This window comes from Colossoma macropomum, unplaced genomic scaffold (genome assembly GCF_904425465.1).
Source record: "Colossoma macropomum unplaced genomic scaffold, Colossoma_macropomum, whole genome shotgun sequence".
Classification (NCBI taxonomy): domain Eukaryota; kingdom Metazoa; phylum Chordata; class Actinopteri; order Characiformes; family Serrasalmidae; genus Colossoma; species Colossoma macropomum.
In genome coordinates this window covers 15,225,813-15,331,754 of record NW_023494806.1, presented here as the reverse complement: position 1 = coordinate 15,331,754, position 105,942 = coordinate 15,225,813, and the positions used below count along the sequence as shown (strand labels likewise).

Below are 105,942 nucleotides of genomic sequence, written 5' to 3'. Positions count from 1 at the left end.
GAGGGAAAAGTCACAGATTGTTCAAAATGTGGAGTTTTTTCAGCCACCAAAGTAACAGCGTGGTACAACGCAGCACACGCAAAGCCGGTGTTTCACAGCAGCGTTAAATAAATTACAATTTTGTGTGCCGCTATTTTAATTTACTTTTTGGCAAAATAAGAACATAATACTTAGATTAGTCAGTTAATCAAAATGTAGTCCATAGATTAGATTCGATTGTTTGATAATATTTATTACTGGTAATCTTAAATTTATTTGCAGGGCTGAAGTGCCTGCTTCTTCCTCACTAGCCAAGCTTTGTCACTACATCCAGCGAATCTGCTAATAGATCCCTTCTTTTTATATATTGAATATAAATACTGTTCCATATGTTTGTGCTTTAACCCCATATGCATTGTGACTGACTGCCCTGTGTATCTGCCAGATAGAGAAGGATATGTCTGATGTGAGTCTCGGACCCACACCCATCCCAGAGCTCACTCACATCATGATCGGCCTAGAGAGCTGCTCCTTTCTGGTGCGTCTTCAAAAGCCGTCAAGTGCCTTTAAGCCATTCAGCTGACATGTTGCCTGCTGATGTAACACCTGTGCAATTCTTTTAAACTCTTGCTAGGAGGATGACTTCATCCCTTTTGCTGTCCTCAACATGATGATGGGAGGAGGAGGATCCTTCTCAGCAGGCGGTCCAGGAAAAGGCATGTTTACGCGGCTCTATCTAAACGTTCTCAACAGGTACATCAGCACTCATCTTACAACATCAGAAGGGAGCATTTCACCTAGAAATGCTAGCTTTGTTATTAATCGATTAAAGCTGATCATGATTTATACCTGGTTTTCCAGGCATCACTGGATGTACAATGCTACATCGTACCATCACAGCTATGAGGACAGTGGCCTCCTCTGTATTCATGCCAGCGCAGACCCACGACAGGTACACTTGGACAGATTAGAAGGCGCCAGAGATTTTTTACTACAGCTAATTGTTTTATCTCGGATGGACATATTTAATAGAACATGAATGTATATATTTTTTTAGGTGCGAGAAATGGTTGAGATAATCACAAGGGAGTTTATCCAGATGGCTGGGACAGCAGGAGAGGTACTTTTGTGTATATGTACTTCTAACAAATCTTCAGTATAATTCAGAATGGTTTTTTTTAACCAGTTTCTGGCTTATTTGTAGATGGAACTGGAAAGAGCAAAGACTCAGCTGAAATCCATGCTGATGATGAACCTGGAGTCCAGGCCTGTCATCTTTGAGGATGTCGGACGGCAGGTTCTGGCCACAGGCAAAAGAAAGCTGCCGCATGAGCTGTGCCAACTCATTAGTAAGTACAGATTCCCATTCAGTCCTCCGACTAAGGCGGGGTTCACATTGTTTGCTTTATTACAGACAGACACACGTTTTTTTTCTGTTGTATTTAATGGGACAGACAAGTTTTTGTGCACTCTACTGATCAAAAGTAGGGCAAGCCTTCAGTGACAGTTGCTGAATATTCTGAACCACATGATTTTATAGATCAAAATTAGCACAATATATACACTGTTTACTTTGTTTTTGCTAGCAGCACCACAACTGTCTATGCACACTGAATCTGACTGACAGTAGCATATATACACAAACCTTACTACAATCCAAGGGTGAGCTGATCTCAGGCGTGAGTCTTGTTCTGAGCTGCGTTATACATTTTAGACCTACAGCCATACGCACAAGTTTGGATTCCCCCATCAAATGATATTTTTGCTTTTGTAAGTGAAAGTTAACACATCCTCTACAAGGAAGAACTTAAATATGGCATTTTTGTGCAATCTTAATTTAAATATTAATTTCTATTTATTGGTTGAGTTAAACATAAAAAAACCTAAATGTAAAATGTGCAATAACTTTTGCAGAGGCCACCTTTTATGTCATATTTTTATGTTAGATTCAGCAAATAATCAGTAGTTTGTTCTTTGTAGTGAATGTTTTAATTTTTTTTCACTAAATCAACATAAACTTTGTGTATGACTTAACACTGCAAGGCAAATGTTTGGATGCAAATTTTGGATGTAAATTACCATTAAAAACTTTTAAAAACTTTTTTTTTCAAATGATAATGGAAAATGTGCTACTGCTACTACCATATGTGATGTGTTCATTACCACAGGGTACAAAGGTTTTATTAAATATTTGCAGAAACAATACATAAATAACTGATTTTAAAATTGTTTTATTTGGTGCCTTTGGCCTGTAGTTCAGATGCAATTTTTTGGCTGACTTTACTTAACTGGACATTTACACTTTGTCCTTTATTGTAGGTAATGTTACAGCCAGTGACATCAAAAGAGTTACCACCAAGATGCTACGTAGCAAGCCAGCTGTTGCTGCTCTGGGGGACCTGACCGAACTGCCCTCCTATGAGCACATCCAGGCTGCTCTCTCCAGCAAAGACGGCCGTCTGCCTCGTATGTACCGTCTCTTCCGGTAGGAGTTCATCACTTGGCAGCGATTATACTTGCTTACACCAAGGACTGACCTACGGTACAACCCGTTAACTGGCACTGGAGTGCAGTGTGACGGTGGACACTGAAGTTGCAGTTGTGTCTCTGCTGTATAGAGCTTAGTATAGTGACCTTAAAACTACTCTTTATCTGTGGGGAGATGAGGCACTAGAAGCAAGTTTCATTTTGCCCCCAAAGGACTTATATTGACTCATTTTTTGCATGGTTTTGCTTTAAATCCAGTGTCCAAATTTAATGCAGTTTTGCAGTATCATGTCAGGGGACTATAGACCCCTGAAGTCATGTGTTGAAAATCAATGCTGTTGGGTTCTGTGGCAACCAAACAGATTCCAAACCCGACACATTGTGTTCTACGTACATTTACCCACTGAATGTCACTGGATCTTCTGAATTACAAGGTTGTTAAGAAGTCAAAACATGAATTTGCATTACTGTGCACTTGACATCATAAGACTGGCAACCACACTAAAATACCACTAACAAACCAGTAGAGCACATCTGCAGTAGCTGGAGTTATAATTTAAGTGTTAAAATATAATAATAGATTTACTTTCAAGCAACATTATTTCAATGCACAGGAGTGGCAGCTTGCTATTAGCATGGATGTAGCAGTGCTCATATTTTGTATGAACGGAGAACAAAATGCATCGGGTTTAGAACCTTTTGCTTAACCTTAACGATCTTAGGGGTTAAAACCATGTAGCTTACCACAGGATGCAATAGCAGAAATTTTCAAAAATCCCATTAATGTTTGTCATAGAAAAATGACCCAGAGTTTTTTTTTAATATGGGAATGATGCTGATTACAGAAAGCTACATGACTTCAGTGGTCTATAAGCTGTAATTTTGAAAGACCTGGTTTGGATACATTAATGTGATGCAACAGGTTAATCCAGTCTCCTGGCCATGTGCTGATAAAGATACTGATTTAGTGCATTGAATGTATGTTGGAAAACAGTTTAATTGAAGTGAATTGGTTAAAGTGATTCAGCCAACATGTGCTTCTGATACAGGCACTGCTATAAATACATGATCTTTCAATAATTTCAGTAAATACTGTAATGCAGGCTTTAAACATTGTTTATTTAAAGATATTTTAGTTATCACACTTTTTAGTGTGTTGGTGTGATTTCTCTAAAAAAACAATGGCAACTCAATGTTGACATCAACTTCGGATTTTTTTTAACTAAACTATATATAAAATGATCAATATAACTTGTGTCTACCCTAAAAAAGATTTAAAAACTCAGGTACTGGAAAAAGTGACCATGCAGAAATCTTTTTAGGAAGAATAAACTAAGAACTTTTCAAACAAGTCTGTTATGAGAAACATAGAAAGACTATCATGCAGTCCGAAGAACTGACAATTCAATGTTGTTTCCCAGACTTTCAAGGTTGTAGTTGATGTGTTTTTGCTAGGGTTGGGCGATATGGCAAAAATATACTACCAGCATGCCCAGACAACCATTTACAAACATCTTTCCTAGAAAGTCTGATGTGGAGTCAGTCTTACAGTCTTATGTTCACATCAGTGCATATAATAAAATATAGATCCCTCTCATACTTCTTTTCATCATAGTTTTACAGTTTCTGTTAACTTCTCAAATCTTAATTATGCTGTAACTCTTATCATGTGAATTTCCACAGGTCTTTTTCTGTGTAAAGTGTCTTTGTTGTTTTTGTTCATAAATGTGGTTTACATACATGTTCAGTATTTGTGTATTGGTTGATTTAGTCAAGTTTTCATCTGTGTTTGGACTTTAAAAGAGTAGAGATTTATGGGCCCAATAAGATAAAAGATACTCAACACCTTATTATGGTCAGTACCAATTTCATAAACTGAGTATTTAAACTATTTTAAGAAAATATCATGTTTTCATTGCTTTACATAGACATTTTACATTATTTAGCATACACTATTATCAAAAGCCATTCACAACAGTGTGAATAGAAATAATTCTTAAGAATAAAGAACAGGGATATATAACTGACTAAAGTGACTAACAAGATCAACAGTACCTATTGATGCACTTGAGACTAATCTTAAAATTTCAAGGAAAAAAACCCTTCATGAGTGTTTAAAGGCCCTCACCGTTCCGTATTTTTAGAGACAGTGAGTGGTAAAATATTGCTAACACTAAAAAAATTAAGCTCATTCAAAAGGAACAACACTGAAATGTCTCACCAAGCCATCAATCCTAAACAAGGTCTGTGTTAGCCTATTTATTTCACTAGTGATTTCACCAGCAGGGACTGAGCTGGAGATAGAACATGAAGCTGGGTTTGCATTTAGTAAAAAAAAAAAAACACAACAACAGATAAACAAGGATTTATAAATGTTCACACCTTACTCAGAAAGGGTTGTATAAAGGTTTAACACTATTTATAAGCCGCAAAATTTTGATTAAAACCTAAATATCTAACAAATGTAGTTTGTGGCGAAAGTCAGTGTACTTACTTTAGTAAATGACAGCTGTCAGCGGTTATATGCTACATGAAAATGTGCTGCACCCAGTGTCTTTCTACAAGAATGAAAATTTCCTCCCACAAGTGACTACATGTGCTTCAGAGTCCAACTTAAACGCAGGACGCCAAGTTATCTGTTTAGTTATCAGGCTGATAATACTAATATATTGTGCATCAAAAGAAAACAGTGAATCAACATACTTCTGAAACACCACACGACACTACATGTCAGAAATAGCTGCTTTGTATTACTTAAATAACATTGTAAACATTTAGAACAAGCTATTATTTGGTTTCAAACAACAGAATGTACTAGAAAAGGCCCAGAGGCAATCATGAACAAGATCTCAGGCACTTTCCATCAGGAGTGAGGAATGTGATGTGAATACACGATTCACTGTTACACTGGTTATTTGAGGTCCATGCAAGAGGAGTACAGTTACTTTGTTAGTCTATTACTTTGTCGGTCAAAATCAGCCCTGCTCTCACACATGCACAGCCAGTTGACATTGACATCAAGTAAGCAAGAAGCTAATTTGGACAACAAATTAAGGCAATGGACCAAAGTCCAGTCTGAGCCTCTCTGTTCAGTCTCAATGAGCATGATTTCAGCCTAGGTTGCACTTTTCCAATTAGCACACCACTATCAGATATAACGTACGTTTTAAGTTTATAAATAAAACAACTTAATCTTTCAAACAGATGGTCCATAAATGATTACATTCCTGTAAATTGCTACTGGAAAAGAGTACCAGTAGACATCTGAAATACTAAAATATTCCTCTTATTTCAAGCATTATTTGGATAATGTTCATAGATGAGATCCGTGAAACAGTTACATAAGAATCAAAATCAGCTGTCATCTGCTTTGTAGTGGTGGTACATTTTTTTTTGTTCCAATGAAATAGAGATTTGAGCTGTTGATGTAATTGTACAAGGCCATTGAACGCTGCTTAAGTTTGAAAATGCAGAGTTGTAAGAAACGTTTCGTCCAACCTTACATAGAAGTGTACAAAACAATAAAAAGAAAAAAAAAGACAGGCATGGATGTTAAGTAAAACAACTCTAGCTGTTAGGCTTGAGTGTCCAGGCACAGCCTTTTTCCAAGCTCCTGTGAGGGTGTGGCAAACAGGGCCTGAAGACCTGGATGATGGCCAAACACTCTCTCCCAAAATTGAGTCTCCCTTTGGTCCTGAAAGTCCAGCTTCCTGAGTCCGTAGCCCAGCACAGGAGAATGCAGTCTCACAGTTCGTACCGCTCCAGGCCTGCTGATCCAGCATCAGGAGATGGAGCAGACAGTGCTGTTGCTCTGGTTCTTCATCACAGCCTCCCTCCTCTTCAACTCTCTAGTGATCCTCCTCCTGATGCCCTCCAGGTACACAGGTCGGTCAAACTGGCCCGCTCCCAATGGAATGCTGGAAAGCAGGTACTACCTTTATTTTGATACTGAAACCCTGAGTATCAGCTGAAACCGATACTGATCCGTATTGTACTATATTGCCAAGAACATGACTAACATTCAGTGATACTTGTGTGGCTACCTCGTTTTGTTAAGTTGAGCTGCAACCTTTTTGTCTCATTTCAGGCTAGATTTGTTTGGATGCTTCTGTATTTTCTGCCATCTCTACTTTTAGTGTCTCACAGGAGCATTACCATGTTTCTGTGAAGCAGTAATTCCCAACACTGGTCCTGGAGTAGCCTCTCCCCTGCATATTTTAATGTTTGTCCTGCTCTAATCAGTTCATGAACAATACTTTCCTAGGGATGGTGTGTTAGAGCAGTTCACTAAACACTGAAATGTACAAAGCAGGAGTTCAAGAACATGTTTGGGAACCAATACTGCAGTAGTGCCTCAAATTAAATTACTTTTACTTATAGACCTTAACATTAACCATTTTTTAATCAATTCAAAAACAGCTAAAAGCACCTCTTTGCTGTCAGCCCATCAAAGTTCAAATGTGTTCAATGCCTCCTAGACAGAGAGTGAACTTACTTGTCTCTACCAGGCCGAATTTTGACCTGGAACATGCCAATGACTGGCCGGTGATCTGAGGTCTTGATAGATGAGCAGGAGGTGTACTTAACCACTTTGATATCATCCGCTTGTCTGTTCCTGAAAAGGATGCGATCCTACCAAAAATAAAAAAATAAATAAATAATCAAATAATAGTGCAAGTTGTATCTACACACTTTTAAGACGGGCTAAGCACAAAGTTTCCTCACTGTATATGAGGGTGTCCTCTGCTTGGATGTGCTGTCATAAACATCACAGCCAATGTCAAACTTGTAGGTGGGAGGGAAGTGGATAGGGGCTTCCTGAAATCCTTTAAAGATGGAACCTATGAACAAGAATTACAGGTTGGGTTCGTTCAAGAGACATCAGAAAAAAAAAATCTTACAAACAGTATTAAAACTGTATGTGCAAAAGGAGCCATATAGAGGGTAAAGTAAAGGTTTAAAGTTAGATTTATTTTCTGTGGAAAATCTCCAAAGTCTTTGTTTAGTTCAAGTCCAGCCCAGACTGACCGTCTTTCATTTCTTTGCACAGCTGATCATGCTGGAGGAGAGGGCCCATGTCTTCCCTGATGTGCTGGTTCAAAATAGCTTCTATGCCTCCCCGGTCTTTACTCAGGCGAAAGTTAAAATCTCCAAACCAGAAGACCTCATCGAATCGAGTGGTCACATCCGCTGAGGACAAAGGTATCATGAGCAGGGTTACTATAGTTTTAATGTATTTTTTAATTTTGGTTTCAGTTTTAATAAAGTTTTTTATTTAGATTCAATACAATAGTTCAATATAATAATAATTTTGTCAGAAACCAGATTGTGATTCTCGATTGGATTACTTCTGATATGTTTTGCAGTGCTAAATCAGCACAACAGTAGACTGCCCAGTTCAAAGACATTGCCATCTCATGGGTATTTAAGGTTTTGACATAAAAGGATTGCACTTCCACACCTTTTTATAGTTACTATTTAGTTTTAGTTAACCATTGTAATAGTTTTCATTAATGATGACCCTATTCATGAGACATTAAGACATTTATAACTCATAAAGAATATTTAATGCATAAATTTGAAGGTGATTTAAAAGAACACTCACAGGCGGTAGAACGATAAGGATTAGTGTCAGGAAGGCTTCTGGGAAGAGCCAGTGCTTCAATTATTTTGTTGTAGTCCAATATTCTCTCATACACTTTGGAATCTCCAGCTGAAACAGAAATGTTGCCCATGTTACAGTGTCAGAGTAATACGTAGCAAGTAGTCTATGGTATCCTTGGGGAATAATACATTTATATAAAACATTATAAGAAAAATGTAACATTTACTAGTACATCATAAAATGACCATGATACATCATCAGGGATTAAGGAAACATACTAAGTTGAAATATTGGCTTCTCCAACAACAATGCTACAGCCAGTATGTACTCCATTGAAATTTCTGTTCCAGAGCGGAAAGTCTGTTTGTGTTTTGGCCTGTGATCACACCTACTGCCCATTTCACAGTACCATTTCGACACCCCGAGTTGCCAGACATGAAACACACTGGCAGGCAAACACAGCATGCTGCAGCCATGAAAGCAAGCAAACAAACTGGAGTAAAATGCGAGTAAATAGTGGCGATGCATTTGAAAGATGTAGACAGCTTAGAGCCCAGAAGGACTTTGAGATGGACGCCGACTTTGCTAATTTTCTTCTGAACGGGTAAGCACTGAGCAACTAATTTACTAGTGGGGATGGGCATTTTAAGAAATTTCAACATTTTTGCATTCATATTGTATTCATATTCCTACGCAGCTGGGTTATTGAGGCTGAAGTTGGCTTCCACTCTTCCAGCTTCTTGCACAAATTTTCCCGGTCCTCAGGCACCAGAATGTAGCTGCTGCAACATTGAAGGTGAAACGAGAAAATCTGAACAAGAAGCTGGTGAATAAAAAGCTGACTTCAGTTTCTTTCTGGGGAAGCAAATGTCAGACACCAAACTTGTCTTGCCTGACTGACTACATGTGTGGTAGGGGGGAAAACTGTAAATTTTACTATTTGCCAAATCACTACTTTAAATATAATTATGAAACATTTGCATTAACGTTAGTACCATTAAATGCTTTACTTACAAGTAAAATGAGAAGTGATGAAGAGGAAGGACGTCCCGAAGAAAGTAAAGCCAATGCCAACTGCCCCTTTTGTCTTAATCTGTGAGATGATACGAGTGGTGACAGTAGCATGTTCCACCTCTACAAGAAGAACCAAGAACAATCAACAAAGGCAACTGCAGGCAATTCATGTACATTCATTCAAATTACTGCTACTGGCATTGATATATTTTTTGTACCATGAAAAACTGCAGAAGGCCAACACTGACATGAGTAAAAGACTCACCAGAACAGAACCATATGAGGTCCCTTCGTATAAAGATGGTGAGATAGAGCACTCCATGTGCAGCTGCATAGAGCATGACGTAGTACGGGCCAAGTGTTTCCTGTAGTCGGATCTCCCACTCCCTCCTGTTAGCACAGAGAATGCTGAGTGGATCAAAAAGAGACAGAGATGGGGAAAAAAACAAGCAGACAGCAAATTTCATACCTATCGGGGCATCCTTCCTGAACTCCAATGATATAGAAGTCTTGTGCAAATTCAGTGTCAGTCGGGAGCAACAGGTCATCTAGGTTGTTTGGAAGTCCCTGCAGATCAAACGCACTAGTCATCATTAATAAAAACTGGATGCCAATGTCAGGATAATGATAAAGATGTAAAGCCTGTTCCTTACATCACTCTCAGTGTCACCCACCTTCTCTCCCTGCATATTCCAAGTAGCAATGTAGATCCCAACGTGCCTATCAGGAAAGTACCGGTCCAGCTCTTCTGGCCCAAGTAAGGCTCCGTTGCCCAGCACACTGCCCTCCAAAAAGCTCCTGTAACCAACACCAGGCATGTATAGATTTAAAATGAGAATTTTTTTTTGATGCCATTGACAAACCTCACATGTGACATGACCAAAATTAACTACAAATTTTACTACCCAGTATGGTATTGTGCTGAAACCAGCAGCAGGATAACTTAAGTCAAGTGCTTCAGTTAGAGATAGCTCGTTTGAAAGTTTAGTGGTTTTAAAAGGAAAACATTTATTGTTATTGGTATAAGCCGAAACTCAAAATCTATTACCAATAAAGTAGTGCGGCATTCTGTAGTTTTTGAGAATTGCCTCTGTGGGAAACAAAAACGCTCCAAATCTGGTAAGTTTTCTCCTTTATAATAAGAATATTACTAGATTCTCTGAATTACATAGACATTTTGCAGTCCATGCATAAATATTGCTAGATCTACACTACAAGCAAGCTAACACTCCTCTGCATTGACATGACGTTGCACAAAGGCAAGTTTACTATTAAATTTCAACACTATTATTTATCAACACCAGCGACTCAAACTGTATGCTACTACTGCCAAAACAACTTAATATCATGCTTAGCTAAGCTCACTGGTTTGCACGGGGTAATTTATTTGGGTTGCCAGACTTATTATGTCAATTAAATGCAGTGTTAGTTTGCATGTAGAAGTATTCATAATGACATCATCATTCAGAGGATCCAGGGACATTTGATGAAAAATGTACATAGGACCAAATGTATTGGCTTTGAAACGTTTTAGACTTAAACATGGTGATTTTCAAAAACGCCATTCATTTTTCCCCTAAAGAAAGCTGTTTAGACCAGGAGTGCCTAATATGGGCAGGATGTCGGGTACAGAATGACGGCACAATTTCAGAGATCTGTCCAAACAATATTAACTCAAAACTAAAGCTCATATTACTTAATGAATGAAGTTACCTATCAGTAAGGCAGCATTTGCTGAGCACACCTCTCAATGATTCAGCCATAATCCCCTTACAAATCATACTGCTTTGCATTCTTCATTTCTGAACGATTTATTGTATACAGTTCATTTCATTCAGGAAATCAACTGTATATAAGAAATACAACATAATTCAATCCACTCTACACATAATTCAGTCCACTCTACACTTTTTTTCTTAATGTATATTTCATCAGAAGGTTCGAACTTCAAATTAACAAACTTGAAAACAAAAAGACTGAGAAAAAAGTCTAATATACTAAACAGTAGACCTATGATTTAGACTGAATTCAAGTTAAAATGTTCATCAATTTGCATAAATCCTTGCACAGATTAAGTACATATTAACAGCAGGACCAGACATGGCACAGTTCATAATAATAAATAGCAGTGTGTACATGTAACAAAGACAGAGTTGACTGTCTAGTCATAGCAACAGTTGGACACCTGCTTGGTTAAACATAGATCATTCAAATACCACCATGTCATCTTACCTAGCAGAGCAATGAATGACAAACCCGGAAGTGAAAGGAGTAAGAGACGTGGCAAGAGCTAAGCCCCAGAAGAGCTGTGACAGTGCTGACTATCTATCTAAATCAAACTAACAAAATATATCCCTAAAAAAAAACCACAAAGGATTCTACCTGTTCCTCACATCCTTGGGTCGGATTGGGTTCAGCGCACTGAAGGTGGACTTCATGGAGTTGACAGAGGCGCTATCCGACACCATGGTCTCCAAAAGCCGGCTGTCGCTGAAGTTCCTGTGCAGCCTCTCCGCCAGGCCCCTTTTCCCATAATCCAAACAATCCCTGTCAATCCGATTAGTGGTCCTTAAGGACATGGATGCAACACTGTACTCCACTGGGGGAAACACTCCCGTGGGGTGGAGGGGGGACAGAATGATTCTGGACGGTTTTGCCCGCTGCTCAGCCAGGCGACTCTGCCTGCGAGGATGTTTGTCTGCCTCGGGGAGGCTGCTGCATCGTTCCCGAAAGGGTGGGGAGTCCCCGGCTGCCCGGTCAAAGTCACCTCTTCCAGAAATCTGTCCATTCTTTAGCTCTAAAGCACTGCTTAGTGCAGGTGTCGCATCTTCCCTAAGGGAGTCTGTGGAGGAGCCTGTCTCGGCTGGGTCGGTGAGGCTTTCCTGACTGCTCCTCAGTCTTCTTCTCCTTATTTTTTCCTCAAATGAGATGTTTCTGCTCCCTTTTCCCACATTGGGAGGCTTGGGGAGGGAGGGTGGATGTGGCTGGTAAGGACTAATGTTCGTTTCCCTGATTCGTTCATCCTGAGGGATCTGAAGCACTTCACTGGAGTTCTTGGTACCTTTGAGCTGCTCTTTCTTGGTCCTCTTATTCACCTCATCTACGTTAAAGCTATCCTTCCTGCAGGGTGGTTCTTCAGGGTTAACTTCATCTTCAGGTTGGAATGGGACAATGGTCTCTCCATTCTCACTCATCCTACTCTCTACTTTTCAGATGCAAACAAGTGCCACGCTCCTCATATTTTTATGTTCTGTAAATGGCAAAAAGAGTTACTGCATGAACAGAATTTGATCATTTCTATACATTTCTGTACTATACTACTATAAATGTTCTTACTGTACTTAATGACTTACTATACTGTTTATATGTAGGGCAACATGGCGTCTGTACCAGTAAACTGTGATACAGCTTTTAAGTTTTGGTGATATCAATATGGATATATTTGATAGATATTGAGCTTTATATCCATGACGTAATGCCCAAAAAACTGTGTTGTTTTTAGCGTTCTCTTCTTTTTTGTGCAGTTTGTATATCATTTACTGGGTGCTTCATATTCTTTTTCAAAGAGCAATTTAAAATCTATAATAATAAACAAATACTAGGTTTCCTTTCTGGAAATATGCTCTCAGTCTCGTTAACATTCACAATACTGTATAAGGTTCTTTTGGTGTAAAGTTAATTGTAAGAAAAGAAAATATAGCAAAACAACGCAATCAAAACAAACTGTCAGGTTTTTAAGACACTCTTGGAACAGAGGAGCAGTACTCAGAAACCAGGGTTTCATTAATGCAAATGTGAATGTCACCGTCATACTGAACTGTATCAGTATCACCCAGCTCTGCTTAAACTTACTATATTTCTACAATCTGCTATTCATAAATAGCTATAACCTTTGATGACATCTTAAATGACACTGCCATCTATACTTTCACAAACAAATGGAAACTGAACAGAGCCAGGGGACATCTTCTGTTTTCCAGCTCATTAACGCTACCTGAGCCTCGGACGCCTAAAGGTTAATTCAGCTAAAAACGACAGCTAACCAGATACAGGTTCGTTAGCTTGTAAGCTAGTTTGTTAAAGTAACTAGTATTTTGTTTAAACTGCTGTGCTCTTCATTATAGTTAACAAAACTAACGGCCGCCTAGTCACCAAAACGGTTTAATGTTAATCATTAAAAGCGTGTGAATAAAAGTCTTACTGCGTTTCGCCGGCAACAATCAGTAATTATAAGACCGATGAAGATTAATATGCTGCAGCCCGCTGCTCTGTTAGTTTATATCGCTAGCTAGCTTACTAGCCTGTCCGCCAGCTAGCGGTAACCGCTAATAACACTGTGGTGGCTGAAGGCGCTGTAGCTCTCGGGCCAAAACAGTGACGGTAAACAGTGCTGTGTCTGATGCTAGCTGCCGTTAGCTTCATTGTCTGATGGAAGGAGTTCGGGATGAGCTGCAGAGTAACTCACACTTTTGTTTGACAATAAAGCAAGTAAAATACTTTAGCACGTTACCTCTAGCTCCTCGCATCACTGCAAACATTTTTTACTTCCTTAGCAACCAGCCAGCCCGAGACCGCTGAACACTGAACATGATTTTGCTCCACAGCGCCACCATCCCGCTGAGGCAGAGCTCCTGACTGAGATTTAGCGTTTCAGACCGTCTGAGATTTAAAGGGGAATTTCACCAGCTTTTGAACATTTCCGCGTAACTCGTCGTTCATGTGTAAGTCACTCAGAGAGGTTTAGTGTGAAATGGTTCAGAGGAACTGACCAGCTCAGATTCCTTTACAGTGGTGGTTGGAACCAGGGGTCGCAATGTCTACCACTCAAATATATAAATTATATATATAAAATTAAATATTTTATTTACTATTCAAACACAGAAGTTCAGTTTTTATATGTAATGCTGATCATGGAAAAATAGTAATACATAAAAAACTTTTGTTTGGTAACTATTTTGCTTCACATTTGCCTTTCCCACGTACTTCTCTGCCATGAATGTATTTTTATTAATTTTTTTTCTGTGAGGTAGCTTTTAGCAGCGTTGACCACTTCAGGCATCTGTTTTCTATCACCACCACAAATTTCAAACTAAACCGGATGACTTTGTTTACATGTAATTTTTTAAATCATGCTGAAATTTAGAAAAATTAATGGAATTTCCCTTTAACGTTTCACTCTTTTATTACTGTTATAAATGGAAACATCTATCTGAAATAGTGTGTAGTAAGATTTTGATCTGTAGCCTGTACTATAGGCCCATATTTGGTTTTAAGCACAGGTCAGGCACATTAATAGATTAATTAGGGCCCTGAAATTGCATTCAGTAGGTTTTGGTTTTATTTTGTGTCTTAAAGGACCCATACCATAGAAAAACAAAAATCCCTCACTTTTTCGAAGCAAAAAGATTTGATATAGGGCATAAACACTGTTAAAGTTTCAAAATGGCCCATTGTGAATTCAGTTTTTGTGAAAATTTACCTGTATCTTTCTGTTTTTCTACAGCAGACAGGCTAGCGATACTACTGAGAACTGATTGGTTGGCAAGCTCATCTTTATTTCTTCATTAAAACATGTTTACTGGCATTTACAAAAGACAAAAGTATAAAAGACTTCAGTGTTTGCTCCGTCCCACAATACACTGTTATATGATCTGTGTACTAATTAACTACTTCATTTGATCATTTGCTTTTAATTGAATGTTTTGCCTGACATGGCTTTGTCATAGTGTGTCTGTTGTCACTGAAAACAGGAATTACACTCTGTTAACCTTTTAAGTACTCCAGTGTTACAAAATCATGGCGTAATTGCCATACTGCATTATAATCTTACGAAATCATACTATCATTGTAGTACCTTATGATATGTAAACATTACAAACTAAAACTTACAAAGTAAAAAAGCATGTACATTCCCCAGTAAGGCCATAATAATGTTCATAAAAGGCAACTGTAACAGGTGTTTGTAAGAATTTATCTGAAAGCAGCACTGTTGTTCTTAGTCCTCTTTGTGCCTCTCTAATCTGCTCAGTAAGAGCAAAGGAGCGATGAAGAAGGCCGAACTGATGATGAAGCACATTTCAGCTCCCGCCAGCCAGTACACTGCAAAGAAAATATTACAGTGATCAAACTTGTGAACAGACAAGCATTTAAATACAATAAATGAAACCATTCTCTTTAAAAGGCCCATATCATGACAAACCTAACTTTACTCACTTCTTTAAATAAAGAGTTGAGGTTTCAAAACATTTCATTTGTTTCCCAGTTCATGCAGTATATGGAAACTTTTGAGTACATTGATTTTGTGATGTCACACAAACTCATTTACACAACTGTTCAAAAGTTTGGAAAAGCTTGCCATATTAACAGTTTTTGGGATTTTTTTTATTTGTACAGAATACTAACTAGAAGTCTTATTCAATGTTTCAAGAATTCTGTGGGCATGTTATAAATTACATGATAATTTATATACTGTAATTATCTATTTACATTCATTTTTGTCAAGTTATCTGCCTTGAGATTTGATCTCCACTTTGGAAATATGATGTAATCTGGATGTAATTTGATTATAACTTAATTCTCAATGTCTTTTTCAGTCGTTTTAAACTGAGATTTTAGATTTCTCAGAAATACTGTCTCTGTTAATCATTCTGGATAAAATTTCTAACTTTTTTACAGCTTTCTAGTGTCCTAATAATTATTTGAAAGCTATGAAGTTGCAGAAGGAGCATCTTAGAATCATTTTATATATTTTCCTGCAACCAATTTGTTTTTATATTATTGATAACAGAGATTCCAAACATTTGAATCTCAGCCATTCACAAACCCACTGAAGGAGTGTTTCTGCCTCTACTGCTTTTTAAATGAGGCACAATACAGGACAGCCAATCAGGGGTCATTTACATATATCAGTCAAGCACAGTAATACCAACAGCCAGTTTAATTCTAAGAGACAAAGAGAGATTGGAAAATATGTAAAAATGAGTTCAAACATTTTTGGAAGACAAAACCATAAGTGGACCTCAAGGAAAGAAAACAAAATACAAGAACAATAGAGCCCTTTAGCTAAACAGATTATCTCTTTTAAGATATCTGGCTCTTTTAAGATATCTGGCTTATCTAGAACAGGAAAAATTCAAAGGTCAAACATTAATCATACATTCAGTAATGTGTGAAAACAGGTCAGTCATTTCCTGGAATGCTCGTGATGATACAATAGGCTACAGTAATTAGAGTAAATGTTTCCTGCTTCTCTCTGCAACCAGATACATGATAAGTGATTACTCACCTGAGGAGGCCACAATTGGCCCCAGTGCTCGAGCCAGCGCTCCCAGACTACGGAGAATACCCATCACTGTGCCCTTCTGACTGGCAGTGCCTAATGCAATAAAGACAGCATTAACATGGTCATTCATACTGCTGATAGCCCCCACGCCATATATGTATATATATATATAATATATATATATATAAAATGGTAGTACGTCTACTATGGCCAGACAGCACCTGAGTTTGTATTCACTATGAACTGATTTACTACATAAGGAAATAGTGAGCAAATCGAGACACATTCTAAATCATTCCTATTGCATAGCACCAACCAATTTGGGAGTGTTTCTTTTATGTTTCTTATTTGTATATCATTTCACCATATTTTTGTTACTTTTATGGTTTTTGTGTAAGTGTATATTTACATTACATTCTTTTTATAACAGTCTTTTAACCCTCTGTGAATCACTTTGAGCTGCATTATGAAATGTGTGATACAAAAAAGCTCATTCCATACAGCTGGGAGTGCATGCACTCACCGTGTCCAGAGACTTGTGCTGAAAGACATGGCACAACAATAGCAGCTGCTGTATGAAGGAGGAAAGCACACAGAAGTTGACAAAGATTCCCTTTTTCACAAAAACAAGATTTTCTTATTAAAACACTGTCACCAGAAATCAGCCAATTTTTAAATAGGCTGTGCTTACCAAAGGAATACAAAAATAGGCCGCTGTAGAGCACTGCCAAATTCTGTGCAAGGCCAATGAGCAGGAAAGCTGGAATTAGTACTAATATTGCCTGAAAAAAAAAAAATCAGACTTAGAAATAACAAGAAATCAAAGTGTTGCTAATAATTCAGACATCAGTTCAGCAGCTTGTTTTTAGTTTCTACTCAACCTACAATATTTTCTTATTTTACTTAGAATAATATTTCCCATGCTGCTGGGAAGGGGTGACTATGCATGCTTAAAACCAATATATGGATATAGGGATTGTACCACGCGGACTGTCTGGATCTGACGGTCTGGTTGGATCCTACGGGCATATCCACCCTGGAATGCTGCCATGGTGATGCCAATGAAGAAGAACATCTTACCCTGCTGCATACTGAAAAAAAATATCTCCATGACTGTCAGAACAAAAAAGAAATACACTGTATCTTTAGCCATTTACTGCTGAGGCAAAAAGTTTTTTTCTGGCTTTAAATCTACTATTCTTCTTTAATAATTTCTTAATACTGTTGTCATATTTATTTATATGTAAAAACATTATCTCACCTTTTATTGTTACTCTGATTAAACAAATGAATATTATGCTTAGTGATCTGAATAGCATTTTGAATGTGTGCTCATGCTCACTCAGAAACTACTGCAGTGCATCCAACAGTAAAGACAACATTGTGCTTCTGTTATACAGTGATAGGAAACACAGTACCACACAGACAGCTCCAATTCCACATGCTAATGTGTTTACTACTAATGTGGACACTGATGCATCATACCTACACTGGCAACTTATTTTTAAAACTTTTTTACTGTTTATTCACTTTTATAGAAGTTGAGCATGAATAAAACACAAACATTTTATTGATCATGTATACAACAAAACTGCAAATTTAAGGCAAAACAGGCCACCAAAGAAGAGGAGACATAAGTTAAACTCAAACCGTGCACATTCACCACATTAAACACTACAACAGAGTGAGAATCATATGCAACACAGAAATGCCAGTAAATATGTTATTAGTTGTAGTCCAGTGGATTCAAATTCTAAAACTAACCAGTGAAAAACAACAGCAAAGTCTCTGGACACAAAGTGAGCCTAATTCAAGAATAAATAACACGATTCACAGTATTTCTTCATCAAAGCAGCAAACACTAGTTTCAAAAAAGAACCCAAATCTAGAACCACAGCTTAACCACTGCAATCAGTCAGTCTATAAAGAGGTGAGGCCATTGAAAAACTTGAGAAATAACAGCAGTCTTAACAGATTTTAAAGAGTTAAGAGAACATCATTAAAATCTTTTGATGTATCACCAAAGATACTTTGGATAACTTGAGCCTTGAATATATGGACAACCAGGAACCAAACTGTGACAAGAATGAATGAACTATGCTCCAGTGATCCATCTTGATATTCGGTTTTAGGGCAACAGCAGTTGTCCATAAAGTACATGTAATGGAGATTATCTTACCTGGAGAACTTAAAGCGCTGATGGGTCAAGAAGCTCAGAGTGAACTCCAGCCCAGAGAAAAGGAAGAGGTATGTGAAGTAAACCCAGCCCATAACTTTAAGGTTTTGCATTTCTAGTGTGGGAATAACAAGAAAAAAAGCAGAGAATATCTGAGTGGGGATAAGAGTGTGGCAGCTGACAGTGCAAGAAAAATCACAATGGGTTTTAGTTACATAGTTAACTATGTAGGACAGCCATTTCTGTGTGTATGTTTGTGGAAATGTTATATATGTCATGTAACACAGATCTACAGATGGGTTTGGGATCATGTTCTGTAAGAAAAACAAATGTGTGTGTATTATGTGTTAAAACTGCATGCACAAAATTGAGCTTACGTTGTCTCGATGGTGATTCTTTTGTTCTTGTGACTGCAGAGAAGTTGAAAAGGGACACTGGACTGAGTAGGTCCCCGACCTCCTGAACACCTGAGCTGTCTGAGGAGCACTTGTGAAGAAAAGAAAGACACCTATCAAATATGACTCATACAGAGTATTGTGTCTCCATCAAAATTACATCAATTATCATTAATTTACCTTGACATCATGGTTTAATTATGCCTAAAGTTATTACATTTTGTCATACATATGTAATTACATACTCACTACATAGTCACAGAATGAATCACATTTACATTTGATTTTAAGTCTGTGCATTGATGTTGAATCTGTGCATTTGACTTTTTTAGTTTATTTTTATGTCCAAAAAAGACAAAAACAAGGCAAAAAATTTAAAGGATGGTTTTCTTTCCATAAAACAAAACTGTACACACATCAAAAACTTTAAATCTAATTCAAATCATAATAAAATATCTTCTCTTCTACTTATGAGCACCAGTCTGTTATCAGTTGAAAGACTGAAAATGGACTATGGAAAGACTATGGAAATAATTTCTACGTTTGGTTCAAAGAGCTACAGACAAGAAATGAATAAAATTAAATGACACCATGTTTTTGTTACAATTAGTCATGACTGTGACTTCTAAAGCTTAGTATGCCATGCAAGTTTATTTCTTATAATCAAATCAGTCTCTTTTCATACCTTGTTGTCCTTGTGCAAAGTTTCTGGTAGCATGAGAAAGATGAACAGCAGGTCTGCTATGGAAAAGAACACTGCCAGCAAAGCAGGGCCCTGGTAGAAAAGCTCAGTATCCACCAGTTTTAGTACAAAGTAGGCTCCCATTATCGGGCCCAGAGTAAAGCCCAAGGAAAAGGCAACACCAATCATTGCCTAGGAGGAAAATGAAACTAACAAATCAGTCACAACGATAGATGTCATATCAGTAAGCTTGCAAATTACTTGAGACAAAAACTTGATTGTTGTATTGAAATAAAACATCTCCCAATGCACATTAAAGGAATTACTGAAGCAACCTTGTTATCTGTGCTTGATTTTGGTGATGTGATATAGAGACAATCATCTGCTATTAAACTTTTAGACTCAGTTTACCAGTCAGCTCTGAGATTCATCACTACTGTCCCTTACAACATTCATCACTTTACACTATATGAAAAGTTTGTTGGCCCTGGCTTCTTCTTATATTGCTTTGAGTACCTTAATATATATATAATTAAAATAAATGACCAAATGTTCCATTTTGTCCCTACCGATAGAAAGGTAATACTACCACAAATGTTTCAGTAGTGACTGCTTTGGTTATGACAATTTTAGCTAATTTAAACACAGCTGTGAACAGCTGTACATACATAATCATATTTTTTCATTAAAACATAAAAAGGTTCTCAAAAAAGGGCTTTTCAGCTGCTCATCATGTGGCAATGAGGGACAGCCATCCTGTCTTATTTCCCTGCTCTAAAATGCAGGGGCGTAGCTAAAGTCTAAAATAAGGCTAGTACATAATAAAATATGGACTACAACTTTTTGTGCTCTTTAATCTAAATATTTAAAAATAAATTAAAAAGATCTTTTAAAGAAACAAGCATTCAAAACACTAAAAAGTACAAAAAAGTAAGTCTTTGCTCGTTTATCATCGCTTGTTTTTGTAGAATCCTCAGCTACATTGTGAATGATGGTGCCCCAAATGTAAATATAGCTAAAGTAAGTCCTTTGAATTCTACTGATTAATAATGCACTTGTACGATCTGTTTGAAGACCTCAGATAGTACTAATGACTCACCATTCCTTTGCTTCTTGCTTTAGGGCAAGGCAGGTCCGCCACAACAGCGGTGCAGAGGCTAACATTGCCCTTACAAAGTCCTCCCACTACACGAGACAGGAGGAAAATACTGAAGCTGTGGGAAACTGCCCACAGAATGTAAGATAATATCAGCCCCACCTGGAAACACAGAGACAAACTGTTTAGAAATTACAAGCACTAAGAAGGCCTCAACATCCCAATTTGAGCACAGCTTACTCATCAAACCTAATAAAAGAACATGTTTTCAAACTTATTCAGATACATAGTAGTATACCGTTGATTATAATGGGCAACAATGTTTATGTTTCTCTGTACTTATAACAGAAAAAAACTGTTGAGTTGGGCTGCAGGAAGAATTTCCTTTTTATCATTATCATAATATGATTTTCCATGACAAACACATCATTATGGGCTGCAATGCTGGATTATTCCTTTAACAATCAACCCTTAAAAAGAGTTTTTTTAAAGAAAAGCCACAGATCAAGGATTCACAAAAAGTCCTCTATACCCACAGTAGTTAACAGCAGCAGTGGTCTTCTCCCATGCTTATCTGAGGAAGCTCCAATCACAGGAGAAGAAAGAAACTGCAGCAGAGAGTAGAGCGAGCCGATCAGACCTACAAAGTAGAACATGCAGAAAATGGTCACCATTCCCTGTTAGACACAAGCTGCTTGGGTGATAAAATAAGTAAGAAAGTAAGAAGCTATAAGAAATAAAAAGCTTAAACAATCTTACCCCCAAAAAGTACACTGTTGTATTTTGTTTCCATGGGAACTCCTACAATCTCTCTGAACCAGTCCACAATGTTTTGTAATGACTGGTACACACCATCCTGTTTCAGAAAAAAACAGACAAAAAACAGACAACAGGAACCCCCTTAAAGCGTAATACCACTGATTGTTCAAAATGTTTGCTTAATTCGATTGTTTCGATGTTAACAGATTCATTCAGAGTGGCTTGATGTGAAATGGTCCATTCTAGAGAAATTGCACAGTCAGAATTGTTCACAGTGGTGGTGATAGGAACCAGACGCCTGAAGCTTTTAATGCTTCTAAAAGTGACCTCACAGAATCTATTACATGAAATGGTTAGAAATACATAGCCTTGTGTCTAAAACATTGTTTTACAATTAATATCAGGTTTTATGATAAGATCTTGTTCAAAAATATGTTTTTTAAAAAGCTGTTCATGGTGGCAAGGTATGCGTTGTAAGGTAAGATTTTTTTTCAGATTTGCCATGTTTCACCATTAACAGCATTACATACTATACAATTCAAAAGACATATGTAGGTTAACTGGTCAATTTAGATAGTAATTAGAATGGCTATATTTGCGTTGTAGACATGACGACCCTTGGTTCCTTTCACCGCCATTGTAAAAAAATTTAACTTGGTAAGTTTCTCTAGAATGGATCATTTGACATCAAATCACTCTGAATGACTCTGTGTGACTTGTCGACAACTGAGTTATGCAAGGAATTCCCTTTTAAGGGTGTAGTGATTACTGTATACAGAATACAGTATCCAGTTTAGAAAAATACAGGAAACTCTGAGAACTTAGGCTGAAGTTTTGTGTGGGTTCTGCTTGAAGCAGAAAGACTATTTTATTCTTTAGGAGGGGTGAGGCAGGGGTATTCAGATAGTTGCAATTTGCAACCTCACTGCTAGATGCCATTAAATATTACACACTGCACCTTAAATCCCTTAAATGGCCAGGGCCCACCGGCTTCATTACACACTTCTATAACCTACGAATGACTAAACCAGTTTGCACTGAAGTCCCTGTAGTTACTGAATGATAAGCCTTAGTATGTAATAAGCCTGGGATTTTAAGAGGTTACTTAATGCATTGCTACATTTTTTAATGTGAGAGGGCCTGTTTTAACATGAACATCTTTAATTTACCTGTGGTGGAATTCATCAAACAGACAAAAACTCAATAAGGGAACACAACATCTTAAGTCTTGCATCTTTGGGTATAGAATACATTGTTATTACTCTGGTATAGACTAAATTTAATTTCTGAAACAATTCAGAATGGTGACAAAGCAGTCAGCAACCGTAAGTATTCTCTTAAAAAACAGTTATGTCTCACCCCTGTTTGACTGTAGTGGTCCAAGATGGAGGGAAGCAGGGGGAGTATTAGGGTGAAGCCCAGCAGGTCCAGCAGAAGGGCAAAAAACACCACCCTAATGACTCTGGAAGAGTGACCGTCTTCTTGAGAACTCTTCTCCCCTGCCATAACTCCTCCCTTCACTGGGCTCCTCAGAAGTAAACAGCTGTGGAGGACCCTCAAAGCATCTCCTGTGCTCACAGAAAGGAAATAAATTCCTAACAATGTAAGCTGTTTAGCAGTGGAGTTAGATTAAAGATTACAATAAACCCAAACACTTCTATTAATTAGTAAATTCAGTTACTTTAAAGACACAGGTGTTCCATTGTGGACATATAGTTTGTATAATCTCCATAGAAAAATACCGCCAATAGAATGGGATGCTCTGGAGCAGCCACAGATGACCTTACAGCCACCACGATCAATGCTAAGCTTTGTCTAGAGGGGCAGAAATCTCCCTGGCATGACCTGATTAATGTTCTTGCGGCTGCATGCAATCAAAGCCTCACTGCAATGTTCCAACGTCTAGTCTAGTAAAGCCTTCCCAGAAGAGACAAACTCCTTATTAACACCCTTGATTTCAGAAGAAATGCTGGATAAGCAGGGGTCAATTAAATTTTGTACATAGAGTGTGTCTACTTTTATTAAAATTGGTGATGGATAAACAGGGTTGGGACATAACAGAATAAACTGGGAATACGTATTCAAAAGTATCTGTATTCAGTTCAAGTTACATTTTATAAAGGAAGTATTCAGAATACAGTTACTTTTTACATTTTTAGGAGAATGCTTTTTGAATACTTACCCACTGAATTAAAAAATATGTATACTATTTTGTTTATTACATTGTTTACATTGTTTATTAACTATTTTTAAATCAGCACACAACATGTAAAATCTTACTCTAAAGTAAAACTCAAAACATGGCTTCTTACAAACACTGAAGTTCCTCCTAAAGCCAGAGTAGACTGCTAAATCACTGTGATGAGCCAGTTCTTCATCTGAGCATTAGTAAACTCTTTTGAGGGATGACCGAACAGAGCAGTGGACATATTCTCGAGTGATAAGCTTAGCTTTGGCAATATACTGGACTTGTACAGGCCTTCCATGGCAAGTTACATTCCTATCATTAATTGAAAAGCCCAGCTACTCACTTTATACTCAAATTAGATAGAGTGTGTTAGTGGGATATGGCGAACTGTTGAGCTAGGTCGTGAAAGGGGGGTTAAGCGGGCAGCAGCGGACTAAAGCAGGAGAGCCAAACTGACGCTGATAAGTTTGCATTCATTTTTGTGTTCATTTGAATAATTGAATTTTTCATGAAACATATTATGAGAAGAATTACATGAACAAAATAGCATGAATAGTGTGAAATAAATAAAAATACATTAAATTGAGTTTTTAAATTAAACTGAGTTTTTACCATGTACTTCATTAAAATGTCTTCTATTCTGAACATGCTGCTTTTAATGAATTGTAACTGAGTACATTACTGTAGTTATACATTTTGGACAGAGTATTCAGTATTCAGCCATCACTGCTTTTTCAAAGCCCACGTCTGTGGACAAAGAACTGAAACTTGGCACCATAAGGAAGTTAATTGTTGTCCTTAATGCACAATACTACCAGGGAATTTTCCAGAATTCAAAATGTCTAGAAGTTAATCCTGAAGGAGTGAGAGGGAAGCAAAGATGGGTCCCACACTAGCAATATGAACTATTTCCAAATGTAGGCGGAGTAAAAAGGCACATCTCGCTCTAATGCAGAACATTTTTAAGTGTCGTTGTGTTTCTGTTTTACAGGTTTACAGGTCAAGTAATAATGGAGAAATCACAGCTCAACTTTAGCGGTTTATTCGTCGTCACTGACATGACGCTAGCTTTCGTGCTAAACCCTGAAAAATAACTTAGTTACCTCAGGCCCATTTAATGTTGAAGACGAGCGGTAAACAAAATAGTTTAGCTGCTAAAGTTATTTTGAAGACAGCGGTTGTGCATCTCGCTACTGTTAACCACAGACTATGAACCACTGCAGACCAGGCATGTTCAGAGCGGTAGACGGTTAGATAGGAGATATCTGAATGAGATACTGTACCTTGAGTTCCTCTCCGAGCTCGACTGAATGGATGCGCTTTCACAGTCGCCCTCAGACACACTCAAACACACACACACATACACACTCTCTCTCTCTCTCTCTCTCTCTCTCTCTCACACACACACACACACACACACACACACACAACGCTCTGTTTCTCAACCAGGAAGAGGCTTCACAGAGGAGTGACGCATAGAGGAGGAAGCACGAGCTCCCACTGAGAAACTAGCCTAAACGAGCTTTTCAGCAGAAAAGACTAAAACTAAACCTGAACTCTATATGAGCTCTTTAGCAGAAAAGACTACAACTAAACCTGAACTCTATATGAGCTCTTCAGCAGAAAACACTAAAACTAAACCTAAACTCTATATGAGCTCTTCAGTAGAAAAGACTAAACCAAAACCTGAACTCTATATGAGCTCTTCAGCAGAAAAGACTAAAACTAAACCTGAACTCTATATGAGCTCTTCAGCAGAAAAGACTAAAACTAAACCTGAACTCTATATGAGCTCTTCAGTAGAAAGACCAAAACTAAACCTAAACTCTATATGAGCTCTTCAGTAGAAAAGACTAAACCAAAACCTGAACTCTATATGAGCTCTTCAGCAGAAAAGACTAAAACTAAACCTGAACTCTATATGAGCTCTTCAGTAGAAAAGACTAAAACTAAACCTGAACTCTATATGAGCTCTTGAGTAGAAAAGACTAAAACTAAACCTGAATTCTATATGAGCTCTTCAGTAGAAAAGACCAAAACTAAACCTGAACTCTATATGAGCTCTTCAGCAGAAAAGACTAAACCAAAACCTGGACTCTATATGAGCTCTTCAGCAGAGGAAAAAAATATTTGGTCCTAAAACAACAAAGAAAACATCATACAACAACAACAACAATAATAATAATAATAATAACAACAACAACAACAATAATAATTATAATTATAATTATAATAATAAAATCTACAAATCACCTACCATAATAAATGCTGACACTTTGGGAGTGGGCTTTACACATACGAGAAATATCAAGATGTGATTTCCAACATACATCAGTTGTTATTCTTTTCAAAAACGTTTGTTATATCCAAAGCTGCTCTTCATACAGACAGGGGTAGACAGATATCAATTTGCAATGGCCCCTCAGGCCATCAAGCCAGTGAATCTTGTGGCCAAAATTAATAATTTATGACCAGAATTACAGAACAATAAACAGACATGCTTCAGTTTGAAAAATAGTCAAGTGGTGCTTTAAAAAAGGCCACAGTGTGAAATGTTGTGGGGCACTGAGCACAGTTTAAATAATTTCTGATAGCTTATTTGAAAGATGAGGCAATTAAATACATCTTATGTGAAAGCAGTGAAAAATAATTCACAGTGTCGTCTGCTTAGACTGCTGTTTAGTCTACATACACAGATGTTGTGCTAATTGTGTATAGAAAAAAGTGAAATGCAATAATCAATTGTAATTAAAAATACAATTAAAAAAGTTTAACTTGACTGAATGAAATATTGACTGGGTCTAAATGCAAAACTAAGAATAACATCACTTTTTCCCAATTACTTCAATTACATCGCTGCATGCCTAAGCATGCAGACTGCTTCTACAAACATTTGTGAAAGAATGGGTCGCTCTCAGGAGCTCAGTGAATTCCAGCGGGGTACCGTGATAGGATGCCACCTGTGCAACAAGTCCAGTCGTGAAATTTCTTCACTACTAAACATTCCACAGTCAATTGTCAGTGGTATTATAACAAAGTGGAAGCGATTGGGAACGACAGCAACTCAGCCACGTAAAATGACAGAGCGGGGTCAGTGGATGCTGAGGCGCACAGTGCGCAGAGGTCACCAACTTTCTGCAGAGTCAATCACTACAGACCTCCAAACTTCATGTGGCCTTCAGATTAGCTCAAGAACAGTGTAGAGAGCTTCATGGAATTGGTTTCCATGGCTGAGCAGCTGCATCCAAGCCTTACATCACCAAGTGTAATGCAAAGCGTCGAATGCAGTGGTGTAAAGCGCCGCCGCTGGACTCTAGAGCAGTGGAGATGTTTTCCCTGGAGTGACGAATTACGCTTCTCCGTCTGGCAATCCCATGGACGAGTCTGAGTTTGGCGGTTGCCAGGAGAACGATACTTGACTGACTGCACTGTGCCAAGTGTAAAGTTTGGTGGAGGGGGAATTATGGTGTGGGGTTGTTTTTCAGGAGTTGGGCTCGGCCCCTTAGTTCCAGTAAAAGGAACTCTTAATGCTTCAGCAAACCAAGAGATTTTGGACAATTTCATGCTCCCAACTTTGTGGGAACAGTTTGGGGATGGCCCTTTCCTGTTCCAACATGACTGCGCACCAGTGAACAAAGCAAGGTCCATAAAGACATGGATGAGCGAGTTTGGTGTGGAAGAACTTGACTGGCCTGCACAGTCCTGACCTCTGAATTAGAGCGGAGACTGTGAGCCAGGCCCTCTCGTCCAACATCAGTGTCTGACCTCACAAATCCGCTTCGGGAAGAATGGTCAAAAATTCCCATAAACACACTCCTAAACCCTGTGGAAAGCCTTCCCAGTAGAGTTGAAGCTGTTATAGCTGCAAAGGGTGGGCCGACATCATATTAAACCCTATGGATTAAGAATGGGATGTCACTCAAGTTCCTATGCATGAGAAGGCAGATGAGCGAATACTTTTACAGCCGTTCCCTAGTTTTCTGCACGCATGTGTTGCGTGTATATTTACAAAACATTTTTGTGTAACTTTTGCAAACGACCACATGAGGTCGCTGAAAGCCAGACGAAGCGCTGCCAGTGTTGAGTAATGAGATAAAATGTATCAGCAAGTGACGGCACAATAAAATTACTAGTAGATGGTATAATAACACGTATTAAAAGCATATTTTAAAAGTATAAAAGCACATAATAAACCGAGAATATCTCCATGTTTTAACTTGTCGTAGTATTTTGCTCAGTCAAACGGAACCCATTATCAGTTCAATGTTTCCGGGGGGACAATGAAAACTACTGCACAAAAAACACCTTCATGTGAGGCTGTGCGCGGTTGTGTTGTAAGGGCGGTGTAAGTACATCCTGAACGATAAACACTTGTTAAAATACTGTAAACACTGTCTACATGTTAGGTGTTTAGAATTAATTTAATTCGTACGTAGAGCGAATAAACACGGCTAGTAAACCAAACTATCGCTTTAGCTGACCTGACGTAGCTGGGCTGTCATTCTGAGGCTGTCGTTCAAACGGCCCCTACACCCTATGTAGTGCATTAGGTAGGTCATGAAATAACGGATTCTGCACCCATAATGAACATTATATGTCAAACATATATATTCAACCAAATGTTGCGCGACTCATTATCATTAATATTCAACACTTTATTAACATTTAACGTCAGTGTCCCGTTTCGGTGTAGAAGCCGTAGACCTATGCTGTGCACTATACAGGGATTATGGAGCGATTTGAAATTCAGCCCTAGTCAATGTTAAAATATGGGAAGTAGCTTTATGATGGCCTTTGTAAATGACCGGTATGTATTAATTTCTGACATGCCTAGATTGTAACATTCAAAGATATATCTCTTATGGAAAAGGTCTATAGTCATACAACAGTGATTTCTACAGGATTCCCGTAAGAGCTATAAGGCTTAACACAAAATAAAATATTATAGATTACTACAAGACAGGCCTACAAGAAAATTATATGGGGTGAAAATATCACAGATTACTATTGAAGTATTATACAGCACTATAGAAATCTTATTATGTCTTATTATTACTTAGGGATGCACTGATATGGGAATTGTGGGCTGATTTCCAATATTTTTCATGTACTTATGTACCTTTGTCCATACCTAAACATTCATAAAATGTAGATATTGAGACTACTTCTACTTGGATTTACAGAGAAATACAGCATTTATTTCTATACAGTTAAAAATGCAGCAAAATGGGTAAAATACAGAAATTTTAGCACAGCAGCCCATCATCATCTGAATGTTCTGTTCTTCCAGAGTACAATAAATTTGTCATCATTATTGGTTTAAAATGCGTTTTAAGCTGAGAATTTTTCTTTTTATCTGCCTATAGTGATGTGTTTCCAATATATAGTCGTTCATCCCTCGAATTACTGTAGATCTGTTTCTTTGGTAAGAGATGCAGCTTTGTTGAAAAAGAGATTTGCAAGTGTGGAGAAGTTTCACATGATGCAAAGGTTAGATACCAGTTTAAAGGTTCTTCGTAGAACCTGTACATTACATGGAGGTTCTGTAAACTTTAATAAAGGTACCTCACTGGTTGGTTCTTAATGGTTCATAAGTTAACAAAAAGTGGTTCTTCTGTAGCATCACACAAAGAACACTTTCTTGTACCGTTTAAAGTGGCTCATTTGGTTGAATTAGAAATATGATGGAGATGTTCGGTCATGACAGAGACCAATATGTGGTTTAAACATGGGTTTACACAGCAGCAGTCAAAGAAAAGACACAACAGTATTCACTGAAGTTGCTGTTTCTATTGTTAATCCTTCATGAGTGTGTAGAATGGTGATGATTTGCATGTGAATGAAGAAAAGCACAATGCCTGCATTGGTATCTTTTGCAGATGTTTCTGAAATGTAGGTAGCTCTCGTTGTCACAACAGACAACATGATGTCCACCAGACTGGTGACACTGCTGAACTCACATCCAGTAAGGAGAATTGCACCACAGACCTGTTACTCCTATCTGTCAAGTATCCAGAAGGACAAGAAAGATCACACTGCAGCTGGGTTTCCATCAGGACTCTGTTTTTTCAAGAGAGACTTTTGGAAGCTGAGAGTGGGGTCACTGGCTGGCCATGACTATGGACTTTCGAGCAAAAGGTCTTTCAGCCTCACACCTGCTGGGATAGTAAACGCAGCCCCATCGTCTGTGCAGCCGTATCTCCGGTTAATGAGACTGGACAAACCCATAGGTGAGTTGATAAAAAACTGATACCAGTCATGCTGTCATGTTTTTGTTACAAATCCAAGGCGGCACGGTGGCGCAGTGGGTAGCGCTGTCGCCTCACAGCAAGAATGGCCTGGGTTCGATTCCCGGCCGGGTGACCAGGGTCGTTTCTGTGTGGAGTTTGCCTGTTCTCCCCGTGTCTGCGTGGGTTTCCTCCGGGTACTCCGGTTTCCTCCCACAGTCCAAAAACATGCAGTCAGGCTGATTGGACATGCTAAATTGCCCCTAGGTGTGTGTGTGGATGTATATGTCTGTTTGTCTGCCCTGCGATGGACTGGCGACCTGTCCAGGGTGTATCCTGCCTTCCGCCCGATGACAGCTGGGATAGGCTCCAGCACCCCACCGCGACCCAGAAGGATAAGCGGTTTAGATGATGGATGGATGTTACAAATCCGAATGTCTGTTCTTAACAATAATAATAATAATAATAATAATAATGATAAAAATACTAAATTAGGCTGTCACTCATTATCCAATCTATTAATATTTGAGTAACCTACTGATAATTTTGACAATGAATCAAGTAATCTGTGATTTTTTTTAAGGCCACACATTAAATATAGGCTTAACTGAACAATAACATAGTACGCTGAGTCTATGCTAACTTTCCAAAATACTTCAAATATCAAACAGTGTGTGGCAAATAATGCCTAGAAAGGGGCTCTTTTTCTTAATGCAATACAGACCAGAAGGAGAATATATGCTTTATAAATGAACGCTTTTTAATTAATTTAATGCCAAAATCTGTGAAGTTTTGAGAAATCATTTGTGCTTCTTGGAACCAGTCAGCTTGTGAATCTGTCACAGCTGTGTTTATCATTATAGAGCAGCATTTAATATAGAAGTATTCACTTTATGAGTACCACCCAGCCAGCGCTATTTAAACATGGATTCTGGATTTATTTATAGCTTGTAACATTCAGGTGGCATATTCTTTGTATGTTTCAGTTTTACAGTGAATCCTTCATTTAAGCCTAATTGAATATTATTGGAGGAGCCTGTTAGCCTGTTAGCTGTCTGCCCAGCTGTTCAGCCCAGACCTAGTCAAACAAATTCTCTTGTGGAATTTAATTGCTTTTCAAAATTAAGTTATCTATTTTAATTGTGTAATCCTTAGTTGTAATCATTAATAATTTTAATAAACATAGGATATTTAAAGAGAAATAACTAAATTAACATATTTTAGCTGCTTTTTAGAACTAGTAATGGGACGTGCCTGACAAACAGTAAAAGGTATTATATACAATATGTACGCCCGTATAATGTAAAGTAGCTCCTCCTTCTGCATCTAATTGGCATTAATCACTCTCAAAAGCTACAGCTAACTGTCCTGTCTTGTGTGGGGTTGTGTTGTTTGTGCTGGTAGGCACATGGCTACTGTACCTGCCGTGTACATGGAGTATTGGGCTGGCTGCAGACCCAGGCTGCCTCCCTGACTTGCGCATGCTCGCACTGTTTGGCACTGGGGCTCTGCTGATGAGAGGAGCCGGCTGCACCATCAATGACATGTGGGACAAAGACTTTGACAAGAAGGTATGTGTCATAACTAGGGATTCCCTCAATTCCCTCCATTCTAAACAGAAAGCTGTTATAAATGAGTAATAATTGGAGTATTGATAAGGTGTGACAAACACTTCTGATATGGTTGTTGGAGAAAGTATTTCTCTGTGTATGTCTGTCTGTCTCTCTCTCTCTCTCTCTCTCTGGGTGAGGGGCAGGAGTCTCAAGTTGCTCTGTGACTCTTTCACCCAAAACTCACCGATGACTACGATTGCACGGATATTGGAATTCGGGTCAGATGCCGATATCTGATATCCAATATCCAAAAATTTTCATCCACAATCACACGGAAAGGGTTAAACACCCCCATTCAAACGGCATGTTTTGTTGATTTGTGAAAATAAGTTAACACATCCTCTACAAAGAACACACTAAAATATGGACTTTTATGCAAATTGTAATGCACAGTTTCTAGTTATTATTTAAAGTTTAACATATTGGAATAAACATAAACTATAAAATGTGCCATGCTTGTTTTATGTTTTTTAAGAAAAAGAAAAAAACAGCAATTGTGCATTAAAATGTGCAGAAATGAGTTCTCTGTAGAGGATTTGTTCACTTATTTTCACTTTCAACAAATCAACAAAACACTTTTGCATGTGTATGAACGCAGGAATGGATCTTCTTCCTAAGCAGTTTAAAAGCAATATAGGTCCCTTTGAAAGCAACATTCTTGTCACATTTTAAACTGGGGTTACCTTTCTGTTGGTGCTATTTATGGAAATAATGGTATCTGCTTGTCTAGAACTACTACTTAACTTCTATCTTAATTAACACAAGAATTAGGCGTAACGATCTAAAGTTCCTAACAAAAACCACCATTGCAGTACCGAGCTCTTTACACTGATACTCCCTCAGTACTGTTCCGATAAAAAAAAAACTGGCTGGAACCACACGTGTCACGTGAACATGAGAACAGTTTACTGGAACTGTAACAAATCAACTTGCATTAAAGTTCTCTGGCAGCTTCACCTTATGACCTTGTGATTGACCCTCTTTGCTTCAGTAGCCACTATTCACTGAAGGATCAGGAAAGCTCAGGCTGCTGGACTTAGTTTCAAACTTAGTTTGCCTCTCTCTTGCAGTTCCTTTAAACAGCTTGATTTTTAAACAATATCAGGCAGTGTTTTGATGATGATGAATACTAATGTGATTCCTTCAAAATAGCTTTTGGCTTATTCCATTCTGATAGTGTAGGAGATAAGAAGGTGTCATATATAAACTCATTTTCCCTTTAGGTGTCCCGGACAGCCACGCGGCCCATAGCTGCAGGTCAGATCTCTCGCTTCCAGGCTCTGGTGTTTTTGGGGGGTCAACTGAGTCTAGCACTGGGGGTCCTGCTCTGTCTCAACTATTACAGGTACTACACCTTTTGAAACATCTCTGATTGTGTGTCTCTGTATATTCATTTTTAATGATCCTAGTTTTCCCTTATATGTAGGGCTGGATCAAAATGCTTCAGTACTGATACCAATACTAATACCTTCATTTCTGATACTGAATTTTTGATACCTTTTTAAATTGGAAAAAAAAAAAACACAAAACATAACGGAACAATTGTAAAAAATATTTTTACAAAAAGAAAATTACCATACTCTTTTTGCATAAATCCTATTATTATTTACATTTTTTAATGAAAAAAATCGCATTTGGTTTTGAATGGCAGAATTTTTCAGTACTTGGTAGTATTTTGGTAAGTAATTTGGTCGATACCATAAAAGTGTTCAATTGGTATAACTTAATCCAGTGGCTCCTAACCCAGATGCCTGTATCATGAAGGGAAATCAACTTTGACAGGGTTCCTGACTAAGTTTCAGCTTCAAAAACCACACAGAAGCTTGCTCTGATTGATCCAGGAGCTGTTTATGACCCAAAATCCTAATCTTAACCTACCCTGGAGCAAGTTAGGCATGCAGCATAAGTTCCCATGGTGATGTAGCCCAGTAATCCAGGGATAGATAGAACTTATAGCTTACAGTTACCTGGCTAAGCAAGAAATCCTGCTTCGTGAGATGGTCCTGGTCCAGGAGTACTCCTGCTCTGCATGTTTACCTGCTCCAACACACCTGATCCAACTAATTAGCTAATTAACAAACCCTTCCTGAGACAAAGTTGGTGTGTTAAAGCAGGGAAACCACTAAAATGTGCTGAAATTGCCTAATTATTTTGTATAAGCTGGTCATTATTTTGTATATTAAAAAAAAAACTTTTTTTTTTTAGCATAGCTCTTGGTGCTGCTTCGTTATCCCTGGTTGTCAGCTACCCTCTAATGAAGAGAATAACATACTGGCCTCAGCTTGTCTTAGGTGTGTGCAACAAAACTTTCAGCAAAAATTAAAATCCACCATAAAAAATTAAGCATGTTTTTTATATTCAATTTAATGCATTCAAGTGAAAATGTCAACTTTTTTGTCAGGTCTTACCTTTAACTGGGGGGCTTTGCTTGGCTGGTCTGCTGTGATGGGATCTTGTGACTGGTCCATCTGTCTACCACTGTATTTCTCAGGCGTCATGTGGACATTGATATATGACACTATCTACGCCCATCAAGTACTACTTTAACATGTCATATTTGCTCGTTTACAATAGCAAAATCTGGTTTGTGTAGTTTATAAGCTTATGTTGTTTTTGTCATGTTCTCTGTTGAGCAGGACAAAGATGATGATATTAAGTTGGGCGTAAAGTCCACAGCCCTCAAATTCCAGGAGCAGACAAAGCCATGGCTTAGCGCCTTTTCTGTGGCTATGCTGTCTGGACTGGTGCTAGCAGGGGTTAATGCTGACCAGACCCTTCCTTACTATGCAGCAGTTTCCACAGTGGCTGTTCATTTAGCACATCAGGTTAGTGCTAAACGATATTGTTGAATCTGTTCCACATGCTTTTTATTAGTCTTAGGTCTTGAATTAGACAACACATTGTAAAGCTTAAATATTGTAAGAAGCTGTGACTAATGAACAGTTGTAATGTGACAATCCGTAGATCTATTCTTTGGACTTCAACAAGCCTGATGACTGCTGGAAGAAATTTGCCTCCAACCGTAACTTGGGACTTCTGTTATTCTTGGGAATAGTTGTTGGCAATTTGTGGAAGAAGAGAAATGACAGCCAGTATGAAACACATTTAAACTCTATTCCTACATAAAACAGTGTTTTTATTACATCATATATATTTTTGGAATTGTTTAATGAAGTGCTCACTCACAGATGTACCTTTAAAACATTTATTAAATTTCTTAAATAATTAGAAAAGGTTACATCTAAAAAATTTAAGGTCAACATTGAGAACTGGGCCAGTTTGTTATGCCTACATACAGTTGAAACAAAATCCATACATTGAACATTTCATACATGGAATGAACAAATATAAAAACCAAAACCTATACAAGTTGATCACTAAATATGAGCCAGATGCCGATTTTGTTTTTTAGTAGCGCAACGGAGAGCTAAAGAAAGGGAAGGAAACTATTTGTACAGTGAACGCAGGATGAGAAGTGAGGCACCAAGAGCATGGAGAGATGAATCTGCTAGAGATGGATCATTTGGAAGACTGTGACTGGGATGTTGCTGGGAGGTGGTCACGAGGAGGCTCGTTCTTCATACGGAGATTCATAGACCTCCATGGGGGGACAGGTGCACACAAGATGCTGGTCACCATAGATATCGTCAATCCTTGAAATCGTGGGCCAGAACTTGGTCTCGGGTCTCACAAAAGGCTGGAAAAGTACAAAAATAACTCAGCAACATCAGATTACAGAATTAAAATAGGCAAATAAGCATGAAGATTTCAGTTTTGTTCCACCTTGTGTCCTCTATACAAGACAAATCTAAAGGCATACGCCACATACCATGGGGAAAGCAGCATACTCCCTGGAGTAGGGTCTGTCCCATGTGGATGAAGCAATGCATGCCAGTGAATGGGGAGCCATCTGTGGACAAAAATACAACGATGAAGTTGTTGCATTGAGCTCTCTATAACCACAGATACTTTGTAACTGGCTGCTGTAATGACCAAAGATGCCTCATTGTACAAGGCTCAAAATGTACAGTTCAGAATTATTTCTCACTGGCCAGTTAATTTCTCCACACTCCACCTACAAGCATTGAACACTGACAAAAATCCCATTCAACCTAATGAGAAATTGTAGCACATCTTTTTCCAATAACTAAATTTAGGGTGTATTTACTATTTCATGTCTTCAATTTGTGTACAAGTGAGCAGTTATACTGCAAGTATCTATAAGGTGAATTTTGAAATTGAGATAATGTTAGCATGGCGGCAAATTTGTCATTGTTTCCAACCTGCCAGGTTTAGATTGGCTACAACAACGTATCGCTGTTGTCGGAAGAAAACCTTATATCTCCAAAATGATAACTTTACAGGAAAAGGAAAAACCTACTTTACTTGTAATGTAAGTCAATGAAACCATACTTTTTCAAGTAATTCTGGGCCATTTCTTTTGGTTCATTTTTCATGAAATGTAGACACAATGTAAAGGGCAACAGGCATTTTCAAATTACGTCAAAAACTGAAAAAGGACAAAAATGGAGATATGAGCTTTTCTTCTGACAGCAGCGATATAGTAAATCTGAATAGCTTTACATTTTAAGATGAAAACTGTAACCATCTAGTACAAATAATTCATGTATTTTTGAGAAAAAAATAATAACTAGTCTCTCTGTTCATTAGATAGAACTTTTCCCCCAACTTTCAGTAAAGCTTTTTCAGCCTCAACAGTTGCCATAAAAGAATGCATTTGTGGGATCATGTACTAGTCAGTAGGCTCAGTTCCCCCCTTGATTCCCTACCTTTAGTGGGTTAACCCTAGAGTCCATCCTGCCTTCTTCAATGTCTGCAATTTCCTGTCGAATGGCCACCAAGGCATCACAGAAACGATCCATCTCGCCCTTGTCCTCCGATTCTGTTGGCTCAATCATCAGAGTTCCAGCCACAGGCCACGACATGGTAGGGGCATGGAAGCCTAGTAAACGTTTCAGAACATTTATTACAAAACTATCATTTGCATCAGGATGAAACTGACTGAGGAGTTTTCAGAAGGATGTTATCTGTACCATAATCCTGCAGTCTTTTGGCAATGTCCACTGCCTCGATGTTTGCAGTCTTCTTGAATGGTCGAACATCCAAAATAAATTCATGAGCAACAAACCCTGTGAAGAAAGTTTTTGATGTTCAGTAAAACAATATCAAGATGTGACATGAGTTACGCAGCCATAGCATATTATTCAAATAACATCGCTACTCACCTTTAGAGCCCCTAAACAGGATTTTGTAATGGCTTTCTAGTCTCTTGGTCATATAGTTTGCATTAAGGATGGCCACTTCTGTTGCATGCCTCAAGCCTTTTGAGCCCATCATCTAAATAATGTGGAGTAAAAAAAAATGGAAAATGTATTTCATAATTAGCTCTGCAACACTGATTCAGCATTGCATTCTGTAGACAACCTTTTTTTTCTTCCCTAGAAATAACAGTTTTCAAAAATCTACCTTTATGTAGGCCCAAGAGATGGGCAAGATGGCACTGGAACCCCAGGGGGCAGCACTGATTGTGCCCAGAGAGCTAACTGTGTTGCTAGACTGCATGTTCACCACTGGGTGGCTTGGTAGAAACGGGGCAAGATGCTGCTTCCTGAAACAAAACAGTCCAGTGTTATTGTCCAATTACCAAGCTCAAGTCAAACTGAGCATAGACACTGAAATGTGTGAGAACAGCAAAAATAGTGAACAAGCTATGCACCACAATACAACACCACCAACTGCAGATATTTATTTTTGGAAGATGAAAAACACTTACACTCCAATAGGACCCATGCCTGGACCTCCACCTCCATGAGGAATACAGAAAGTTTTGTGAAGATTCAGGTGAGAAACATCTGAGCCGTAATCTCCTGGCCGACACAATCCCACCTGGTATGACATGGTGTGAACATAAACATAGACCTGTTAATGTCGATTTCTAAGGTAAACTCTGTAGAGGAGTATCCTCTATGCTGGGCATCCTTGTTACGATAACTAGTGATGTCATTAGTGGTGGTTTTGAAAGGTAGAAGCAAATGAAACAAGTCGTAAAAAGACTCCATCTTTCAAAGCGTTTCCTCCAGTGACATCTGGTGGCCAAGTACAGTACTCAATACAAACCCTTTCTGATATACAATAGAAAAAAAACGTTTATGATAGTTACAAAACATTCATCATAAATTCAGTCTCTTTATCAGATAATGAAAAAAAGGAAAGTACTGATGGTTATTTAACTGAGGCAAGTGTGAAATACTATTTAAATTATAGGGTTTTGTTTCACATTGAACTAAATATGTCCATGATAAGACAGTGTACAGAGAACAGTATGTTTTTGTATTTTTAAATAAACCCATGAATTTGTGAGTATGTTAATGATTGTGTTTTTTTGCTGTACAAATTATGAAAAGAGTACTTGTGGAACTGGGCTTGGGACTTTTTTTTTAATTGAACAATAAAGAATCAATAATTTATTAAGAAGCATGATCTTTTCCATTCCATTTAATCCAGGATTATTGACCATGTGCTATTTAATGATCTTCAAAACAGTAACAAAACAATAATTATAATAATAATGAAATGCAATTTGGTGTGTCTTTTCTCCAAATAAATAAATACAATTTAACTAAATAAAAAAGGGACATTGCTTTCCTTTGCATCATTTTTAATGTTTGCAAGGGTGCAGCAAATTGGGTCATGTCATGTTGACAACAGTCACAAATAGGATTTTCCGACTCTTGTTTAGGTGTATTTTGGCTCAAAACATCCTGATCCCAGATCAGCAGCTTGTTCTTCTTATGGCATATACAAAAACATGGTAAAACATTTCCAAACAGTGTAATGTAATGAAATCTTGTTTGGGCTATTTGCATGACTTTTCTTTGAGACCCCAAAGCAATTTGTTGAAAATGCTACACTTAAATTGAATCAAATCATGTTTGAATCAGAGTTTAGGGTTTGACATCACTACTAAAAAACACTGACTGACTTGTTCCTCTTATCTCACCTGTGCGTTCATGTTGGCCCCATCCAGATACACCTGTCCACCATTCTGGTGAATGAGCTCACACACTTCACTGACATTTTCCTCAAACACACCATTTGTTGAGGGATATGTGATCATTATGGCTGCCAAGTTTGTCTTGTGTTTGTCCACCTGGGTAAAAAATTGAAGACAGGGACTCACTTGTCAGTTTTTCTTTTGTGTTTGCCACAGATGTAATTAATTTATTAATTTAAAAATGAATACATTTTTATTTATTTATTTCATAGTACCGCTCCAAACTGATTGACCATGACAGTATCAGAATAGACACTTAAATATCACAATGTACTGTACCATTGCCTTCAGGTGAACCACATCAATATTGCCGTCTTTGTCTACCTCCACCACCTGAACTTTCATACCAGCCATCTGAGCACTGGCAGGGTTGGTACCATGAGCTGATTTAGGAATTAGACACACCTGGAATTCAGACAGGACAGCAGCTTAGTTACTTTCAGTGCTGTGTAGTCATAAAAAATTGCATAATTATATAGTACAGTAGGTTACAATAGGTCATGCTTGTCAGCACTACAGGAGAGCAATAAAAAGTGTCCTGCTATGATAATAGTTTCCTATGATCATAATGTTCACTAAAAATAGTAACATGCTAAAGTTAGTGGTTCAATAATGACTGAAATTACCTTTCATACAATCCATACAGTTTCCAAAAACAGCTATGGGTACATTTATATAACATCCTGAATAACACTGCAAATTCTAACATGTCTTAAGATCCCTAATGCAATAAAACACAGAAAACAAAATTTGTACGTTCTGTACAATGACACCATGGCACAGAAATCAGTTGGTGTTTGGTTACCTTCTGTGAATGACTAAACTCAAACTGATCAGTCAATGCCAGTGAGGTCTCTGCTTTAACAAAATCACCAAATATGGAATCTTGCATCGAAGTGAAGTGTGCTAACCTTCTGAATCTGGCGGTTGTTTTCTATCTCTTATTTGCTCAACCATGGCAGTTTGGACCTTGACTGTTTCAGGAGCTCGACCGGCTATCTAAGATGTGCTTATTAGGGAGTTGTTAAAACAAAGGCCAGATTACAAAATGCTCGAACAACTTGAACAAGTGACCTTATCTTACACATCTTGTGCTTTTTTTCCTGTCACTAACAATACCTGCATTTGCAACTGTTCAGCAGTTTCTTTTAACTTTACCATCCTTTTCTACCACAAGGTAGTCCGCTCATTTCACAAAGAGTGCAGCAGCTTCAAGTCCACTCTCAAATGGAATACATGCTCTAGTTACAAATAAAATCTATTCCAAGAACAGTATCAGATGCTAACAGTGCAATTCTAATGAAACGACAGGTCAGACAGGTGAAACCACTCATTTGTTTGGTACTGGCCACTGAGTGGTTTGATTATGCTTATCTCTTTCTACAGAGAATACAGGCAGATCTCTGGATAAATGCTACAAGGGTGCAACTCTGGTTTCCTCCATTCACAATGTTCCTCTGTGTATTGATCAATTGGGTCTTGTTTTTGATCAGTTTCTGCCACCCACAGTGTAGATACTCACTGTTCTGTGTGACTCTCCTTTGGAATTCAGGTAGGCTTTGATGGCAGCCAGGCCAGCATACTCTCCCTGGGCACCACTGAAAGGCAAAGAAACCCAACATTCTGATTGACACCAGTGACAACCTCTGCCTCAGCAGATCACAGTTCAAAGATCACTTCACAAGGTCCTTCTCGAGGGCATTAGCTTACTTCAGTGAGGATAAAGTACAGCATGGCAAAGATACCGTGTTAAGTGTTAAATAACCAAATGACAGACATCTACAGGCAATTAAGCATTCTGTGTCAGGATTATCTTTGCTGTTTCAAATATTAACACCCATTAAAGAGATTATCTGTCTACAGGAAGAACAAGTGTTCCATTGACTCTTTTCTTTTTAGAACAACATAGCTAATAATAAACCGAAACTTTCGATGGTGCCAAGAACATTAAGGTAAAGAATGACTACTGCATACGTTCTTAGGGTGGTCATCAGAATGACCTTATTTCCTAATTCTGAGACTAATTCTACTGACTACAGCAAATTATAATGTTTGATACTAATACTGGGCTGTCACAATAACCTGATTAAAAATTGCACATAAATTACTTTACCATCAAGTAATATTAACAGGTAAGGTGTGAACTATAAAAATGTTGGTCTTACTGTTGCTGCAATAAAATTGAGTTCATTGAACTTTTACTAAATACGTTATAAGACAGGGTTTTGCTCATAACTGTCTTATTTACTGTTAACTTAGTATTTAGTAAAAGTTCAATGAACTCAATTTTATTGCAGCAAACTGACTTTAAAACAAAGTGTTCAGTGTATAATGACACATTGGTCACATCTATATGATTTTTGATTCTGACATCAATATTTCATTCAAGGTGTGAAAATGTCTTGATGCTATAAAGTTCTAATTATTATGAGTTGTAACAATTAACAAAATGTATAATTCAGTTCAATACAATACGGTGGTGTCTCAAATTTGATATATTTTGAATGTTTTCATTTTAAGTTTTTAGAGCATTCAACATTATAAAAAGTATGGCATTTTTATAATAGTGCACTCGACACAAGCTAATATGTTGGCCTCAGACTAATATTCTAACAAGGAGTGTGCTTTTCTTCCCTGCTCTCGCTAATGAGGCAAAGAGGAAGGAAGATCTGCCTTCATGGTAGGCTGGCTTGTTTAATTTTTCTTATAAATTTGTTTAATACAAATCAGTATTAAAATTAGTACCTTATTTACTCCAGTCTGTTTTTTATTATTATTACCTGTACATGTTAATTGAGAGGCTCAAATAGAGAAAAAAATAAATTAATTAAAAAAAAATAATCACAAAGCCCTACAATTCATAAGCAACTTGAGCATGGATGTGTGCATAGCGTTAGTTCCTCCCCCTCACCACCCACTTTACTCTGACACAATGCGTTCAGATGCCTAGTTCTGAATGCCAGCGATTTCCACAGAACATGGCAAAAGAGTGACCCGTGGAAGAAACTGAAGAATGCATTGTGTTAGTTTTGCATTTCAGTACTCTTTTCTTTTTTTTTGGATACTGTAATGAAATCATGCCCTTAGTAACAGCCCAATATTAACATGAGTTACAATGTGAGGTACTTTATTTCACAGTACAGTAGCAGGTTTAGTGCTTGCCTATTTGGTTGGAAGGAGATCTTGTCATATCCTGTGATCTCGCAAAGATCTTTCTCCAGCTGGCGGAAGAGCTGTTGATAACCCTCAGCCTGGTCCAGCGGCACAAAAGGGTGGATATTAGCAAATTCCTGCCATGTGATTGGCTGTCAACAAGTGAGAAAAGCATTCACATTAACATACTGACTGAATGAGGATCAATAAAAGAGCAAAGAAAGCCAAAACTGACTGGCCTTTTAAAGAAACAATGAGGGGCAGGGCTACACATTCCAAATCATGTAGGGCATAGACAGCATGTATTCTTATAGTTGACCCAAAGATAAACCTGACAACATAAACACCTTCCAGGATTTTGTAGGTCAGAAGAACCATGACTCACCATGAGTTCTGAGGAGCTGTTCAGCTTCATAGTGCAGGATCCCTGCATTTAAGCACAGTTTTAATGTGATGTTTACAAAGAGGCAATGACATGTAATCTGAAGCAAAGCTGATCTATTAACTACTTACCAAGGGAATCATACTGTGCACAAGTGAAATGTCTTTATTCTCCAGTCTTTTCATGTATCGCACAATGTTGGTCTCCGAGTGATAGCTGTAAGTGCAAAGCATAAGCTAATAAACTTTTGTACAATAACTTCACTTTATGCTAATAATAAACTGAGTAGAGCAAAATGAAATCTGATGATACACAAGAACTGGAACAGACAGTTCCCTAGACAGTATTAAATGACACTCTTATCATGATTGAACGCAGATTAAACCATTTAATCACAGTTAATCCACTCATATAACTTGCTGCAATTATATTATACTTGTGAAATGGCAGTTACAACACAATCAAGTATTTCTAGTTTCAAAGATCACTGCATTTTGTCCAGTCCCTGAAGTTCACTGAATGACAGCATTCATTTACAGCCTAAGCTGCAGATGGCTAAGGCCTCCCTACTTCACGGCCAGATAAATACTCAGTCAGCATTTTAATCTGACCCGATCACACTCAAGACATGTAGGGAAGTCATGATTGATTATTTGAGGAGGCAAGTAATCTACTGATTATTTTAACTGAAAATAGAGTAATCTTTCCCTGTTTTTTCAAGGCCAAACAATAACTGAACACTGAACAATAATATACTGTGCAGAGATTTTTAAAGATTCCAAAATACTTAACTAAAAAAAGATGAAAAGTGCAGTGCTTACTGCAGAAATCTTCACTTTCTAAGCAGCCTGAGTAACATCACCATACACGCATTTGTGAGACCCTGCTGGTTTGAGTTTCCTCTCTCTCAGTGATGCTTACGAAATCAATTTGAATGATAAATGCTCCCACCTTGTTGACAATCTTTAGCATGCCAAATATGGCTTTATTTTGACCTGCAGATACACTTACTAAATCAAACTGCAATCTAATCACTAAGGCGATTTGTTTTTGTTTTGTTTTTTTTGTTTTTTTAAATGGAGTAATATAATTTCATTGATTACTCATGACAGCCCTAATGACAATTTCCTAAAGACATCATAGCATACCTGTTGAACACTGGGTGGGTGAGGAATTTGCTGGTCCTCTTAAAAGGACTTGCTAGCAGACCTTTTGTTCTCTCACTCATTTTCTCAGCAATAAGTTCCTAAAAAGGACAGTTACAGAAGAAGTTAAACAGCAGACAGTGTATTAAACTATTGTTTACTGTGTGATTAATCTCATAATATGCTAATAGTAAACTGATTAGAAGAACTAGTAGTAATCATTTAATTTCTCAGATTAGACTTTTGTGCACACGTACAGCAGAGGATTCACATCCGAAGATCCAGAGCAAGTCATCCAAGTCTCTTTCTGTAACCGTCTCATCCAAAGACACACCAAGCTGAAACCAAATTTTTCAGTGTTTATAAATAGGCTTATGTGTCATTAAAAGCTTCAAATGAGTACATGCTTAAAGCAAACGTGTGACGTCTTACCACTCCTTCACTGTAGACTCGCAAATTAACCTGACGCTGTACGGCCTTCTCTAGTATGTCCTTGGCAGCCACACCACAGTGAATCTTCAGTGTGTCAAAAAAGGTTTCATGCTGGAGCTTGTGTCCAGCTCTAATAAGCCCTGTTGTGGCAGGAAATAAGATGTGCTAGTACTTGTTAGAGGATGAACAAAATGACTAATACATTATAGTGTGAAATACCTTCGGCAAGAATCAGGGTTGCATTATGCGTCCTCTCAGCAATGTGCCTCAGGCCTTGTGGGCCATGGTACAGTGCGTACATGGCTGCCATGTTCGCCAGAAGAGCCTAAAAGGGAAGAGATGTAAATAAGGTGAGTCACTAACTGACAACTTGACATGTAGAATCATGTGATTCTCTTTGAGGACAGTCCTGCACCTGAGCAGTGCAGATGTTGCTGGTGGCTTTGTCTCGCCGGATGTGCTGCTCTCTAGTCTGAAGTGCGAGACGATACACCTCTTTACCTGCAGCATCCCTGTGAAAGAGAAGGCAAGGGCTGTGTGAATTTTAAAATACTCCAAAAGAAGATAAAGCCCCCACCACACACAGTGTAACTGTGTGCCTTAAGTAAGTTTTTTCACAGTGAAATAGTAAATATTTGTACCTTTGATAACATAACACCAGTGACAGTACCTTTTGTCTGAGAGTGCAGGCAAGAATACAACAAATAATAATAATAAAACAAATAACATACCAAAGGCCAAAATCATATTATAGAAGCTTACCTAGTGACTCCAACCATCCTTCCTGGCATCATCCTGACCAGATTTTCTTTGACTGAGAAGAAAGCAGCATGAGGTCCGCCGTAACAGAGAGGCACTCCAAAACGTTGGGAGCTGCCCAAAGCAATGTCCACTCCAAACTCACCAGGTGGACGCAAGACACACAGGGCCAGCAAATCAGTAGCACAGCAAGCCAATGCCTTTAATCGAAATGTAACACAAAATAAATGTTTGGCGGTTTTAAAGGGATCATATTATACCATTCATTGAATGATATGGATGTCATGAAAACTAAACAAGCTGACATATCAGCCCATTATGCCTGCACTTCCAGTTCAAGCTGAACTTAAGGAGTGTTTCAGCCTGAGCTGCTTTTAGAATGAGGCACAATACAGTGCAGCCAGTGATAACAGAGCAGATTTACATGTATCAATCTTAAAGGAACAAAACAAAAACAACTTTTAACTTGTAACTGAACAAAAATTATTTGTGCAATTCTATGGGACAGAACAGAGGTTCGACAACAGATACGTAAAAATGAATGACTGGTACATAAACTCTCTTGAATATTATATGAAGACATTAGTTAGAAAAATAAGAAAAAATGGGATTTGGGCTCTTTAAAGCATGTGATATCTGACAGTCAAAAGCAGTGAATGCAAAATGACATCCACACAACAAAGGTTATCACACCCTTCTTTTGGAACAAGACTGATAAAACCATTTCATGTGCCATTAACATTTTGAATACAAGTACCAAAAGAATCAGTGTCCTTTAAGGCAAATATGGAAAAGTAACATTATCTACACAGCTAGTTACATTATTTACAATGAAAAATTACTGCTGGCAAGTTCAATACTTTCACGATCATATTAGTACCTACCCCACCCTTGTGGGCCCGATCCACAAGTGCAGAGAAGTCCTCCACTCTTCCTTCAGTATCAGGGTACTGGAAGAGCACCCCACTAACGTCCTTCCCACTGAAGTCCATCTCATGAGGCAATTTCAGCACAGCCTTCACCCCAATATAGCTAAAAGTATACATATTCGTCAGAAATTAATATAGACAGAAGTATACATGTAGTGCTCCTGGACCTAATACACTGTCCAAGTTAATACTAAAGCTAATTAAAAGTGACATACTTGGCTCTGGTCTGCACCACTGCAATAGTCTGTGGATGACAACGGGGATCAATGTAGAACGTTCTTCTCTTGTTCTGCCTGAGGACATGAAGCAGTCAAATCAGCCACAAAGGCAAGGATAACAACATTTCACCGAAACATTTCATCTTCTTCCACCGGTGTACTAACCTGTGACAAAGCTGCATGGCCTCAGCAGCTGCAGTGCCTTCATCCAGAAGTGAAGCGTTGGCCACTGCCATACCGGTGATGTCACACACCATGGTCTGGTAGTTAAGTAGGCTCTCCAAACGACCCTGCGCGACCTCGGGCTGGTAGGGGGTGTACTGTGTTACCCTGTGAGAGGATAGAGATTTAGAAGAGAAGAGCAACTCAAGCCTGTTTATAACGCACCTAAGCACCTAATTAGTAAAACAAATGACTTGCCCTTGCATGCAATTAGAAAAATATTTCCTCAGTAAAGCCACAAACTGATCATAAGATCAGATTAAGAATAGCTGGGAACATTTAAATAGGACAAGATCTAAACGTTGGTCCTTATTTAAGTCACAAGATTTAAATGGTGCTTGGCATGCTATTCTTAAACACACAAACTGCTCCACATGTCACTCAATAAAGGCATCTAGTAAAATTAAATCTTGTATTTGGAGTAGCTTTATAAAATCCATGTGAAAAGCTTACTGTAACAAATATTCCATAACAATAATAATGTTTTCTTCATTGCATGGTTCTGGATTTTGCAGCTGATTTTCTACATCCAGATTAAGTCTAAAAATTATTATGGGTGGGATTCACCACTGGCACTGCAATTTTGTCCAAGACTAGGCTTAGTCCACTTTTGGAAAACCAGCCCACATCATAAAATCAAAAAAACATCCACACACCATCCAGAATTTTCCAGAAGATTTCTCTGTATGACAGGGGGCACAGAGCAGTTATAATAGCCCATTCCGATGTAGGACCTCCACAGCTTGTTCTTGGAAGCAATCTTTTGGAGTGACTCAAGAATCTCATTCTCACCTGTGAAGAATGAGTACAGAAATTGTGACATTTCATTAAAAAATATTAATAAAATAATACATTCCTCTTCCTCGACTAAGAGCTGCCAAGACATATATACCAGGTCCTTTGACAGAAACACACAATCACATGAGGAGTGGCTGGGAGGCTTCATGATTTATTGAAGACGAACTATTTCTCCTCACATGTTTCCAGTGCGGCCACAACTTACTGTCAATCTAATTCAAACTGACATGCAAGAAAAAGGATGAATAAGGCCTTTGGAACAGACCTCCTTTTATGCCAGGAAAACCCTGTAGTGATGCAACCAAAAATTGAAAGCAGATACTCATTTATTTATTTAACAAGTGACTGGCATTGTGACTCAAATCTGGTTAGGAAACAAGGTTCTTGCTAAACTCATTTGAATAATTATGCAGGGCTATAATTACCAGTAAACCAAATGTTCACATTCACACATCCCAAAAGGTGGTAAAAATGTTTGATGATATTTATCATTATTGCGTTAAATTGTCATATTGCATCACAATAGGCTTTCACCAGTATGTTGGATGGCATCAGTACTTAAAGAACAGTGACGAACTGTATATTTTATTCTAAACAGTACATAAGTAAAGAGCAGTATGTGGAAAATTTAAATAATCACTGTATTCATAATTTTTGATTTTCAAATGTGCCACTACTGGTTCTTTTTGTCTGTTTAAATTTATCAATCCCCCAAAAACTAAATATTGTGCTATGTAAAGTGTATCTGAAAATGTCTTCAAGTATGGTGAGTATTTTTGCTACTTGCACCTTCAAACGTTAATATTTACAAAGCCACAATTCAATTTACCAAACACTACTCTTCTTCCAAAATTCTAAACGATTTTAATCAATCAAGAAGTTGCATATGCAAGTGCATGGGTGGTTAACAAACTAATCAAGTAAACAGGGGATGATGGGCACATATGGGCCATTTCCCGATGGCTAAGTAACTAGTTTAATTCCAGTTGCTCAGGCACATTGGAGCCCGTGCATACCGAGACACAGGAATTCCCCAGGCATTGAGCTGCAGCTTAGTAACACGGCAACTCAGCAGGGCAAAGACAGTCTAGTAGCGCTGGCTGAGGTTGCTGCATTAAAAACAACCATGCTGTAATCTCCAAGAATGCTTCATTCTTAAGCCTGGATTGACTCTTTTCTATTGTCATGCTCCAGCTTACTGTAAGTGAGCTTTATATTGAGATGCAACATTTTTAATTAACAGGGTTTATTCTCATTTTAACCCTCATAAATCTCTCCCACTGAATCACCAGAAAATGTATGCTGTCAGATATCTAACAAGGGAAGGGGTGACCTGGGACGAATGTATTCTGTTTTACATGACAATCGGCTAAATTAGTGCAAGTGTTTCATGGCTAACCTCTTAAATCACTCCAAGTGCAAAAGCACTTTTGTGTGTGCGGGGATGGGAGGGTGCTACATCTATTGTTGAGACACGAATCCCTCGCTGGATTTGCAAAACCAAGCTCTAGGCAGCTGAACCAGCAAAATCCAGTATGGCCCCCCATCGAGTTTCTTCAGCATGGCTTGACTCATTACAGAAGCAGACACAGGCGGCCGCAACTGACATCAGAGCACTGCATCAGACCTTCATGATTATCTGGAGTGATGTGCTTTTATACATTTGAGACATTATTCTTCATGTCATCCTTTCGGATACCAGATACGAGACTATAGATTAGTTTTTTTCCCCCCATTTTTTAATTCAATTTGGATCTGCATGAAAGAAAATGCATCACAATTTTTTTTTGAATATTTTCATCATGAACACTAACCTCTCCAGTACAAGCAAACCTGCTCAAAGGAAAAGCTCATTTAATGCATTTCCAGTCCGAATTAAAGGTTAAACCATCCCTAACCTGCCACAAACATTTCCCAGATAAAAAGATTTCTCTGCACGATTCTGCTTCAAACCGCATGCAGTTTAACATTAAATGTGCATTCGTTATGCAGAAACAGAGAAGAAAATGGTCCATGCTGTGCACAAGGCGTGATGTAATGGCAACGCCAACCAGATCAAACTGGCCGTGTGACGGGAGCTCAGTGCTGAACTTTACACTCTACTGCTCGCCTGTTGGCATGGGCCGAGGGCAAAAACAACTCCAAATATGTTCAAAGGAAGACTTTTCACGGAGAAAAAAAGCCCCCTTCACTCCACTAAAGGTCTATTGGCACACAATGAGCGTGCAACCCACATTCCGCCTCTTTTGTTCCCAGTCGTGCTCTGTCAGAAAAATACAGAGCTTCTGACTGGCTACAAATATAATTCGGCCCAAATACGATAGCGGGGACTGAAAAATGCTTGTTTACCGTCGAAAAGTGGTCTCCTCATGGACTATTTTGAAAGAACATCCTTTCAAAAAGCGCAAACACTACCTCAAAAGTAGCTCGACTGGTACGTGGTGAGTCGGTTTGAATTAGCGATGAAATCACATCAACAGACAACACGTGTTTCTCTCTCTCTCTCTCTCTCTCTCTCTCTCGATGAAAGTGTCAAGAACTTACACACTGGGTCGTCCATTTTCAGACTCCTTTGCAGGCGAATTGATGAAGGAATGGTGTTTTCTATGAGCTCCGAAACAGACTGAAAGAAAGAAACAGGCACAAAACACCACAACACATGTTACATCTCTTTATTTAACGTGAATAAAGTTAATTCTCTATTCGAATTTTCCGTTCCACCTTAAACGGTGCAGCACTTGCGTTCGCCTTTAATCGCCAGAATGTAACCGCTGCACCGTATAAGGTGAAACGGAAAATTGAAACAAGGAGCCAACTTGAGATTTCTTTATCATATAAAAATTAAACTTTCGGCTTCAGGGAGCACCTCTCTTGGTTTTAAACGTATGTAGCAAAAATGTGTTATAAAAATGTATTAAAAATGCATTAAGAGGTGAGTGAATGAATCCCCCTCTCTGAGGAGAACAGCAGTTAGTCAGCGACAGTTTTTGCAGTTTTATCCCCTCAGCTCACCCCGAGGCCGAGCGTGTTGAGCATCTCTCTCTTCTCTTTATCACCGGGTCCAATGTGTCTCTCCGCGAAGTCATCGTGTCTCGGCAGAATCCGCTCAATCTTCCGGGACCCCGCAGCCGCGGTGGTCCTGAGTCCGCGGACGCTGTTAACGTTAACGGACGCGTTTGTGAACGCCGGTCTGCCGCTGAGTTTCTCACACACGCGGCGTCTCTCGCGGGCGCTCACCGTCCTCGTGACGACGCGCCACGCTCTCGCGCAGCTCTGCATGCTGGAGGCTCGAGACGCGGACGAAAGACCGAGGAGGAAAAGACACGAGCCGGAGGGAAAAACTACAGCAACTCCGCGATGCTGCCGAGCGCCGCTCCAGCAAACTCCTTAAAAGTGTCCAGCACCTACGCCTCCGCGTGGGGCGGGGCGGGCGGCCAATCTCTGAGCGCGAGCGCTGTGACGCCGTCTCCAACTTTTCTCACGTGCCGTTTTTTTTTATGAGGAGTTCCTCTGAGGATCCACCTCCACCCTCACTTCATCATTTTCATAGAGAGGTGGGAACCTTTACGTTCTGCTCTGTTCCGTTTAGATTCAGGGTGCCAAGATAAAACGATGCTTTTTGCGTCTACATGCATCTCCATTTCTTTATTTCTATAGTCTACAAACTTAAAAAAGATGGTTCTTCAAGGGTTCTTTAGTAAAGAAAATGGTTCTATATAGATCCATGAACACTCAAAGAACCCTTTGCATGATTACAGGATTCTTTGCATCGTGAAATAGTTCTTCAGAGTGATGGACAGTGTGTTTTATATGGTTCTATATAGCACCAAAAAGGGTTCTTCTAACAATAGAAGAACGCTTTCTGGTGCTATATAGAACCATCTATAAGAACATTCCAATAAACCACTTAACGATGCAAAGAACGCTTTAATCACGCAAAGTGTTCATGTTTCTATATAGAACCATTTTCTCTACTAAAGAACCCTTAAAGAACCATCATTTTTGAGATTGTACTGATTTTTTTCTTGTATTTGTTCATCTTCACTGTTTGAGTTTCACCCAAAAAAGAGGGTTCTTTATTAAAGGCAGTGGCTCTGTTTTGAACCATGAGTCCTATATATAACCATTTCATGCTTAAATGGTTCTTAGCATGGTGAAATCATTCTTCAGGTGGAGAATGTGTTGTATATGGTTCTATATAGAACATTTTTGAAAATGGTTCTACATAGCACCAAAAGGGTTCAATGTCAGGCTTGTAACAATAAAAGAATCCTTTTCAAAAAGGGTCTATACAAAACCATACACAACACATTCTCCATCAAGCTGAAGAACCATGCTAAAAACCATTTAAGCATGAAATGGTTCTATATAGGACTCATGGTTCTAAATAAAACCAGTCCTTTTACGAAAGAGTCATTGAAGAACCATCTTTTTAAGTGTGTACATAATGATTTTCTTCTCAAATTTGTTTATCTTCACTATTCGAGTTTGAGTGTGACCTACACTTTGGTGCTTTATAGAACCCTTTTTGCTACATCCTTAAAAAAGTGGTTCTTCAAGGGTTCTTTAGTAAAGGCAATGGTTATCTATAGAACTGTGAACACTCAAAAAACTATGTGAATGCATAAATGGTTCTTTCCATGGTTAAATGATTTTTCTCTGTGATGGAAAGCCTGTTGTATATGGTTCTTTAAAGAAGGGCTCAGCTATTGTTACAAGTTATAGAACCTGTTTTGATGCTATATAGAACCCTATTTTCTATGTTCTTAAAAAAGTAGTTCTTCAGAGTTTTTAGTAAAAGCAATGGTTACTAGTGAACAGGGCTCCCCCCAACTCCTCAAAGAAAGAAAGATCTGCGCAACGAGCGGAAAGGCAGCTTCACTCTCTACCTCACCAACAGCAGAAGCCCCACCTGCCCTCCTCCACTGAAAGGGATGAGATCTCCCCATTCCCAATTAATCCGGCAAATTGATATTTTCAGGTCTGTGCTACTACAGTGATGATGTCAGTAGTACATGCTTTCAAAACAAGCTCGGACCCTGTGTGCCAGTAATCTCTCCCATTCCAGTACTTATCAGAAATATAGAATGTATGTAAGAAACACAGAATGTAGTCAATCCAAAGCCAGGCATACACTGTGCGATTTTAGAAATCTTGTTCTATGGTGACAACTCACACTATACATTTGAATCGCCTATTGTATAAATCGATCGACAAAGCCTGCGATTTATATGCTCACACTGTATGAAAACACTGATATGACGCAACACTGGTGTTCACACTGCACATAAAACACTGAACCTGCAGATGGCTCACTCTACACACGATTTCCAATAATGCTGGCCCTCCAAGTCTCAGACAAAAATATTGGCTGAATGTTAAATGTCTCCCAGCTCCCTACATAGTGCACTACATAGTAAAATAGTGGTTCCTGCACCCATACAGTGCATATGTCTAATAAACAGCCATTTGGGATTCAGTCATGTGTGCACAATTCTATTCTTAAATCCTTTCACTGGTTACCAGTATGCTACAAAATAGACTTTAAGGTACTATTACTGGTCTATAAATCACTTAATAGTGTAGGACCAGGGCATTTATCTGATATGCAGCAGCAATATGAGCCAAGCAGAACTCTGATCATTAGGAACTAATCAGTTAATCCTGCTTAAGGTAAAGACAAAACATGGAGAAGCAACGTTTTGCTACTATGCTGCTCTTAAATGGAACTAGTTGACAATGGAGGCTTAAATGTTCCTATTTGAGCAGCTTTCAACTCAGTTTAAAACACTGTTAGCTCTACTGCATTATTCTCCTGTAATGGCACTTTATCCTAATTTAATTTAATGATTAATCTCTTTTAAAATGTATTTTTAAAATTATGTTTTAATCATCATTCTCCTTTACATAACTTTTTTAATTTGATTTATCTTTGTATTTTCTCATTTGTAAAGCACTTTGTATGACTACAGTGTATGAAAGGTGCTACATAAATAAACGTGATGTGTGATGGTAAACCTGTTGAATATGGTTGCTTTTTTGAGAAGAACACCAAAAGGGCTCCACACTATTGTTACCTTTTTTCTGTGCTATATTTTTTTAAAAAAGTGTAAATCTTTATGTTTTAAAATCTAATAATCTTAAACACAAACAAACTGAACTACTGTTTGTTTTTTTTACATCACTTTGCATACAGTAGCATGTGGTGATTATTTTCCATCAGAAATGTTTGGTACTGTCAGGCACAAGCCTGTGTAAAAGACCAAGATGTTTTTGATGCAGAATCTTACAAGAGAAAACTGTGATGCGTCTAAAAATAGATTCCTTTTCTGCTTTACTGCTATCAAATGTCCATGGTTACCTGATGGGCTATACCACCTGAATGCAGCCTATGTTGAAGTGTTCCTCCTTAACCTAACCCACATGCACTCTATCCACTGCAAATGTTCATATGCAAGCAAGCAAGCATGGTAATGTCATGCCATCGCTTTTGTTGCAGTGGTCAGTGTATGTTGGGCAGTGAGCTGAATGGTCATGATCACCCTGACCTGTTTCAGACTGGCCTTAAGTCAGGCTGGCCTGACTAAAAACCTGTTTATCTGAATGGAGAGATGGTCATAGACATGGTTTGAAGAGGCTGCTTTGGTGGTGTACATACTGCCTTCTTTTGCTTCCAAAGATCTCAAATATAGATTCATCAGTACAGAAAACCTTACTCCAAATCTCCATTGTTCAGTTTCAGGGTTCTACAATAATTTTTCTCCTCTTTCCCTTTTCTCAGCAACAGCTTCCTGACAGCTACACATCCTTTCAGACTCACAGTGTTGAGTTGTCTTCTCACAGTGGAAGGATGGACAGAAACACCTTTTTTTTCAAGCAAGCAAGAGTGGAGCTTGATTTTCTCCTCTCTCTCAAAGACGAAAGCTTTACTGTTTATCCTATGGTGACAGTTTTGATGGTCTACCAGGTCTTGCATGATTGTTTGGAGTTCCATTTTCTCTATTTCTTAAAGTAATTTTTTCACTTATTTTCCTTTGACTTTTCATTCCTTATGCAAGTGTAATACCTTATATACAGTACTGTATAAGGCAAGTGGACATAAAATGAACAATGAGATCAGATACAAGATCCCTAATAAATTGGTATGTGTAAAAGTGTGTGTGTAAAGATATCCAAAGCCCTGACAATCACCCAGGCAATCCTGAGTATCATATTCAAGGTCATAGATAGTGGGATAGAAACTATTTGTCATGTCAGTGCATTTTACACTGGACAATATAAGATTGTAAATGTCAGTTTGAGTAATTGTTGTGTATTTGTTAACTTTAACACAATTACATGAAAGCTCTGTGTACTCATGATAGCGTTACCATGTTTTAAACTCCATCTAATGAAAATGCAGACAGTTGTGTTTCACTGCATGTCTGACTGTCTGTGCACACCTGGAATTTTGATGAGTTCTTTAGCTACTTGTGGAAAAACAGAAATGTTGTGAATCCATGGTGGTTGTTTGCTCTCCATGTGTTAATAATAAACCTATTTCTGCTTCACTTACAAGAAAGACATACACAGTAGATGTATTGTCTTCACACATAAGAGAGCAGCACAACTCAAGGCAATACTTACCTAGTTCTCACCTTCCATTTTATATCATGGATCTTCTCTGGATCATTTTTAATCAAAATCCTCAGCTGGCATATCAGTTATTCACTATTCCCTTCGCTGTGATATTCTACAGCTTGACTACACGAGGATATCTCACTTTGATTAACAGGTGAGCTTTATTGACGCATATTCTGAAACAAAATGGTGCTGTTTTAGCCGTATATTCCTTATTATGAAGTGACGGAAGTGTTTTTCTAAGGTATATGTTTCTGATGCTGGGAGGGTCCTTCCTTGCTGTTCTAACAATGGGTCCATATAGTATATTACTGTTCATCACTGCTACCAAGTTCATGCTGCTGGTGCACTTTGTGGAACCACTTCATGTTCATCAGTGGATTCTTGGACTGCAGATGTGCTGGCAAACGTTTTGGCACTTCTATATGCAATATCAGCAGTACTGGCTCCAGGAACCTGCCGATTCCAGGTATCACCTCAAAAACATGATCAGAATTCAATGACCACAGTCAAAGGTGGGAAAAGTATAGAAAACTTAAGTGAAAGTACTTGTACTGACTGAGTAAAAATTTTATGAAAAAAGTAGAAGTATGGAGCCAAAAATATACCTGAAGATCAACAAGTAAACCATTGCTGTCCAAAAACAAATAAACAAAAACGTGTAGCTTCAAAACAGTAACTTCACAGAAGATGGCAAAAACATTTGAACTTTTAATGCAAGTTAAAACCAGATTTTACTCCAAGTAATTTTGCAGCATTTCTATTGGTCTGTTCATCATGAAAAATCAAAAATGGAAAAATGGGTTTTTCTATGACAGAGATGAAATGTTTTAATACAAACTATTAACAATGAAGACATTATCATTTTTAACATTCAAGGACCCATGTCATGGAAAATCCTCTGTTTTGAAATAAAGTCTGATATGGTATGTAAACAGAAAATGTGCTCTTCAGTCCATGCAGTCTATAAATGGAAACTAAGCTGCAAAAACAGCCTGTTTTAAACTCACTATTTTTGTGATGTCATGAAAACCAACACATTTGCATTTTATTCTACAGTCTAACCTCTCCTTTTCACCCTGAAGCTATAAACAGTGTTTCAGCCTGTACTGCCTTTTGAATGAGGCACAGTGTAGGACAGTCAGCTAATTTCCATATGTCAACCTTAAAGGCACAGTAACAAAAACACCAGTTTCTAAAGTGTATGTGGACACAAACTGTGTAAGTTTAATGCTGAGCATGAGCTGATCATGTTCTATGTAAGCAAAACAAACAAATCTGCCCCGTTACCTGTTTAACAAATGCAGACTAATTGGTGGTACATGAAGACAAATTAGCATAGTTTGTTACAATTTTATTTCATATGAATGAAAGAAAAAAAGAACAATTTACAGTGCACTTAAACTCAAGAAAAAAGACTAAAAAGAGACAGACATCCTGGCCTTTCTGAGTTTTAACAAGCCTTCTGAAGGTCACCTTGGAAATTGAGTAAAGCAATATTTAAGTAAAGTACAAATATGCCAAAGTAATGCTTAAACAATGTACAACTGCTTCACATTACAAAGTATCTCCCACCTCTGACTACTGTGTTCATCACATCTTACGGGTCTTTAAAAGAGCATTTTTCAACCTAACCTCTAACTGGCATATGGTTGATTAATATGAATAATAATTATGCTGCTTTTCTCTGCATAGAAATAAAGAAAAAATCTGTTCACTCAAAACACATTCATAATAGAAGCCAACGGGCACTTGCTTCATGTTCATACTATAAGACCAGGCAAATAGAGATTAGGCTGCTGGAGAAATGCTGGAGTATTCCCTTAAGCTTTTCTTCTTTCTTTCTCAGGCTTTTGTTGGCAATGTCTGCTCTAATGCTTCTCAGTCAGAGAGTCACCTCTGTGTCGATGGACCTCCAGGAGGGAAAAGTTGCCAAGCCCTTCAAAAGAAGCTACCAGAGTCAAGCCATTTCTCTCATTCCTTTTCTTAGCTACACTCTCTACTTCCCTGCTCTCCTTGGAGGACCACTTTGCCCCTTTACCACTTATGTGACCTTCGTAGAGCAGATTAGCATCAGACCACCACCTTCTCCCCTTGCCATTCTGCCCTGGAAGATATTGCGAGTGTTGGTCCTGCTAGTCCTCAAATATCTCCTCTCAAGCTTTCTACAGTTAAGCATATTCAGGTTGAGCAGTCCTCATGATTCTCCAGGTATATTATGGATCTGGATCCTCTCTCTGGTCCTCAGACTGAACTATTATGCCCATTGGAAAATGAGCGAATGTCTCAATAATGCAGCTGGATTAGGTTTTAGTGGGTGTGGTCCAAACGGAGGTGCCCTGTGGGATGGACTTTGTGATGGGGATCCGTGGAAGATCGAGACGTCAACACGTATTTCTGCATTTGCACGCCACTGGAACGGCACAACAACTGCCTGGCTACGCAGACTAGTGTTCCAGAGGTGCAGCACGGCTCCACTGTTTATGACGTTCGGGTTCTCAGCCTGGTGGCATGGCTTGTACCCAGGTCAGGTCATAGGTTTCCTTGGATGGGCCGCAGCTGTGTTAGGAGACTACAAGCTCCATACGTACTTTCAACCAAGGCTCACTGTGCTTTGGAAGAAAAGGCTGTACACTTTGTTAAGCTGGGCCTACACTCAGACTGTCATCGCTTGTGTTGTGCTCGCCATTGAACTTCAGAGTTCTGATGCAATGGTGTTGCTTTGTACAACACACATTGTTGTGGTCCCTTTTGTAAGTGTTGTTATACTTTTTATTTTTTAACACCAGAGAGCATAAACCTCATGATATTCAATTACAGTTCAATGTAACTTGTATGAGCAAAATTAACCACTGACAGCTGTAATTTTACTTGAAGATGAAGATTTAACAGCTCCATTTAGCACAGTGTGCATAATTAGCCTGTATGGAGCCCCACTGGTGACCATAAATAAAAATAATGTACGACCACCACATATTAACGCAAGGGAATGAGATCCTACTGCATGGCCACGACTTAGTAAGGCGACTTAGGCCATGCATTAGGATCTTGTTTCCACACCTTACAAAGTCGAGGCCATGACTGAATTATCATGTTCCCATGCCTTACTAAGTCGTGGCCACACATTATTTTTATTTATACAGGTGACATTATTATGTCACCAGCGGGGCTCCATACACCTGAGATGTTGAAGTGCTAAAACATTTTTGTTTAAAGTTGCAAAATCTGTTGTAAACATGTCTACTCGCCTCTTACAGTGGTGCCTGAGATTTCCTGGTTTAAGAATAGGAAAACAACTTCCGATGAGATATCTTGAAGGTGAATATTTGAGGACGGGCTGTGAGAATTTATTTTGGCTAGTTCACTGAATTATTCCTTTAACAAATAAATATGTTACACGACCAGTTGAGGTTAATTCTATATCGCTAACAGCACCACAGACATGTTTATTAACTTCTAGATCAGCAGCTATCAAACTAATTCGTTTTCAATAGTTGTATGACGGATTTCGCCTAATGCATGCTGGGTATTGTAGTGAGAGATGATAGATGAAAACACAAAAACGATACAAAACAGTGAAATCTGTCAGACTGATGAGGCTGATGGGTGCAATGCTGCACTACAGAATCTTACATAACACAAAAAATATTAAATGTTAGTTTCAGTCTGGAATGTCCCTTCAACATTCATTACACATTTATTTGAGTATGAATTATGGAAATGAAAATGATTTTGGATGAAACTAAAATTCAGGGCACAATCGGCCAAAAAAAAAAGAAAAAAAAGACGAAAGCCGGTAATTAAAAAAACACTAAATATATAAAACATATATAAAACATTTTTTTAAATGTAGACCGTATTACTGCTGCTTAAACTGGTTCAGTCTATGTTTTTAATGTTTCAGGTTTTCTTTGAAGGTGGTAATGATTCATCTTCACTTTCTTATTAGTTGAGTGATATTCAGCTCTTTGAGTGGTGTTGCCATCTAGTGGTGAGAGGTGTAAGTACATCTCCCCTCAAGATTGTGAACTTCCTTCAGTTAAGACGTAATCATCGTGAATGTAGTACAGATTTAACAGTGTTAGTCAGTTTCACTACATTTGAATGTAGCACTATCATTTGAATGCAGTGAAAAAAAAGCAGATTCAGTTGGACCTGCATATTACAGAATGTTCCATGTATGCCAGGTTACCGGAAACTTGGGCACACATTAGTAGATATTTCAGTCAGGTTTGTGTGGGCGAAATGTGTGAATTATTCCAATACCTTCAGTTGACGTCATTCATAACAGAAAGTTGGTCCACCTTGTTGTTGTATTGTCAGAGACGATAGCTTAGCTGCTGCTGCCCAGTTTCTGTTGGTCATCCTTTAGTCCTTCATCAGTGGTCACAGGACGCTGCTCACAGGATGCTGTTGGCTGGATATTTTTGGTTGGTGGACTATTCTCAGTCCAGCAGTGACAATGAGGTGTTTAAAAACTCCAGCAGCACTGCTGTGTCTGATCCACTCAGACCAGCGCAACACACACTAACACACCACCACCACGTTCTTAGGACCTTTCTCAAAAACACATTTAAGAAAAAACCTAGGAAGGTATTAGTGAATGAGGCCCAATGTTTTTAAGCCTCTAAACAGTCCCCTCTGTTCATTGGGCAAGCTTCACCCTCAGCAACAGGATCTGGGACTGCTGCTCCAGAAGCAGCATTCCTCCTCTTCTTCTCCACCATCCTGTCAACTACAACCACAAAAGCAGCTGACAGAAGGATGCACATACCAGCCAGGTAGAATGCAGCACTGAAGCCATCAAACCAGTCCACCAACCAACCTGTGACACAGAGACACAAATGTAAGGAGTCTGTATAACCTGCTGCGAGGGTGCAGGGTGAGTCATGATCATTGCTGTGGAACAGAGCTGAAATACCTCTTGGCTGAATCATGACACCAATTGGTAATATAACAATAACCACTGATTCAGTCCACATAAGTGGGCATCATGCAACAATGCCATAAAATATTATTTGTACATCTCAAGGATAAATTCTCAATTTCTGTCTGTAGTTTTGACAAGGAAAAGTTAAAAATATATTTCTAAAGTGTATATACAGTATATGAGCAAAAGTATTGAGACACCTACACTTCACACCTACAGGAGCTTTTATGACATCACATTCTAAATCCATAGGCATTAATATGTCGTTAGTCCCCCCTTTGCAGCTATAACAGCTTCCACTCTTCTGGGAAGCTTTCTACAAGATTTTGGAGTGTCTGTGGGTATCTTTGCCCATTCATCCAGAAGAGCATTTGTGAGATCAGACACTGATGTTGGACGAGAGGGTCTGGCTCACAATCTCAGTTCTAGTTCATCCCAAAGTTGATCGATGGGGTTGAGGTCAGGGCTCTGTGCAGGCGAGTCATCTTCTTCCACATCAATCTCATCCAGCCATGTCTTTATGGTTCTTACTTTGTGTACTGGGATACAGTCATGCTGAAACAGAAAAGGGCCATACCCAAACTGTTCCCACAAAGTTGAAAGCATAGAATTGTCCAAAATGTCTTGGTATGCTGAAGCATTAACATTTCCCTTCACTGGAACTAAGGGACCTAGGCCAACCCCTGAAAAACAACCCTATAGCATTATCCTTCTCCACCAAACTTTACAGTTGACACAATGCAGTCAGGCAGGAAACGTTCTCCTGGCATTCGCCAAACCCAGACTCGTCCATCAGGCTGCCAGATAGAGAAGTGTAATTCATCACTCCACAGAATATGTTTCCACTGATCCAGAGTCCAGTAGCAGCGCTTTACACCACTGCATTCGACACTTGGCATTATGCTTGGTGATGTAAGGCTTGCATATAGCTGCTCAGCCATGGAAACCCATGCCATGAAGCTCCTGGCGCAAAGTTTTTGTGCTGATGTTAATGCCAGAGAAAGTTTGAAAACTGCCAACAAGTAACAGCGAGTGTGAATTAAGTTTTTAAAAAAGCTTTTCCCATGTGCCTTGCCTAGATGTATTCTAAGACCCCGTTTACACCTGGTCACTTCATGTGACTAGTATCTGGATTGTATCCTGATAAGATTTTAGCCACATGCATTTACGCTTGGTAGTCAAATGCGTCTCTGGTTAGTCGGACTGAAATACAATTGCTGTGTGGGATGGAATATGCAAATCCACTTGTTACAGTGCAACCAATTACCAACTGTTTATCTGTTCAGCCTCTTCATCTGCAGTTTGTTTTGCACAGTAGTGTCTGTCTTGTTGCTATTAAGCATTTAATTTCGTCCGGTCCCCAACTATGTGTGTCCTCCATGATTGTCTTCCTTGCAGAAGTCACATCTATGCTAGTGGCCACTCGCTTCAGAAGAGGAGGAGGAGAAGACAATGAGGAGCTGATCATTCACTTGTAACGTACTTGTCCTTGGCAGGTTAGCCTTAGCAAGCTAATCGGTTAGCCATGCAAACTTTGCAATGCAAACTTTTTCTGAGATGTCTGTGGTGTATTGGCTTTCTTTTTTTAGCTCTGTAGCCTCTAGCATGCAAACTTGCCAGCTAGCAGCATAAAAGTAATGAAATTGTATCAGCAGTCATGTATAAGAAATGGATAACTCGAATGTTATAGTTTTGAAATATTAACCATTTTAAAGTAGTTTACTACTATGACTTAGAAACAGCTTTGTCCACCATTTTTAGGGGGGGTTGAAAAGGTAAATGTGTCAGGTCGCAATAATTTCTGGACGTCCACACTTGTGTTCACTCGATCCCTCACCCTTACAAGGGCTCACATAATAAACTTCACTTAAGATAATTAAGTAATGGAACAGCCCTTGAAATGGTGTTTTTTTTTGTCTATTTGTTTCTAAATTAAACTTTGGATAATGATCAAGTCACATACAGTCATGTGAAAAAATTGAAAATTAGGACACCCCATGAAGACCTTTGCCTTTTTTAACACATTTAAACATATGGACAGTTGATCTTCATTTTAACAATATTGAAAGATGGAGGTAATATAACTAAATAAAAATAAAACTGAAGAAACGTCTTTGAAAAGTACTTTAAAAAATGCATTCTATAGAAATGCAAAATTCTTGTGAGGAAAAAGTTGGGACAGCCCCATTACTATTTAAAATGCCTAAAATTAGAATCAGGTGCATCACATCAGCTGCAAATGATTAGAACATCATCAGACATTTAGTTTGGTTTGCTCTCAACTGTTGAAGTGAGTGGTATCACCATGGCAAGATCCAAAGAGCTCTCTGGGGCCTTCAGAAAGAAGACTGTAGATGCATATGAGTCTGGGAAGGGATTTAAAAAGATGTCAAAACTATTAGAAACCAGTCATTCCACTGTCCAGAAAATAATTTAGAAGTGGAGAACATTTAAAACAACTGCCAACATAGCCAGGTCAGGCCGTCCTAGCAAGTTCAGCCCAAGAGCAGGCCACAAGATGCGTAAAGAAGTCTTTAACAATCCTAAAATGTCATCACGGGACCTACACGTAGCTCTTGCCAGAGTTGATGTCAAAGTACATGCATCAGAAATCAGAAAGAGAGTGCACAAGTTTCCATATGAGGTGTCCATGGAGGAAACCCTTGCAGTCAAAAAAAACATCAGGGCAAGACTAAAGTTTGCCAGAGAACACCTAGACAAAGGCCAGAACGTCTGGAACAACATACTTTAAACAGAAGAATCCAAAGTTGAATTATTTGGAGAATTAACAGAAGACTTGAGTGTTTGGCACAAACCAAACACATGATTTGAGCACAAGAACCTCACACCAACTGTGAAGCATGGAGGTGGAAATGTCATGGTTTAGGTCAGGGCCTGGCAGGCTCTCCATCAGAAAATCCACTATGAATTCTTTATTGTATCAGTGGTGCTTGAGGAAGTTGTGAGACCATCTGTCCAAAAAACTGAAGCCGAAGCAGACGTGGACCATGCAGCATGATCGTGACCCAAAACATTCCAGTAAATCCACCAAGGACTAGGAGAGGGGAAAATACTAGCTATTAGGGCCTGGAGTGTCATTACTTTTTCCTCAGTAGAAACTGGCTTTTTTTCTTTGTTTTTTTGTTTTTTTTTTGTTAAATAAAACAAAAACAAAGTCAAATTTTCTTTGTTTTTGCAAAGGTGATACAACTACGTCACCTTTATCTATAGATGTTGTTTGGAAGAAGATCAAATATTGATATGTCTATATTTCTTTATAAATAACTAAATATTTAATGGGATGTCCTAATTTTGTCACATGACTGTATCTTTAGAAGCGCTGAGATTTAATATTTTTAATATTATATAAGAATTTTAATATTTGCAACCAAGTTCACCGCCCCTTCAATGAATAAACATTTATCACTGCAAAAAAAAAAGGATAATTTCATGATGAATGGCCCATAGAAATGATACAATATTGCTTGGAGAAATATTTCTTTACATTAACTTACATTAAAAGTGAAGAGTGTTTTGCTTTCTCCTGTGAATATTTTGGAGAGATTTGTTTTTGTTTTTGACATTGAAGATATGCTTCTTTTTAAAACAGCTTCAATTCTGAAAAATGTGAGTGTTTGAACAGCTTTAACACTTCTACTAAGGTTAGTCCAATTCAGAACCACAGTTGGTTAATTACTGAACCTCAAAGGAACATTGTTGAACATAAACTGGTTCACTTTGAAAAAATAATTTGTCAAAAATACTCAAAGAGTACCTGCAAAAAACACTGTATCTTGCTCTGCACTTTTCAGTGAAGTTTCATGGAATAACCCTTGGGCAATTCTGATTTAGTACAGATTGTGGCATGTGCACATGGCAACTGAACAAGAATTACAGCATGTGCAGTCAACGTCTCGTAGGAAGTGTTTTAACAGTAGTCGAATATTCAAATAAAAAAGATCAGAGACATCCTCATCCTTCCGCTTTCCTATCTGACCTACAAATCAGACAAATACCGTTAGTCAGCATGCAGTATTGTGGCAAAATCTGACTACTCCAAGGTGGCAAACCACCATCAGAGGAACTCGAAACATCCCAAACATGTTTTAACTAATTATTACGTAATTAAGGAGAACCTAAAATACAGACTATACATTTCATACATGTTCAAACAGCGACAGGATGGAGAAATATAGCCTACAGTAATTTTATGGACATACTGACCTCCAGCGGGCTGCGCGACAAACGCCCCAGAGCTTCTCACCAGCATAAAAAGTCCCAGAGCACTGTCAAAGCTCCCCAGCCCCACAATGTCTATGATGCTGATGAACTGGACAGCCAACATGCAGCCATACAGGAAGCCATAGAGTGCAGAAAAGATCATGATGGGCCAGTAGCCCTGCCCAAGGGGCAGGAGCAGAAGCACCACTCCCAGCAGACTGGCTGCTATGGCCAGCAGCTGGAGGTTCCTCAGCACTCTCAGACTGGCCAAACATCCACACACCAGCCTGCCCAGGAGGTCAGCCAGGGACATCACAGACATAAGCGAGGCGGCCAAGTACTGCTCCACACCCAGGTGACGAGCATGCGGGACAAGGAAGAGCAGGGGGATGAAGAAGCCGGCTGTGGTCAAAATGGCATAGGTTATGTATAGTAGTAGCTCAGGTCTACGAATTAGAGACCACTGAAATGGAGCCTTCTTGGATGTTCCACTCAGTTCTTTGGAGCCCACTGTAAGCTTTCCTTGAGTAAGGGTTGGAGAAGATGGTTTTGGTTTAAGGGGTCTCATAAGTGCTCCACACACACAGAGGTTGAGCTGAAGACCTCCGATGATGAGCAGAGCTCCTTGCCATGAGTAGGCCTCAATGAGCCACTGGAAAAAAGGGCCAAATGCCATGGAGAAGACACACTCTCCTGAGCTGGAGATGGAAAAGGCTATTGGACGCCAGCGTTTGAAGTACCTGCTGACCATGCTGGTAGCTGGTATCCAGCAGAAACAGACTCCAAGTCCTAGGGATCATGAAAAAAACATGAAAACCAGAGAAAACCATAAAAGGCCATAAACAGACACATAAATCGAACTTTTTATGAACTTCTTTATGATCACAGTTAATCAGAGAAACAGTGAGAGATCTAATTGAAGTCGATATGCAATCCCAAAAAATGTAGTTTGTGCTTCAGTTGCAACAAAATACAATATGTTTTAAAATGTCTCCTGACAGATAACAGATTAGCATTCAAAAATCTGGAATAACTTGTCATATTAATGACTGCTTTTATTTGATCACATTTTATATGCATGTAATGTTTTATATATGTAGAAATATATGCAATAAAGAAAGAAGAAAAGAAAAGGGAAAAAAAACATAAAAACATGAAAATATAATGTACAACATGCTGTACAATCAAGTTACCTTAGTCTAAAAACAACAATCAACTGGTATGTCATTTATAGCCCAATGTAGTCCCATCAAGCAATAAAAAGCAAGTGTATTAACTCAATGACTTATAAAGAATGCATGTAGCACTTTGATACAAAACATTTACTGAGCTCTTACCTTTATCTGGAACATTTTATTGAACCCTGTTGAATAGTGAGTCCAAACATTAGTGTTTGTGTAAGAATTTTTGGATTTCTACTTAGACACAGAGTATATCTTTATGACTTTTTTTTTTTACCCTTTATGTTGCCGACTGGGGTTCAATACCACCCCCCCCCCCGACTGGGCATGCACCCCATGCTGTGTCAGTAAGAGTCTTTGGGCAACACTCCTAACACCACTACCTTCACCTTCCTCAGTAAAAATTGATCAAATTGTAAGTCAGTCTGGGTAAAAGCATCTGCCAAAATGGCATGAATGTAGTTCAATCATGTTGATGTTGCCTAAACAATTATTTGCATTAATGTTTAGATTTGAACAATATTTCAAACCTTTAGTAGATAGTAGATGATGTATTTATTGTACTTAATAACAGCAGAACATTTAGGTGATGCTAAGCTACTTTGCTAAAATACGTTTGATTAATTTCATTTTACTGTATTTGTAACACCCTACAAATAAATGTTAAAATTAATGTATTTACATTTCTCTATAATCCAGATAAATTTAGCCCAAATTTCTACATTTTATAAATGTTTTTTCTATCAGCATTGGCAACGCAATGTCAGCATTGGCAACACCTGCAGATATTTACATGAAGCCTATAATAATTCTTAGATCAGTGCATCCTTGATTATTATGCATTGTTCCTGGGAAATGTCATGGAACCTATACGGTACCTTGCAGAACTCCTATGGACAGGTACATCCATGGCAGGCTCAGACTCAATGAGGCAATGGTCATCCCTGAGGCAGCCAGCACTGCACCAATCATGAAGACACCACGCTGGGTGAGGTAGACACTGAGAGCTCCAGCCAGTGGAGCTGCAGAGAGAAAATATCACAGTTTTTAACCACAGTGACAAAAATGCAACCAGGCTTTTGCAAAGCATATTTATTTTTACACTTATTTGTATCTTTCATGATGGTTTTATAAACCTCTATTCCAAAAAAGTTGAGACAGCATGTGAAGAAGTTATAAAGATAGAAAGACCACTATTAAATTGAAAGCAGTACAAAAACACAATATTTGATGTTTTACCTCATGAACTTCATTATTTTTCACTTCATAATTGTTTTGAATGGGAGACAGGTCTGGACTGCAGGCAAGCCAATTTGTGCCAAAAGTTTCAAATAAAATAATAATAAAATCCAAAAGCAAAACATTAAGTATCAAAATGTCCAAAATATGTTGCAAATACAAATAATGAGAGTTAAATCAAACTCAGCTCTTCAAATAGATTACTACTACATTTTACATACTCATTCTGATATAAATGTCATACTCATTTTGAAATTTTTTACATTAATGTTTTTCTATTTGTTGATTTTGCTGATATAATTTTTGCTTCTGAACTTTTTCTTTTGCTTTTGACTTTTGGCACTTTTTAACAGGGGGTAGAAAAGGGCATTTACCTGCACTTTCTATAGGTCAACTGATTCAGAGTGAAAGGTCTCCTGAACACGTAGACACTCAGGATGCACCGCCCTCAGCATGGCGGAGCATGTCGTACTGAGTGCTGCTATGAATGCAGCGTTTTACTGGCATATCAGACATTATGAGCAATGCTTATCATATTCCTTTTAAATGATTAGTGCTTCACAAGTTTATGGGTCCTGTGTCGACCTGGGTAAAACGATATAACTTAATTTGAGCTTTGAAGAACAAACTTAGTTATTTATTAACGAATGAAGCTGCACCACCTTTCAAGTTCGCAGATGCTAGTGCTAACTAGCCTAGCAGTGTCCTTTGTGGTTAACTAAGCTAGTCATGCTGAAAATATGACGAAATTGCTTAAATGTCTAAAGTTAGTTCACTGTATTACTGTGAAGACAGTAACGTGGAGCAGCAGCATTCTGCTACGCTAGGTAGTGCTAGAAGCTGAAAACAGCTAAGTTTGCTTAATATACTTTAATAGCCAATTTCACACAGGGTGACGCAGGACGCTGAGCGTGTGTTACATTAACAAATTTGTCAAACACTGCTCATAAGGTTGGACATGTCAGCGCAATCCTTGCTGGCAACACTATACTGTGTATGAAGAGCTCCGCCATGTTTGAAGCAGCTCATGGCTCTCAGTGGGCGTGGCTATGTGTTCAGAAAAACTTTCACTCCAAATCAGTTGACCAATAAAGAGCGCAGGGGAATGACCTCTTCTAAGACCCACCCCGTGTTAAAAAATGCCACAAGTCGGAAGCAAAAGAAAGATTTCAGAAGCAAAAAATATACCAGCAAAATTAGCAAATGGAAAAAAGAAAAGCAAAAACAGACAAAATGGGTGATACATTTATGTCAGAATGAGAAAGAAATGAATAATAATCTTTTTGGAAAGTTAAGTTTGATTTAAGTCACATTATTTGTATTTGCAACATATTTTGGACAATTTGATACTTAACATTTTGCTTGTGGTTTTTAAATATTTTATTTGAAACTTTTGGCACAAAATTAACTCCATACTATCCATGCTATGGGCACTAATACATCTCAATACCATGACAGACACTGGCCTTTAAACTTTATGCTGGTAACAAGCTGAATGGTTCTTTTCTTCTTTGGCCTAGAGAATAAAACATGCATTATTTCCTTTAAACCTTTAAAACAGCCTTCAATATGACTGCTACTGGCTGTTGCTGAATCTCATAATCAGAATTTTGTCTACAAATTTTCAGGTTGTAGCATCCTGTTGCATTCAGAAAGTTCCAAGTGTTTTGGAATAGCAACGTGGTACTGGAATGTTTTGTGGCTTGCCCAATTAGGGTTTTAACATATCTATAAATCAGCATAATCAGATTGAGTGTAATCACTTAAAGGCAAGCACTGTTTACACTGATACGAGGGAGGTATGTCTTCCACCACTGTGTCATCTGATATTACATATGGCTCAATTATTTGTTGAAAATTCCTCAACATAAAGTAAACAGAAAGTCATTTTTCTCTTAGCTTAAGCTTAAAAAAAGTATAAGATATGGACGTATGGATGGTGGGTACAGTGAGTGAAGTAGAAGATGTCCTGCAGCTGGCAGCTCACCTCCCAGATGAAACACAGCAATGCTGGTGGAGATGATCAATGACACAGTGCTGGTGAGGACACCGTAGTAGTTTCGAATATCCAGGAAGAACAGGCCAAAGTTCCTCGGGACGGCTTTAGCAAGACCCATGGTGAAGAAGGCGGAGGTGACCACGACCCAGCCATACCCACCATCTGGTGGATCCACGCTATCCTCCTCCATGGTGTGTCAGAGAAGTCTAACTCTAAAATAGAAAATGAGATGACATTGTACAGTATGAACCTTACAACAGTTGTTAGTAGTTAATGATTGACGTTTTATTTGGCAGATTCTGCTTTATAAAAGATCTCCTTGGCAAACAGATGTTCCCGGCAAAGGAAAAGATAAAATAATATTCTGGGCCATAACTGTGCATAAGAACTATACACTGAACGAATGGCGAATCAACCTAGTTATGTATTAATAACTGTGGATTAAAATTCTAGAAATTTGACAGAGTTGTTTGATGTTCTATTAAACATTAACATTTTGGGAAGTTAATTATATAATGAGATATTATGTATTTACAGACTATATAGACAAAGAAACAAGCACACAGTGCCTATCCTCTGTTGAATCACTCACTAAAGAGTTCCAAATTACCTCTGGAAGCAAAATCAGTAAAAGAACTGAGCATCAGGAGCTTCACAAAATGGGTTTCCATGGCTGAGCAGCTCCACACAAGCCTAAGATCAAAATGCACAATGCCAAACGGGGAGTGGGGGGGTGATGTAAAGTGCACCGCCACTGAACTCTGAAGCAGTTGAAACACATTCTGTGGAGTGATGAATCACACTTTTCTATCTGGCAGTCTGATGGACGAGTCTGGGTTTGGCGAATGCCAGGAGAACATTTCCTGCCTGACTGCACTGTGCCAACAGTAAAGCTTGGTGGAGGAGAGATAATGCTATGGGGTTGTTTATCAGGGGTTGGCCTAGAACCCTTAGTTCCAGTGAAGGGAAATCTTAATGATTCAGCATACAAAGACATTTAGGACAACTGTATGCTTCTAACTTTGTGGGAACAGTTTGGGGAAGGCCCTTTTCTGTTTCAGTATGACTGAGCCCCACTGCACAAAGCAAGATTCATAAAGACATGTTTGGGTGAGTTTGGTGTGGAAGAACTTGACTGGCCCACACAGACCCCTGACCTCAACCTCATCAAACAACTTTGGGATGAACTAGAACGAAGATTGTGAGCCAAACCCTCTTGCCCAGCATCAGTGTCTGACCTCACTAATGCTCTTCTGGATGAATGGGCAAAGATACCCACAGACACACTCCAAAATGGAAGCTGCAAAGGGGGGACAAGTGCAAAGGGGGGACTAACTCCCTATTAATGCCTATGCATTTAGAATGGGATGTCATACAAGCTCCTGTAGGTGTAAAGTGTAGGTGTCCCCATAGCTTTCCATCATAGAGAAGAACCGCTGCAAACCATGCAAAGAAATACTTACAAAGTCATGATTCTCTATATACCCATTGCCTTTCCTGAAGAACCCTGAAGAACCTTTTTTAAAAAAAAAAAAAGAAATAGTTTGGCAAAAAATGTAATTTACATGATTTTCCACTTACTCCAAATGCAGTCGATCAGCCAAGACATGTTTGGTATCCAGATTTTGCTTCTTTAGTTTAGAACTGTAGCTACAAGGCTAATGTTGCTAAAAACCCTGGAAGTCAACAGTCCCAAACCATTTCCTTATATACATGCTCAAAAACTTCTCTCAACCTTCTGACACCGTGTTCAAGTCGTAATTAAAGTCAATGTCCTTTAGAACACAGTGACTCCTTATGAACTATAAAAATGAAAAAAAGGAAAAAACAACTGTAATGCTAAAATAAGGAGCCACCTTTTCAGATAACTGGAATCACTTCTTTGTTGAGCACAATTTGATGTCATTCCACACAAGACAACTGAAGATGGTGCAAAAGGAATTTACAACACAGACACACTGTAGGGTAACATAGGTATAGAAGCTATGCGAGTATACTTAGAAAATCATTAAAATGTCCAATTTTCTCTCGATTTTCTGCACCTGCACACTCTACGTACACAGTGATTTTATACGTAACTTCACTGTCTGTCATTGTTGCTAGTTTGTGGTTCAAGTGTCTACATTGTTAGGAAATCGGGGTAACATAACACCCATAGGTAATGATTACCTGTAGATTTCTTTGTTCTGTTCTTGCAAAACAGAATGCAACACTTCATTTTTGGGCAGTGCTGGTTTATTCTGTAATATGAGAGTGCATAAATCTCAATACACAGCACTACCTTGTAGGTTAGTAATGTAACATATATGAGCAAAATTAACTATGTACAGTTTAAAGTTTCTTTGGAGTAGGCTAGTCTTTCATTAATGAGTATATTACCAAACGTAATGTTTTAAAGCAGGATTTCAGTTAACTTTGGTTAACTATTTTAACCAAATACAAAACAAATAAGACAAATATATTCTCCATTAAATTAAATATTTCCTCTGTTATGCTGAGTGATTTGAAGCACAGTCTTGGTATAATCAATGTTAGATTATACATACAATCTACATATTATTAAATAGCATGTTTCGTTGAAAACAAGTTAACCCATCCACTACAGAGAACACACTATTATACATTTGATACTGTTTTTGCTGAATTAAAAAAAAATACAAACAAAACATTTAAACTGTTAAAACTCTTCCATACGATTACACACTTTAATGTGCACGTTGCAAGATGTTCTGTGTCATTAAGACCAGTAAAGCAGCATCAGTCTCACATTTATTTGTAATGAAGTGAATTTTTAATAAAAGCAATGTATCTCTGACTACAAAAAAGTTTCAAGGCTTCTATATAAGACATTATAAACAGTGTACAATAAAGAAAAGATTCATTCAAGGTGGAATAATAATAAGGTGATTTTAAATAAATAATTTGTTGCCTTAAGTAGCAATACTCATAAGCACAAAAGTCTTAAAAAGGCGATTAAAATGCAACATGTCACCCTCTCCTGGTCCTAGTGACAATGTATCTTAGAAATTACATACATTCTGCCTTTACAAAACACAAAAACACACAAACTAACACAAAATCCTGGCCAATCCTTCTTTGATGACAATGTCCTCAAGCTTCTGAGTGGTCCATTACATTTATTAGACAAGTTTTACTGGGATCTGGGAATCTTCCTGAAGCAGTCATGCTCTTCTTCCTCTTCGTGTTCTCCACCATCCTGTCCACCACCACAACGAAAACAGCCGACAGAATAATGCAGAGACCAGCCAGGTAGAAAACAGCACTAAAGTCATCAACCCAGTCCACCAGTCAGCCTGCGATAGAGACACAAACGTGAGGCGTCTGTAGGAGCTTCATTTATTACTGTGGAAGATTTCAGGATGTTCTTGTTATTAATGATGTGAGGTCAGTAGTAGAAGCTATCAGTGTTTTCATGATCCATTCTTAAAAACTGTATATACAGTTTTCTTAAATAGCCAGAATGGAAAGTCATTGCACAGGTTTCCATTTTGAACTGCAGTGGTGAAAATGTCTCATTTTGCCTGCATCGGATTAAATGTACTTATGTTCCATGATCAGTTCCAGAAAAATGCTCCAACAGTACCTGCAAATTGTATATTGTTGGTATAAATTCATGTGGCAACAAGAATTATGTGTCTTACAACATATAAAGACAGGTTTTCACAAGAACTGGTTTAGTAATATAGCTAAGCATGAAAAAGCAAAAGTATCAGAGAGGCAACATCGCAGAAATACAGCTACCCAAGCATATTTTACCACATACGCAATTACCACTAAAACGCTGGTTCCCAAAAAAAGCCTGTGGGGTCAGTGATGAAACCTAGTGCCAATATTTTGTAAACTGACTGAAAGATTGAACGTTAAATATGAAATGTTGCATCTGATCTGACAAGTACATCCTCCAATAAATACACCTGTTGTGGGCATTTATTAGCACAAAACTAGTTGCTTTACAGTATAATATCATTAATTCAATTCACAGTGTCGTATTTTAGTGTGCAAAGATTGGACACACTAATCACTGAACAATACGATATTATATTTAGCTGTTGAGGCGTCTGTGTTATTTTGTGTTAAATATGTTTTCTGCTTTTTTTCCTGATGCTAAAAAATGAATAACTTGTACTTGATGATCGTTTTGACTGGAAATAAACGAAGGCTGGCCTCTGACTTACACACAGTACTGTTAATAGTGGGAAAATAGATGTTTGCGAGAAAGTTTCTTTTTAAGATGAAGCAGCCTTCATACTGACCTGCAGTAGGCAGGGCAACTAATACTCCAGAGCTTCTCACCAACATAAAAAGTCCCAGAGCACCATCGAATCTCTCGAGCCCCACAATGTCCACGATGCTGATGATATGGACAGACACCATGCTGCCAAACAGGAAGCCATAAAGTGCAGTGAAGACCACAATGGCCCAGCGGTTCTGCCCAAGGGGGAGGAGCAGCAGCACCACACCCAGCATTGTGGCTGCCATGGCCAGCACCTGGAGATTCCTCAGCAGTCTCAAACTGGCCAGCCATCCACACACCAGCCTGCCCAGCAGGTCGGTTAGGGACAGTACGGACAGGAGCGAGGCGGCCCAGTATTGCTCTACACCAATGTGACGAACATGTGGGACAAGGAACAGCGGGGGAATGAAGAAGCCGGCTGTGGCCAAAGTAGCAAAAGTAAAGTAAAAAAGTAGCTCGGGCCTACGGATTAGAGACCACCGGTAAGAAGTCTTCTTGGATGTTTGGTTCAATTCTTTGGAGCCCACTGTGGGCGTTCTTTGGGAAGGGGTTGGGAAACATAGTTTTGGTTTAAGGGGTCTCATGAGCGCGCCACACACCCAGAGGTTGAGCTGAAGACCTCCGATGATGAGCAGAGCTCCTCGCCATGAGTAGGCCTCGATGAGCCACTGGAAAAAAGGGCCGAATGCCATGGAGAAGACGCACTCTCCTGAGCTGGAGATGGAAAAGGCTATTGGACGCCAGCGTTTGAAGTACCTGCTGACCATGCTGTTAGCTGGCATCCAGCAGAAGGCACATCCGAGCCCTAGGAATCATGACAAAACCGTGAAAATTGATAAGCAACAAATTAAATATAGGATATAGCTCTTCTCTGACCAAATTACACATTTGGCTGATTTTGTAAGTGAAAAAAAGAAAACACAATCTCTGTAAAAAAATATAAAAAAAAACAAAAAAACTTGCAAATATTAATCCACTATATTTGATTAACTTAGAAAATCATCTAATAACAATTCCAGAGTGGAAAAACTTATCTCACTTTACAACTAATGCTCACCCATGGACTCCTGGCTGAAGATCTTAAAGTGAAGCTAATTGCAGGGATATAAACATGTTAACAGATACAAAGATATAGAGAAAATGAAGCTGAAAAGAGGCAGGCTTCTACGACAAGACAATGATCCAAAACATACTTCAAAAATGAGCACGAAACTACTTCAAGAAATGCAAGCAGAAGCTTTTGGAATAGCCCTTACAGTCCCCTGGCTTGAACATCATTGGAAATCTGTGATTAGACTGTAAACATGCTGTGGACAGCTCAAGTAAATCACAGAACCAGAAGCATCCTGTGGCAAGTGGGTGATTCCTAAAACTTGAATAGACAGCCTCCTAGCAGGCTACAAAAGTATTTACAAGCCTTGTTACCCACCAAAGGCTTGTTGCTAAATACTGATTTAGTAGGTGTCCAAACTCTTACACAGGCCACAATTAATACTTTTTTTTAATACATTTTTAAAATTTGCAGAAAACAGTTATTTTTAAATAATTGCTGCAGAGTTTATGTTTCTTCTTTTCACTTCAAAAATCAACAAGATATGTAATTTGTCAGGGGATGTAAATTATATTCATTCCTATGCCTGATCATAAACAGTGAAAGGGTGACTATCTATACTAAACGTCAACAAGCAATTCCAGAAGGTAAGATGTGCTGCCCTTGCACCAAACTACAGTATGTACCACATGAGCAAGTGCTAAATGTGTCCTGACAGATGACCGAGTTGATTCCTTTCAAGTTTTTGTTCTCTTTTAACAGTGGTCATCTGATCCACAAATCTAGCATTCCTTGCCCTCTTAATTAGCAGTCATTCCACTCCTAAGCCTTTCTTATATGTTTGAGACTGTATTTTGGATTCTACTTGGAGTAAGATTCTAACTTTATTTGTGGTGAGGGTTATAAAATTCTGAGCCTTTTTTGTAATGTGGTGTTACATCTCAAAATATCTACCGGTACCTTGAAGAACTCCAAGGGACAGGTACATCCATGGTAGGCTCAGACTCAATGAGGCAATGATCATCCCTAAAGCAGCCAGCGCTGCACCGATCATAATAACACCACGCTGGGTGAGGTAGACACTGAGAGCTCCAGCCAGTGGAGCTGCAGAGAAAAAACACTTGTAACCACAGTAGTAAAAGTACAGTCAGGGAATTGTACAGAAGTGTATTATACATATTTTTCTTGTACGCATTATATTTTTGAGAACACCTCATTGAAGGGCAGCATTTGTAAGGCTACTTGACACCTACACCAGCCTTTAATGACAACCAACATAAGCATAAGCAATTTAATAATGCACCTCAGAAAGTGTTAAGCTTGTTGGAATGAGCCTTTATAAATGTCTAGGATTATGCTGGTTGTGTAGCCTTATGAATATTGCTCCTCAGCAGTGTTAAATGGAGTCATCACTTCCCTCAAAACCATTTCTGCATATAGAAGGTTGTTTTTAGATTCTGAGTTTTGGTCTACAAGTGTTCACACTATTGCATTATGTTGCACTGTTAAAATTTCTAATCATTTTGGCACTGCTGCTCTGAAATTTGAATTTAATTTGAATTTAAAAATCTTAAATAAGTTGAACAGCATAAATTAAGAATAACCACTGCAGGGCCATCACTGTTTACACCGATAAGGGGCAGTAAATCTTCCACCACTTAATCATTTGATATGATCAGGGTCCCAGTCACCTAAAATCCTTCATCAAGCAGGGACCCTTGATAATTTTTTCTAGCAGTTTAACCAAGCTAAAAATAAAAAATCAACATGTGGATGTACGGATAGTGAATAGTGATGTAAGTAAAGCAGAAGCTGTCCTGTTCCAGTCTGGCTCAGCTCACCTCCCAGATGAAACATAGCAATGCTGGTGGAGGTGACCCATGACAGAGTGCCAGTGAGAACACCATAGCAGTTTTGAATGTCCAGGAAGAACAGGCCAAAGTTCCTCAGGATGCCTGTGGTAAGACCCATGGAGAAGAAGGCGGAAGTGACCACCACCCATCCATACCCACCATCCGGTGGATCCACGCTATCCTCCTCCATGGTGTGACAGTCAGGTCTAAAGTCTATCCAGTCTAAAACAAATAATAATAAGGAATTACATAATATGAACCTGATAATAGCCTACACCTAATTAATGACTGACATTAGGCAAAGTCCTCCCTATGAAAGTGTTCCATAGATCTTAATAGGTCTTCCAGGTAGAAAAAAGGTTAAAATATCATTTGCTGTGTATCGTGAGTTCCCAGTTGCTCAATCATTATTTCTCAACCATTTCTAGTAAATAATGTTCATCCTAACCACGCAAAGTTGCATGACAAATTGTGGTAGCTTAGTCACTTCACTTATTCAAAGGAAAGACAGGTCTGATTTCTCAGCAGCTCAAATACACCATTGAGTATTCACTGTGGTTAAGCAGAGTGTGCAGATGTCTTGACAACCCGCCAAGAAAAACAGCATTAAAACCAACAGCTATTGTTCAAAATGAATACATAATTTTCTCTTTTAGAGTGTAACAGAGGCCCTTAACAGCCATTTGAACCCAACAGACAATCAATCACTGTAATAGATGGTTCTTTAAACTATTTAAAGTTAAGTTAAAGAGGAATTCAATTTTTAATAAAAATTCTGAATAGTTAAGTCATTAAGATGTCAACAGCGTCATTCTGAGTGGTTTGATGTGAAATGTGTCTTCCTAGAAAAACATACACTCAGAACTGTTCACAGTGGTGGTGATAAAAACCACACATCTGAAGAGTTTAATGCCTCTAAAAGCTGCCTCACAGAAAGTTATTGTATGAAATGGTTACATACATTACCTGACACCTGAAACAGTGTTTTATGACAGTTTTACTACGAAAGTTTTTGCCATAATGTATTTTTAAAATCCATTCATGGCAGAGTGGTACATGCACGTTCTTGCCCATCTCTCTCTCTCTCTCTCTCATTCACAAAGTCGTGTTTATCACATGCCATATACTTGTGTTCAAACAGCCTCAGTAAAGGCATCAGAAATGCCAACCATCCACATCTAGCTTAGCTACTTTATGGGCTCTATTTCTGAGTGAGCTACAATGCTTGGCACTTACTGACCTTGAGATCTGTCTGGACACGGACATGCAATATAACCAATATAAACAAACAAAACAATGCTTTTATATAGCATATCTTCAGTGTGTCAACTATCAGCTTTTTAAAATCAATTTAAAGTTGAAAGATTCAAGTAATCTAGGAATTTCATGAACACATTTTATTTCTATTCAGTAAACAAATTGTCCTACCTTTGAAGAGATGTGCACCAAGTTGCCATTTGTGACTTTCCCTCTCTCTGTGATACAGCCTGCCTACAGATTTGGTTGTTTTAAAGACCAGCCTTTTGTGTCCCTTTCCCTTCTCATGTCCTTCTTTGGAACACGAGCTGCTTATATAAGGCACGTTTCCTCATGCTCTTGTCAAACTCCAGGTGGGAACTTTCAACACGGAATGCAGCGTTCGATAAATATAACAACATACACCAAAACAGTAATGACAGCACAGGCTGTCCTTTTACCTCCCTAAAGGGCATTCAGAAGGGATTTAAGCTCTAGATTCAAAGCACAGTAATATCAGAGTGTGAATGTTAAACCTAATGAACTGGTTTCACAGACTTAAACTAAATCTAGACTTAGACTAAACTGCAGTGCCAGTAGTGAATCAGTATTGGATATTCTTTATAGACAAGAGTTAGGATTAATCTAAGTCTGGGAAACTGACCCATTTAAAAACAACTTTTTAAGGAAGTGTGACTCTGATACAGCCTATAGAACCAGTGACAGTGTTAGCGTTACCTGTGTTCAGTCAGAAGATCACTGAGGCTGTCTTTCCACACGGTACACATGGGAGGACAATGATCGGGTTTCATACAGGCTGTTCTAAAAGTGGAGTTGTATGACACAGCAGGGGGTGATGGGACATAAGAGCCAGAATGATCAGACCTCTATCTCCACTTAGAGGAAAGTGCCACCTCAATGCATCACCTGCACATGAGCCTGTCCTGATCCCATAGCCCTGCACTACTTTGAAGCAACACGTCACACAAAAATGTTAACATGGCTATCAGTTAATGAAAGCTTGTGGGGAGTTACATGGCTGGATTAACCGTATAGGTGAGCAGTGAGCGAGCTTGTTTGAGAAACATGGGCTACATGCTAATGACTGCTGTGATTCAAACTACAGTTTGAAGCAGAGTAACACAAAGTACTACTGTGGAAAAAAATACTAATTGCAGTGGCATTGCGTTTGTGTTATGTTGCAATATTCCGGTATTTCATTGCAAACATTTTGCGTTTCCCTTGCAAAATCCATTGCCTTTGCAAGGGAACGTGAAATTATTGCAAGGGAATGTAATGTCATTACAGTTTTTAAAAACATTAATTACAACAAACAAACAAAAAAACAACATTGCGTTCCCTTTCAATCCCTAGCAAAGTTTTTGCATTCCCTCACATGTTTTGTGTTCCCTTGCAAAGATCCATTGTATTTGCAAGCAAATGCAAAATCATTGAGTGAAAGCCATATTAATGCGAGGCAACACAAAACGATAGCAAGGGAATGCAGAATTATTGAGGGAATACAATGCCATTACCTTTTTTTTTTTTAACCACGGCCCCTTGCAAAATCAATTTCTTGCAAAATCTATTGTTTGCAAAGGAATGCAAAACTATTATGAGGGATTCCAAAATCATTGTGAGGGGCTGTAACATTACTGTGAGCAAATGCAAAATTACTGGGAGGGAATGCAAAATCATTGAGTGCATTTACATGCACTTAATCAGATAATGGGAAAACTTTTGGGTATAATGGGAAAACTTTTTTTTTCTGCTTCGCATCCAGCCAATAAACACTCACAGAATAAGACGTGACGTAAACAGAATGTAAAACTCAAACTTAATGCCGCAGCATTTTTTTTTTTTAGAAATCATTTCACTTTACTGGAAAATACGAATATACATTATTTAGAAGATGAAGAACATTTAAATATTTAATTTGGTCAAGTATGTTTTTGGTTTCAGCATCACTCCAAAAGAGTTTTTTTTGCCATCTCGCAGGTGCTGCAAGTGCTGCTCGCTTATTTCAGGTACCATGGTCTGTTTTTCGCACAGGCGCAGCCTGAGAAACCTGAAAGAAATCAGAGTAAGAGCTCAGAAATCTGACTACTGAGTTAAAATCCAGCTCTTTATTGGATTTCTTCATCATCTTTTCACTACTGCGAAGGAATGAAAAATTATTGTGCGAGAACACAATGCCACTGCCATTTTTTAACCATAGCCCCTTTAAAAAATAAAATCACACTTTAGTGCATGAAAATTTAAATTTCACTCACCTCACCAAAGTTGAGAACTCTGTTAGGCTGCCATTATTGCATATAGTAATGGCTTTATCAAGCCCTGGACTTCCCTCGCTTATTGAGTATCCACAAATATCCAAAATTCAAACATTACATGGAGGCCTGCTTTTCGACAAATAACTGCGCAGAAGGTTGTAGCTGCTTTTAAGCGCTTTTAGATTGGCAGACACATTTGAGCTCACAGCGTCACCTGAAAGATGCCCGCCTTTCATTTTCAAAACACCCAGCAGCTTGTGTATAATGCTGGACAGCTATTATGAGAGCATAATTTAGCAGTGCATTACATGTTAGTTGTTTTATATGTAACAGAGTTAAAAATCTATGTATGTTATAATGCTATAATTGCACAAAATTGTTCTCCATAATATAGCCCATACTGGTGCAGGGCAGCTTAATTTGGGACGTCACCTTCCCCTTTTTCCCCCCTTCACAAATCTCCTCTCCTTTGACTTTTGTCTTGTATGCAGAGATGAGAAGAAGGAAGAAGCACTAAAAGTACTGTATTATTTCTGTTATCAGATTAAAATGCTCACAACCGAAACACAATGCAGAGCTTCTTCTTCCTTCAGTGCTAATGGCATCAGCGTCCACTGGTTCCATATACATTTGCTTTTCATATCTTGAATACTTTATATTTTAAATCGTTTTTTAATAATGTTTAGAGAAACTGTGACCTACTCCCCGGTATTTTGGTGTGGTCCATTCTGGCCCTCTTTGAAAAAGGTTTGGAAACCCTTACCAAATGAAATCCACTTCACATTCAAAGTTAAAGTCCATGTACTAGATGCTGCTGGTGGTACAGGTGTTTTTATCTGTTCAAGGCAGTTTGACCATAAAACCACGCCTCCATAACAACATGGCCACACCCCCTGAAAACAGTATCAGCAAAAAGCATGAGGTAACACATTTAATGTTTTGTGTGCAATATAAAAGGAACCACAGAGCCCCTGCTTGCTTTAAAAATAAATAAAATAAAAATCATTCCGACTCTGAGCTTTCAAGTATACCCATTCTAGATGTCATTCATTACCAAAACCATAAAGCACAAATACATTTCAAAACAGTAAGATAAAATTAATTAAACATAATGCTAGTGCTTAGTAGCTCATTCAGCTATAAGGCACCACTTTATTAACCATCAGCTGCGACATGAACTCCTACTTGTACTGTAGGTCTAGAAGACCATACTGTGCACTGCACATGGTCCTCAGTACTAAGACTGAAAACCCCTTCTTCAGTACTTCTCTAGACACCCATCTATGCTGAATGAGTAAAGCAGAGGGACCCATACGCAGCTTGTAACTTAAAGGGCCCAAATCCTGTATTTGTCTTATATTTTCCCTCCTGATTTATTATTATTATTATTATTATTATTATTATTAGTTTCGATATTTTTAAATGACCTTTTCAGACACAGCATCATATACCATTAATATATGATTTTAATTAGACACCACCTGCATGACGATGGAAAAAGACAACCTATAAACAACTCTATTTATATATATATCCTTTTAAATTCTTCATTTGCATTTCACTGCTTTTGAACAGTTCAAATATAGCCAGCAGTGCATTCATTTTTCATTTTTTATAAAATTATAAAATCTTTATATATATTTATGTACATAAAAACACTTAAGATATAAAAAGAATGCAGTGCTCGTGCATTCTTCCATTCACAGTTCTTGCTGTCTTAGTGGGGGAGGGGGCAGGGTGAGGAAGCATGCCAGCACTGCTAGCAAAAAAACAAACAAACAAACAAACAAAAAAAACAAGACATTTTTGCTAAAAATGTTCTTAAAAAGCTGGCAGAAGTTCAAGGTTGCAAGTCCTAAATGAGATCTGCCAAGATGGCACACTGAAAAACATTATCAGACTGAGAATTCAGGCATTGATTGACAACCCGGCACAAAGTCTCTTAAAATGGAGGCACTTGGGTGTATCTGTCCGAGTCGCTGCTGTCTCGAAACAGGTCCACTCGCAGAGCGAGCTCCTTGAAGGCCGGCCGAAAGCTGGGGTCGTTGTCCCAACATTCCTGCATGATCTCATACATCTAAGGGATTGAAAAATGAGGCAATTAATTGTGTTCATCCTGTTTACTTTATTATAGCTTCCGTTCTACTCTGGCCAACATGTCAACAGTGCATTACTATCTTGGTTAGGTGTGAAGCCGTGACATGACAATTGTGAAGCATTTGTTGATTAGTATTTGCAACTTTGAAAGGGCTTCAAACTGCACAAACTGGACATGTCCTGAAGACTGGAAGACTTACCTCAGAGGGGCAGCCCACTGGCTGGGGTAAGCGGTTCCCTCGTTTCAGGAGTTCAATGAGATGATAGACTATAGTTTGGCCCTGCTTGTCTCCTCCCATCATACTCATGAAAACCTGAACAGAGACAAATAAAGATACAATGCCACTGCTTGGCTGGTAATGTGTCCTTTTTTCCCCCCACAGAGGACAAGCTATGTGCCAATGTTACATAAAGACAACAAACTCAAACACTGTGATGGCTTGAGCTGTTTTTGTTTGGTACGGTTACTTTCAGGGAATTTTCCCAGTCAGATCCTGTACAGATGCAGATACCAAATATGAGAAAATGTGACAGAACAAAAGAAAAGCGTAGGTGCTTGAGAGATATTTACGGTACATACGGTAGGAGGGCTACAGAGCTTGTCGCTGTGGGTGAAGAGTTCATACAGAACAACCCCAAAACTCCAGACATCTGACGCCACAGAGAATTTGCTCTCTGTTAGGGATTCAGGAGCATACCTGAAAACACACATAACCCATCTTAACAACCTTAGAACCATCAGTCTGTTCTCAACCTGACAATGTGACGAAAATCAAAATATCTAAAATGAATATAAACAAATTAAACTACCCAACTCTTACCAGAATATTGGGCTTTCTCCAGGCTCTTTGACCTTGTAGTATTCTTTGTCCTGGGGCAACACCTTGGTCAGGCCAAAGTCACCGATTTTTACCCGAAACTCGCTCTCCACCAAGATGTTTCGAGTAGCCAGATCTCGATGAATGTACCGTTTGTTTGCAAGATACTCCATACCCTGTAACAGCAAAACACAATTTATACATATGCCCCATTTTTGTTTAGCAAGCATACCCAGTTAAGTATAGACAACAAATAGTACAAATGATTAAGCTGATCCATTTAAAGATGAACACAAGGAGTAGTAGGCTTTTTTCTAAATAAAGGTAAAGAAGTGGTCAGATACCTTGCATATTTGAGAGGCATAATGAACAAGCTTTTTGTGGTCGATCCGGTCTCGATTCTTGCTGAGGTAATCACGCAGACTGCCATAAGGCAAGTACTCCATTACAAGCCGAAGGTTTCGCCGTCCTGGAAGAAAATTGCGCCTTTAGTTAGGTTCAAAGAAGACTCAGTATGTTGAGAGTTTGGGGTTGATACTAGATCCCTTCTTTCAAAAGAGAAGATTCAAAGACACCAAAAAAGGTGCTGCAAATGCAGACAAGCAGCTATAAACACAGATCAAATTTCAACAAATAGACTGATCTGACTTTTTCTCTCCCTCACCAAGTACCAAGCTTTCTGATTAATTTTTCTGATTTTAGTAAATCTATCAGATTTTTTTCTTCTTTAATTTACTTCAATTTATTTCAATTTTCTTCTTTCAATTTAATCTCTATTCCTCCAAAAATACACTGCTATAACTAAACAGTTCATCAAAAACATAATATTTCTATTTTAAAACATTTTGGTAATTTTTTAAAATCAGGAGCACGGGAGGAGAATTTCGTATTAAACCATATTACCACATTCTCCTAATTTATTTTAGGGCCACGAAGTCTGATCACAGAACACATCTTTAATCATTTTATTATCTCAAAATGACCAAAATATATGACAATTTAAACGGTTTACACTTGATGATTAAAACGTAAAAGTCTGTTACATTTTAAGTTTAAGTTATTTGCTGATGAAGCTGTTGTGAAGCACAACAGAATTAGAGAAGCCCTCCTGCACAGGGCTTTTTTTTTATGATGTCAGGCTTTAAGAGGGGCTTTTATTTTGACAAGCTGAAGCACTTTCTAGAGAAATACAAGGTGGATTTCACATATGTAAAGAAACACTCATTTCATTTCCTTAGACAAGTATGTTTGCCTGTAAGGTGATTCATTCATAATTATTAGCTGTATTTACAATATTCAGTTTCATTAATAAAAACATTAAAGCGGGAATTTGATACGTATTAGGTTTTGGAATGACAGCTTTAGAATTCAGAGCGACCTTAATAAGAAACAATCAATAATGGATTGTTCACATTTGGCTGACACCTGATCTGTTAAATTAGGTCAGTATCAGTGTACAGGTACCAATCCAGTGTATTGGATCTGTGCATCACTACAAACAAACAAAATATGACAATGACAAACCTATACACATTAGGAGTGAAAGAAAGAAAAAATGAAATCTACTACAGCGCTGTAAAAACGTTTGCCCCTCCCCGATTTCTTCTGTTTTTTGCATATTTGTCACACTTAATTATTTCAGACCTTCATACTAAATTTCCCCCTTAGTTACCTAATTAACAAAAACTTAATTAACCAAATTTAGCTGATAACTGATTACTACCAGACCTGCTGAATTTAAACATCAGTTAAATAGAATTTTTCCAGCAACGTGAAGTAGGCTAAAGGATTTCAACAAGCAGCACACTATTCCATGCTCAAGAATTCAGGAAGAGATAAGAAAGAAAGCTGTTGAAATATATCGGTCTGGAATGGGTTACAAAGCTCAGTGAGAGCCATTATCTCCAAATGGAGATACTTGGAACAGTGGTGAATCTTCCTAGAGGCGGCCAGCCAAACAAAATTCCTACAAGAGTACAGAAATGACACATTCAGGAAGTCAGAAAAGAACCCAGACAAACAGCTAAGGAACTCTAGGCCTTGCTCATCTCATATAAGTTCAACGGTCATGATTCCACACTTAGAGAGAGACAGGGCAAAAATGCTATCCAAGAGGCAAAAACTACCGCTCACCTAAAGGAACAATTACTCTTTCACATGGATGGCATGGGTGTCTTTTGTCCTTCAAAAGTGATCATTTAAAACTGTCTTATATTACATTTTGTATGAGGATCTGAAACCATTTAGTGACAAATATGCAAAAACAGAGGAAATCTAGTACTTTTTCACTGGACTGTACACTCAAACTGCTGAGGAGGAAGTATCATCATAGTACATGAATTGCAACAAAACTATTATGACACAAAAGTTACACAATTTTCTCCTCGCCCTACCTGCGCCATAGCACACGCCTTTGTACTTCACAATGTTCTCATGCTGAAGCGATTTGAGGATCTCGATTTCTCGCTCAAAGTCTCGCATGTGCTCAGTGGTGCTGTGCTGCAGCTTCTTCACTGCCACCACTTCACCAGTGTTGTCTTGCAGGGGGTCATAGCGGCACATCTCCACACTGCCAAAGTTTCCCTGCCACACACAAGCAGTTATTAATGAAGTATAAAAGATGGTCCACCATTTACTCACATCATAACAGAGAATGGGATGTGGTTCATCAGCCCTTTCCACTAATACTGTGCATGGACAAATGAATTACCCCTCTGGCTTTGGAAAATGTTAGATACAACTATAAGAGCCTTACCTTGCCCAGTTGCTGTAAGAAAATCAGATGCCTTTCCTCAAACTGTACTGGCTCCTGATCTTCAAAGGCTCCTGTGGCAAACGCTAGGCCTCCAGTTCTACTGGGCAGCAGGTCACTCTCCATCATCATCATTTCATAATCTGTAAAGATACTTATTACTCAGCATGATCAATGCCAGTTCCAGAGTAATATGACTCCACATATGTCAGAGGTGTTAACAAGTTTATGTGGAAGTTGACAGCACTTAGCGCATCAAAGTTCACTAGAAGAAACTTGTGCATTGCTTTCAAGAGAGCAGCACTAATGCTATTTGTAAAAGTCATATTCAAACCAGCAGTGCTCCAATATTAGCTTCTTCTTATTAGCAGTATGGAGCCGTTAACTAACAAAACCTCTGAACTGGACTGGGTGTGTTTCACTAGGGCAAAAAACCCATTCCTACTGTGCATTGTCTACCCTCCACTAAGACTGCAGCTTAGGAAGGTCAGAAATGGCCAATTTCAAATCTGCTGTTCATTCCATATTCCCAGTAAAAACCCTGGAGAGGAAAGAAAAAGGGAGAAAACCACAGACCTGGGCAGGAGAGACTGTTGAGGTCACGAATGACTGCTTTGAAGGATGACCTGAATGCTGGCTCATAGTTCATACAACTGTTGATTAGGTTTGCCAGTTCTGTCCATTTGGGGACAGGCAGCTGATGGTGGTTCTCATAGAACAAGTGTTTCTGTAGGGAAGAGAGAAATGTTCAGCACAAAAACTCAAAGGAGCATAAACATAAAGGACACTCAAGTATGTGCATGTCATCTACTTAAAGTTCTCAATGATTTACTTTTCAATTGTTTTCTCCTCTATGGTGCTTCTAATGAAACTGGCAGCGAGTTAAGTCAACCAATACAACATTGTCATCACCATCACATGACAAATATATTAAAGTACATGTTTCACAATCACTGGACTAAAAGATATGGAGGACTGTTTGGTGAGTATTTTGTGACATTCCCCTACCTTGGAGCTGTCCATGTTGGCAAGTGGCTTCTCTCCTCCGCTGCAAATCTCCCAGAGCGTCGTACCAAAGCTCCACTTGTCCGTAGCAAGGCTGAGGTTCTTGGGGTCCACGATACATTCAGGAGGCACCCATGGGATTCGCTCCACCAAAACTTGAATAAGGAAAAAGTTCACAGACTCAGGTAGTTCAAAGGAACAGAAACCAGATTGATTTATAAATCTACCTTTCAAAAGTCGATCATTAAAAAATAATGAGGATTATCTTATTCAATATAAAATACATAAAGCTAAACAAAAAATGTTAGTTGCTCATCATAAACAACTTTGAGCAATGTAATGGATTAAACGGACATCAGGATTTGACATCTACTGGTCAAAGACAGCTTGTAGGATCCTACTTTTAAGTGATAATTCCAAGATTAGTTGATTGAAGTTTGTCTTGTCTGAGTATTTTTTTATCGCTCTTTTCTCTAGACAGATGCAACCCTCTGAAACTAACAGGGATTGATTCAGCCAAAAAGAGGGATAAACAGTGAGAAAAACAGACAACTGGTCACATCACAAACCATGGGGCTCACTCACTCTCTCTAGGCAGCACTGTGATGCTAATGCCTGGGTCACTGAGTTTAATGAAGGGAGGGTTGCCCGTTTTCCTGTCCTCCTCACGAATCAGAAGGACATTTTTCGCACACACGTTCCCGTGGGCCAGGTTCTTCTCTTCCTGTGTATGGCAAAAGCAGGGGGAGGTAAATATCAGCTTTGTCTTTTAAACATTCTATTGCTTCATATAGGACACATACCAGAAAGTGCATGGCCCACGCAAGCTGCTTGGCCACTTCCAGTTTCCACAAGATATTGACTGAGTTCTTGTTTTTCTTCAAGTATGTGTCCAACGAGCCAAACTTCACAAACTCCTGCACCATTATGTCTGCAACGGCACATTACACAAGTCAAGCACCCATCACTTCTGACCCAGAAAGAAGTACACCAACTAACGCTGGACAGTGGACACATGCTGCTCAAGGGGTAATGGAGAAGGTTGAGCAGAGGGCAAGAGCTTAAATGACTCACGTAACAGGCTAGTAAGAAATGTGACACACACTTACTCTCCTCGCCACACACACAGATGCCGTAGGTGAGTACCAGATGCTTATGGGACAGCTGGCTCATCATGCTTGCTGCTTCAAAAAAGGACTGTAGACAAAAAACAGAAAAAGTATGAATATTTAATACCATTTCTTATAAAACAACAAAAGTGACTTCTAAGTTTGACACACAAATGTCAACATTACTATTTACTCAAGAAAAAAAAGATTAACCCTACAGTCCAAAATCTTAAAGCAGGAGCACTATAAGCAAGATTTACAAAAAAATAAATACAAGTTACAAAAAAGCATGATGCTGCCTTTATTATTGGATTATTGGACTGTTATCAAATAACAAAAGTAGACAAAGCAGAATGTCCCTTTTTTCGCTTCTATTATAGCTAAACAGTAGTCAGTGGCATGGTACACACCTCTGAATAGTTTCTGTGTGCTTTATCAAGGACTTTAATGAGGACGTCTGTCTTGTGCATTTCTCCATAGTCTCCCAGTTCTTTCCGAATCCCTCTGAAGATCTTTGTGAATGTCCCCTGGCCTTGACTCTCCCCCTGGAACAGAAAGATTAGCTTAGCAAACCCACAGATGACCACAAGTAGAGCATGAATGCTCTGAGTGTTTTACTTTGCCATGTCTGATACAGTTTGTAACACATCTAACAGAAATGATATTTAATCAGGATTAACATCTTATTTAGCATACGTAGGCATTTGATCATATTAATATACTGCATATCTGACTGCATTTTTATTAGATGTAGCACATAACATAAGAAACTCCTGAATTAGGGCCAACCCACATGAAAGAGCGCTGATACACAAAATATGATATTTGTTACATAATTTATAGAAAGAGTGCTCACAAACTCAAGGTCTTCTTTTTTGATTTTGTGAAAAACCATCTGGCTAATGTTCTGTCTCTGCAGGGAGGGTGAGATAGGAACTTCAGATCCCTTATTACTCCGACAGACCAGCAGATTTGACTTTTCTGCAACGAAACAATGAGACATTATTAGAGAGTATTATACTCTAATGTACTGATGACATAATTTTGAGGAAAAGAAATAATGTTTTTTTTTGTACATAAAGTTAAAAAAAAGTTTGTGTCATCTGACTGATTAGCATGTAATTTCTGGTGCAGTACAGACCTTTGGCCTTGGGAGGGCAGCATTTGCTGAACTGAAAAGCGATGCCATCTGATCTCACAGTCTCTTTTTGGTAGCATTTGAGCAGCTCCTGCATGCTTCTGAAGGTCCTCTTAGTCCCACTCAGAACATAATCCCCACTGTCTGATCTACTGATCAGACAATGCTTGTATTCCACCTCATTATACATCTGAAACAATGGCAACAGATCAAAGAATCGTCAAACACACAACTAATCTGTTGCTTTTTTATACTGCAAAAATATCATATGATGATACTTTTTACAATACACAATACATATGCAACACAATATTTTGTTTATTTTGTCTAAATATGCTTCATGAATTTCATAAAGGTCTTACAAAATGTGAAATCAGTATGCAATATCAACTCGCAAACATACCCCAACAGCGAATGTCAGGAAGAATTTGCTGTAGTCTTTGGGGCTGCAACGGAGCACAAACAGGCCTCGCTGGTTTCCAGCCTTGCGCAGTTTGCTGATGGCAAAGTCCATTCTACACAAACGAAGAGAACAACCGTTAGTTATGCCCACATTTTAAGAGAAAAAAAACAAAAACAAAAAACAAACTAAATATCTGCAACAATGGTTTTGGTTAGCTAGCAAATTCAACATCCACCACTAAGGAATTCCATTTTATGTAGCCTTCTTAAAGAATACTCAGTGCTCCCTAGGTAGGTGTTAAGCCTTACGATATTGGCCCATGGCAGTAGTTTTCAATGGCCTCCAATAGTCGAGGTGGTGCAACATCTTTGCAGAGATAGTGGTGAGCATCGACAGTCAGCCTGTAGTAGCCATCGATCAGAGATACAAATGACAGAGCTTCAGCATGGGAGGAGAATTCCAGCTCCTGTTGCAACGTACACAGAAAAGTATGTACATCAGCAAGCATATCTACCTAATAAAGGGAATTAATAATTAATAAGTATTATGAATCTCTAATAAAGCAAGTTAGAATTGACCAGCTAAAACAATAAGTGATATAATACGGCTTACTCTTATATTTCTCCATTTACAGTCAATAAACAATCACTTCAGAGTTCTTTCCACTCCTTTGAACTAAACTTAGTCTCTCAAACATTTTTACCAGGGTTTTGCCATCTTGCTTGTTGATGGAGACAACCCGGCTCTTGTTGGAGCCCTCTTTGCTGGCTTGCCTGATACTGATATCAATGACGTGAGGGAAATCGCAATATGTCTGTAGGTCCTGCACAAAGGGGTAATAAATAAATAAATAAATAAACAAACCAACCAACCAACCAACCAACCAACCATAGCACACCAGGTGGGAATAGCAAACATCCTACATTATCACAGTGTCTCATACCAGCTGAACCCAGTTTACATACCAATATATAAAAGGAAAGTGATTTACTTACGCACTAGGTCCATTCATTCAGTTTCAGGGCTGACAATCATGCCTACACAATCAAATACAGCTGCCAGCCCTTTCAGTTAAATGGGATTACTGAATTAATCTCTATGAGAACGTAGGCTTGGTTGTGGTTACATTAAGTAATGTTAATACAGGCATTAAGAGTCCGAGTTGATCCAATACAGAGCTAAACAAGGTTAAGGTAATACAGCCAGTGAAGAAAGCCACCATTCATTCAATCACTACAGGCTAATTACGTACAGGCTGTTCACATTTTGGTTTGGCAACTTTAACATGAATAGCCCAAACAACCTGAGTAACTCCAGTATAAGGCACAGTCCATATTGCTGTGTGGCCCCGCAGCAGTTCACCCATATTTGCTGAAGGCAGTTGGAAGGAATAATAATCACACACAAGCTCTCCATTCGCCTTTCAATGGAGGCAAAATAACCAATGCTGTCATAATTTCAAACAAGTGCCATTATGCAATATCAGCAACAAACTAGGCTTAGTTTCCAGTAGATTATAGTCTGGACACACTGCAAACTGTCACTGCCATAAAAAACTCCCTGTTTTGAATTACCTAAACAGTCACTTTACAGAGAAAGGAAAGTTTAAATACACACGATTATATATTTATATTATATATGATAAACCATAAAACATTCAACTAATGTTTTAGTCTACCTGTGTAACCTGTCTGAAGCCATTGACATTTTTTAATCACTTTTTCATCAATACAAAAATTCTAGATCATACTACTATTACTATTACTACTAATAATGATAATAATAACAATAATAACAAAAACAATAATAATCATAGGTATAATGTTCAGTAAATGTTCTTGTTAATCAATTCGCAATCATAGGGACTCTTATTATGACAGCAGAGGTGCTCCTGCTCAAATGAAGCACCATGCTTTTGTCATTCCACGCCAGTAATTGTTATCCTGTGTCTCCAAAGGATCTCCACGGATCTGTTTTAATTATTTGTTTAATTCATAATTCACATGGATGATATCATAATTCATAGGGTATGTCTGCTATATCCTGAGTGAATCCATGAGAAAACAATTTAACTAGCTCTCCAGCTAGGTCTAAATTAGCATAATAATGGACTGTTATAAGCATTGTAAAACATCCACCAGACTCCAAGATGGTTTTTGCATGCACACACATGCACACATGCATGCGCACACACACGCGCACATACGTCTACAGTTATTCAGAATCAAGTGTAGAGTCAAGCACAATGTTTTCTTTTGTGAAAGAAAAATATCAGCAAAAACCACTTGTTCTCTAGCTGCTAGCATATATGCTAATAGCATTAGCATTACAGCTTTGGAGCCGGCTAACTTTGATTCTTTACAAGGGATAATTCTAAAAACATGCCGAACAACACATTCAAGTAATATCCCAGTTTACTTTCTGGTGCACTAGTGTTCATATACTAGTGCTTGGTGACTGTATCCTCACCTGGAACAGTAAAAAGCTTAAATATTGCTTGAACGGCAACATACTGGAAAAATTCCAACTGAAGCAAGACATTTCAGTGAACACACTTCTTCATTATTCCTTTATTTGTTAGTCTTGTATTGGTAGCGTTAGGGGAGTATGACTGCAATGTTTAATGGTGTATAAGGCCACCTACTGCTTGTCTCAGGTGACACTTGCTCATGCGTGTTTCAGCAATGATCATTAGTCAGTCAGTGACTCAGTAAGGCAAAGCAACTCTTGCATGGTGGTCCACTTGGTGGTCCAGAAAAACTTGAAAGGTTTGTTTTTAAAAACTCTTTTGGTCGATTTACACCAATCAGGCATAACATTATGACCACCTCCTTGTTTCTACGCTCATTGTCCATTTTATCAGCTCCACTTACTATAAAGGTGCACTTTGTATTTCTACAGTTATAGACTGTAGTCCATCTGTTTCTCTGCATACTTTATTAGACCGCTTTTACCCTGTTCTTCAGTGGTCAGGACCCCATGGACCCTCACAGAGCAGGTACTATTTGGGTGGTGGATCATTCTCAGCACTGCAGTAACACTGATGTGGTGGTGGTGTGTTAGTGTGTGTTGTGCTGGTCTGAGTGGATCAGACACAGCAGCGCTGCTGGGGGTTTTAAACACCTCAATGTCACTGCTGGACTGAGAATAGTCCACCAACCAAAAATATCCAGCCAACAGCGTCTTGTGGGCAGCGTCCTGTGACCACTGATGAAGGTCTAGAGAATGACCAACAAAAACTGTGCAGCAGCAGATGAGCTATTGTCTCTGACTTTACAACTGCAAGGTGGACTGATGTGGTAGGAATGTCTAACAGAGTGGACAGTGAGTGGACACAGTTTTTAAAAACTCCAGCAGCACTGCTGTGTCTGATCCACTCAGACCAGCACAACACACACTAACACACCACATAAGTGTTACTGCAGTGATCCACCACCCAAATAGTACCTGCTCTGTGAGGGCCCATGGGGGTCCTGACCACTGAAGAACAGGGTAAAAGGGGTCTAATAAAGTATGCAGAGAAACAGATGGACTACAGTCTGTAATTGTAGAAATACAAAGTGCACCTATATAGTAAGTGTAGCTGATAAAATGGACAATGAGCGTGTAAACAAGGAGGTGGTCATAATGTTATGCCTGATCCGTGTATTATGAAATGTTCAAACAATGTAAAGGGCAGCTGGTGTTTTCAGATGTCAAAAAATGAAAAAGGTAGCCAGAAAGCCTTCTTATGACATCTACAAAATGCAATTCTGGGAAAGGGGAAGTGTTCTTCAAACGCAAGTCAGGCACTTTCGAAGGGTGTGTCAAACTCAGGTCTTGAAGGGTCAAAGCTCTGCAGAGAAGAGTGTTCCCTCTTGTGACATTCTGAATTTAACTCATGAAGGCCTTCTTAATTAGTTCATGAGTTGAATCAGGTGTGCTAAACTCTGCAGTGCTGTGGCCTGTTACGACTGGAATTTGATGCTGACATTCAACAACAGTGGTTCTCAAAGCAGTCCTCAGGGCCTCCTGGACTGTCTGCATTTTTGCTGTATCCCTATGCATTGTTCGTTAGTTGGAGCAAAAACGTGGACTCTGAGGGAATCAAAAGCACTTTGCCACTACTCTACAACTGATGATGGTTAGCTCAACGGAGACTGCTAACAAGCTAATCCAGCTTGCTCACCTCTGGCTGGGCATCTTTGTGATTATCGCGGCACCACTGGATGCCCTGGTCAGCTGAGACAATGATGGTGACCTGGCCAGCTGAGGGCTCTTTGACCTGGAAGTGCTCGGTATAGAAGCCCGAGTCCAGCGCCTCCAGGTTGATTAGGTATTTGAGCTTCAGGTCGCGAGCTGTGGCCCGACACTGACTGAACTGCTGCACCACCTTCCGGAAACGATAGCGGATCCGCTTTCGTGTCACAAAGTGATAGTTCTCGATCTGCATCCGCATGTCCTTGGGGAGGAAGGACTTGTAACTGCAGAGAGAAGTCAATAAAAAAGGGTAAATCTGCAGCCTGAAATTCAAGACACATCTTTTAATCTTAAAATAAGATGAAAGCAAAGAACCCCGCTTTAATCATTCTGAAACCCCAAGAAGCACATAGATGCAAAGGAAGAACTCCAGATAACAACCAAACAGGATATTAGCAACTGAAATTAGGTCAGTCGCCACTGTATCTTACAGCGGGGAAGCAAAAGAGTTCAGAAGAAGCAACAAGGTTAATGCCAGGACTATGCAAGCGTTGCGTGACGGCTGCACCCACTGAGTGCTGAATGATTGAACAAGTTCTCAATAATTCATACCTTATAGCATTGTAAATATCAAGCGGTGAGCGCTGCTTCTCCTTGGCTATCCTCATCATGTCCAGCACAGCCATACCAAGGCACTCTTCTTGTGTCTCATGGCTGCTGGACAGCTTCACCCAGCCATTCACAAAGTCACTCCTCCACTGCAGAGGAAGTCAAAAGAAGAAAGAGACTTATAAGTGGCCTAAATCCACGGAAATATGTAAATTACAATTTGTAAACCCTCACAACCATTTGTGCATTGGGCTGAATGACTCTGCAAGGGTAACTATTCCTGGCAGGCTGTGTAATGATGTGACAAGAGAGCGTCGGCCTCAGTGGAGACGTAAAGTGACCCTGCTGGCAACATGGACAGACTAGCCTTGCTTGCCAGGATCCTAGGTTTCTGTTACAACCTGGCAAGACTGTAACTGCCAATTATATAAGCTGGGAGATAAACGCAATATTCTGAATGTAACAGCGTTTAACAAAACTGTTTTCATGCTTGATTTGCAGAAACTAAATAGAGGTAACACAAAAGTGGTCATGACTGTTCTAGTAGCATCTGTGCCACATACCTTTAATTTCAAAACTGTGTATAGTCTTTTGGACTTATAGTGATATCTGCTGGGTTGTAATAGCTCCAGTTGCTTGCTGTCAGCTTGTTGTTGAAAAAGCTTAATCTAAGTGTAAGACCAACTAGTGCACTGGTGAGTCAGCAGTGGTTGTTCATTGGAGTTCGAGGCTACGTTCCAGGGAAACTGATCATGACGTCCATTTAGAAACTCCTTCTCGTCATATTCAGGAAGTACTCAATGGGTAAAGAGCAAAACAAAGTTTACAAATGCAGCACTTTCCAACAAAATTGATAGTGTTTGCACATTTGCGTAAAGCTTAGCAGAACGAACCAGACGCTGGTTTGAAACAGTGAAACAACAGCATCTGGCTGTGTGAGACTGGAGTCAGAGACTGGCTCTTTCCCAGGACATAAATCCACCTAATCCAAGCAGTTCAAACTGAGTTCAGCTCCTGGCACAATGCAGCTTAATTCTAACCTTCTCTAACCCTGGGTGAACTCCACAGGATAGTCCTCTATTTTGATTTCAAAACTCACAGCTGCTCTTAGGAAGATGTTTTGAGACTTGCCATGTTGTATAATTAATTTTTCCAAAGGTTACTGGCACCCCAGAATACCAATAACTAATTTGAACAGGCATGGTTGAGCACAGAGGGCCCATAGCAATGTACGTAAGCTAGATAAAATGGCTATTTTTAGCAATTGACAGCAGAAATGACAAGTACATTTACACCACAGCAAAGTCAGTAATGCAGCAGAAGCAGTGATCTCACATATTAAATTGCATAGGCACTGTAAGTTCTAAAAATGCTTGAATGTAGAGCTGGGCGATATGGCAAAATGTAGTATCACAATATTTCAAGTATTTTTCATTGCAATATTTATTTTTTCTGGTGCAACAGTCAAAACAGTTCCTACTATCAAAAACGAAGAATACAATGATTTATATTAAACATTTCACATACTGAGCTGCACTAAATTCAGTTAAACAGGAATAATTATGCTCTCTTTGTAATCAAATACGTAGCTGGAAAGTGTTTAAGTACTGACGATATCCACAACATGCTCAGAGAAACAGACTGTGACAAATTGTGACATCATTTATATTTACATTGTGTTCAGACAACGCACAGGTCTAAAAATCTGTCTACGTAATGGTTCATTTTTAAAGTGAAAACTGGACATCTTCCGACCTCCCTTATGGTAAACAGCACGCACCAAAATACTGGCAGAGAAAAAAAAAAAAACAGTCTCCAAAGAAGACACCCCTTTGACTGCAGTCACCCAGCATGGTTTTCCTTTATTTGCTGTTTGTTTAGTCAATAAAGGTCAAAATGCATGCTAGATAAACCCCATCCAACATCATTTTGTACAATCTGAAAACAAACCTGTAGTTTGCTCTTATGGAAGATGCAAGATGTCCAATAAATGACTAGCAGTAAAATAATCAAAGTGACAATCGATATCATTTACTCACTATGTAAGGGTAAGACACAGCAAATGTAGTCATTTCAATCATCATACTCATTTTTCTTGGGAAAGACTAAAATTCTTGTTGATTCATCCACTACATACATTGACAATGAAACATGTTTAATGAGTGAACTACAAACACAAATCAAGGTCAATGCTAAATGAAAAAAGAAGCTGTTTGGTTTAGTTATTTTTCTCAGTTTTCTTCCAATTAGGGTATAGTCACATCTGAAATAAACAGCATTTCTCCACATTACATAACAGCACCAATCGTCTGGGCAGACAGGAGAGATGCATAACTTAAATCGCATGCCTTCAATGTCGGTAAGCCTGCTACCTCAGCTTTGAAAAACAGCATTCACATAGTATTATCAAGTACTTGAACACAGCAGGGGGAGAATGCCAGGCAACTGAGTGTTTTGCCCAAGGCCAACTGTGTTCAACTGTGACCCCAAGGCCAACTGGGACTCCCAGCAATGGAGTGTGGGCATCTGAAACACCTGAGATCTGAACCTTAAACTTATACCACAAAACATTAAATCTGAGTAAGTAAAGAAATCTTGAAAATGACCTATTTTCCTGCTTGCTGAGATAAAGTAACGAGTGCAGAATGTGTGAGATTATACAACTAGTCTTCAGAAAACATGTTTTCGAATATCTTATTTTCTCATTGTAGGGAACAATGGATTTTTGACGCTTTGAAAAATAAATAGATCTTATTTTCTGTTCAAATAAACAGACTAGTCTAGAACTGTGTAAGATTATTCAGCTAGTTTTAAGCATGTGGCTGCTGCTCAAAGCGCACCTCAACTTTGGACTTTGCTTGCACATCTTTCACCCTTTTAGGCTCTGTCTTTTTCAAGAACACCCATATTTATTTCAAGATGACAAAAACCAACATTCTGTATGTGTTACAACAGCATGGCTGCATAGAGTCCAGTCCTGTCTCGCAATGAAAACATGTCTTATTAAGCTCAAGATACAACAACAAAAGCCCTGTATGGTTTCACATCTGAAGACTTGTATAACAGAACAATGGCCAAAATCCACTTTCAAAAATGGATCAATTGGTTTTTCACCGGAACAATTATTAAGTGTTGGAGACATAACCTGCTCCTGTCACAACTCTGTGTGTTGCAGGCATTTAATTTAGAACGACCATATATTTACAAAAAACAATGAAGTTCACAAAGTAAAACATGAAACATTGCATATTTGTACTGTTTTCACTACAGGTCAAACAGAATTTCCTAATCACTGCTTTCTGTTTTTATCAGCATTTCACATACTGTCCCAATTTTTTGGGAACTGGGTTTGTAAAATAATCTACCACTGACAATCTACCAGCATAGTTTAGTCCCAGCTTTGCCTCCCTGTCAAGAAAACCTGCCTGATAAATGTGGCTGCAACATTAATCACTGTCACATTTACGAAGAGTCCATAATTTACTACACCATTCTAGTTACAGAACAGATAGAACATGAAACATGAAATACAAGAGGCCCAGACGTGCATAACTGCAGCAGGCCCAGAGGTGCATAACTGTGGTCCTACCTGGGCAAAAAGATAAGCCATAACATGGTCATCAATGACAGGACTTTCAGATCCCTTTGTAACACCACATCGGTAAGCTCGAGAGGCTCCACAGCTATACCACCCAGGAAAGTAGTACCTGTAAGCAGCAAGGTAAAAGGGACTAAATATAAGACACAACTATGGCTCATTTGTTTAAACGTTTTACATGGGTGCCACCTGCATCATATAACTATAATACAGACTTGGACAAGTCTAAGTGACACTCAGCTTTTTTGAGAAGTTTTTAATAAATCAGCATGTTTTCTTTGTTGGTTTGCAATAAGTCAAAACATAAAATAGAAAGCTGTTTAGAGTGTTTCATTTTTCTTTGTAAAAACTGCAAAACTGAAGAAACAACTGACACTAGTCTGCTGTCAGGAATAATGCCAGAACCTACACATTTTATCCTCTTGTTGTCATCAGCACTCAAACCTTTAAGCTATTTAAACCACCTTTGGACCAAAAGAGTTTTAGTATGTGCTTTTAACTATTCATTATTAAGGCATTATTTATTTATACATATATACATGCACCCAAACACATACACACATATATCAACTGGAAAATGAACTTTTTATTTAAATGTAATTAGACCTGCCAGCTAGTTACCAGTACAATTTCTAACATATTATTTATTAACAACAAGAAAAAATTAGCCTGAAATTATTAGTACAGCTTGTTGCTATTGTGTTACCATTTTATTACCGAATTCTTACTGCTACAATTACTAACTTTTAATTTACTAACAACTAAAACATTAATATCTTAACCAATCTGAATTAGTCTTTCTCTTACTTTTTCCCCAAAGACTGTCAAGCAAAGCAACATAAATGGGACAAAAAAGGGGAAAAAAATCCACATCTAAGAACTGAGATTCCAAAATTGTGCCTGACTTATTTCCACAATATGAACCCCGAATTCATGTTGGCAGTCATGTTTTATAAACAAATTAAGCATGTATTTGGATGAGAGTGGTGTGTAGACAAAACAATTTACGCAACTTTTGGCGCCTGACAATAACAGTCATCATTTCAATGTGTTATTGGTACCTAATTCTGAAGATCAAGTTCTCTTTGGCTGATTCATCCAAATGAAGGATGTGACTGGGTGATAACCAGACTCTGTCACTTTCTCTGTAAAGGCTGAAGAGGCTGAAGTAGATTGGCAACACCCCTGTGAAGGAGGGAAAAAGAGGAGAAAGCAAAGTAAAACAGAAAGCCAATCAAATAACAGCATTATTTTCAGTACTGGACAGACTTTGCATCCACTCAAGCTTGAGAGGTAAATGTTATTGTAAATGATAAATATTATGATAAACACATGTTCATCACTTAACCCTCAGAAACCTGAGCACTGATTAGCAGATTTTTTTTTAGTGCAAAGTCTTTGGAAAACATCTGTGTAGAGACACGATAAACTATTCATGTTTCTTAGGGCTGTGCTAGAATAATGTTATTTTATTTTAAAAGCATAATAAATGCTAGGGACGAGTATTTTAACTCACTACTTAAATATCCATATTTTTAAAGGAATTGTTTTCATTTACCTCAACATTTTTTGCCTGTTATGAATAAAAAAAATTAGAACACAGAAGTGATAACGTTCGTTTACTGCGAGCAATGACTATTACAGGTGACTAGAGCAAAAAATATTTGTAATTTCACAAACTTGAGTCACATTTGGGTCGGATTCAAATTTCACAGCTCGCCTTCGCCTTTTAACAGATTTTACCCAGCAATTTCCGCACTCTAACGTTTCTCCCTACTTTTTTTCTTCACTACTTTCACTGCCTTTAATCTTTTTTCAAGCTTGCACTCACTCAGCACTGTGGTCAAACAAGACCCACACTCATGAGAAAATAGAACATTAACAGTGACTCGATTTAGTACAGTTCTGAATTTTAGTTCAGCCAAAAGGAGCTTTAAATTGTTTGGTCAAAAACATTTTTTGTAGTACTTTGTAAATATCTTTTGTTTTTTTTATCCTATACTCAATTTTGCTGTATGTTTAATACATGATTATGTGGTTTGGGTCATGTTAGGGTCAGACTTAAAACATGATGTTGTGTCAGGTCAGGCTCGTACAGAAAATTCTCCGGCTGTACTGGGCTTTGGACTAAAATTTTAGGCTTGATTAAAGCTCTAGAGAAGATCCATACCTGACTGTTTGATCGTTTTGGTGATTTGGTGATTTAACATAATATGAGTTGCCCTATAGTACGTAGACTCACTTGGTGTTGCACAACTACCAATGTACAAATCTTCCTGTTTGACATATGTTCTACAGCTCTAGTCATTTAGTTTAACATGAGAAGCAACATCTCTGTCAAAACCATACAAATTTACAAATCACAAGGTAAGACACAAATTATTTTGTATTTTTTATCTAGGCTTGCCTTACGTAAATATCTGATAAAGCAATTAAATTCTAACAAGTTTTCAGATATGTGTATATTCGAATAACCACGTCCATTCCAAGTTAATGGCCAATCTCACAACATTATTAGCACAAGATAGCCATCATAGTGGTAAGTTTCTCACTGCAAGTATTCAGACGGTATTTATGTGGGTCGCTGTTAAATGCCACCAAATATCAGTGATCTGCGCCTCGCTCTGTGATGAGCTCCTGGTTGACGTGCTATATGTTTATGGTGATGGACAGTAAATAGGGGTAGACCGACGAGTCCATCCAATCTACTTTGTTCAACAAAAGCCAACTTAACGGCACCATTTTCAAGCCACACTGGAGCCAGACGCTAGAAAGGGGTGCCCTTTTTTTCTTGTTGTCAATAACTGATCAGTGGAGCCATCACTGCAGGGATACAAACAGCTGGTCAAAATACTCTTTTCAAGACTGCGACTGGTTTGCTAATTCAGTTGGAGTACATTTGGCCCAATTTCCTTATGATGTACAAGCAGAGAAGCACTTTGAATGCCATGATTTCAAGTCTTCAACATTTAGGCTAATCAGAATGTGAAGAAAGAAAAATAGATCCTCTCTGTTCCTCTTGAAAATGAACAACAAAGGTCTTCCTGTGCTCCAGTTTCACCATCGCAACACCATCAAATGTCAATTTTAAACCATTAAATACTGTTACTTTGCCTGAGGGTCAAAGAGCTCCAGTATATTAGGAAATTAATGTACTGATCTCTAATCTAAACTGCACCAACTCCACTCTTCTGACCAACTTTTACTGCTTTACTTCCTATTTCTCATTACTTCAGCCTCCGTTGATGACTCACCACACTCCTTGGCTGCATCGATGCCCAGCTGTTCAGCCACATATTCTCCTGGTGGGTAACAGAGGGGGGCACAGTCTGCCTCACTCTGGCTGCTGTGGTACAGATGAACCTTCAGAGCAGTGGCGGATGGCTTTGGGACGCGCTCCTGCCGGTGGACATCACCATTCTGGTGTGCTGGGGGACAAGCAGCTAACTCCATGTCCATTATAGACACAAAAGCAGCTGGGGGTCAAGAGGCAACATTCACCTAAAGAGAGTGACACAGATGTAAATGTAGTAAGTTAACTGACAAAAAAGAAGAAAAAGTAGTTTTTTTTTGCAGATAATCCTAGATGGAACTAGTATCACAAAGCAGGCAATTGTGCACACTATATGGCCAAAGGTATGTGGGCACCCCTCCTTATTATTGAGTTCAGGTGTTTCAGCCACACCCATTGCTAATGCATATAAAATCAGGCACATAGCCATACAATCTCCACACACAAACATTAGCCTTAGAATGGGTATAGAGCTCTGTGACTTTAAACATGGCACTGTCATGGAATACCATCTTCTGTGAAATTTCTGCCCTGCTAGATCTTGCCCAGTAAACTCTAATTATTCTGTTGTATTATTGTGAAAGGGAAGCGTCTAATAGCAAAAACAGCTGAACTACGAAGTGGTAGACCACTCAAACTCACAGTGCAGGGCCGCCAAGTGCTTAAGCGCATAGCACATAAAAAAACGCCTCTGGAAGTTCCAAACGTCTGGAAGCAAGAGAAGCATAAGAACTGTGCATCAGGAGCTTCATGAAATGACTGCCATGGCCGAGAAGCTGCACACATGATCACTATGCACAATACCAAGTTTCGGCTGGAGTGGTGTAAAGCATACTGCCACCAGACTCTGGATCACTGAAAAGGGGTTCTCTGAAATTATCAATCATGTGTCACAAATCTGGGTTTAGCCAGTAACCATAAAGGGATAATGGTCTGGGGCAGTTTGTGAAGGACCTTTGGCTTCTGTGAAGGATAATGTTAACTTCAACTATGTCATATAGATGTGATGGTCAAGTGTGAACATACTTTTGGCCGTACAGTGTACACAGAAAATACTACCCATAAAAATTCCAATTATCACCAGCGATAAATGTGAGTTCTAAGGGTTAAGGTAGTCCAGTTCAATATATGGATACACAGTGGAATAATCAATGGTGTCTGCATATATTTGCTTTAAAAAATAACAGTATCAAATATGATTGAAACAGATGTTTAGATTTGACTGTTATTTCAAACCGATACTTGATGCATGTATTGTATTCTGGTGGAGCAGAATATTGGGCTACTGGGCTAAAATGACTATATTTTGTTAATTTTGTAACAAAATTAAAGTTATTTCTCTGTAATGCTAATCCAAGTAGATTTAGTTACTACATTTAAAAATGTTTATGCATCAGCATCGATAATTATGTACATGAAAACACTGCCCGTGTTAAAGTTCCATATATCAGTCCATCCCTAATTCATTACATTCAAAAAAGACTGTATTCATCGTTCTAGTGTTCCCACGCACATATGTAATATTGCTTAACTGCACGCTGTGATGGGACTTTTACGCTGTATGGCTGATAACAAACTCTTTTTTTCCATATATTTTCTCAAAAAAAAAAACACTTTCTAAAATAGGATGCAGATGTGTTGCTGTTTAGATTGTGACTGATTAGCAAAATCACGCTAGACAGATATATGACACACAGGAGACCTTGTAAATATCTCATACTATATTTCTCTCTTAATATCCACAAACATAATTTGTTGATTTTTTTTTGGAGACAATGAGTCTTTTCAGCTGTACATTTCTTAACATGACTAAACAGCTTTAAAACACCATACACTACCCACTGGGGCAGTGATTCAGAAGCACTGCGTTGAATAAAAAAAAAAAATTAAATAAAATAAAAAAACTTCTGTCAACGTGAAAAGCAGGACTTACACTTGTTCCCCTTTTTCACACTGACTTCAGCATCGGTACTCTTTGCACCGCAACATTACCCACTCTTCTTTTGGGTTTCCCTTTAACTGTGACATTGCTCACCACAAAACAGAGTGTGATAAGTTACCAGAAGCAGTCTACTCTGAAGCGCACCACAAAGTTTCCACAGTTACTTTGTTGGTTTGGCCTGTTTTGATGTTTTGAAATCTAATAAACCTCTACTGTCAACAATCCTTCAAATATATGCCATTAAAGGGAAAACTGTTGATTGCCAGCTACTGAGAAGTGACGTTGTTGAAAATGAACCACAGAGAAGACACCTCCACGGTTTAGTCACAAACTCCTGACACTGCCTGAGGGGCCTGGAGATGAGCAACTTATAACATCGCTGCTCTAAACCAAGTGAAACATTAATTTGGCCTTTGAGAGTGAAGATGAAACAATCCTCTTTCAACAGAGTGAATAGCATAAATAACAAAAGCTGCCACCGGGCATTTGTTTGTAATATAATTACCAGGCGGAGCACAAGACATTATTCAGAAATGAGGGAGAGGCATAAAAAAGGGGGGTTGGGGGCAGAAAGCTTGGAGAATGCGGTTCGGGCGGGTAAAGCGCACAAGGGCATGACGTAAACAATAAACATCAAAGCTGCAAACAAACTGAATAAAATATGCCATTAAAGATTAACTCTAATGAGTAGCATTAATTCGAGTTAAACTACAGGCTAACTGGGTCAGCGTAAGTTCAAAACTCCTCTAAAACATCAAGTGGATTATGTAAACTGCAAACTCCAGACAAGCCAGAAGTTAAAGACATTGTGGGAAGCGCTGAATGAAAGATGTCCTCCCTTCGTCATGGCAAAATAAGCAAGCGTTAGTGACGAACTCTCTTTGGTCAATGAGATCTTTCTTACAACAGCAAACTCCATTCAGTGGTTAGAGACACAAACCACACAAACTCTGATCTCTCACATAACAAGGCCTGTATTGTTCAGATGTTCATAACACACTTAGTGATCTGACTGCGAGAATACTGGCTATAGGCCTTTCTAGCTGTTATACTGCATGTTTTCCTGAATAAATTCCAATGCCTGTAAAATGTGTGAAACACATATGCTATGGTGTAAATAAAATGTTTCATTACGCATTTACTGGGGTACACTTTCATTCAGTTTTGATTAAACTCATACTACTTTACACTTATGGATTATCTAACCCTCACCAAAGATCTAATTGGACCGTAATTTGAAATAACTGGATTACTTTAAACTATTACTCATAACCACTGTACAATCTGAGTCAATTCACTTAGCATGAATGGAATACATATTGAAATCTAATAAATCTAATCTAATAAATCTAAAAAACAAAAATGTCAAGCACTGCCTTCAAAAGAACACCATGTTTTGAAGTGCCATACATACTCAAAGCTGCAACTCTAACTCTTGCATTTTCTTTTAAAGCAACTTAAGTCTTGCATTTGCAATGCAACTTAATCAGATGTGACTGGGATGATACATGCTTTAATGCACTGCTACATCACCAAGCAAAAGGCAAAGTTTCTGTTCTGCAGTTTTCTGTTCTGTTGTTAATCACCTTTTTGCTCGCATAACAAGGTAATAACTAGAATTTAGCTTCTAAATAATTCTGTTTTGTCATTTCAGAAAATACAGTCAGGTCCATACATATTTGGAAAATTACTTGTGACTTGCCTCTGTACACTGCCACAATGGATGAATCAGTCATAACATAATTGAGGTGTAGACTTTCAGCTTTAATTCATGTGGTTAACAAAAACATTTCTGAAGTTTAAGGAACTACATTTTTGCATCAGTTTCAGCCAAATGCTGTTAAACTGAATGGACAGCGCTTTACAGTACAAATGGATAATGACCCCAAACACACCGCAAAAGCAACCCAACAGTTTGCCTAAGGCAAAGAAATTGAATGTTCTGAAATGGCAGAGTCAGTCACCTGATCTCAACCCAACTGAACATACTTTTCAATTACTGAAGTCAAAACTGAAGGCAGAAAGATCCACAAACAAGCAGCAACCGAAGGTGGCTGCAGTGAAGGCCTGGCAAAGCATCTCAAGGGAGGAAACTCAGCATTTGGTGATGTCCATGAGTTCCACACTTCGGGCATTCACTGACTGCAAATGGATTTGTGTCCAAGTATTAAAAATTATAATTATGTTTGTTTGTCCAATTACTTTTAAGCCTGCAAAAATGGAGGGTCTGCGTAAAAATAGCTGTAATTCCTAAATGGTTAATGTGATATGTGTTTAACCCCTTGAATTAAAGCTGAACGTCACTGCCTCACTGCATTTGAAATGAGGCAAAATTACAAAAAATATGCAGCTGGTCAAATACTCATGAACCTGACTTGTTATACAGAGAAATACAGATTTCTAACAATATCTCATATGATCAGCTGCAATGCAGCTTTACACAGAGCTAGGCCTGAGTTTAGATGACATTAACAAAATACGGTCACCACACACACGTTTCAGGCGTTTCAGCCTTCTGATCATTTTGATGGGACAAAAAAAAGATGTCAGTTCAGCTACAGATTATATGCGACCCTGTTTCTCAAAGCTAAGTAAACCGTACGAGGGCTACGCCTCGCTTCCGCTAGGGGAGACTTTCAAAACAACTGACATTAAATACTCTGCGTTTTCATTAGTCTTTCTGCTGGCTATATAAACGAGCTAAACACTTCATTTTCCAACAGGGCAGATATACAGTGCAAAAACACGCACACTATCGACCATATCCTGCAGTACGTGCGAGGGAGAACTGAACAGAAGGCCCTAATGTCATGTGAAGTTCGCATGGACGACCAACGTTATTAGACATTGACAGCTAGCTAACCTAGCAGGCTCGGACAGTCAGATTTTCTTCCCATTACTTTACTTGCTAGCTATCTAAACAGGCAACAGTAGGTAAAAAAGCCTGCACACATAAACAGTTGGACAGTAATTTCCCATAATGACAAGAAGTGTTATTCATGCATCTCTTTGTAGCTTCAGTTTCATCTGCATGGACGGTCACAGGACTGTTATTTTCCTGAACGAGCTAGCAGTTAACTCCCCCGCAGGTGTCTTGAAGCTTCATGTTAGCTAGCAAACTAAGTCAACCTATATGAGTTAAGAATATTTGATATGCCATATTTAGCGTCCTGCTAGCTAAAATAGCCTAAAGGCAGCAGTAATATGAAGACAAAGACTCATACGGCTTTAGCAAAACTGCAAACTTAACTTACTTGGTCGTTTGCCGTCGCTAAGCTAGCTAGCAGGGCTAGCCAACTTGCTCGTTGTCCTGTTCAGCGCACCTTAACTTGAAATTCCTGACTGAAATGTTGTTGTTGACTTAATCCATTTTGCTGCTTCGTAGTCCAAATGTGCCCGTATCCGCCACCTTCGTGACATCGGAGTGTCGCTGCTATACAGACTGCTCGAGCACTGAAGGGTAACTTAGCCGTTTGCTAGCTGGAGCCAGTCTTGACGTTCACCTTTATGCTCCGCGAATCTGACAGACAGTCCGAACTCAACGGTAAAAGAAAAAGGTTTAACGTTACTGGCTCAATCTTACGTTATCCAAACATGACAGCGAGGACGACAGATTCACCCAAACCGAAATGCATATTCAGTGACTCGAGCACACGGGGATGTCGCGATTTCCAGCTCGAAAAAGAACTTTAACGCTGGCTAGTCTCTTTAAAAGAAGAACCATTCGTCATACGAAGTGACAACTAGCTGGCTTTAGCTTAACATGCTAACGGTAGCTAACTCGCTGACTTCGCCAGCGGCAGCAGTTCCTAACTTAAGCAACGTTTGCCCTCATAGTAAATTCAGAACGAGTTTTCAGGCAGGACTTCAACGCTTACGGCGAAGAAAAAGTCAGAGAAAGGGCGGTTATTCATTTCCAGCACGCAGTGTTAATGTTTCCGTGGCCGTCTCGGTAGCTGCGCAGGTTTACCGCGCCACTGCTAGCGCTTCAGTCCGACACACGATGGAGCTTCAGCGGCCCCAGTCCGCTCAGTCAGTCAGGTCTGTATGGGCGGACACACGAAGCGAAGCTCAACTTACAGTCCATACTACCACCTGTAGGCTACACGGCATATCTGCAGAGGTGGACTGTCTGAAGCCATTCTCATTGCTCAAGAACAAGTAGCGTTACTTCTGTAAAATAATGACTCAAGTAAAAAAGTACCTTTGCAGAAAACAACATGAGTAGGAGTGCAAAAGTAGCTGTTTAAATTCAGAGTAAGTGCCGTGGAACCTCTTAGTAAACCCAGCCTCTATCAGCAGAGGAACTGAAGTGTGCTATGTGTTATTCTTCTCTTTTTGAAGTACTTTTGGTCTAAAATGAAACGAAACCGCAAAAGTTAGAGGCGTGAACCACAAATAAAAACGTCAGATGTGTGACCCACAAATGCTAAAAAAGTCAGACCAGTCACACAAACAGTACAGATACTGTCGGCGGTGTAGCATAATGACATGGAAAAACGAGTAATTGTTAATGACTATAATGT

At 38.7% G+C, this 105,942-nt stretch overlaps 9 protein-coding genes across 12 annotated transcripts in view; 3 read left to right on the top strand and 6 right to left on the bottom strand.

Moving 5' to 3' along the window:
- pmpca (peptidase, mitochondrial processing subunit alpha) overlaps window positions 1–4,216 on the top strand; it is a 6,867-nt gene extending 2,651 nt beyond the window's left edge. Inside the window, exons 8-13 of the mRNA XM_036598477.1 lie at window positions 425–517; window positions 614–732; window positions 841–931; window positions 1,037–1,099; window positions 1,184–1,328; window positions 2,299–4,216. Of these exons, the coding sequence (XP_036454370.1) occupies window positions 425–517; window positions 614–732; window positions 841–931; window positions 1,037–1,099; window positions 1,184–1,328; window positions 2,299–2,468 (681 nt within the window). The 3' untranslated portion in view covers window positions 2,469–4,216. The remainder of the gene's footprint in view (window positions 1–424; window positions 518–613; window positions 733–840; window positions 932–1,036; window positions 1,100–1,183; window positions 1,329–2,298) is intronic.
- Window positions 4,217–5,195: 979 nt separating this feature from the next.
- inpp5e (inositol polyphosphate-5-phosphatase E) lies at window positions 5,196–13,788 on the bottom strand. The gene is made up of 11 exons (XM_036598476.1): window positions 13,596–13,788; window positions 11,468–12,335; window positions 9,760–9,883; window positions 9,555–9,652; window positions 9,351–9,475; window positions 9,086–9,205; window positions 8,072–8,179; window positions 7,495–7,656; window positions 7,192–7,307; window positions 6,962–7,098; window positions 5,196–6,383 (listed from the first exon to the last, which is right to left on the bottom strand). Exons 2-11 carry the CDS (start codon window positions 12,277–12,279, stop codon window positions 6,248–6,250), a joined length of 1,938 nt encoding a protein of 645 aa, XP_036454369.1. The 5' UTR covers window positions 12,280–12,335; window positions 13,596–13,788; the 3' UTR covers window positions 5,196–6,247.
- An 831-nt stretch (window positions 13,789–14,619) lies between these two features.
- On the bottom strand, window positions 14,620–25,094 carry mfsd10 (major facilitator superfamily domain containing 10). Its single transcript, XM_036598511.1, has 13 exons — window positions 24,947–25,094; window positions 22,835–23,043; window positions 21,476–21,572; window positions 21,253–21,356; window positions 20,720–20,878; window positions 19,624–19,812; window positions 18,921–19,029; window positions 18,547–18,658; window positions 17,350–17,458; window positions 17,059–17,149; window positions 16,891–16,938; window positions 16,371–16,460; window positions 14,620–15,184 (listed from the first exon to the last, which is right to left on the bottom strand). The coding sequence occupies exons 2-13, from the start codon at window positions 22,979–22,981 to the stop codon at window positions 15,081–15,083; spliced, it is 1,359 nt and encodes a 452-aa protein (XP_036454404.1). The 5' UTR covers window positions 22,982–23,043; window positions 24,947–25,094; the 3' UTR covers window positions 14,620–15,080.
- Window positions 25,095–27,935: 2,841 nt separating this feature from the next.
- On the top strand, window positions 27,936–34,660 carry coq2 (coenzyme Q2 4-hydroxybenzoate polyprenyltransferase). Its single transcript, XM_036598038.1, has 8 exons — window positions 27,936–28,008; window positions 29,543–29,893; window positions 31,295–31,461; window positions 32,727–32,848; window positions 33,709–33,794; window positions 33,905–34,038; window positions 34,140–34,328; window positions 34,468–34,660. Exons 2-8 carry the CDS (start codon window positions 29,587–29,589, stop codon window positions 34,627–34,629), a joined length of 1,167 nt encoding a protein of 388 aa, XP_036453931.1. The 5' UTR covers window positions 27,936–28,008; window positions 29,543–29,586; the 3' UTR covers window positions 34,630–34,660.
- A 34-nt stretch (window positions 34,661–34,694) lies between these two features.
- On the bottom strand, window positions 34,695–49,895 carry gldc (glycine dehydrogenase (decarboxylating)). The gene is made up of 25 exons (XM_036598036.1): window positions 49,629–49,895; window positions 49,161–49,239; window positions 46,475–46,610; window positions 45,762–45,926; window positions 45,594–45,671; window positions 45,334–45,481; window positions 44,453–44,649; window positions 44,106–44,202; window positions 43,910–44,015; window positions 43,691–43,830; window positions 43,516–43,596; window positions 43,262–43,359; window positions 42,245–42,329; window positions 42,117–42,158; window positions 41,741–41,883; window positions 40,101–40,176; window positions 38,858–38,983; window positions 38,525–38,674; window positions 37,298–37,410; window positions 36,991–37,132; window positions 36,750–36,861; window positions 36,558–36,653; window positions 36,294–36,466; window positions 35,333–35,413; window positions 34,695–35,200 (listed from the first exon to the last, which is right to left on the bottom strand). The coding sequence occupies exons 1-25, from the start codon at window positions 49,893–49,895 to the stop codon at window positions 35,063–35,065; spliced, it is 3,069 nt and encodes a 1,022-aa protein (XP_036453929.1). The 3' UTR covers window positions 34,695–35,062.
- Window positions 49,896–54,268: 4,373 nt separating this feature from the next.
- On the top strand, window positions 54,269–57,382 carry mboat4 (membrane bound O-acyltransferase domain containing 4). Its single transcript, XM_036598817.1, has 3 exons — window positions 54,269–54,390; window positions 54,481–54,705; window positions 56,086–57,382. The coding sequence occupies exons 1-3, from the start codon at window positions 54,269–54,271 to the stop codon at window positions 57,017–57,019; spliced, it is 1,281 nt and encodes a 426-aa protein (XP_036454710.1). The 3' UTR covers window positions 57,020–57,382.
- Window positions 57,383–58,781: 1,399 nt separating this feature from the next.
- LOC118827748 (monocarboxylate transporter 13-like) lies at window positions 58,782–68,002 on the bottom strand. The gene is made up of 4 exons (XM_036599197.1): window positions 67,795–68,002; window positions 65,447–65,590; window positions 63,391–64,176; window positions 58,782–59,061 (listed from the first exon to the last, which is right to left on the bottom strand). Exons 1-4 carry the CDS (start codon window positions 67,994–67,996, stop codon window positions 58,856–58,858), a joined length of 1,338 nt encoding a protein of 445 aa, XP_036455090.1. The 5' UTR covers window positions 67,997–68,002; the 3' UTR covers window positions 58,782–58,855.
- A 2,572-nt stretch (window positions 68,003–70,574) lies between these two features.
- LOC118827749 (monocarboxylate transporter 13-like) lies at window positions 70,575–77,000 on the bottom strand. Of its 3 annotated transcripts, XM_036599199.1 has the most exons (5): window positions 76,940–77,000; window positions 74,954–75,187; window positions 74,067–74,216; window positions 72,081–72,866; window positions 70,575–71,120 (listed from the first exon to the last, which is right to left on the bottom strand). In XM_036599199.1, exons 2-5 carry the CDS (start codon window positions 75,153–75,155, stop codon window positions 71,116–71,118), a joined length of 1,143 nt encoding a protein of 380 aa, XP_036455092.1. In that variant the 5' UTR covers window positions 75,156–75,187; window positions 76,940–77,000; the 3' UTR covers window positions 70,575–71,115. The 3 variants fall into 3 exon arrangements, with proteins under 3 accessions (XP_036455092.1, XP_036455091.1, XP_036455093.1); XM_036599198.1 differs by lacking the exon at window positions 70,575–71,120 and having other exon boundaries at window positions 71,570–72,866; XM_036599200.1 differs by lacking the exons at window positions 70,575–71,120; window positions 74,067–74,216 and having other exon boundaries at window positions 71,570–72,866.
- A 2,920-nt stretch (window positions 77,001–79,920) lies between these two features.
- On the bottom strand, window positions 79,921–105,467 carry jak2b (Janus kinase 2b). 2 transcript variants are annotated; one of them, XM_036598324.1, is made up of 24 exons: window positions 104,671–105,467; window positions 99,437–99,683; window positions 97,244–97,367; window positions 96,174–96,291; window positions 92,588–92,733; window positions 91,965–92,259; window positions 88,500–88,619; window positions 88,105–88,262; window positions 87,797–87,908; window positions 87,397–87,583; window positions 87,112–87,236; window positions 86,666–86,800; window positions 86,256–86,343; window positions 85,950–86,077; window positions 85,732–85,870; window positions 85,150–85,301; window positions 84,718–84,868; window positions 84,145–84,284; window positions 83,783–83,972; window positions 81,734–81,858; window positions 81,393–81,565; window positions 81,152–81,269; window positions 80,772–80,885; window positions 80,288–80,551 (listed from the first exon to the last, which is right to left on the bottom strand). In XM_036598324.1, exons 2-24 carry the CDS (start codon window positions 99,639–99,641, stop codon window positions 80,417–80,419), a joined length of 3,378 nt encoding a protein of 1,125 aa, XP_036454217.1. In that variant the 5' UTR covers window positions 99,642–99,683; window positions 104,671–105,467; the 3' UTR covers window positions 80,288–80,416. The 2 variants fall into 2 exon arrangements, with proteins under 2 accessions (XP_036454219.1, XP_036454217.1); XM_036598326.1 differs by lacking the exon at window positions 104,671–105,467 and having other exon boundaries at window positions 79,921–80,551; window positions 99,437–99,641.
- Between the last annotated feature and the right edge of the window lie 475 nt (window positions 105,468–105,942).

What these genes read in the sequence shown, in the direction of transcription:
- inpp5e (XM_036598476.1), bottom strand. Translation starts at nt 12,279, where the DNA reads ATGAGTGAGAATGGAGAGACCATTGTCCCATTCCAACCTGAAGATGAA. An exon ending in TCCTTATCGTTCTACCGCCT is followed by an intron (nt 7,657 to 8,071) that starts GTGAGTGTTCTT and finishes CTTTGTCCTCAG; the next exon opens with CGGATGTGACCACTCGATTC. An exon ending in AGAGGACACCCTCATATACA is followed by an intron (nt 7,099 to 7,191) that starts GTGAGGAAACTT and finishes TATTTTTGGTAG; the next exon opens with GATCGCATCCTTTTCAGGAA.
- LOC118827748 (XM_036599197.1), bottom strand. Translation starts at nt 67,996, where the DNA reads ATGGAGGAGGATAGCGTGGATCCACCAGATGGTGGGTATGGCTGGGTC. An exon ending in GTCCATAGGAGTTCTGCAAG is followed by an intron (nt 64,177 to 65,446) that starts GTACCGTATAGG and finishes CATGATCCCTAG; the next exon opens with GACTTGGAGTCTGTTTCTGC. An exon ending in TGTCGCGCAGCCCGCTGGAG is followed by an intron (nt 59,062 to 63,390) that starts GTCAGTATGTCC and finishes TCTGTGTCACAG; the next exon opens with GTTGGTTGGTGGACTGGTTT.
- mboat4 (XM_036598817.1), top strand. Translation starts at nt 54,269, where the DNA reads ATGGATCTTCTCTGGATCATTTTTAATCAAAATCCTCAGCTGGCATAT. An exon ending in TATCTCACTTTGATTAACAG is followed by an intron (nt 54,391 to 54,480) that starts GTGAGCTTTATT and finishes TGTTTTTCTAAG; the next exon opens with GTATATGTTTCTGATGCTGG. An exon ending in CAGGAACCTGCCGATTCCAG is followed by an intron (nt 54,706 to 56,085) that starts GTATCACCTCAA and finishes TTTCTTTCTCAG; the next exon opens with GCTTTTGTTGGCAATGTCTG.
- gldc (XM_036598036.1), bottom strand. Translation starts at nt 49,895, where the DNA reads ATGCAGAGCTGCGCGAGAGCGTGGCGCGTCGTCACGAGGACGGTGAGC. An exon ending in TCAACACGCTCGGCCTCGGG is followed by an intron (nt 49,240 to 49,628) that starts GTGAGCTGAGGG and finishes TCTTTCTTTCAG; the next exon opens with TCTGTTTCGGAGCTCATAGA. An exon ending in AGTATGCTGCTTTCCCCATG is followed by an intron (nt 35,201 to 35,332) that starts GTATGTGGCGTA and finishes GTACTTTTCCAG; the next exon opens with CCTTTTGTGAGACCCGAGAC.
- mfsd10 (XM_036598511.1), bottom strand. Translation starts at nt 22,981, where the DNA reads ATGGCAGGGGAGAAGAGTTCTCAAGAAGACGGTCACTCTTCCAGAGTC. An exon ending in CACTGCTGCTGTTAACTACT is followed by an intron (nt 20,879 to 21,252) that starts GTGGGTATAGAG and finishes CTGTGTTTCCAG; the next exon opens with GTGGGGCTGATATTATCTTA. An exon ending in AGCACAAGTCTCTGGACACG is followed by an intron (nt 16,461 to 16,890) that starts GTGAGTGCATGC and finishes TTATTGCATTAG; the next exon opens with GCACTGCCAGTCAGAAGGGC.
- coq2 (XM_036598038.1), top strand. Translation starts at nt 29,587, where the DNA reads ATGATGTCCACCAGACTGGTGACACTGCTGAACTCACATCCAGTAAGG. An exon ending in ACACTATCTACGCCCATCAA is followed by an intron (nt 34,039 to 34,139) that starts GTACTACTTTAA and finishes TCTGTTGAGCAG; the next exon opens with GACAAAGATGATGATATTAA. An exon ending in CTGTTCATTTAGCACATCAG is followed by an intron (nt 34,329 to 34,467) that starts GTTAGTGCTAAA and finishes GACAATCCGTAG; the next exon opens with ATCTATTCTTTGGACTTCAA.
- LOC118827749 (XM_036599198.1), bottom strand. Translation starts at nt 75,155, where the DNA reads ATGGAGGAGGATAGCGTGGATCCACCGGATGGTGGGTATGGATGGGTG. An exon ending in TGCTATGTTTCATCTGGGAG is followed by an intron (nt 74,217 to 74,953) that starts GTGAGCTGAGCC and finishes TTTTCTCTGCAG; the next exon opens with CTCCACTGGCTGGAGCTCTC. An exon ending in TGGAGTTCTTCAAGGTACCG is followed by an intron (nt 72,867 to 74,066) that starts GTAGATATTTTG and finishes CATGATTCCTAG; the next exon opens with GGCTCGGATGTGCCTTCTGC.
- jak2b (XM_036598324.1), bottom strand. Translation starts at nt 99,641, where the DNA reads ATGGACATGGAGTTAGCTGCTTGTCCCCCAGCACACCAGAATGGTGAT. An exon ending in CTGCCCTCCCAAGGCCAAAG is followed by an intron (nt 87,237 to 87,396) that starts GTCTGTACTGCA and finishes GTTTCGTTGCAG; the next exon opens with AAAAGTCAAATCTGCTGGTC. An exon ending in CGTGGGCCATGCACTTTCTG is followed by an intron (nt 85,871 to 85,949) that starts GTATGTGTCCTA and finishes TGCCATACACAG; the next exon opens with GAAGAGAAGAACCTGGCCCA.